This window comes from Crassostrea angulata, chromosome 8 (assembly GCF_025612915.1).
Source record: "Crassostrea angulata isolate pt1a10 chromosome 8, ASM2561291v2, whole genome shotgun sequence".
Classification (NCBI taxonomy): domain Eukaryota; kingdom Metazoa; phylum Mollusca; class Bivalvia; order Ostreida; family Ostreidae; genus Magallana; species Magallana angulata.
Genome location: NC_069118.1, coordinates 57,065,467 through 57,204,770, shown reverse-complemented (window position 1 = coordinate 57,204,770; position 139,304 = coordinate 57,065,467). Strand labels below are relative to the sequence as shown.

At 32.4% G+C, this 139,304-nt stretch overlaps 5 protein-coding genes and 1 pseudogene across 6 annotated transcripts in view; 1 reads left to right on the top strand and 5 right to left on the bottom strand.

The window, feature by feature from the left end:
* Nucleotides 1-9,466: 9,466 nt before the first annotated feature.
* Nucleotides 9,467-15,061, bottom strand: LOC128158550 (uncharacterized). The gene is made up of 7 exons (XM_052821423.1): nt 14,959-15,061; nt 14,795-14,842; nt 14,512-14,603; nt 13,385-13,676; nt 9,962-10,009; nt 9,723-9,779; nt 9,467-9,514 (listed from the first exon to the last, which is right to left on the bottom strand). Exons 1-5 carry the CDS (start codon nt 15,059-15,061, stop codon nt 9,975-9,977), a joined length of 570 nt encoding a protein of 189 aa, XP_052677383.1. The 3' UTR covers nt 9,467-9,514; nt 9,723-9,779; nt 9,962-9,974.
* A 6,413-nt stretch (nt 15,062-21,474) lies between these two features.
* Nucleotides 21,475-26,332, bottom strand: LOC128158549 (uncharacterized). The gene is made up of 3 exons (XM_052821421.1): nt 25,515-26,332; nt 24,758-24,856; nt 21,475-23,113 (listed from the first exon to the last, which is right to left on the bottom strand). Exons 1-3 carry the CDS (start codon nt 26,239-26,241, stop codon nt 22,851-22,853), a joined length of 1,089 nt encoding a protein of 362 aa, XP_052677381.1. The 5' UTR covers nt 26,242-26,332; the 3' UTR covers nt 21,475-22,850.
* On the bottom strand, nt 26,252-31,915 carry LOC128161127 (uncharacterized). The gene is made up of 4 exons (XM_052824362.1): nt 31,903-31,915; nt 29,000-29,804; nt 26,340-27,331; nt 26,252-26,256 (listed from the first exon to the last, which is right to left on the bottom strand). Exons 1-4 carry the CDS (start codon nt 31,913-31,915, stop codon nt 26,252-26,254), a joined length of 1,815 nt encoding a protein of 604 aa, XP_052680322.1.
* A 9,909-nt stretch (nt 31,916-41,824) lies between these two features.
* On the bottom strand, nt 41,825-106,810 carry LOC128161126 (multiple epidermal growth factor-like domains protein 10). Its single transcript, XM_052824361.1, has 9 exons — nt 106,729-106,810; nt 96,785-97,012; nt 52,747-53,001; nt 52,177-52,317; nt 51,446-51,583; nt 43,388-43,525; nt 42,684-42,821; nt 42,401-42,538; nt 41,825-41,832 (listed from the first exon to the last, which is right to left on the bottom strand). The coding sequence occupies exons 1-9, from the start codon at nt 106,808-106,810 to the stop codon at nt 41,825-41,827; spliced, it is 1,266 nt and encodes a 421-aa protein (XP_052680321.1).
* A 20,450-nt stretch (nt 106,811-127,260) lies between these two features.
* Nucleotides 127,261-133,103, bottom strand: LOC128161125 (uncharacterized; annotated as a pseudogene).
* Nucleotides 133,104-138,978: 5,875 nt separating this feature from the next.
* LOC128160460 (uncharacterized) overlaps nt 138,979-139,304 on the top strand; it is a 7,390-nt gene continuing 7,064 nt past the window's right edge. The window contains exon 1 of one of the 2 annotated variants that reach the window (XM_052823784.1): nt 138,979-139,197. The gene's annotated coding sequence lies outside the window, so the exon portion shown is untranslated. The other variant, XM_052823783.1, reaches the window with a different exon arrangement.

The following is a 139,304-nucleotide window of genomic DNA, read 5'->3' as shown; positions in this document are numbered from 1 at the left end:
TTTAGATTAATTACTGTTGATCCTTGCAACCAATTCCTGGTGCTTCATGTTCGTTGAATTTACATTCACAATTAAACTGTGCTTTGTAAGCTTACAACTTAATACTAAATAAGTGTTTATCTAAAGCAGCAGTGTTTACAAAAGTGCATTCAACAAATGACAAGTCAAAAGTAAACGGTCTCAGAATATTTCCGATTCCCCTCTCCATATAGTGAATATTCTATACGCAATATGCTGAAATCACATCGATTTAAATGCACACACATTGTATAAACATCCATAAAGGATCGACACAAAACTATAGTCCTTTAGTCAGAGCTATCATAGATAAAATAATGCAGAATTAGTTACCACTGCAACTTTCTTAGGTTGGCCTAAAAGAGAGATATAGCATTGTTGCTAATGAAAATTAATGACACAACAATATTCATTTTGACCAAATTAACAACCTCTAGACCATAGAACCAAAAATTTCAAATATTTGTAGAGGCATTTTTCTCCATAATGATGTAGGCTTAAAAAAAATTAATCTTTAGTTTCTCAGGCCAAAAAATTCAACATATATGCAGCAGACATGGTTTTGCTTTTTTTTTTTTTACTTAGCTGTAGCATGATTTTGTACCAAACCTGTCAAACTTTTGGAGAAAAATTAAAGTTTGAGGGCACCTAATGTAAGAAAATTTCCAACAGGAAATATAGCATTGTTTAGAGAACCAATAATTTTTTAACTAAAAAACTTGAGTTTTGTGTCCAACCTTTGTCATCATTCAAATGAACTGAAATTCAAAACACATTTATTACGTATGCCTTTCTCCTTCCATTTTTTTATTTCTGAAAATGATTCCACTTTTGTTGCAGTCAAACTGTAAAATGAAACATGGAAGTTCAACCTCTGATCGAAAAAAAAAAAATTAACTATACACTATGCAAAACAGATACTTTTTGGTGTTCGATGCTCTGTATAATAATAATAAAAAAAAAAAAGCCATGGGCCTCATTGCTTACCTGAGAAACAATTTTAAAAATTATAGCCTTCCTAAAGCATAACATTTGTCTATATAATTTGATGAAAAACTTTGAGTCCTCATTGTGTCCATTTTTCATACCCCTCACGATGGGGAAACAACTTTAAAATTTTGAAAACTAGCTCGTTTCCATATCATCATGCCCTACACACGCTATATTTATCTAGGTTAAAATCAATGGATTTCCCGTCTGATCATTAAGGCTGAACACCGCTCGTAAATAGGCACTGTCCGCCATATTTCCCTTTCATCACTGTTGTCCGTACAACCCCTATACAAGATACAGACCTCTAAACAGTTCAAAGTACTTTGCTGTAGAGGTCTCACCTGTGTGGACGTACATCCTACTCAATTTTTTTTCCTATAATTTCTATGCATTTAAATTTGAACCTCAATTGTGGCCCCTTTCTGACTCAAGGGTAATTGTGTAAAGAAACTTGAATTGTCAATATATTAGCTTGTGTCTAATCTTAGTTTGACAAATTGTACCCTTGTTCTTCAGATGTTTCTAATATACTAGTAAGACTTTATCAAATTTTGACCCTTCCCAACATTTTGGTCCCATCAAAACCTCCTGGGGGAGGGGGGTTGGTCATGGTCTAAACAAACCTGAAACCTCTCATACTAACTTGTTTCCACATTATTTTAAAAATTATAGCCACATACTCTTCAGAGGATTTTTCCTATATATTTCTATGTAAAATTGGACCACTGCCTCTAATTGTGGACCCTCTCTGACACCAGGGGTAGATGGTATGAATCAACTTTAAATCCCTTCATGCTATTTGCTATTCTTTGGCTCTGGTGAGCTAATCAGCGTAAAACTGGATAGATATGGCAGTAAACTTACATAGCTTGGTCAGCATTGCAAAACACTGTATATTTGCCTCCATTCTCCACCCCTTCAAGCCTTACAGGCCACATCATTGTTCTGGGGACACCTTTTACCTGGGCCCACACAGTCCTTCCTATTTTTTCTTCTTCATGTCCATTACTTTTAACTGGTCTTTTTCTTTTTGTCATTTCTGGAAAAAAAATATTCAATAAATTAAACTGTAACTTGAGTAATTTACCTAGAATATTTGAATCAATTTGACATAAAAACCTAAACAAGGGTAACTTATAAATAGTAATTTTCATTTGAAGTCCCTGACTTCTTATTTTTCTACTTAGGGAGATTACCCAAGCAGTTAAAAATATAACTAAGGGTACTTGTCTGTACATACATTATGGATTTAACACTGCGAGGTTACTTGTCTGTTTATGCATTATGGGGTTTAACATTGTGGGGTTACTTGTTTATATATACATTGTGGGGTTTAATAAGGTTTCTTGTCCATATACAGATTATGGATTTAACACTGTGAGGTTATATTACTTGTCTGTTTATGCATTATGGGGTTTAATTAACATTGTGGGGTTTCTTGTTTATATACACATTGTGGGGTTTAATAAGGTTTCTTGTCCATATACACATTATGGATTTAACACTGTGAGGTTACTTGTCTGTTTATGCATTATGGGGTTTAATTAACATTGTGGGGTTTCTTGTTTATATACACATTGTGGGGTTTAATAAGGTTTCTTGTCCAATACACATTATGGATTTAACACTGTGAGGTTAATTGTCTGTTTATGCATTATGGCCATTGTGGTTTAACATTGTGGGGTTTAACACTTCAAGGTTTCTTGTCCATAATATATATACACATTATGGATTTAACACTTTGAGGTTACTTGTCTGTCTACACATTATGGGGTTTAACACGGTGAAGCTACTTGTCTGTTCACACATTACAGGTTTATCACTGCAAGGTTACGCTTGTCTGTCTACACATTATGGGGTTTAACACTGTGAGGTTACTTGACTGTATACATACATACATCATATAGCATAAGTTTGAAGTTAGTCCTCTGTTCATGATAAGGGTCTCATGAAAGCACCAACTCACTGCCCAATTATTATAATTTGTGTAGAGATTCAAACCAAAATACTTGTAGGTACATCTGTATTTCTCTAATACATATATATCATTCACACTTGACCACCAAAAACTTACAATATTTTTTTTGCATTTCCAAATAGATGTAATACAAACACTCATGAAACAAGCTTACCTTTTGTAGGTATTAGTTCAAATGAGAACATATTTTTCAACACTGAATGAATTCAACTGACAGTAAAAGCAGCATGCATCAAAATCTTCAATATTAAAGAAGCACAAAAAATTGGCGCCATTGATAAAGATTTCCAAGACATCAAGATCCAAGTCGGAGCAATATAAGCACACATTTACAAATGCCTCATTCGAATCAAATCCAATAAAAGCAGTAGGAAATTCCATGTTCTTTTTTTTCTGTATCATGGAGAACTATGGCTGACAAACATCCTCTACACGAGCAAAAAATTAGGACAAGCTTTGTGAGGTTACTTCTCTGTCTATACAATGTGAGCTTTGGGTTCAAGTTTTAGTGCACTATGTGCTATTAAGTCTTTTATCTTAAGATCCCACTGTAGAAGTTCACAAATTGATATAATATAATGTAAGGAACATTATTAAACTAGGAGTATAATAACCATTACATAATCCAAATATATGCATCTACTTACCTATTCACATTCAAATGGAACTTTTAGTTTTATCAAAAGATGTGTGATTGTCTCTGCAACTTCCAGTGAAAAAGTTCCAAATCCAAATACAATTGAGTCACTGTGTATTTTTGTTAAAAGTTTACATTTTATATTCAATTCTAGAAAAACAATGAAAATGAACCTTAAGTTCTCCTGATCTTTAATGTATACTTCATACATCAGATCATGTTGTTCACTGGAGATCATGAGTCCAAAGACGGAAAAGTGCTGACCATCTTCTAAACATCACAAACATCAAGACAATGCCCAAAAAAAGTGAAATAAAAATCAAGAAAAGTAGTGAGAACAGCAGCACAAAGAACCAAACCTCCATTTTCATTTGAATTGGAAGTTGCAAAACAATTTAAATATGTACTTCCTGTTGTCCTTATATGATCATGATTGTCTGTTGGGTTTTCCTATAACCCCATAAATTTGTCCAATAAGACATCATGGAAGGTTAAACTTGAAAAACCCTATTAGCATGTCTCTATAGGAATTGTGGGGTGTTCTGTAACCCCAGAACTTTGCCCTTATACAATATACATAGTGAAAAAGAGACTTGTCGGGTAACCCCATCGCTTTTACATAAAGTAAGGTTCCGTGCCGTATACACAGGCACCTGAAGTGTGGAAAACATACCCCCCCTCCCCCCGATTTACCAAAATATTCTACCGAGCCTATAATTTCTAAAAAATTTGTGATTTTCCCGTCAATCATGTCTGTATGTCGTTCTTAAACATTTGTTCTTTTCTTAACGTTTTGATTGGCCATTTACGGGTATAATAAAAATACAAATGGTAAAAAACAAAATCATGTAAGGCCAAACAAAAAAATATGTTTGTTTACTGTTACATGCTGAAAAAAAATAGGGTCGGTAGGTAGGATTTTTTTTTTTATTTTATTTTTTTTTTTTACACAACTTCAGAAACGTCACATACATGAAATTATTGAGACAACTCGAATATATCCCTTATCCTTTTCTAAGTGACAAATTTTGACGAAAATTGGCATAAACATTGAAGAATCCAAAACAAAAAATTAAACAAAGTAATATTGAAAGTTAATTAAATATTTTGTTTACAACGGTAGGTAAACAAGTCAGTGGTCGGGGTACCTGGCGCAGGCATAATCTCAGAGATTAAAAAACATGAAAATCCCATTTTAAATTGTCCGTAGAATTACAGTTAATGACAAAAGAAATCAAATTAAATATGTTCATTTTGCTATATTTTGCAACTAACGTTTGATTACGTTTCACTAATTTTCGAGCTGAAATACAGATATGGTACAAATATATTTACCAAGCTATAGAAATATGACAACGACATTACATTGAATTTTGACCTTAAGACGGCACAGGGAATATACATCAAACTGGTGGAAATCTCAGAAGAAGACCTTTAAGGCCACGCAATTCCTTAAACCAAAATTATACGATAACCAGGGATACAGAGCTTCAGTTCATCATATTATTTTCACTGATTGTTTAACTAGAATTAAGACAAATAGACTTAATATCAAGTACTGTTTACCACTAACTGTTGTCAACAGTTCTAAAATAAAAACAAGCAGGAGACATTCACAGTAATTTGATTTTAGGGTAAACAGAACTCAAAATAAAAATCAAGAATGAGAGAAAAAGTAAATGATGACATCTTGAAATCAAAACAAAAGATGAGAAATAAAAAATAATTCATATTTCCGATCGTTTGTAAGGTGTTTAAACACAGGAGCAATGAGAAGCGTTAAAATGACGTTGCGAAAATTTTGCGGTTGCGCTGGGTCACTGGACGCAGGCACGTTGATCCACTTACCAATAATGATCTATTCATGCCATGGAAAAGAAACCTTTTACATTGATAAACTCTATTCTGATTTACATTTTGGTGAAATTTCAAGGGTTTATCTCTTTTCCTAAAAGAATAAGAGAAAATGTCTTAATAATTTCCGAACAACCCTCGAAAACTGATAATACAAAATTGTTTTGCCATTATGTCATGCTTACTTTTGTTTGCCATATGCACCCCTGCGAATGTTATTGTCATTTAAATTTTGGACCACGTGGTTTTATTTAACCCGTTCAGTTTCGCAGTAAAAATCGTGCCTCGTATTTATAGTCTATTTTATAGAATCTAGGTACTTGTAATCAAATATAAAATCTAGAGGTTTATCGATTTTATACTTAATCTTCATTAATTGGTGGATAAAATGTGTTCTAGAAATAAATAAGACAATACAAAAAAATAGTTTATGTCTGCTGTTGCAACAATTAACATGCTTAGTAGAGATCTCCCCTGAGGATTAATTTTCGATTTGCGCCTGACCTAGTAATAGTATCAATAGTGCAACAGACTATATATTTTTTTGCAGAATGTTCCTTGAAAATGGCTCGATATGCTAAGTTTTTCTACAAAACAGACACCCATTATTTTCCTAAAAACATGATATTGCACACCACAAGCATCAAACATGGCCATGATCGAGATGTGCAAAAATGGATTTTAAATGATTTTGGAAGATAATTTTAGGGAAATAAATGCAAGAAATTGATAAGATAACACCACGGATGTCTGGTGTTTAATATCGGTTGGAAAGCGAAATAAAGAAAATCTAGAAAACTCATTGCCATCCTGTCGCTTCGCTCGCTACGCTCACGAAGCTCACTGGTAGGATTTTGGTTGTTTCTCATTTATTTTCAAGAAATTGATAAAATCGCCGACTCCTGTGGTCAAAATTATCTTGCCTCCATTTTGTTTGCCTCGTACTTCAAAATAGGGAACCTTTTCATTTCCCCCATGTTATCGATCGAACATCTGGATAAATGTCATATTATTCGGCAATACCAATATCAACTGCATTTGCCTAATGTGTGCGCATTCTTCAAACTGCAGAGAACATGTGGACGTAGATTTTGACGCCATGTTTTTTTTTCACTTTCGATTTCGATTTCAAACGCTTGACAGATTAAGATGAATATAAAAGTTAAACGAACCCACGTGTGACTTCCGGATTTCTAACGATGGATAAAAACAATTAGGGTCGGCAATTAAATATAGGGTCTGTCGGGAAACCGTAAACAAACATATTTTTTTGTTAGGCCTAAACAAACAAGGGGTCCTTGCTTTGAGACTGATTCTCAGAGAATAAACAGCAGTACCTACAAAATTCCAGTAAATGTTTCATGAAGGTAATAATTAAAGCTTTACATGTGTCTTCAACTGCAAGCCCCAAGTCATGGATTTTATAAGTCGTAATCTTGTGTTACTTCAGCAAACCCCAGCTGGTTTCTAGTCAGCCTAACAGGAGGTTTTGACAAAGTGTACCTCTTACATCTTCCTAACTGTTCAGGAAAAGACTTTCTAGTGCAATCATGCGTTTTCATTGCTCAATGTTAAATAACATTGACAATGACAAAATAAACTACCAAAATTTACCATATAGCTATAAATGCACGGTTTGGAGTTTTTCACCACTTGGATTAATTCACTAAGAAATTCTAATAACTGCTTGTATACACAATGTGGCTTGATTATCTTGTGAATTTGACCCACAGTAGACGACATAGGATTAGTTACGCTCCATTGCAGGGCTCCCACTGTACCAAAAATCCTTTTCGCCACTTTTGTGCGGCACGAAGAACGACCCATGTTTTACAATTATTTCTATCATATCACATATACATGTGCATGTATATGTTTATGCAGACCTATATGTTTAAGATATTAATATTTTGAACTTTTTAAATATGCATGTATTGACCAATTTTTTGGTATGTACTGTATATGCAGTCTCCTCATTGACATGTTTCCATTTGCATCACTAACTTATTTCCGAGAAGTATGGTATGAAAGCTTTTGAAAATTTAAGATACTAAATTTCTACAGTTCTAGGTTTGAGATAAAATAAAAACCAAAACACTTTTCTGTCAAGAAACAAAAACAAAAATGCCATTATGGATTCATACACATACTAGATAAGAAGATGGAGTGAAATCCACAAAGACAATAATTCTTCTGTTCTAGACTAATTTAGAATAAACAAGCTGCACATTCACAATTCCTCATTTTGACAAGCCAGATGTAAAAATGAAATATTCTGCTGGGTTTTATGTCAATAAGTTGCATACAACCTCATACTACACAGCTTCATTAAAAAAAATTTTTTATCAAATGTGTTTTTTACAATAAATAAAATCCTTTGAAGAACTGCCCATATTTATCCCATTTTGGTGTAACTTTGAGAATAAAAAAATATTTTTGGAAGGCAAATATGTTGCTGTCTGTAAGTGAAGTATGTTCCAAGAAATAAGAAAACTGTCATCACTTGCAGTACCCTGATGATTTATATGGCAACCAGCTGCATTGCAATAGGTATTTAATAACTTCTAAACATGGGAACAAATATTATTTAAGATTTTTTAAAATTTTATGATGCATATTTTATTCTGTTCATAACTAAAGAAGTTTAGCAAGTTCAACAGTTTAAATTAATTTTGCCCATTCTTAGATTACGATCTCGCACCTTTAATGTGTAAATGGTTGACTTCCTTTGAGAGCACCCTTCCAAGTGTTACATAACAATTGATGGTCTGAAGCTATAAATAGCCTGGGGCTAATCTATGGTCAAAGCTGTGTGCACTGAAGCGATGCGAGATTTCCTGTTGCACGTGGTGATTGAATTAACAAAGACTAACCGAATAAACAAACGGGTGGGAATGAGAAACACATTAAACTTAAGAAGTCACCAAAAATTAATTTTCGCCACATTAAGATTTCTTTACTCCAATTTTGAAAAAGATTCGCCACTGGCGAAATTGGCGAATATTTCAGATGTGTAGTTTATTTTTAAACTTTTGTAAGGAAATTATTATATTTGCTAATATAGAAAAGAGAAGTCCTTGAAATGTGAGGCGTGTTCAGCAGAGAGAGCGCCCGCGAGCGCTCGCCAAAATTTGTGTTGCGGGTATAGGGAATTTTGGCGAGCGCTCGCGAGCACCCGCTCTGTTGAACAGGCCTAGAACTGTTGCTCTTGGGTCAAAAAATTGGGGATGGGAGCGATTCCCCATGCCAAAATATTTGTCAGGAGAAATATAGTTCGCACGGTGATCCGTTACAACTGAATGCAATAAAATATAAATGACGCTATTCACAAAATTTGATTCCCCGCGTACTCGAACAGAAGACATGACTTTCGAGATCTCTGTTTTGGCAAACCACAACAAATGTCGGTGAACAAGCGTGTGCTCCCCGTAATTCAAAGTCGTTAAATGTACAAGCTGTTCAAGAATTTTATGTACTAAGGATGTGTTACATCATAAAAATTAGTAAAACCTAACTTACCTGGCTTTAACTCCACATCCGTCCTTCTGCAATGACGGGTCTCTTCTGGGGTTATTGCGCATCTGTATAGGGCTAACTGCGCATGCGTATGACGTAGAAACCCCGCCACATTGTCCGAGAGATTTCTAATGATCTTGTCCGCGGACAACGTGGTGTCAAAGACGATTTACACTAAGACAAACTGCTTATGGGGTTAAATGTCCTACTTGATTTTTTGAACCCCTTAAGGTATTCTGTACACGTAAAAACAAAAATTTTGTGTGGTTAACCCCGCAAGCAATTATAACCCCACAAACACCAAAAATACTCACAAATGACCCCACTTGGAATACTGTGGAAGAACAGACAGACAGACAAAATGTGATCAGAAAAGCTCACTTGAGCTTTCAGCTCAGCTGAGCTAAAAATGAAATTCATTCCTAGATCTAAGTATACAATGAAAAGTCAAAAACACAAAATATACTTTCTGGTTTCTGCAATCTAATTTTTGGCATTTCTTCGTCGGATTCCACAACCTTCAAAATATAATTGAATTTTAAGAAATAACTACAGGATATAAAATCATTTGTTTTTACATGTACCCTACATGAAGACAGCAACTTTTGCTATACCAATAGTATGCATGTATTCTTTTTTAGAATCTCAAAACAATAATGCACATGGGAAATACACTCATTAAGGCATTGGTAAATTACTTTCAGTGTATACAAACAAAAGACTCACATCATCACTCTGCATAGTGGATATCTTTGATAAACTCTTTCCACCACATTTAGAGGACTACAGAAAGAAAACAAATCAAAAATATTACCACTTAATGCTTCTCCTTAAAATCTTTAAAGAGACAATGAATCATTACACTAGGCTCCACTTTACCAACATAAAAAAATCTAAATAGTTTAAATTCATTCCTATATGCATTGCATAAGCATTATTAAGTCAAAAAGGCAAAATATCCTTACTGGTTTCTGCAATTCAATTTTTGGCATTTCTTCGTCGGACTCCATAACCTTTAAATAATCAAAAGTGCAATAGTATTTCAGAAAATGCTTTTCTTTAAGGAATTCATTAATGAGATTCATAAAATGAAGGATGAATAGCAGTAAATTGACATGTGTATTGCATAAACATATTAAGTATCTTAAAAGACTGTATTAAATGAAAACTTATTAATGATATAATTTGTTGTTGTTCTCAATTTAATTTAATTTTGTAGAAATTAGATACTCATAAAAATACAGGTATATTATAAATGCAAAAACACTGGTGTCTCTGTAAATATTTCTTTGGAATTAAATTCCAGGAACAAAAAAAAAAAAAAAGCAAACCATCAGTAATTCAAGATTCAATCAATGACAATTGATAACAATCTAGTTAAGGGTCCTTAACATCCTGTGATGTATAATTTTTATGACAGTACGTCACAAAATGGTGATTTTAACTAATTATGAAACAATGGGTGCAGCTAACGACCCACAAGTCCAGAATACCACAGGGGCATTTTAATAAATAGTGGTAAAGTTTTAAAAGTTGACCCCCCCCCCTCCCCATTTTGATTTTTTTTCCTGTTATTTACAGGTCAAATACTTGCTAGAAATCCAACAAGTTTAAAGGGGTATGGTCACTGGTTTGGTCAAAAAAAATAAAATTCTGTTTTTAATTTAATGTTTATCAAGACATTTCTAATAGTCAAACATTGTCAGTCATCAAATTATAAAATAATGAGATACAGAGCTCACAATTCTCTGGAAAGTAAACAAAACTCTGACAGGTCATGGTTTTTTGTAAACATTTGAATTTCAAAGTTTAGACCAAATATAAATATAGCAAATACTAGAAACTGCAGCTTATTTATGTTCAAAACGAATTATCAGATAGAAAAATCAGCTTAAAAAGAAACTTTTTTCATGTATATTGATCGAAACATAGATGTAAACAAAAACCAAGGCATGGGCCTTGTTTAACTAGCAAAGAATTGTACGCTCTGCATCTTACTTACCGGGTATAACTCTACGACCGATTCTCAAATTTCGGTTGTTCATTACTTAAACATGGTCGATACAACGACCGTGTCAGCAAATACAGACCTTCCACTGGGTTGCATGCTGACTCACGTTTTTCATACTAATTGTTAGACCATAATTAATCACCTAATTGTGTACAGGCTTTTCCGTTTTTCCTGTTTACAACAAAGAGCACACAGCAGATGTGACCGGTTACCAGAGGATGCTCTCTCCTCCATGGCACCTAACCCTACCTTTCTTTTTTTTTTTAGAATTAAATAGGTCAGTGTTCACTCTGCTCCTATTTTGTAACTTTCCTTTGGACTTTTGAATTTGAACACTGTTCGTTATCACCACATGTCATTGTAACAATGAAAATAGAGAAATAAAATTTGACCAAAATCATGACCATGCATGCCCCTTTAAGTTTAGAAGTCTGGGCTACTATGCAGAGCTTTTCCCAAAGAAAGGTGTGGAGGACCCTTAACTGTTCAAGAACCTTCAAATACATGTACTTCAAAATGTTTACAGTTGAATTGTTAAGTCCCAATAAATAATATCAGGTGTATTTTATTCTAATTACCAAAGTACACAACCTAAATAAGTTGAACTTCAATTTCAATCTCAGGTTGATACCAATATTTTGTACCGGGTACATGTCATTGAATAAAATATCTTTCATTTCTGATACCCCTTCTCCATTCTATCCACATTTGAAGTAACATGTATTCTATAGATGTAATGGTTGTTATCAACTGAACAGACAAAAGAAAAGAAAATAACAATCAAAGGAATATTCATACAAAGAAATTAATTTAAAACACTATTATAAACCTCTTGGATGTTCTGCGTTTTAAATTTTTGTACAATTTCTTGCCTATCTAAAAGTACCCAAATGAAAAAAGAAAAATTTTACATTAAAAAAGTTAAAAGTTTTACGGATTCTTTGCAATATTTATACATAATTAATAATAAAATTTTGATGTCTCTCATTGGCTTCGAATATTCTGTGTTTTCCAATTGTATCCAATTTTAGAACAAACATTAATGGTACATGTATATGCCAATATTTCTTTCTTGAACATTCTTTCTTGAACAAGAAGATTGTAAATTATATTTTCTAGAGTCGATCATTACATTGCTATACAAAGCTACACACATCTGCATAAATTGAAAGCTTTTGTTGTCTGGAGTAATAAATACAAAATTAAAGTAGTCCAAGTATTGCACTACGTCATAATACGCATTTTACAATATTGGTTCGACTTTTACAAAGCGTTTTTGATACCCGGTATTGATTTTGCTCTACAACGGCAATAATAAGCAATTAGAACGGTGATATATGTATTCTATGAGAGATAGAAATGATTAATGTTGAGAAACTTGATTCTGTTAAAGTAAAATGAGAAACGAAGTTTCTGATTAACCAGGATCTCAGGTATACTTATATCTTCTTTGTTTTGACCCCCCCCCCCCCCCCCCCCCCCCGAATATTTTCTTTCGTTTACTAAAACCGGTTTAAATTTAAAAACAGAAGCTATTTCAAATTTAATCAATCGTCAATTAATTAATGTTTAAATGATATCTAACATTGTTGTCAGATCTAGGCAGAAAACTGTAGCAAAATGTGATTTTTACGGATTTTTTCGTCAGGGTCTACTTGGTTTAGAGCTTATAGCGTGAAAAGTAATTCGTCACCATATAATTTATTTTACCAAATCTTTTTTCTAAGATGTCAATCTATAGAATAAACACCATGAATTTAAGTTTGAGTCCATAAAATAGTAAAAAAATTACCAAACGCGATACTAGCATTGCATTTTTAGTATTCTATCTTGATACATCAGGTCCATAAAGCGTACTTACAATAATTTGCGCAAAATTATTTATGGCTTAAATAAATATTGATACTCTATTTTGTATGTTCAGTTCTAATTTTCCCAAAATTGGTAATTATCTTTAGGAGAAACGGACGTCTGGCAAATTTCAAAATTGTCAATAATTTTCGCTAGGGGGTACACCCGTCCGAGAGGTGATAACAAACAAACTAGCATGTAAACATACATATTTACTTTTGTATATGTATTGCTAGAATGTATATTTATCATTTTAAGCTAAGATTTTAATGATTGAGCCCATTTAGTGCCGAGTATAGGACTACCTTAATGAGCATTTTGGCCCATACATACAAGTCCATTAATTGTTCCATAAGCTATCATTTCACAGCAACACATCAACTAAACATTTATAGTATATGTATATCAATTACAATATTTATTAACACTGCTCTAGTTTAAACAACCATGCATGATCTAGTAATTGTTTGTACAACCGTTCAATTTCAACATTCATTTTTCACTATCAAATGTTCAATATAGTTACCTTTTCCCTTTGCCATGGCATAGATCTTGAAAGCAGATTTTTTCTGGATTTTCATACTTTCTATCTGCTCTAGGCTACAGTCGGTACTGATGGGTTCCAACCCATTTCTACCCATAATGTGGGGGATAAAATCTATGTTTCCTCTGAAATGGTGTTTAAGGGAGTCCATCCAATTTTTGGTGGTTTGATTGCAATTTGCTTTCATTTTCAAACAGCCAGTTAAGCCACTGTCACTTGGAAAAGCTCTTTTGAGTGCTTTTTTCTTTTTGTCCATTACATGGACGATCAGTTCCTGAAATGTTGAACTATATGTAATTTGCTTTATCTCAAAACACAAGCAATACTCATTGTCTAAATAAAAATTTTTTTTATGATATATCATAAACCCATATAATAGTGGGTTATTTTCATTAATAAATCCAAATTAATATGAAGATTTAATTAAAAGATAAACATCATCTTTAGGCCAAAACCATAATAATTTATTGTTTGTCGGTCCCCGCACAATTGTATTTAAATAAAACTAGACAAATAATATTAATTATTAATTTCATGCATCCATGAACATTTTGTGCTGTTTTCTGTTCTATCTCCACTCTATGTTTCGCATTTTAAATAGTTTTAATTTATAAATCAGAAACAAGTAGAAAAAATATAGATATATATGTACCGCCTAAAAATTTAGGCTACAAAAAATGGTAATTTTTTCATTTAAAGATGCATGGTCACGATTTTGGAAAAAGATTTTTTACTGGTTTATTGAATCTTTGTAAACAAAAAACAGGGCACGAGCCTTAAGTTGTTTACATGACAAAGAATTGTGAGCCCTAGCTGTATCTTGCTTATAACTCTATGAATGACTCTCAAATTTTGTTTGATTATTAGAACTGCATTTCTAAAACTTTGTAAATAATAAAAACATAAAAATAGAATTTGACCAAAATCGTGACCATGCCCCTTTAATTGCTCGCTCGCACCTTTTTTCACTGGATTTCTGACGAACAAGAAATTACATTGGTATGGCCTTATCTAAAACTATACTGAATTAAAAAAAAAACCACCTACATTCATAAGTGTTGCTTAATTATGCATAAGTAGTGCCAAAACTGAAAATCATATTTGTTTACTTTTGATTCACTTGTTCGTTTCTTCGACACTGGTTTGTGTCCAATGTTGGTGGGATATTTTTCTTTAAGTTTAGCCAAACTCTCCATTGCGCCTTAAAAACAAATTAAATAATATAATTTCATTAATTAATATAATCAATTTTGACAATTCAGTCATGAATATGTCCATAATGGTTTCAATTAATGTATGAAAATCCATCCATTCTATGGTATATTTTTTTTTAACTCGTATATGTAATGCTGTATAATAAGATATTCGTTTATCAATTTTGCAATTCAATACCTTGAGATAAAATTCCCTGAACAAACGAAGGAGAGAGGACTTCAACACCTGCAATTTCAATTTAAACCTTCATTCTGTGTTTTATGTACAGTGCTATCATTGTCAAGGATTGATACAAAGCACATTGCTTGTTTTTCAGTGAAATCACAATTCTCAGTACAAACCAGGATCTGTTTCTTTGGAGGCTGAGGGTACCTTGGTACCACAATTCCCACAAAATTTTGCCTTCCCACCAGCAAGCTGCATACCACATTCCATACAAAACATCTGTGAGATATCAAATGAACAATACTTAAAACTTATAGTACAAGCAAAGAAATTGAAACAATACAATTTCAAAATTTAAACAATAAAAAATTACTTTTCTGTAAATAGCAGCATAAAAGCCATTTCATTGTCGAATAGTCATTTAAAATAATATTGAATCTTTCTTTGAGTATTATGAGGGGATAATATTAGTCAGGGGCATGTTCAAATCCAATAAGCTGGAATGGCTAATGAGACTTTATCATGTCTCGAACAAAATGATCACCTCATAATATTCAAAGAAAGATTCCTTATTACGTATATATTATTTTCAGTAATTATGTGTGATTATTAGATGTCTATTCATGCAAACCCCTCTTGTGCCCCAACAATACATTAATATGTAAATTTATTTCCTTTAAAATATATAAACTCATGTATGGACATGTTTAAATGCATTTCATTAGAAAACTAATATTCAACAAGATTATCTATATAAAATTGCAAACACATAATAAGAATTAATGTGAAAATGTGGGACTTGTTTGGGTGGGAGCTCTCCAATTACTGCCCCCCCCCCCCCTTCCCCCATCTCCACAGATAAGCTAGCATGAAACTAGAAAAATCATTACTGCCCACTCTCATTTCACTTACAAATAAACACAAAGCAAAGAAATCCAATTAGTATAAGGAGTGGGGGTTACAATAGACCTGCCCCTCCATCTTTATAGCTGCCAACATGGAATTCCCTACCTATTTGATAACTTATACCTAATTGTTTTTAACAAAGCGAGCTCTACTGGAAAATAACAAATTCAGACCAGCTGCACATTCACTCAACAGGTTTTTAGGGGGGGGGGGGGGGGGTCAGCTACTAGGACCAGTAATGCCTTATTTGTATCGGAGCAGCAGTTCCCTTAGTCCGAAATATCTGACGTTTTTCTAGCTTTTTTAACGATTTTGATATTTACTTAGGAAAACCGTTTTCCTGGCAGGTAAATATCAAAATCGTTAAAAAAGCCAGAAAAACGTCAGATATTTCGGACTACAGTTCCCTGTATAAATATGGTTTACCATTTAACGCTCTCACGAGAAAAGGATAGATAAAAATAATTAATGAATCTGTACACTTTCAAAAACAATTCAGTTATGCCACAATAGTTGTCTTGCACATTGATCCGTCAGATTTTTTTAGGTGTCAATTTTGACCCACAATGCAATTCCAAGCATTGCAAATGGCGTTCTTGATCCTCATGTTCACCCAATAACTGAATCAAAGTAACACTTTTGAAAACCAGATAAAATATGTAATTGCAAGAACGTCATGCGTTTAAATTGATGTGCCATAAATAAAACAGTATACTTAGCATGTAGGCCTATGTTTTATTGATTTATTACAGTGATAAGTAAAGTCACACATCTGTACATATTTCGTCATAAGCTTCCCTCGCCTCAATGGTAGCACCGTAATTCGTAAAACATATTATAATTAGCTATTACTAAAAAACAGTTTAAAAACTGCTCCATTCGTTTAGTTTCATTTAGTTTAAAATCACTAACATACCTTCTCAGAAGCTTCTCAGACCGATCGCAATCTTTCTACCGTCAGACAGTTACCATGTACCTTCGGTGCTTATTCAGTTCTGAATACTCAAGCCTTAAGGTAAAGCGAAACTAGGGTCACGTGAGTTTCCTCTCAACCAGACGCTTGTTTACAGTCACGCAAAAATAATCTCCTCCACTCTACTTCATTAAAACGTTTCAAATTTCAAGCGTCCAAATAATAACCTCTGCCCGAAAAAAGGCAGAGATTATTATTGTGATTCAGAATCAGATAATCATTTCTTTTCAAGCGTCTTAATCTTTCCATCAACAATAATAATGTCTTCTTGGCAGGATTATTATCACAATAAAGAATATTCCCCGGTTATCATTATTATGTATTGTAAACTGAAAATAATTACATAATTATCTTTGGGAGGTAGATTGTTTTCTTTTAGTGTGTCCAAGTTAAAGTTGTGAGATATTATTTTTGGTTAACATTTTTTTTTGGAGCAGATTATGATAATTGTGTGCGTGTACAATTATAATTGTTGTGGCGTGAAAATAAAAATGTAAGGAAATTGAAGTGATGATTATATTTGGTAGGACATTTTTATTGTGACCATATTATATAGTAAAATATAATAATAATGTGGGGGTACCATACGGCTTTCCATACTATGGAAAGCCGTATGGTACCCCCACATTATTATTATATTTTACTATATAATATGGTCAAAATAAAAATGTCCTACCAAAAATAATCATCACTTCAATTTCTATGGAAAGCCGTATGCCATACAAGAAAAACTAAAGCATATCTTTTTTCTAAAAATATTATTCAAAATATTCTTGCTTTAGAATAATAATAATATGTAAAAGGTGTGACCGTTGGACCGAGCGCATAATGTTTGGTTTTAACAAAGAGTTTAATTTTGTAGATCAAAGTTCATTTGAAACGCACACAGTAGGATCCACCTGCCTAAGTTTTATTTATTGCCAAAGTTGAACTACATGTAAACGTCGCGTGGTTAATCTACATTATGGCGTAAATCATACGTAAGACAATTCTTCGGAAATAGCCGAAGAAAGGTACGTGATTCTGATAAATTCTTATCTCCTTTTTCAATGCTAATCAATTTTATTTGTTGATCATGATGAATTTTATTTTCTTCTTTATTTAACATCTATATTAAGATCGGTTCCTTGATGTTAATGATTTTATTTTCCATCTTATAATATGATAAGACATACGTAAAACTAGTCCTATTTCTTGATTAAATCACTGTTGAAACTTATCTAGTTTGCATGGTCTATGATTTGCATTTAGATTACTTTCAATATAAACCTTACAAAGTTTTCAGTCGAGTTTAGGGCAATAACATCACCAAACCCGTCGTTTTTGATCGATGTCACTTTTTCAACAAAATGGCGGCCAATATGGCGGCATCCATGAGCTGGAAGAAATTTTTTTATCCCTTAGTACCCATCATTCAGCTTTCATTTTTTACAGATTTTCTTAAATATACGTGTAACCATTAAGCCTTGCTTCGCCTGCCTCTTGCTGCACTCGGTATTAGTTTGCTACAAGCAACAATGATAGAAATAAACTGGGTTTTTTTATTATAATATAACATTTTAAATGGATAATGTTTTGTACTTGCACATTTGTAAAAAAAAAATGTATGACATGCCATTAAGGTTTTCGAAGCTCGATAAATAACTTCTCTAATAGATGCTTTCAATAACGTACGCCCTTATTCCTTTTTAGGCGGAGGCGCCTATTGCAATTGCTTTTATGACCTTCTACGTCAAAGGTCAAATTCCTGCTCTTTTTCATGGTAAATCTATCGAATGTCATTTCAACTAAGGGCATACAACTCTCTACCCCCCCCCCCCCCCCCCCCCACACACACACACCGTTCGACCGTTCGTTTAAACATCGTTTTTGATAATAGAACTGTGGTATGTCTCTAAATTTTTACTTCATCGTTTTTAATCATCCATTAAAAATGCTTAATAGCAAAGACAGCAAGCGGCAGATCTATGAGTTTACGTTTTTAATAATACAGGAACGAACAATAAAATAGTTCGATTTGAAATTACGTGTTCATGAGTACAGAAGGAAAAATTATTAGGGGAATAGGTAATGAATGTTTTTTTTTTTAACAACGGTGTGTATAATTCTATATAAAGATTTTTAGAATGATACCATTCCTATAAATTATTTGTAAACAATTAATTAATTGGAGGTTTCTTTACATCATAATTTATATGATAATTTTGATGACTGCATGTTTTTTTTAAAGAAGATGGGTGAATAAGGCGTGTAAAATGCCCATACGCGGCCGGACAGGCTACTGAAAAATTAAAGTATCAATAAATCTGATGGTTTTTTTTAAATCATTAAAAACACTATATATTTAACGAATCATTGATTTTTAACCTGTAGGTATGCTCAATACTTGGAATATGTTGACCCAAACAGGCGTGTACGTATCAAAATCTGCAAATACTGTCATTTTTTAGAACTTCAGGGCATTTTCTTTTATAGAGTGGGTCTGTGCTCCATATTTTTCTCATAGTCTAATTAAGGTCTATTGGAAAACAAACCGATTTCAATCAACAAAAACGTGGAGAGATGACCCACTATACATTAAAAATATCATTTTGTATCCCAACAATTGAACGTTTTGAAAAAATAATACAAGTCCAGTAGTTCATGGCCTAAGTCACACATAATATTTAAAAAGCCCACTTTGTTGTGTCTGAAATGGCTCAGTGGTTAGAGCACCTGGCGTAAGCTAACCTTATAAATCTAGGTTTTTATGTTACGGGTTCGATACCACCAGAATTTCCGACAATATTTTTTTTTCATATTTTTTGTTAAATATATCAAAAACTGACTATCATAATAGTCAGAAATTTTGCTTTTGCAAAGTTTTATTATAATATATTTGAATAGATTTAATTGGGGAAAATGAATTCAAAATTGTATTTCACTACTAAACCGAATGGGCATTTGCGCCATCTTATTCCCCCATTTTCTTTTAAAATATGAGGACTATATACCGGTATGTCTTTGATCTACCATGTTCATGATTAATTGCAATTCCAAAAAAACTCAATTATATACCTGACAATGATTGTAGATAATGTCCACACACACACACACACACACACACACACACACACACACACACACACACACATACGTGTATCAACCCCTTTTTGGGGACCTTGTCAAAATATCTCAAATTGGGGACCAAGAGATTTCACAGCATAGTTGACATTGTTCAACTCATTTTATTCTGTTTGTATCCTGATTTGAGTAGATAAAGTGAATCGTTGTGTTTAAACGAAATATCAATGGATTTTGAAAACGGGGACCCGGAAGTGGCAATCTGAGGACTTGAGTGTAAAGTATGGGGACCCTGCTCCTTATAATCAAACAAAACTGAGGACCTTATCTAGATAAGACTAAATTCTTAAAAAAAATAATGGAAACGTTCATTGCTGAAAAAACTTTCACTACCAACGTTAGCGTTTTATGTATTTTTTCTGCAATGGCGCCATCTTAATATCCCACATGGATCCCCATTTTCTGAGGATTCATACAATGATATATGATTAATTGATAATTGATCATTTCAACATTCAACAAATGAGATTTAAAACGTTTGAAAAATGTTATGTGATTAAAATCTTAAATCGCGAGGAATACTTGTACCGATAACATAAAAACCTGAAATCCTAATCCACACATACCTATGTGTATAGTTTGGGAACTTAGGCATAATAAATTTATTCATTTATTTTTTAAATATATTTAACTGAGAGCCAATAACACACACAGTACACCTTTTGATATTGACATATGAATCCAATTTAAATTAAACTGATGACAAAACACACACGGTACAACTTTGGGGACTTACACATGAATAAAGTATACACTAAACTGAGGACCTAATACACACGGTACAACTTTGGGGACTTACACATGAATAAGGTATACACTAAACTGAGGACCTAATACACACGGTACAACTTTGGGGACTTACACATGAATAAAGTATACACTAAACTGAGGACCTAATACACACGGTACAACTTTGGGGACTTACACATGAATAAAGTATACACTAAACTGAGGACCTAATACACACGGTACAACTCTGGGGACTTACACATGAATAAAGTATACACACTAGACTGAGGACCTTATACACACGGTACAACTTTGGGGACTTACGCATGAATATAGTATACACACTAGACTGAGGACCTAATACACACGGTACAACTTTGGGGACTTACACATGAATATAGTATATATTAAATTGAGGACCCAATACACATGGTACAACTTTGGGGACTTGCACATGAACAAAGTAAACACTAAACTGAGGACCCAATACACACGGTACACGTTTGGGGACTTGCACATAAATATAGAATACACAAAGTAAACATTGCAGACTTTAACAAATATTAAGCTTTATATTGAAATTATCAAATATAGACGATTAAAGTCACAATTTACTGAACTTTCAAACGTTTCCAGGGCAATTTTGCACCTTTTTTTCGCCGATCCTACATTCACCACTAAATTATAATTTATAAACTTTTGTTCAGAGTATGAGCTAAAGGCTATTCAAGGTATGAGCTGAAAGTTGCATTATTCTTCTTCCGTAGTTATTATAACAAAAATAAGTATTTTTATGTCATTCAAATCAAAATTTTAATTGTACGCAGCATGATCACAATACCACGTTTTTGCAGCACAATAAATTTCTGAACATTACAGCTCATGTGAGCCTCGTATTAACATATTTACATTTTGATATAATAAATAAATTTCTTACTGCTCTACAACAAATTAACACTAATATAAGTAATCAAAATTTATTGGCAAATATTTTCATACAATTGATAAAATTGCAATTAAAGTTGCAATTATAGTTATCATTTATCATACACTTTCAATCCATTCATGTCAGTTTAAAACTCCACTTAAACATAGGATTTAATGCTGTAAGAAGTTTAAATTTTAAAAAACATCTCCATCCATATTAATTAACAAATTCTATGTAAAACAATATACTATTTGATCATACACAAATCATTGATAAAATTGTCGTACTTAACAGTTAATTAACATTCTCTGCATATTGATTACAATACTTAAAATCAGCCAATTATTTATTTCCAAATCTCCAAATCATCCCAAACAATCAAATACCTCGTATGTATAGTGCATGTGCATACTAGCTGTAAACGATGCATCATTCATATCATTGTCAACTCTCAACATCCACAATGAAGTAATTCATTTCAACAGTATGAAATATGTCAATATCTACTTCTCCAACATTTCATCAGTGCAATTTGTGAATTTACAAATTCAAATTATTCAGAGTTTACTAATGCTGTCAGTTCACTCCAAAACCGAAATTGTAAAACACTATATATATATACATGTACATACAACATATTCTCTACATTTTGATTAAAATAACCAATTCTTATATCTATCATTAAAACATTTCAACAAATCTACAATTCTTGTGAATACAGTACACATTCTGTTGTTCATACAACTATCATCAATGCACATCAACAGTACAATTAATTTTTATATAGCAAATCTAGCTCATTAATATAATTTGCAGTATGCAAAGTTACTAAATATTTTCGTAATTTCTAGTACATTATATATTTGTCAAAATCTATTTCCAAACATCAAATCAAATCAATTACCAATTATTGTATAATTCATATAAATACTAACTGTAACCATAGTCATTCATACAACCAACAATGAAGGTAGATATACCGGTACACAATTTGCTCATTAATACTACATGTCCAGTCACTGTAATATTTATTCCAATCCCTCTGTATTTCAATGACAATGCTAAAATTAATCAAGGTCTATACCCAAAATATCTGAAAAAATTTTTTTTTTGTCATTTCAAGTTAATGTCAACTAAAAACACAAAACCATATTAGTTTTACAGTTGTATTAATCAATTCCAGCTAAAGTTATCATGGCCCTTATTCCTTAGTTATTTTACAAAGGTGAATGCTCATCACAGCAGCAAACATGACAACAGTATGTATTGGTAAAGCTATACATGGAGTATTTTCTACAAATTCGCTAATCCTCACACTTCTGTGCTTTATACAATATATGAAAATTGATGTCCACAAGCTATAATGAACTTGTAATTACTTCATTATCAAAGTAAATAAAGACAAAAAATCAGCATTTTCTTTGTTTTTTTATAAGGTTGTACACTTGATCTTTCACATTTCTCCAAGTTCTTTTGGAAAGGATTTTATCCTTTTTTAAAACATTCTCGATATCGTTCTTGCCAGGAACTTTGGACATTGCAATAAAATGGGAAAAATGCTTGTTGACTGAATTCATTTCAGATGGATTCCATGGTTTTTTCTGTGTTTTGTGACGTTTGCCTGCAGAATTTTCATCGGTAGATCTGCCATCAGAGGGTGCTTTCCTTTTCCCTAAAATTACGAGTTTTACAATATAAATTGGTTGATGATATGGTTGGAATGTGAAAAATGCAAATAACTAAGAAGACATACAGTACCGCAACATTTTTTTTCACAAGATAAATGATAGAATTTACGCACGATAGGACAGGCTTAATGCATGATAGAACAGGATACATGCATGATACAATAGGATTTATACACCATAGGAAAGGATATACTATGCATGTTCATAATTAACGAATAATCACGATATATGATCTTCACAATTTACCTGAAAATGGCATAATTTGATAAAGAAAATGTAGGAAATAAGAAATATTATGCAGAATTTCATTTTATTAAAAAAGTCAAATTATTACGAGCTGCGTCGTTAGAATAAATTCATTGGAAATATAAACTAAAATGATGTATGAATTATCTTTATCAATAATCAAAATACAATGCGTGTTCTTTAATAATATATAATCTATCTAAATATTATCATTTTTTTTATTGAATTAAATAAACAAATTAGATGACATGCAAGTTAATGTTTACACAGTAATTCAAAACACTCTCTGCGTACGATTTAATATGTCAGACATACAGTTACATATGTTATCTTGTTCCAAAGAATTTTCGATTGTACACATTATCCTATCATCTCCAAATGTTACTTATGTCTTCTTTTTAAAAATATCTTTCGACTTAAGAACTTCAATACATATAGCTTAATATTGTTAATTTGATGGAATGTTTGATAAAGATTTGCATTATTTGTTCCAATATTATTGTTAACGGAGCGATGAACGACTTATAACTTTAAAATAAAATAGCTTGCTTACGAAAAGGCAGGATACAGCTAACACGATAGGATAAATGGAGAAACTGATAAAATATAACGATAAACCTGATAAGATTACTGTACGTTAGGATAGGAATAATGCACGATAGAACAGTTCACACGCGCGATACAATAGTATTCATACATTGATAAAGGATTGTAAAATAAATAACTTTGCAGGTACCATAATTTCATATCTCATTCTGGCTAAATATTTTAAGAGAAGTAAAAAGGAATTTGTCATCTGCATCTATCATACATGTATATGTAATATGAAAGATACTAAGTATATAAAAACTTTCTGTATAAATTACATGGTCTTGACATGTACTTGATTTTTGACTGAAAATTCTTCACATTATGAGCAGACAGAAAATATGGTAATGCCAGTGATGAAGTTTATCAACTATATTCATGAGTCGTATTTAAGCTTTGTTTTTGTCTTGTTTTAAGAAAACAAATTAACTAAGAAAATCGTTTTTTTTTTGTAAATCAGAATTTGAAATCTTTCCACTCAATTAGAAACATATTTTCTAACAAATATATTCTTGGGAAAAATGTCAGTATGATAATTAAAATACATCTGTTGGGAACTGTTTTGTTATGCATGGGGGAGATGTAAGAAGTTTTTCAAAGATGCATATTGTTCAGGAAACATTTAGTTTAAAACTATGACCCTGTGTGGACTGAAGTTTGACTGTTAATGTACCCAACATTTAATCTTGAGAACTGCTTTTTTTTTTCATGCATCTAGTTTAAAGTAGAATTATAATATACCAGAAAAGGAGAATATACCAATAATAAATGTGTACTGAAATAAGGGTACAGACCTTGAGCGCTTTTATTATGAAGACTGTCTTTATCAGTCTGGTAATCCATTTCTCCATCACTCTCATCAGCACAGGACCCGTCAATTTCCTTTACCTCCTCTGGAAAAAATAATCAAAAAACGATAAGAGTAAGTTATGAACATTAATTCTTATATCATATATACAAGAAATTAGAATTCTTACCTTCATTAACTAATAAGAGGCCTACAGGCCTTGACAGTCACCTGAGTACCATATCATTTAGATTAACCTGGCTGAGGGTCTCGTTTTTGCATTTTAAGCTTCATTTTGGAGTCTAAACCCTAATCCAAATTTTAATTTTGGTTAAAAGAAACTTGCAGACTTTAACGGTAAACTTTTATAACATTCAGCTTTGCTAATAATGCACACGTGCAGTTAATTCCTAAATTATGGCAGCAATATGTTACATGTACCCATGTGAATTAATTGACCTAAAAAAAGGTCATTCACTATACGGCCAAATTTATCCCCCCCCCCCCCCCCACGAAAAAGCCCCAACCCCTGCCCCACTCCCAGTGAATTTCACAATTTTACAGTACAACAGTCCACAATAAACATACTATACTAAACCAAATCTAAAATCAAATGTTATCAAAAGTCTATAGATCAAACTTGCACAGGAGGAATAAATAATCACCATTGAAATATAACAAATGAGTTCATTTTAATAATCTATTCACAACACTGAATCCTTCCCTGTCTATATGCCTATCATCATTTAAAGAAAACAACTCACCCTGATTATTAAAGAGCATCTCTGCGACATTTTTCCCCTCGTTAATTAGCATCAACATCTTGGAGATCTTTGTTTTTTGAATGATATCCAATGGTTGCCGATAAATTTCTCTGTGGACTCTTATGTCATGGCCAAGGAATTTGGCTAACTGATCCTGACCGTTTTCACTAAGCTCATGGATTTGTGCCATTGTGGCAATGTGTTTTCTGAGGTTTGTATAGGTTATAATGTTTCCATAGCGCAATTCTATTTTCCCACATATTTCATTCAATACGTCACTTGCCCTTAGTGTTCGTGTGGAGGGTGATGGTCTAGCAAATAAATATTTTCCACATACATTTGCATCACTTCTTTTCTGCATTAAGAGATCAATGCATTTAATCATCTCTGGAGTAAGTAATATTGCAACTTTTCTTTCCTGTTTGCCTTTGAGTTCAATTCGAGTCAAAGAACGACAAAGCTCAATTTCCACGTCTGACAAACTTGATTTAAGTTCGTCATCGTAGGGAACACTGTTTTGTGCTTCAATAGCTTGCTTGTAATTGTCTACAGTAATACGCTGCACATCGCCTCCACGCTTCCTGTTAAAGAGAGTTATGTGACATAGCGTCATCTTTGCCAGCTCAATGTAGAAAGCTGAATCATTCGACAATTTCATCAAAAGTTCTTTGATTTTTTCTTTTAGGTAGGAATTAAGCTTGTACACATCCTCGCATAGAGGTAACATTTTTGGCGCATTATACTTTTTCTCACTCAAAGTTTGTCGCGCGCGGGAAGAGATGAGATCGTTCCAATCAGACTCATACAACTGAATAAAGGCTGAACTATTCTCTTGTTTTGTTATATCTGACTCAATAATTCCATCTGATCTATAAATCCTTGCACATCGTTGAAGACTATACCCTATTTTCAGTGCAAGTGAAGGAGTTGCATACATATGTGTATCTTCACTAAATCCAGCAAGGGACTTCACACATGACACAACATTGTTAAATTTCTCAGGACTAAAACAATCCTCAATCTTCTGGATACCCCATTCAGGTGTCTTTTTGGCTTCTCCAATTAGTCTGCCTAGTTCTCTCATTCTGCAGCTGATGTGGTTAGATGTATGTTCCTGGATGTCCTTATTTTCATACAGGCGCTTTCCAAATTTCAGTATGAGTGGATCGCGATATATATACATATAAATGTCATCTTGAGACATGGATAATAAAACATCTTTGTAAAATCCTCCATTAATATGTTCTGGAATAGGTAGTAAAAAACGACCTTCTTTCACTCCTTGATTTTTTTTATCAGTCTGCTTACTAACACATGTCTTAAAATGATCACTCAATGAAGTTTTGGAGTACAAACCCTTGCAACCACTACATGGTATAAATTCACTATGTGCTCTGGTCTTCTGCTCTCTATACTTCGGTATTAATGTTCCAGTTCCATTTTTCAGAACGTTGAAGTTGTGATCCCAGTCTCCTTCATTTCTTATTGTTTTCCAAATTTCTTTTCTTTCGGCACTGTTTTTGGGTAAGGAAAGAGCCTTAGCTACAATAACTTCATTTTTGTGCATTGTTTCCAAGTGTCTAGCCAGTTTTGGGTACAATTTTCCACAAAATTTGCATGCATGTTTTTTGTCCCATTTCTGCTTTCCTTTCTCTGAGTTGGTTTTCTGTACAGTGATAGTTTCCAAAGGGATAGATATTGGCACAACAATACTTCTCTCAGAATCATTACTGTCACTGACATAATCGGGAGGATTGGATGAATCTTTCAAATGTAGCAAGGAATGAACTGCATTGTCATCTGTATCACTAGCACCCCTATCAAAAGGAATTGTATTAATTCAATCTGACAAATAGCAAAACTCTGTTTCTAAAAAGTTAAGTACTGGTGTACCGTATTTTCCCGACGATAAGTCGGTATTTTTTTCTCTGAAGCAGAGCACTCGACTTATCGTCTTGATCGACTTGTCAAAGGCTTGAGGTCAGAAAATTGTGAAAATAGTATTAAAAACCTTGGTTTTAATCATCTTGAGCAGGCTGTGTTATCGAAAATTACGTTGTTGAATTCAATGTTCATCTTTAATTATTATCATTTTCACTCATCTGTTAACACTAGAGTACATATTAATAACAGTTATTGAACAATGGTGCATTGTCTTTAATCAATTAAAAGTTTTACCGTTCCGTTTTTATAAACACATTGTCACATGATTCCATATATCACTATAGTGGGAAGATAATATTGCGCAGTAAAATTAAAACCAAACTTGGATGGAAAAAATATTGCAGTAGGTCCAGGGAATGTTTCAAAGTTTTATTATTTTATTAGTAAAGAGTTGTTAGTGGAAAGTATAAATAAGAAATATTTTATGGTCAAAATCAATTTTAAAATACGTAATCGGCAATTATCAACTCTACTGTTTATACGGTAGACTGATCCCGGTTGTGTTAATAATCTTGCTAAGGCTGACATCTATAGGCCTACGGCAATTTCACTCCCTGTGTACATAAAGAGTACCGTTATAAGAGTGATTATAGTTCATTAATTAATTATTGTCCAATTCTTTATAAAAAATTTAGGAAACGTATGTATGTCGTATATAGTCATTATCAAGTCGTACAAATGATCGATTTATTCTAACAGTGTCTCTGTAAAACAATAGCGTGTAACTGTATTACTGGATACAAAGTAAACAAGTTTCATCAAATCATAGTAATTGCTAAGCTTTCTGCACTTGAAATCCCCCTTTGAAGTCCGACACGAGACAGGTGCATGCCTCTGACACCGGAAATTGTTAAACAATCATTGACCACGCGCCGAGTCAACAGGTGGCTGGTTACGTAATGGCGAATACACTGGCGATGACATAGTGGATAATTATTTTAATGCATGGGAATAAAATATTTCTGTCAAAGTAAGTTTAGTTTTGCATAACACGCGATATCGGGAATTGTTTACAATGCAAGCGACTTTGTAGATGTTGTCGGTATTTGAAAATATGATGCATAAGTATAAAGAGTAATTGTCTAAATGTTAATCATTAATAATAATTGGTAGCAATATCGGGGACATAGTGGTATTATACACTGATAATGTTACTGCAGTTTTATACACCATTTTGAAGCGATAAGTTCGACGTGTTGTGTGAATCGACATATCGCAGGATTTTGTTAAAATTTTGGCTAAAAATGAGCAATTCGACGAGTCGTCCACATCGACGATTCTCGGGAAAATACGGTACTTTAACCAATAAATTTATAAATATAAATAATATTGAATTTGCTATAGGTATGTTAATTTTTATAGTGATTACTAAACAACAAATTAAGACTGATGAACCCAATTCTGTATAAAATTCAAATCATTAATTATACTCTTATTTTTATACAATCCTTTATAGACTTTACAGAACCTATTCTTGTAAATAATGATCAGGTAGAAAAAAAAGAATCTGCAAAATTCCATTTTTTAAAGTGTCTACTTACTGATCAGTATCTTCTGAAGGTGAATAATCAGAATCATTGGAATCCGAAAAAGAAAACTCATCATCATCACCAACAAAATCATGGTGTATAAAGCTGTCACGTTTCTCTGGAAAATCTGTGGCATTCCCAGGTACACGGCTGTCAAGTTCCTCTGGAGGATCAGTGGCATTCCCGGGTACACAGCTGTCAGGTTTCTCTGGAGATTCCGTGGCATTCCAAGGTACACTGCTGTCAGGTTTCTCTGGAAAATCCTTTGCATTCCCAGGTACACAGCTCTCAAGTTTCTCTGGAGAATCTGTGGCATTCACAGGTACATTGCTGTTAAGTTTCTCTGGAGAATATATGGCATTCCAAGGTACACTGCTGTCAGGTTTCTCTGAAGAATCCGTGGCATTCCAAAGTACACTGCTGTCAACTTTTTCTGGAGAATCTTTGGCATTCCCAGGTACACTGCTGTCAAGTTTCTCTGGAGGATCAGTGTCATTCTCAGGTACACTGCTGTCAAGTTTCTCTGGAGAATATGTGGCATTCTCAGGTACACTGCTGTCAAGTTTCTCTGGAGAATCTGTGGCATTCTCAGGTACACTGCTGTCAAGTTTCTCTGGAGAATATGTGGCATTCTCAGGTACACTGCTGTCAAGTTTCTCTGGAGAATATGTGGCATTCCCGGGTACACTGCTGTCAGGTTTCTCTGAAGAATCTGTAGCACTTCCAGGTACACAGCTGTCAGGTTTTTCTAGAGAATCTGTGGCATTCCTAGGTACACTGCTGTTAAGTTTTTCTGGTGATTCCGTAGCATTCCGAACTAAAAAAAAGAATATATGTATGTCACTTTTGGACAAAAATAAAATTAATTAAGGTTGTCTAACCAATCACGATAAACAGTTTTATAAAAAAGAATGCAACATAATTATAAGATGAGGGCTTTCTTTATTTAACTGGCATGGTAAGAAAAAATCAAATTTAATAGCTAATTATGTAAATTAATAAAGAGGACTTATCTAAAATTGACAGGGGTCTTTTTGAGTATCCGAATATCTAAAATCGACAGGGGTCTTTTTGAGTATCCGATTGCAAAGTTGTATAGTGAAAGTTTATTTTGAAGCTGACAAAATATATTTTATTAATATTTCTATTTAAATTTTCAATTAACCAATTGGTCAATGAAGTTCCTAGTTTCACTTGCTTCTAATAAGATTTTACGTGCCCCAAGCAATCGAATAGTTGTGAATATACCGGTAAATCCCTGAAGTCTTTATTCTTCATTACTTTTTCCATTTTTTTCAATGTTACACAATTTATTGTAAATGGACATGTATGTATGACTTCTAATAGCAGCTGTATGCTTGCAATACAACAAAGTGGACAACTGAATCTTTTTTACATGTCTTAATGGTAACTGATTAAACTGACAAAACTTAAAATGAACTGGAGGGATTTATATCAAGGGTGATAATTGGTAACTAGTTAATTACCTGGTACATAACACAGCTTATTCAAGTGCAAGTCCCCATAGCTGTACCGTGTGTATCAGGTCCTCAGTTTAGTGTATACTATATTTATGTGTAAGTCCCCAAAGTTGTACCGTGTGTATTAGGTCCTCAGTTAAGTGTATATTATATTTATGTGTAAGTCCCAAAGTTGTACCGTGTGTATTAGGTCCTCAGTTTAGTGTATACTATATTTATGTGTAAGTCCCCAAAGTTGTACCATGTGTATTAGGTCCTCAGTTTAGTGTATACTATATTTATGTGCCAATCCTCAAGTTTTACCGTGTGTATTAAGTCCTCAGTTTAGTGTATTCTATATTCATTGTGCAAGTCCCCAAAGTTGTAATGTTACTCAACATGATGGAAACAATTCAAAATTGAGCAATTGGTTAATCAGATGAAATAAATAAACTCATGCAAATATAATCAAAAAAAAAAAAAAACTCTTCACAATGCTTAAAAACTTTAAATTCAGCAGGATTTAGACTGCTACTGCATATATAGCTTTCAAATTGTCATATACAGTCTAGACTGCCATAGCAACTCTCTGTCTTATGCGACCATATCAAGACCCACATAACATATTTTTCATTGATAAATTATGTCTTGAAACAAGTTATATCTTATTCTATACCAATATCAAAGACAACAAAAATGCTAAACTGGCTAATCTTATAATTGCATGGTTAATCTGATAATTTTTCTCGGGCAAATTGACTATAAGATTAAGTGGAACCCTCGGTATCTAGATTCTCATCTTGATTTGGATTAAATAATGGGGCGGGTGGGTGGATTTATTTTATATTATCTTTTAAAAACTATTATTTTCACCATTCATGTCCTAGAAATTACAACTGCTCTATTCCTGAAATATTTAAATTGTTAATGCTAATATGAGTATACAAACCCATTTGTAATCTTTTAATTTCAACTTAACTGCACATGCAGAAAGACATTTGTATCTTTATTATAAAAACATGACTGGAATCGAACGTTTATCCATGTTAAGCAGCCATTGCAATGTTTGTAAGTGCCGAGCTTGATATTTTTTCCCTGAAATACACTGGAGCGGGTCATTTTCAGAGAAGTGGGCGGGGATGAGAATCTAAAAAGTAATTTTATGTGGCCTAATGGCCATGAATTTTAAAATACAGCTAATAATTAAATCCTAGTTTTAAGATAAAAGATACCGTACATAATATTTTATCTATTTGAAACAATGTACTAAGTTAATAATGATTAATGTTGGATTGTCACATAAGACAGTCTAGATTGTATATAGATTGACTTTACTCCAAAGGACAAGTACTGTGAAATCATTAGAATTTGTGGTGGCTAAATATTTGTAGTATTTGTGTGTAGCACTCCCCCACAAATTTACACTCTTGACGAAAACACATTTTGAAAGAGTACCTGGGTAAGTCATCATACTAAAACTGAAAACCGATGCATCTATGAAATTTCATCCCCACAAATGAGCAATAACCCATAGTTCATGAAAATTGGCCCTCACAAATTCAAATAATACCACAGTAGTCTAATGATAACGAGTTACAACCTGTAACAAAACAAATAACAGAATATAATGCACAAAAAATGAAAAACGTTTTAAGGATGTGTATTACATGCACCTCTTTTGGACATCTACAGAAAAAAAATATATGTTGTCATTAAACAGCAAAAAAAGAAGGCCACATGCTATATCTGGTAGTTTTTAGGGCTGGGACGATACTGTACTGAGCCTATTCGGTACATATCACGATACATGAGGTGCGATACGATACATATCACGATACATTGCAATTCAATGAAAACATTAATAAAAGTTTAAAATTTATTCAACCTGCCGATGTATTATCGCATGTCCAAATTTATTTTGTTATATTCATAATGAGCGTTGCACAATTTGCAAATTACTTTAGTCTCGTGTACACTAGTTTTTCATAAACAAGTACTCCAAAAGTTTTCCACACTCCATATTTAGCTTCCTAACAGTTTTGACAACTTTACGAGGTTTTCCGCCATCTTTGTACTTTCATATTAGGCGCGCGGACTAAAAATAGCGATATATGAAGCTCGGATATTTTTGAAAAATTAAAAAAAGTTCGGTAAGGTATCGTTGTATTAATGGTAAATGTATCGATCCAAATATCGTCAAAATAAATACCGCGATGCACCGGTGCATCGGTGGATCGTCCCATCCCTAGTAGTTTTTGCCTGACTTTATGACGTCAGGCATATCAAAGGTTTAAAAGTTGCCTTCTCAGAAACAGTGCAGACAGTAAGAGCAAGCAATATCAAGATTTTCAAAAAAAAGATTGACAGACAGACTAACAGGGGTAACAACAATAACATTCTTTACAAAGTGTGGGTATAATTATGATTACTTAAAGTGTAAAATACATATAAATTTAAACATCAACATGTGAAAATCTTTCATCGACTATTAAATCACAAAAACTTCCACAATCAACATATGCAATGGAGTAATTACCTTTCCTCTCCAAGGATAGATGTTGCCTGGGCCATAGTCATATACCAGTTCTGTATTAGAGGATAATGGCCTTAGAGAGAAAAAACAAATGACTGGCTTTTCATCAATCTCCATCACTTTTGGTCTACAATTTGGATGGATATGATCATCATTTAACAGACGTCCAAATGATCCATCTTCTTTTGAAGCATCAACCCTTGATGAAAATAAAATAAGCAACATAAATTTGAACCTTGCATAACTGGTATTGTCACAGTGAAAGATATGAAGACAAAATATCTAAAATTGCAAATCACTTCATAAGTTCTACATATATATGTGTATGTAATAAAATATAAAAACAAGGCTTTATATACGTAAAAGGGTATACTGAAACATTTTTAGAGCTAGATAATCACAGTTCACTAGGGCTGTGTATTGGTAAAGATTTTCTGATACATTACGATACTCGCTAGACTTATTGAAAGCAACGGAGGTTGATGCAAACTATCCATGTAAACACTGAGGAGATCCAAAAAAATACAATAAACCTAGTGGTTTCTCACACAGCCCTCAGATTTTTGCTCTCTCTGGATTTATCATACATTTTCAGAACATCTCAGTGATTATATGGAGAATTTACGTCACTCAAAAGTAACCTTCCTATTGCTTTCGACAAGTTTGGCAAGTATCTAGTACATTTTGGAACGATGTGTTTATTATGCGACAGACAGATGTAGTTAGACGATAGGGATAATTCATTTGATCATTTTCCCACCTAGATCTCATCAGAAATCGTTGGAGATATTAATATAGAACTTGTTTAAAAACATATGTTGAAGTAGTGATGTTCTAATCATTGATTATAATCTAAAATTAGTAGATTATTACCGCATTCTAAGTGCTCGATTATAAAAAGTTTCATTACAATTAATTGGTTGGGTTTTTATTTCCCTCTCGACAAGCGCATATCATATAGCAGAATATTTGAGACCCGAACTATCAATACACCAAAAAGGAGCTGCGGTTTAAAAATGGCTGATATGTCAGACGTGCGCTATCCCTACCCGTGAAATAAAGCACAATCTCTTGTTTGGACATTTTTTTGTTTCAAGAAATTGAGTGTTGAACCATCTAGCTACTTAAGAACATCTTTTGAATACAGCATTTTTATGGCAAGAAATATTAAATAAATTGAAATATCAAAGGCCTATAACTAACTAACTAAGAAATATGACAAATTTTGATTATTATCGATAATAAGTTAGTTGCAGAGAGTCGATTATTGATTATGAAAATCTCACCGATTCCTATCACTAGCTTGAAGCGAGGACCTCCTATAAATCCAAGACGGCGGGTGTCGTCCTTTTACTTTTCTTATTTACATTGAATATACTTTTTAACATGATTGAGACTGGGGTTTTCAGTGAATTTATCTATTGCAATACATACACCTTAGATTACCAATTTTAATCAATTTTTCCTTCAACAAATATCTAGAAACTCATTCTCCAACAACCAAGCCCTTGTATTCTTAACATAAACAATTAAACATGGTGAACATGATGTACAAATTAAGCAGCAAAAATTTCTTACCAAAGAGGCTTTCCTTTGAATGTAAATTCAAAAATATATGTGTCATCTACATCTGGTTCTTTCTCTAATAACTCTCCTTCATACGGTAATAGGAATTCATTTTGTCCAAATTCTTTCTTTGTAAATACACCTCTTCCTGAAAATAAATAAAGAACTTCCATTAGGGGTTGAAATTTACAAGATATACTTGCTGTATGCAAATTAAAAAATGAAATTGTGCGCTAAAAGAGACATGTGGTTGCCAACTTTTGCGAGTTACAAAATAATGGTCTAGCTTTTTCGGATTTTGAGGTTTATGATTATCCATTCAGATTTTAATTCAGAAGCTTACACTCAAGAAACTGTAGATGTAGAAACATTAGTTAGGGTGTTTTGAATTATCCCAGAATTAACCCTGTTAAACACAATCAGTTTTTTTCTTCTATCTTTATCCTAAAACAAAGTCTCGATCAATACAAACCCTAAAATCATTGAATTTCACAATTACAAACAAGTTCAAACTATACTCAGAAATACTAAATAGAATTCAAATGTTGGAATATTGACAGACTGTTTCCATGTACAAATTGTTAGGCTAAGAAATTATTTATACCTTCACAAATTAACAGAATCATGATATCACTGCATTTTTCACAGCCCCTTAGGCATCTGACAAACACTGCATTTTAAGAGCCCCTTAGGCATCTGACAATTATTTTATTATTTTATGTAGTAAAATGATCAATTTTAAAATTATATACAAGAATGGGTTCCTCAAATTATACAAAAAAAAGATTTTATTCCAATGCAACCTAGTTCAAAATCACTTTATTGTATCTAATTGTTAATGATATAAACAATTTTTAGGATTGGTCTAATGTAGGGAAAACATTTTTTCCTTAAATTTAAATTATTTTGCAGAATATTTTTGTTGTACTTAATCATTAGGGCCTATATATTTTTACAAAGTTCCCAAGATAATTTCATTGTTTCCTGACTTTTTTCTAAACATTTTTAGGGTTTCTAGACCCTTGAGATCAACATGGGACCTATCAATATGTAAACCATCAAATTGAATTAAAATATTTTATCCTGCAACTACTTCTTGCATTGACCAAATAAAGGTAACCCAATAAACCAAAGCTATATTCGGTAAATGCCCCAATATAGCCTCATGCATTTAACTAATGTCAAATACACTATGACATCATTTTTCTTGCTTGGTTTACGCCATGGTGTCATGGTTTCAACTGCAGATAGGCAGCAAAATCTGACGAATTAAGCTTATTTGAGATGCAAAATGTGATATTATGTTACAGGATAAACAAAATACATGATAACGTCTTAAAATATGGGCGATATTTGGGCTCGGTCCAAAAACATGAAGAACGCCTGGCAAGCTTTCTTTCCCTTGCCCAAATACCATAGATTACTAATTAAATGGAGGAATTAATATCCGCGTAAAATCGCAAGAAGCCCCCTCCGCAGAATTTATAGTCTCGTCATTATTTTCTGAGAGTTGAGAACCATAAAAAATATATATTTATTCGTGCAATTTGATTCAAACCAGCGGGATTGCATGGTCATGATCCATCACTTCTAGTGTTGTCAAATTGGTTGGAAATGATAATTGATTAATCGTTCAATCAGTTGTCTCTTACAAACTGATGATCGGCAAATAATTGAATCCATTACAAATTGTGTTCAATTCATTTAAATGAAACACTAAATAAAAGCTAATAAATAGGATGTATGCTGTATTGTTATCAATGAAAGTGTTACATATCTTATGAGATTAAAAAAACTAGTTTTCAACGGTTTTTATTTCACTAAATATATAATTATTTTACTTATCTCAATAGGAACTCAAAAATATTGTTAATAATGAGATTTTTAAATACAATTGAAGGTCAAAGGTGATCAGTGCATGCTTTTAACATTAGATTTGTTATCTCTGTCTAAAGATATCCCTGATTCACATTTTGCTTATTTACTTGATATTTGTTAAAACCTCTGGGTTCAAAACTAATGACATTCATTCAACAGTATGAAAAATTTCCAAGTTTTCTCCTTTGAAACACCCCCACTAGCTTATCAGGTTTCAACACACAGCTAAAAAATATGATGTCTATGGGGATTTTGTACTGCAAAGTGACCCGCATGATAATGTTGAAAATTCTGTGAGGTATTTAAAGTGACTTCCGAATGGATGTCAACATTCCCCATTTGGCCCTATAATTATCTTGTTTACCATAACTGACCTTCTTTATATTTCATGCAAGAAGTAACTGGGAGGCCATTATACAATTGCCCCAAAACTTTTAGAAGTTTGAATGCAAAGTCTATGAAAGAAACACAAATTGATGAGTACCCGTAATCTTTACATTGCATTGTTTACAGACACAGTTCAAAGTTGAAAACTATCACTGCTCTAAAAAGCGATTTTGTTAAATTTACATGCTGAAAAAAATACACATATATGAAAATTGTATGTCAAAATAACTAAACCAAGCTATTCTGAATAGCTTTATTAAATACATAAGTTTTAGAAGCTATACTGGCGTGCGACCAATTCTCGCCAAGTACCATTTCTCGCCAGTACATTGCGACATCATTTTTCATATACCGGTATTATTTTTTGTTTTGATAAAATGACTTCACAATGTACTTGCGAGAAAAAGTACTCAGCGACAACTGTTCGCACGCCAGTATAGCTAAATCAGGAGATTGTGTTGGAGCTGTATAAGCCATAAGAAATAAGTTTTGTTCCTGTGAATTTTTCTGAGTGACAAATGATATTGTTTCAATTAAATTATCTTGACTATTTTCCCTTTCATCTATTTTAATTGCACCTTTATCACAGGTATGTGTATTTCTATTAAAAACTGTCCAAATGTACTGCATCAATATATTTGGACAAACTATAGATAGATGTGGTATGTTCACAATTTTTATACGTTTTAAATAAATTTCTAAGGCCTATTCCCCCCCCCCCCTGGAAAATTAAAATTTCTTAAATTTACACAGTAAGATGACCAAATGTATGCCTTGGAACCCTCCGCCCCAACCCCAGGGAAAACTAGGCCTAGCATACAACCGAGAAAAAATCCTGGATCGCACTTGAGCGTTATGCACAAAGATATTTCTTTCATGATTTGCAAGGGGATTTTAAAAAGTATACATTGTGCATTTCTCGGAAAGTTCACTATACAACCCGTCTTAATAAGATTTTCATTTCGAATGTTAAGCAAATCGTTATGGAAGAAAATCACCGAGTGCGAGTACCCCCCCCCCCCTTTCCACAGCACATCGTATTTCAAGTTTACATCACAAATGTCATCGAAACATGTAATCAACATACCTTTATTCGGAGTTTCTTTAATATAAAAGGCATCCCGGTCAATGATTCTTTGACCATGTTGACCTGGCCTTCCCCGTTCCCTCCGACTTCTTCTCGACATACTTTTCCCCCGCTTCAACAAAATGGCATTTCCGTTTTCTATACACACGCGCATGCGCATTTCGAACATGTGTATCGTCAGAGGTGCGTAAGTGAAGATGGCAACTACAATCCGCACGGTATCTGTGTAATCACATGTCTGATGAAAACCCGAAAATGGGACTAGATACTTTTCGATATTTTTTAGGTTTAGAACATGCTATTTTTTTGATTTAAGCAATAAAAAAATATGGGGACTTAAATCAAGTCCCCAGACTATTTGAGGTCCCCATTTTACGACTTGCGTATCTGAGGCAGGCCCCCAGTTTGGCAGAACCACACACGCACACACACACACACACACACACACACACAGATATATATATATATATATATATATATATATATATATATATATATATATATATATATATATATATATATATATATATATATATATATTTGTTACATATGTATATTCTTTCAGATAAATGTAAAAAAAACTGATTAACATTAACTGACAAGAGGAGACAATGAGAGCCCAACATCATTCTTCATCTCTGGTGAAAGGGAGAGTTGCTAAATTTGGGCGCTAAGCAAACTTTAAGCAAAACAAAGAAAAAGATGGATGCTATAAAGGCGGTGTTTTCTTCCCAATTCGCACTTTTAAAGAAGGACAAACATTGCATTTTTGCAGATGGAAGCAGGGCATCTAAAATTTGCTGGAATCCTCATCTTAATGGCATTGACACCATTTTCAAGGTTAGTAAATACAACTAAATTTAATTACGATATTCCATCTGGTTTTCTAAGTTTGAACTAATAATACCCATGCTCGAAAGGAGAGGGGGTATATCCCTTGTGTGTCTGTTTGTCTATAACACAAATGTTGTCAAAGATATCTCAACAACAATCGCAGATGCTTGAAATTTTAACTCAGTCTTTGTTAATTAAGGCATGCCATACGGTAGGATTCATTTTTCAAAATATTTGATGTCGACTTCCCGTTACATGTAATGTTAACTATGCTTTTTTGTATACACATCAGGGGTATCACTAGTGAGCATTGACTCACATATATCTTGTTGTCATATCTTTAATAATGTAGTAAATGTTCTTATTTTAAATGCAATTATACACTGAAGAATTTTGGAGAAAAAAATTAAACTTTGATTTACAGTTTAATCAATTCATTTCCCATTAATTGTATATATTATATCGAAATAACCTTACAAATATTGATAATCCATATCGTGTGATCTTCTTATATATCTCATCCTTTATTTGCAAAATACATGTATACTTTTGAAAATAAATTATTTAAGGTAAAACACACATAAATTCAACATATTTTATAGATGTATTTCGTTTTTAAATCCATGTTTTCTTTATTGGAGGTCAAGTATTTTGTAATGAAATATTGCTTGATAACATATTCATTATTTATTTTTCATCAACACATTTTAGAATATCCTCCTGAAAAAGACAGTTGTCATTGGTATAATGGATGCAAGACAACACTGGTGAATTGAAATTGTTGTTACCACAAATGGCACACTCTAGGATTACACGCTTTCCAAAAACACATTTACGGCATGCAGCTATAAAGGGATTCTTCGGAAGTCTATGTTCTGTAATGGGGGAAGTTCTCTTGAAGATTCCATTAGTAATAAAATTAAAAACTAAAGAAGTTATTGTGATTTGGCAATAAAACATCAAGCAATTGTAAAGGACACATATTTGTACATTATTGAATATCAATCTATAGCTATCTGTAAATTACTGGGCTTTAACATTGTATTGTAATTCTCAACATTTTCATATATGTTTGATCTTTGTAAAATATGTTTGGTGTACATTACAGTAAGTAAATACATTCTTTCTAAGTTTCAAACATTTGTCAACAAAATGTATGAACTGCAATCTGAGGATCACTTCGAGGTCTGCAATTCTCCGCATATAAAATGACTTTGAAGTCATCCTGTTACTGTTAAACTTATATTAAGAAAACTTCAAAAGTTTTATATTGATTACCCTTTTTACTACACACTTCCAGATATTTTGTGTTTTATTCTATAAAGCTGATTTCTCAATGGCTATTGCTTCTCTGGTAAGCAAAGTGACACACATACTACTTGATTGTGTAAAATACTGTAATCAAGTGATGTACAAATGTAACTTCTGTATTTTGGTGAAACATTATTGTAAAGAATAAAATACTGCAGTTTCAGAAGTTCAGTTTACTACATATTAATACTATAATATTTTTACATCATTCTGATGTCAAAATGAACTTTTTTAATAAACCGGCATAATAAATGAAAATGCATACCTGCAATTTCAGCGTGCACATCAGTATGAACTGTTATTCGAATGTACTTAACAAAATAAATGTTTTGATGTTTAAATTGCTTTTCTCATATTATCTTTATTAAAGGCATGATCCATACTAATCTGGTGCAGTAACTGAGTATTTCCACATTTACTACATGTATATACCTTAATTGACATATTAGAATTAGTGTTTTCTGTTATCAAACTAATTCTTAAGGAGAAAATAGTTATAATAACACCATGACATTGACAACTTGCAATCATGCTTCCGCCTATCAGTACTTTCAGTTCTTTGATTCTGTAGTGATATTATTAACGTATTAACTACATATGTGTGATATTAAAACTTCGCAAACTGAGGATGCTTGTGAATATCTCTGAAATACAATCTAATTCGTAAAATATATAGATAACAGCATGGTATTGACTGCAATATATTTACAAGTTAATGTACTCATGTTTGAGACTAAACTCCGTCAAACATGGGTGTTAAAAACTAGTTTATTAGGCACAAACACAAATATATATAGGGGGGAAACAAAAGTAAAATAAGAACTAACAATAGCGTTGAAAACACATTATTACATATTATTATATACACATAATGTGTCAACTTATATCAAGCTTGTTATTAGAGATATAAGTAAGAGACATCAAAAGTAAGTAAAATAGGATATCAAAGTAAAATTCATTAATGTAGAATACGATGAAACTTAAATAAATGAATAATTGAAGATGGTTGGTGACATTTAAACGTCAGGAGTTTGAAATTTAAAAACTCATATATGTATGTACTTTAAAACTGCATGTACAGTGTATAATAAGTATAATTAAGAAATGATGATCTTGCTTCAGATATTCCTCAGGCAAAGTTTTTATACTTACCCACGATGCACGGCGTGTATTATTCTCCGTTGTTTCATACATACAAGAACTCTCCAAACAATAGCGCGACCACGCGTTGTAATGTATATCAGTTTAACAATTATTAATGGATATTCGATTTTTCCCATGACATGTTTTTTTTTTTTCATTTTTTAATATAAAAGCTGAAATGTACCTAATATTTCAAGGCAATTAAATGCATCACACACCCAAGAAACAGCTCCACCACCCTGGCGTTGATTTATTATCATAAAATTCTAGGTATTATATCTCACCTCCTGCTAAATTGTAAGCAAATCATTGGCTATAACAGCAGTCACGTGGAGACTTTGTATATTCCATACATAGTCAGTACCAAATATTATATATATTATATTATATCTTATCCCCCACCCATTCCACGAATTAGAATTTTTGAACATAGTCTTTTTGAACAGAGATAAACATCGAGTATTAGATATTCTTAAATCCATTACACGATTATCCTGTCTAAGTGAAGAAGAGATATGGACGTGTAGTGAAAACAAAATCATGAGATTCTACAACCTCCGGGGGCAACTAGGGACGTCAGTCCAAACCAAGTCAGGGACCGTTCCTAGGGACATATAGCATAGGAGTGGGCATCTAGTTTACTTTGCTACAAAAAGTTGAATTTTATTGTTACATTCATTGTTTGCCATTTAATCAAAGGCAGTCAGTAAGATATAATCGTTAGATGATTTGTAGTTGACCTAATTTGGTTTATACGTGGCCAGTAAATTCCATATGATGAGGCTCGTGCTCCACTCTCCCCCATATAGAATTTACTGACCATGTATAAACCATATTAGGTCAACTACAAACCATGTAGCTAATAATGTTTACGCAAACTCCGAGTAAGGTCTTTATACAATGTATGTTTTGTATTTTGTTAATCTATTGGTGTTTGTTTGTTTTTATGGATATCTCTCTTGTAAAAAGAAAAAAATATATAAACACTTACCTATGAACATACCATTGGCTTCTGATGTACTTAATTCAGTTACATCAGTGTACAGTTTTAATTTACCCCTTAGCATTTAAAAAAATATTTTTTACACGATTAAAATTCGTACAAAAAAAGGTTATTTATTATTAATGTATTAATTAAAATAATATATGGATGGTAATTGACAGTTTTTTTTTGCAACACATAAATGAAAATATGTGTGTAAAAAAATTCTTACTTTTTTGACAGAAGGTTAAAATCCAGCCAGGGCGGCAGACATTATCACAAGACCCACTGACATCGTTACATCCATCACATGTGTAACTGTTGATACAAGTCTCAGAACATTCTTGTCCAAAATATCCAACAGGGCAAGCTGACATAGACAATATATGTAATATAATTAGTATAATTACATGTATCTAATCACTGATATATCATTCAACTTGCTAATGAAATACATAAAGTATATATATAGTTTTTCAATGTATATTATCTCAAATATATGTAGATCTACTCACGATATTTACACAAGTCTCCTTGATAACCAGCATCACATCCAGTCAAACATGTCCCATTGATATTGGAACACTGGTTTTCGTCACGACAGTGTCCACATGTTTCGCTGCATTCGGAACCATACGACCCTCTGTCACAAACTATCAATTAAATTCTTTCATATTAAGGTTATACTTGGACATGAATGTAATAATGCAACGGCGATGAATACATTTTTATTATTTTGAACTCATTCTTTTATAATCATATCAAGATTGTAATTTCATTATAACAGTAATTTGATCTGTCAATAAGACATGCGCAGATTATCGGCTCAGTGGAGTAGCAAAGTGGTCCGCCTTTTAGGATCTAGTTAATTATATACTTGTCAAGATATATTTATTATTATATATTTCAATTATAATTGGGGAAAGCGATTATACGATGTTTTTCTAACTAATACAGCTATTTATGTAGGAATGTTTTCTGCTATACATCCAAAAAAAACCCAAAAACAAAAACAGAAACAAAAAAACAACCCCCACCCCCCCCCCCCAAAAAAGAGTAGTCCTTATCAATTTAAGACACTGGTATTATGCAATCAGGAAACCTCATAAAAGTGTTGATCTACAGAATCACATTACATAATATTATCAGTAGTATGATAAAGTTATGATAGCTAAATAGATTTATTTATTCATTTGGATATCTTAAACAAAACACTCACATTGTTTACACAAGCCCCCTTCATAACCAGCATCACATCCAGTCAAACATATCCCGTTTACATTAGAACATTGGTCTACGTCACGACAGTGTCCACATGTTTCTTTACAGTCGTGACCATACGACCCTCTGTCACAAACTATAAATTTATTTTATTTTAATAATATGCAACAGTAAATGTACTAATACACCATTTTCATTCAGATTCAGAATTTTAGTAGGTTTGAAACTCATTTGCGTTTTACTTTATACAACATTTTGTATACTATTTATTATCACATTAATCTCATCCGAATAGCCAGGACATGTCGAGTTCTTGGGATAGTTACATAAAATGGAAATAAACAAAACTAGCACTTCAATTTAAGCCACCAAAGAAACTGAAAGAGAAACTTCCACCATGTAAAATGTTTAATGCAAAAGCTTTGATAGGTGCATGCAATGCGGTTGATTACTCTGGGTAAATAAATTGACTGGACTGTGAACTTCACGTCTGAATGGATTAATGTAGACAACATTTAAAATTTAAGCAAACAATATTGATTTGTTTTTCGGTAAGGTTTTTATCCGAACATTTTGTCAAACTTCAAGTTAATCAAAAAATTTGATTTTACAATCCATTATTCTTTGATATAAAAAGTAACTAAGTCGTAAATATTAAAACAAAGGAACTAATAAAAAAAATGTTAAACTATTAAGGAAACCAAAATTTAAAAAAAGGAAACACGTGCAGTTGACAAAATTTACGAAGCCACTCCATGGGTTTGCTTGTAGTGTCAATTATGACGGAAATAGCCGAGGAACTTCAGCATTAAAATGTAATATAACGTCATAATGTAGACTGAGTTCGCGAAAAAGGGCAATGAAATGCTATGGCCAAATTATGTTTAATGAAATATGAAAAAAAACCAAAACATACAAATATAGAAATGCGTCGTGCCCATTCTTTATGACAGAAGAAATATATGATAAATTACTGCAGTCTCCAGAACGTTATTAGACACAATCTTGACCTCCTTTTTTCAAATGATGTCAAATTAAATGTAGGTATTAGGATTAGTGTCAATTGGTTTAATATGTAATGATAATGTAATGAATAAGGCAGACCGAACTTGGCAAATACATTTAAAGACGCATATAGACTGTGTCCATTGTCTTTGGTTACGTCCTACAAAGGAGCACACGGTAAATTATATTTTTTCAATCAAAGCATCTGACTTTGTGTTACCCAAAAGCATATCTTTGAGTTTTGTTTTTCGGTTATTACAATTTGACTTCGACAAAGAATATATATATATATATATATATATATATATATATATATATATATATATATATATAAAGCACAGGGAAATTCACTTTTATTGGAGCTCCACCTCCTCCCCGGCCGAGGCTTGAACTCACAACCTCTAGAACACATTCTCCTAGCAGTGAGCGGCCACCGCGCTAACCACTCGGCCATCTAGGCAAGACAAAATTCTTGCTTTTGATGACGAACGGAACCTTGCGCGCTGGCCACGCACTACACGGTCGTTTGAGATAAAGGTGGAATACAGTTAAATGACAATTTGAGAGGATCGGAACACATTGCATAGATATATACATATATAATAAGCACAAATATTGCAATTACTCTCAAATTGACATATACCTGCCCATTGTGAATGATAAGGATATATATAACGCACAGGGAAATTCACTTTTATTAGAGCTCCACCTCCGCCCCGGCCGAGTCTTGAACTCACGACCTCCGGAACCCATTCTCCTAGCATATATATATATATATATATATATATATATATATATATATATATATATATATATATATATATATATATATATATATATATATATATATATTGGTTAACAAGATGATTTTGTCAGGATCTGTTCTTGGAGACCTCCATTATTTCCCTGAAAATTTGTACCCTCATTGTCCACTATATGAAAATGTTATCTGGTATTTTCATCTTGATTCGACAATTGCAATTGTTATATTTGCCCCAGTTATCTAACATTTTGAGGCATTAATTTTTTTCGACTGTCTATTTGTCTGTATCTGTCCGCAAAAACTAATGTATTCTTTGTGACAAGACTTTTCTTTGGGAGTTAACATATTGACTGATTGACCTTGACCTTAGAGTTTGACCCACTTTTGCAAAATTTTACCACACGTCAACCTTGGCCATAACTTTGAGATGGTTGGTGCTAGTGCTTTCATACTTTACATGTATATTCCTTGTAACAAGACCTTCCCTACGGTACCATCAATTTAACCTTCGAGTTTGACCTTCTTTTGAAAATGTTATCCTTGGACATAACTTTAGAACGGTTGGTACTAGTGTTTTCATATTTTACATGTATATTCCTTGTGATAAGTCAGGTACACGACCTTTTATGGGAAGCACTTTTCAACACATGACAATGTTTTCGTCAAACCCATTCTCCAATCAATTGAATGAATAGCAAAGCATGGCGGTTTACTACATGTATACGATTCAACATCGACAGGTGGTTCTCATTGGTTTCACTTCGTAATGTTAACTTGGTCATCGGAAAAACCCTACAGCTTCTTTATTTTATAAGGCTGAAATTGAAAGTAATAATTGCGCACCTTATATGTTTTTAAAGTAATAAACAGTTTCTTTTTCCTCTAATATATTTTTAATAATTGGGTCAACGACACAATACTATAATCTAAATGCAAAACCCTATAAACAGTTGTAAATTAATCTATTTTTATAACAATATAATCATAGCTTTCAAGAATGGCAGAAAGACCAAGCCTTCACAAATTAACGGAAATACCAGTATAAATCGATCATCACTGATTAGACCCAACAACTTATTTCGGAGTATATATATGTTTTTCAACAATAGGGTCCAAGACCCAATTCCAAAGTTAAAATGCAACAGGCATATATACAGTTGGTTAACAATTTAGTCTCGTTTTATGGTATATATAGCTTCCCAACGTAAATTTGGATATTATTCATCTGGACCCGTCGTCGCATAACAACAGATAACATTTGGCCCAATAATTCATAAATACAAAGCAGATCCAATAAATAAGCAAGTTTAATAATATATATATATATATATATATATATATATATATATATATATATATATATATATATATATATATATATATGTAGATAAATAAAGCCTTGGTACAGCAAAAATACTTAAATAAATAAAACAGAATGCGACAGTCCAAATTAAATAAATTGTTTACTGTTAGCGCTTTCAGCCATGTCGGCTCTTCAGACAGTTATACAAAATTAAAAACGTTGTTTGTAACGTTGTCAATGACGTCGTGTTTTTAAAGTTCATTATGACGTCACAATGTACATCAAGGTAGCGATGGCGTGAACTTTATCAACGCCGTTAAGCAATGCATAGACATATAATACAATACATATAAAAATTATATATATGATAAATCTATTTTCGATTAAGTTTCGGGTTAAATATTTTAATAAAATAGTCCTCTTTTGTGGTTCGGGCGATTTCATTTGAATTCCACATTTTGTAAAACGTAAATATTTTAAATGTTCCCTTTCCGCACTTCGCAAAATGTTCCGAACATGGAGTGTTTCTCACTGTTTCGTCCTTTATTTGTTGTTTGTGGACTCTCACTCGGGCGTTGAGCTGGTTAGTCTGGCCAATATAATTTTCTCCACATGTTGGACAAGTCGCACAATATATCAAATTAGACGATTTGCAGTTCATTGGGGCATTAGGTTTTAAAATTTGGCCGCTTTTTAATATTATTCCTTCTCCCTCCTGTATAAGGTCACATGTTCCACATCGGGGGTCGCCGCACTTTTTGATGGAAATAGTATTGCTGGACGAGAACTTTGCTTTGGAGAGAATTTTCCTCAGATTCGGCGCTTGTCGTCTGCTGTTTATGAAAGATGATTGGTTTAACAGTTTTTTCATATTTTCTGATTGTTCTAATATTGGAAAAAAACGTTTTGCTGCTTTAAAAATATTATGGTTACACGGATTATGTGTAGTTACAAACGGAATTTTCTCATCTTGTTTCTCCTCCTTAAGGCGGGTCCTTCTAAGTTGTGCTAAAGGAATATCCATAGCCCGGTTAATTCCGTCATTAATAAGTTCCACGGGGTAATTCTGTCGTCTAAGGTGTTGTTTTAACTCTTGAAGCCTTTGTAGGCGAAGAGAAGGGTGAGTCACAATAGTACATACACGCCGTGCCATGTTGTATGGAATATTCCTTTTTGTGTGAGACGGATGACATGAATGAAAATCCAAGTATTGATGGGAATCTGTTTCTTTGCTAAATAAATCGGTAATGATATTCTCGCCGTCTTTGATAATAAGAATATCTAAGAATGGGAGTTTCTCACGATGGACGTCTATAGTGAATTTTATCGAGGCCTGCAGTTCATTTAAGATAGAATGAAATTTTATAAGATCCTCTTCCGTTTTGGTCCAAAAGATGAAACAGTCATCAAGGTATCTTTTCCAGTTCTCTTTAATGTATAGCGTAAAATCGGCATCAAAGATATCCGGCAATATACTATAAAGTTTTTCTTCAAGGTACCCCATTACAAGTGAGGCATACGTAGGGGCAACTTTTGTGCCCATGGCAGTACCTTTTATCTGTAGGTAATTTTCATCATCAAAGAGGAAAGTGTTATTTTCTAGTACAAGTTTTAGTCCGGCTAAGATGAACTCTTTTGAAAATCTTTTATCTATTTGATCTGGATGCTTGTCCAACCAATATTGAATTGCCTCTAATCCTAAATTATGAGGAATATTAGTATATAGGCTGCTAACATCAAATGTAACAAGGATCGTGTCTCCTGGTACTGTTTGTGGGATGTAGTTCAGAAAATCCATATCATCACGAACGTAACTTGTCACTTTGGTGCATAGCGGTTTCAAAATGATATCCAGCATATTGCTTAACCGTTGTGTGCTAGATGCGGGTCCTGCTATGATAGGCCTCAGTTTTAGATCATTTGGTCTAGGAAGTTTGATATAAGTAGAGTTACATTTTTTGACGTTTTCTTGGATATTTTTACATTTGTGGATTTTAGGCAAACCATAAAAATTACTAGATTTAACTTCATATTTAGTCAGATATTCAATTTCATTATCCGTTAGATTGTCTTGGTACTTTCTGGTAAGTTTTTCTATTTTGAGCATGGTTCGCCGATCTTCATTCTGTTCCAGTTTTGTGTAAAACTGATGATCTTGAAGTTGAGAAAGTGACATTTCTTTGTAATGGTCTCTATCCATTATGACTATAGCCCCTCCTTTATCGGCGTTTTTAATTATAATTGATGGGTCATTTTTCAAGGTTTGCATTGCTTGATATCAATATTCGGGCGTTGAATTGCACAATTCCAACAGAGCCTAAAATCATCAACCTTTCGCAAAGAGACTTAAACACTGGTGAAATACAACTTCTAGAGCATGGTTTAAAATTCACACCAACACAAAAGTCTGACAAGGTTGATGTTGTCACGGACACGGAAGAATTTTGTCGAAAATTACGTTTAAAAGAGTTTTTTCAAAATGAAAATAACAATGACATATCTCTTGTTAAAAACAATAAGGGGTTCAAACCACCGTTAAATAGAGATAAACATCTGGAGGATTATATTTCATGTCTTCGCAACACTGCGAACTCCAACGTGACAGATAAAACTGTTAAGTCTAATATTTCCCACAAACAATATCAAGCAATGCAAACCTTGAAAAATGACCCATCAATTATAATTAAAAACGCCGATAAAGGAGGGGCTATAGTCATAATGGATAGAGAACATTACAAAGAAATGTCTCTTTCTCAACTTCAAGATCATCAGTTTTACACAAAACTGGAACAGAATGAAGATCGGCGAACCATGCTCAAAATAGAAAAACTTACCAGAAAGTACCAAGACAATCTAACGGATAATGAAATTGAATATCTGACTAAATATGAGGTTAAATCTAGTAATTTTTATGGTTTAATTAAAATCCACAAATGTAAAAATATCCAAGAAAACGTCAAAAAATGTAACTCTACTTATATCAAACTTCCTAGACCAAATGATCTAAAACTGAGGCCTATCATAGCAGGACCCGCATCTAGCACACAACGGTTAAGCAATATGCTGGATATCATTTTGAAACCGCTATGCACCAAAGTGACAAGTTACGTTCGTGATGATATGGATTTTCTGAACTACATCCCACAAACAGTACCAGGAGACACGATCCTTGTTACATTTGATGTAAGCAGCCTATATACTAATATTCCTCATAATTTAGGATTAGAGGCAATTCAATATTGGTTGGACAAGCATCCAGATCAAATAGATAGTAGATTTTCAAAAGAGTTCATCTTAGCCGGACTAAAACTTGTACTAGAAAATAACACTTTCCTCTTTGATGATGAAAATTACCTACAGATAAAAGGTACTGCCATGGGCACAAAAGTTGCCCCTACGTATGCCTCACTTGTAATGGGGTACCTTGAAGAAAAACTTTATAGTATATTGCCGGATATCTTTGATGCCGATTTTACGCTATACATTAAAGAGAACTGGAAAAGATACCTTGATGACTGTTTCATCTTTTGGACCAAAACGGAAGAGGATCTTATAAAATTTCATTCTATCTTAAATGAACTGCAGGCCTCGATAAAATTCACTATAGACGTCCATCGTGAGAAACTCCCATTCCTAGATATTCTTATTATCAAAGACGGCGAGAATATCATTACCGATTTATTTAGCAAAGAAACAGATTCCCATCAATACTTGGATTTTCATTCATGTCATCCGTATCACACAAAAAGGAATATTCCATACAACATGGCACGGCTTGTATGTACTATTGTGACTCACCCTTCTCTTCGCCTACAAAGGCTTCAAGAGTTAAAACAACACCTTAGACGACAGAATTACCCCGTGGAACTTATTAATGACGGAATTAACCGGGCTATGGATATTCCTTTAGCACAACTTAGAAGGACCCGCCTTAAGGAGGAGAAACAAGATGAGAAAATTCCGTTTGTAACTACACATAATCCGTGTAACCATAATATTTTTAAAGCAGCAAAACGTTTTTTTCCAATATTAGAACAATCAGAAAATATGAAAAAACTGTTAAACCAATCATCTTTCATAAACAGCAGACGACAAGCGCCGAATCTGAGGAAAATTCTCTCCAAAGCAAAGTTCTCGTCCAGCAATACTATTTCCATCAAAAAGTGCGGCGACCCCCGATGTGGAACATGTGACCTTATACAGGAGGGAGAAGGAATAATATTAAAAAGCGGCCAAATTTTAAAACCTAATGCCCCAATGAACTGCAAATCGTCTAATTTGATATATTGTGCGACTTGTCCAACATGTGGAGAAAATTATATTGGCCAGACTAACCAGCTCAACGCCCGAGTGAGAGTCCACAAACAACAAATAAAGGACGAAACAGTGAGAAACACTCCATGTTCGGAACATTTTGCGAAGTGCGGAAAGGGAACATTTAAAATATTTCCGTTTTACAAAATGTGGAATTCAAATGAAATCGCCCGAACCACAAAAGAGGACTATTTTATTAAAATATTTAACCCGAAACTTAATCGAAAATAGATTTATCATATATATAATTTTTATATGTATTGTATTATATGTCTATGCATTGCTTAACGGCGTTGATAAAGTTCACGCCATCGCTACCTTGATGTACATTGTGACGTCATAATGAACTTTAAAAACACGACGTCATTGACAACGTTACAAACAACGTTTTTAATTTTGTATAACTGTCTGAAGAGCCGACATGGCTGAAAGCGCTAACAGTAAACAATTTATTTAATTTGGACTGTCGCATTCTGTTTTATTTATTTATATATATATACACTAACCTAAATTGAATCAATGAGGAATCAATGATGTAAGTAGATAATAACTCCTGGTCGGGGAGGGGGGTACCTTTGGGGTGTAGTTGATGATGGTTGCAGCTTTTAACACAACAGTTCCACCACATGTTTAAAACTAATTAATATGGGTTTATTTTTCTATACACTTACCAGTTTTACACAAGTTCCCCTTAAAACCAGCATCACATCCAGTTAGGCATGTCCCATTGGTATTGGAACACTGGTTTACGTCACGGCAGTGTCCGCAGGTTTCTTTGCAGACAGCACCATATGTTACCCTGTCACAAGCTATAGACACCAAATCATTTCAATCGCAGAATGAACAAACACGGCATATTATTATTGATAATATTATTTTTGAGCTCTTTGATTTAATTAAAGATGAACAAAAATTATCTCTGAGTCAATGCTCACTAGTGATATCCCCAAACTGATAAACAATATAAAGAATAAGCAACGTCTACAGGAAGTTGTAATTAAATTTGTTAAAAAGTAAATCCCACCCACCATATGGCATACCTAAAACAAAGGTGTGTTAAAAGTTCAAGCAGCTGGTATTAACAGTTGCTGAGAAATCTTTTACGAAATTTTGTTCGATAATTTAGGCTAAGAATTTGAACAAAGTCGACATTAAACATGACGTTGGCGTTTGATTGTTACAAAAATAAATATCACCATTTGACATATCTAAACAAGAATGTGTTCAAATTTAAAGCATATGCGATTGAAAGCTGCTGAGAAAAATGCGACAGTGATTTGTAACAGAAAGAAGGACACACAAACAGACAGACACACAATAGTAAAACCTTCTCTTCTTCGGAGCAGGGTTAAACGGCATATTAAAATGATTTTTTAGTAGAGTTCCAGATCTGCAAATTTACTTAATTCACATCTGTGACCCTTGTATCCATCTTTACAGCCCAGACAGGTGCCCGTCTCTATGTGACAGTACTGACAGTTAACGTCTAGACAGGGAACGGAACAGTTAGACCCAAAATATCCGGTAGCAGGACAACCTTCAATTTGCACAAAATTATTTATATAATAGGTAATTTTAAGTTGACGTATATTTTGTTTTGTAAGATGTTCAATTCTTAATGTAAAATGACATATTTTGTCGTTACGGAACTATCAATGTGTTGTATAATGGAAATTTAATAATGTATATGCACCACGCCTAGTCATTTATTTTGAAATGATTTATTTTAAACTTTTATTCAGCAATGTTTGAGGACTCTATTGATAAAAAGTAATACAACCATAATTGTATTATTTTATGTACTAGTTTAATGTTAAAGGTATTAGATATCATTGTGTGGATTCTCAATCGATCATTAACACAGTATACTACTACATATCCAAAAACTAAAGTTATATAACTTTGAATAACTTGTTTAAATCGTCGTTGCTAATTTTTATTTTATTTAATTGAAGAATAATTAAAAACGTACCATACACCTCTACTTCACAGAGGCCACTGACAGCATAATTCATGTATCCGCTAGGGTAGGTAACTCCTTTTAGTCTCTCGTTGTAGTAGATGACGTACTGTCCATGTACAGGACATGTGATGGTGAAGACAGTAGGTATGGTGGTTGTTGTAAAGTTGTCGTCCTTGTAACACAGTGTTCCTTGTAGTCTGTTTGTTGTATTGGAGACGTACATTGAGAACCCAAGAGCGCTCCTTGTGCGTTGACTGGTAGGACCTGCAGAAAAAAATAGTTTAAATAATTTAGATGAAAGTATATATCAAGGTAAATGATGACAAAAACGATAAATGATACTTGCCGTGGTCTTTACACAAAATGTATTTTAAACACACAAGTAAAGCGGACTTCTAGAGAGATTTCATGTCAGTTAGCGGTAATGTCAGTACATAGTAGAGAAAGAAGTTTGTTGCAACCTTTATTGAAAAAAAAACCCGCTATTGTAATAAATTATTTCAATAGTGGTTGGGGATTTATTTCATTAGACGATTCACTAAGAAGAATCGGCATTCCGATAATTTTGAAAATGATTAATTAAATGAAAATGTTTAAAATTCCCGAAAAAGTCCTCGGTCCTACCTCTCACCGGAAAACAAAATGATTCCTCAGAACCCCCTTAAAAAATTCAGGATCTCCGCATATAACTGTATTTTTTAAAAGATTCATTGGCGCTTGGCGCGTTCAATAAAAAATGCGTGTCCAATGTTACTGTATACAGGGTAATATTCGCCCCCGTTTTATTTTCGCCACTTTCGCCCTTGTTGTTTTCGAGCAAATAACTAAAGCCACGAAGTGCCAAAATCGATTATGAGTAAAATGAAATCTCCTATATTGCAAAATTTATCATAATATTAGAAAGCTGGGACCTTCTATCTTAAAAATCAGTTACATATAATTATATTCCGCGAAAATATATTATATTATAATTTATATTATAATATTGAATTGGTATCGGTCACCAGTTTTTGGCAAATTTTGCTACCTGTCACCAACTTGGATAACATTTTTCATATCGCCCCACGCCTCGATCTAAAAGGTATTGAAAAAATAGAAATGAACAATAAAACTGTGTCCAAAAAAACTAAATATTTTTTGGATCGAGGGTTGGGGGTTATTTGCATTTTTAATTTATACTTTCTCAAATAACCGGAATTTTTCATTCCATGCATGTGGATTTTTGGTATATGTCATTAAAACGCCAAATAAACATTTAAGAATTCTTCTTAAAATTCATTCTTAAGGCCTGAACAAATAAATGAAAAAATATTTTTTTTAATTTTTTTTAAACGTATTATATGCTGAAAATTTCATAATTCAAATTCAGTTCTACTCTTGAAAATGAATAAAAAGGTATAAAGATTATTTATGTTCACAAACCAGGAAAAACTGAAGAATATATAACATTAACAAATACTCCTCTCTAGTTACTGGATCCATCTCTGTTCCCGCACAACACTTCCTTTTGTTCCAAAGATTGATTTTGATAAACTGTTAAGCAAGAGAGCTTCATCTTCTTTTCTAATTTAATTAATGCAATTCTCTATTAACCCCCAAAATGAGTAACCCGGGCTATCTACCCATTTTAGTCACTGGGATATTGACAATCGGTAATAATTAATGGAAAAGGTATTGTTTGATGATAGAAACCTCAGCAAATACAAAATATGAAGTAATAAAGTATTCCTGCAAATTTCGTACAGAACAAAAAAGTATTTTAAGTCATCGGGTTTCGCTACCCATTATAGTCACACACCTAGATGAAGCCGTACGCAATTTCAAATTTTTTTTCGTCTTGAACAGGTGTGAAAACCCCCAGGGCATGCCGGTTTCTACCCTAGGTTTGCTAATCACTATACAGAGGATATAAACTAAATATACACAAGAAAGGAAATTTGTACATAAATAGTTTGCATTTTATTTTTGGAAGGGTATTTTTGCAAGAGATGTATGCATTTAATAACATGTACAATTTTCCAAGTTGTTTTGTGATACAATATAACTACCTCTTTCCATTTTTTGTAAAGAATAACATCTTAATATATCGAGTTAAATGCAGCAGTAAAAAACATGCATATAAGATTTAAATAAGAGAAAAACACTATAGTGGGTTAAAAGTATCAGATGCATACAAAAATCTTGTATAAAACGAATACTATGCCAAATGAAAACCATATATCCTTATGTTTTCAATAAAGCAGAAGTGTGAAAAGAACTAGATAGATTGCACGATCAGTATGTACTAGTCCCTGCTGACAAGGCATGTAACAACATTGTTTTGTTTGTAAGCCACTTTATATTAATTGCATTTTAAAAGAACTGGGTTTCAATTCTACATATGGTAATCCTGCTTACACCAATCAGGAAATACTTCAAAATCATAAATCGATTTTGGATATCTTTGATATCCCCAATAAACAGAATTTGATTTACAGTATTCATACAAGATTCCAAAGCTTCACAAAAATACGTAGAAAGATATATAGCAGGTTCCAGTAAATGCTCTACTAAGCCTCTTTCTTTACAGCTTACTAAAATTCTTACAGTAGTGAAGTACTATTAAGTTGACATTAAGTACTGAAGCGTATAAGTGCCACATATACACTTCACATTTTTTATTTTCTACACTTAAAAGTGTAAAATTCACAGTTTAAAGTGTAAAATTTACACTTTAAAGTGTAAAATTCACACTTAAGGGTGTAAAATTCACACTTTAATCTGTAAAATTTTCACTTTAAAGTGTAAAATTTACAATTTAATCTGTAAAATTAACACTTGAATCTGTAAAATTTACACTTTAAAGTGTACAATTCACACTTTAATCTTTAAAATATACACTTTAATCTCTAAAATTTACACTTAAATCTGTAACCTATACACTTTAATCTGTAAAATTTACAAATTAAACAGTAAAATTCACACTTTAATCTGTAAAATCCACACTTTAATCTGTAAAATTTACACTTTAAAGTGTAAAATTCACAGTTAAAAGTGTAAAAGCACACTTTAATCTGTAAAATTTACACTTTGATATGTAAAATTTACACTTTTATCTGTAACTTTTACAATTAAATTTGTAAAATTTACACTTAAATCTTTAAATTTTACAATTTAAAGTGTAAAATTCACACTTTATCCTGTAATATGATATTGGCACATTATTGCATTCATTAGAGGGTTTAAGTTATTTGTGATGATTTCATTGAAGCATTATGGACCAAATTTATCAAATAAGTGAACAACCATGTTTTAAATACAGTGACATCATTATGCAAAAGTGAAATTTATAAGAAAATTTTTTGGTTTTAAATGGACTTAAGTGGTTTTATGCCTCGGCTTATTCCCCTACGTTCTTTGATGATTTCACAATCAAAATCACAAACTATGTTGATATCCTTTTCATTCAAAGAATAAACAGGTCATTTTGTCTAAACTTCGATTCAGTGTAAGTACTTTCAGTCCTTTTATTTGTGTACGTACTACTAATACATAATTAAATAAAATTGTGCTGCATACAAAAGAAGGAAATTGATGCTTTTAACTTGTAAAAATTGATGTTTGATATACGTTAAGTAGGATTGAAGAGTGTGTATTTGCATAGATTTTAGTAAACGAATAGTGAAAACCCATAGAAATAATAACAGATAATTCTACATTTTATCTGACGGCCGCCAGATAAATAAGTTGCAGCCGCTATGATGACCGCCACTTTTTTTATCTGGCGGCCGCCACATATATGTAGTTATATTGCGGTTGCTAGATAAATAAGTAGCCTTATTATTCGGCGGTCGTTAGATAATTAACTTGAGGCGGCTGCCTGGTAAATAGGTAGCGGCCGCCAGATATTTTGTGGTGGCCGCTTGATGAAATATATTTTCCACCTGTCACTATCCGGCTTCCGTTATCTACGCCCTTCTTAACATATATTTAATATTTATGAAAGTCTCATAGTTAAATCTCAGAACGTTTATGAGAAAACTGCTTAAGAAATCATTTAAAAACAAGAAAATTCGATGCATTTGACGAACGAAATTCATCTTCAAAACATTGCAAATTAATACTTATTTTATTCTTTATCAATGATGCAAATTTGAAAACGGAAGAAGGAACATAGGAAGATCTTAATAAAATGCATGACGATTTATAACATACATTTGAAACCCATGAACAAATATTTTTTTAGACAGGATGATAAAAAGTTTATAGTACATTCAAGCGCAAATCTTCTCAAAATTATGACTTTCACTCTCGATCATGATTTAAGAAAGGCATTTAGCGTTGAACAGCGGTGACACTCAAACAATTAGTCTTTGAGTATTTATTCATTTCTGTTCATCTGTTGGAAAATTGAATACTGGTAATGAGAACTCATTCTCGATTGCAATATTTTTTTTTCAAACATGATCAAATAAATGCCGCCGGATTTAGATAGGACAGCCATGCTGTGTTTACAAATTAACGGGTGGTTTTTACAGATTTCTGTGAACAATTTTCAGATTAAAGTGTGAATTTTACACTTTAAAGTGTGAATTTTACAGATTAAAGTGTGAATTTAACAGAAAAATGTGTAATTTACACTTTCATCTGTAAATTTAACAGATTAAAGTGTACAATTGACAGATTGAAGTGTTAATTGTACAGATTAAAGTATGAATTTTAGACTTTAAAGTGTGAATTATACAGATTAAAGTGTGAAATGTACAGATTAAAGTGTGAATTTTACACTTTAATCTGTAAATGTTACAATTTAAAATATACAATTTTACAGATTGAAGTGTAAATTTGACAGATTAAAATGCAAATTTTACAGATTAATGTGTGCGTTTTACACTTAAAAGACTAGTGTGAATTTTGCAGATTTAAGTGTAAATTATACACTTTCAAATGTGAATTTTATAAATTAAAGTATGAATATTACACTTTAAAGTGTAAATCTTAGAGATTAAATTGTAAATTCTACAAATAAAGTGTGAATTTTACACTGTATTCTGCAAATCTTACAGGTTAAAGTGTAAACTTTACAGATTAAAGTGTAAAAAATAAAAATGAGAAGTGCATTTGTGGCACTAATACGCTTCCGTATTAAAGAGATGCTTCAATTTCTGATATACAACATCTAAGTAGTTTTGAAGACCAGGTCTTCCAACAATCAGTCGGAATTCTCATGTGTACAAAGTGTGCTCCTCTATTTGCTGACTTTTTATATATTCATATGAAGCAGAATTTATTCAAAAGCTTGTGCAAAAAAAAAGACTAAAAACTTGCCGTGGCCTTCAACTTGACATTTAGATATATTGATGATGTTATATCCATTAACAACAGTTACCTTCACTTTTATGTTACGTCAATGTATCCCAATGATCTTAAATTAAAAGATACCACAGATTCTTAGACATCTGTTTCATTTTTGGATATTTTACTAGAAAAAGACGTTAATGGTAACCTTACAACGGAATTATATGATAAACATGACGATTTTAATTTTTCTAATCTCAACTTCCCTTACTTATGTAGCAATATACTATCATCACCTGCTTATGGGGTTTAAGTCTCTTAGCTTATCTGTTATGCAAGAGCTTGCTCTAAATACGAACAATTTCTTAAACGAGGCAAACTACTAAAAAACAAGTTGTTGGAACAAAAATATCAAGAACCTCGACTAAAATCATATTTACGCAAGATCAATGGTCAAAACAATGACCTTGTCAGCAATTACAATGTTTCATTAAGACACATGCTGACTGACTTTTTCATACTTGTTAGACCACCATTTATACACCGGTCTGACAACGGTTTCTTCCGTTTTTCATGACATTGACAATGAGCACACAGCAGGTGCGACCGATCGGCAGGGGATGCTTACTCCTCCTAGGCACCTGATCTCATCTCTTTCTTTTTAAAGGTTCGTGTTGCTAGCTTTGAATTTCGCTTTATGGATTTTTGAGACAGTTTGTTATCATAATTTTTCATCTCAATACTCCCTGATACAAAGTCATCTTAGGAACTGTTAATGGTGAAAAAGAGCATACAGAAGAAAAGGATACAATGACCATTGATAAGCTATAATATATATATATTAAACTTCTTGAGATGAAGAGCTTTGTATAATACTGTATGAAATTTTAAAGCTTATATATTGGATTTTATCTGTACTCAATAATAGTCTGTGCCAAAAAATATCATATTTATAACTTTTCAGCAAATTTCATGGTTAATTTGTAGACCATCAAACCTTTTAAATCTAATAAAAAAACAATTCTGGTAGATTTCACATTGGTTAACTGAATCATAGATTTCTCTGCACATTTTTTATGTCTTACACTGAGGCCCTACAGAGATCAAAGAATTGTTTGTCCTGGGAGGGGTAGGGGGTGTTCAGTTCAAACAATTAAAAAATTGTCAATTTATTAAAAAGCTGACTACTCTTATCAGATGTTACTTTATCCATTTAATATTTTTTTAAACAATAGGCCACAATGTATTTAGTATTACCTAATACATAGTATATCCCAACATCATAACATCACAATTTTGTTTCTCTCCTAATTATTCTATTGTAGAATTGATACCGAATTCATAACTTTCCCTCTCTACCCCAAACAGTTCAACAATCCATTTTTGATATCCATGATCCCTTTTCTTTTGTTTAAGATGATTGCAAAGAAAACAACACAAAATCAGAAGTTTGATAATGGATAATAATAACATAAATTATCTAAAAATACTAAGTGTTAACTGCCAGGGCCTCGGAGACAAAAGTAAAAGAAAACATGTGTTTAACTACCTTCTTAATAAAAAATATAATATTTTTTTCTGCAAGTAAGAGGACGAGAAAATGATACAAACACAATGGGGTTACTTTTAGCGTACTTTAGTTCCTATAGATCTAATGCCCGTGGAAGACAATCCACAATGTTATAAAGATATAGGGAAAAAAATTGAACAGTTTTAAATAATCACTACGTTATTATGGGTGGTGACTTCAATATGGTTATGGATAAGAACTTAGATACTATGAATTATAAAAACTTGAATAATCCCAAAGCTCGGTCTTAATTACAGTACCCGCAACGTTATTTTTTACAATCCTATCCTATCGTATCGTGTATCAATCCTATCGTATCGTGCGTGTATACTGTTCTATCGTGCGTTAATTCTATCCTATCGTGCGTGTATACTGTTCTATCGTGCGTTAATCCTATCATATCGTGCGTTAATCCTATCAGGTTTATCGTTTAATTTCAACAATTCTTCCGTTTATCCTATCGTGTTAATCGTTTCGTGCCTTTTCATAAGCAAGTAAATGTATTACTAAGTTGCAACTCGTTCGGTGCGCCGTATACGAATATTCATCGAACAAGAATTGTAAAATCCTATCCAACATTCCGTCAGGATACTAATTTTTTTAATTTTTTAGATCAAAATTAACCAATATTATATGAAAATCATATTGGTTAACATTGAAAATGAAAAACGAAGTTCTTAGGAACAAGGTAACATATTTACCTGTATATCGAATATATTCAATCGTACACAGAGTGTATACCTGCGTAAACATTAACTTTTATGCAATATAATTTTGTTGCATCATATTTTACAGAAACAAAACTATTTATGATATAATTTATATTTAATTTAAACCCGAGTTGTATTTTGAACCCGTTATTTTCCGTGTGATATTAACATTTCAGGCTGAAATGTTCTCGACAATCAGCTAGGGTGTGTGATAATGAAACCAATGTTAACAAATCGTACGCAGAATGTGTATCTGCGTAAATATTTATTTAACTTATCTGTAATAATTCGTTTTTAATGCATCATTTTCTTATACAGAGAGAATGTACTTATGATAGATTTTATATTGACTTTATACATAGTCAAGAGTTGGATTTATATAATTAAACCCGCTATTTTCCGAGTGATTTAATCTCGGGCTGAAATATTCGCGGCCATCGGCTAGGGTGCTCGGTAATGAAAATAATTTTAACAATACAGAAAATTTATTGATCATTAAAGCTCATAATTTTAGTTGAAAAAAAAAATTACCTGGTCATTTTATACATTCTGTAAATGATGCAGCGATGATTAACAACTCAGCAATTGTTAATAAAAAGAAAATCCACGTAAATCTTTAATTGTACGGGTTCTCTCTCAAATTCTGCCATTATGAGTTTGTTCGTTAATATCGTTTAAAGCGATCATACGTTTATCATGAACATCGTTTATCCTTTCCTATCGTGTATCAATCCTATCATATCGTGCGTGTATACTGTTCTATCGTGCGTTAATCCTATCCTTTCGTGCATGTATACTGTTCTATCGTGCGTTAATGCTATCATATCGTGCGTGAATCCTATCCTATCGTTTATCTTGTAAAAAATAACGTTGCGGGTACTGTAATTAATCAAATGGAATCCCTAAATTTGAATGATATATTCAGATGTGCAAATCCACAATTAAAACGATTTACCTGGAGAGAAAAAAACCAATTAAACAAGCAAGACTAGATTTTTTCTTATATCATGTGAATTATCTCCCTTTATACAAACTATTGAATATGAATATATTAAATATGAAAATAGTTAGCGTTCAGACCACAGTCCAGTTGTGTTACATATAAAAACTACAGACTTTGTACAGGACAGAGGATATTGGAAGTTTAACAACTCTCTTCTTTCTGATAAAGAATATATACAAACAATAAAGACACTGATAATTGATACAAAAAGACAATATGCTGCTCTTGTCTATAACATGCATATGAATGCATTTCAAAATATCAAAGACTCCGAAATAGTATTTGAAATATCTGACAGCCTATTTTTCGATACACTATTAATGGAAATAAGGGGGAAATCTATCTCTTTTAGCACATACAAAAAAAGAAAATTAAAAGAAGAAGAAAAAAAAACTTGAAGATGAGATTAAAGACTTCTAATTTTTTTTTAGATGAGTCAAGCAAACAAATACTGGCTGATAAGCAGATAGAACTTGAAAATTTGAGAGCAAATAAACTTAAAGGAAACTATATCAGATCAAGGGCACAGTGGATTGAAGAAGGAGAAAAACCAACAAAATATTTATGTAATCTAGAATCACGCAACTTTATCAATAAACAATAATCAAAGCTAGAAATTGAAAATGGTCAAAGAAGAAATTTTAAACAAAACAAAGTTATTTTATGAAAATCTATACCAAGAAAAGGAAACTTTAGAAAGATATAATTTAGCTGAAAAACTTAAACATTACAAAGTCAAAAAACTAACAGATCAAGAATCAAATAGTTTAGAAGGTCCGGTCACCAAAGCAGACCTTTTTACAATGCAAAGTTAAATGTTCTTCAATATTCAGGTCTTATTTTAGAAATCAGAAGTTATCAAAAAAAAAAGGATGGCAGATATATCAGAAAGGATTAAAATCTAAGATACCCAAATACAGTAATGATTTTTATGAACTCAAACAAGGGCTGTAAGGAAATGTATAATGCACTTATCTAAAAAAGGAAGAGTTGCCCACATCTGAAAAAAATGGGAAGAAAAGGGATACTGCTTTACAAGAAGAGAATGCAAACTTATTTATAATTTGTCGTTTAAATGTACTCAAGAAACTGGGTTACAATGGCTACAAACCCAGTTACTTCACAGAATTTCTGCAACAAATAAATACTTATGTAATTGTAATTTAATCAACTCTGCTTCATATTCTTTCTGTGGACAGTTAACAGAAACAATAGACCATTTATTTTCTGAATGCTACCTCATAAAAGAACTTTGGGACAAAATTAAACACTGGATTGATGATTTACAGTTACTGACAGATTATTTTTCCTACAAAGGTGTATGTATATATTTATGCCTATGTAAAATAGTTGATAAAATGATGATAAAAAAAATCACTTTAGCTTTGTTTGTTGATGATGATTCTTCTTTTTACCTAAACTTGTTATTGTATGGTTATTTGCCCAATGAAAAGAAAGGAGTATACATGTAAGACGTAAGATACCAATATTCTATTCTGTACCCCCCCCCCCCCCCAATTTTGATGGATTCTTTAAAAACTTTGCTGTTAGTTACAATAATATTACTTAAGGTCTTCCGTCTTCAGCGGAAGACCTTACTGTTTTTCTACTGCTTCTCATTCTTCTATATTTAAGGTCTTCCGTTTCCAACGGAAGACCTTATTAGGGTTTTCCGTTTTCAACGGAAAACCCTTCTGTTATTCTACTGTTCCTTATTAAGGTTTTTCGTTTTTCAACGGAAAACCCTTCTGTTATTTTACTGTTTCTTATTATTGTTTTTCCTGCAAATTTTGTGAAGGCCAATTCTCGAACATTTTTTGGCTGATTGCTATGAAACTTTTAGGGTATGTAGATAATATGAAGGTCTAAAAACGGTTTGTTCAAATTTTCAAAATTCACTTCCGGTTATGAGTTATTGGCCTTAAATTGAAAATTAAGGGGTCTTTTGTCCAGAGTCGATTTCGGGAACTACAGATGATAGGTATATGAAATTTGGCGAAATTGTCAGTAACATTTTAGAGTTTTGCTGGCATGAAAATTTTGGCAAAACGTTTTTTAGTTTTTGAGCTATTTGTCGCCAAAATTTAAGATTTTTTCGGGGCTGAAATTTTGATGCTTTTTGTATTATCACTTTTAAACTAAAAATATTTTGTTAAAACATATAGAATAAAAGTTGTTTAGAATAACAAGAGCTTTCATTTAAAATTAAGAAAAAGGGCTGGCCCCTATAATTAGGGGTCAGCAGTCCATAAACGTCTTTTTCTGATAGCTAAAAATTTTTATCATTTTATGAAAAAAAAATAAATAGATTACTTTTGATAAATTAAATTTTGTCATTTGGTATGAAATTAAACAAGCTCTGTGCTATATTTATTTGTAATTTCATAAAACAAATATGCGAGAATCGTACATGAACGAGTAAATTGTCTACATAGCCACACAAGCGAACAATGCCGCTTCCGGGCGTAGCATTTGTTATTGTTCTGATTAAATTTCACGGTTTTATTCTGTTTATCTAAATCATTTATAAATTCAATGAACATACACAATTACTTATTTAAGCGTGCTATGTGTCCGCGCAGAGCAAATCTATGCCGGGGCTCCCCTGTCTGTAACCCCAAATATAAACAGCGACGAACGGCATTATGAAAAAGACAGAGCCATGGATGCCGAAACGCAGAAGAGAAGTTGTGTATTTTTTCGCCGTACATGTTGTACGTTCACGTGCACTTTCAATCTACAGTGAAGCACATGAACATGTACCGGGAACACTACTTCGTATTTGTATATTAAGGAGGGATATATTCTTCAGACTTGTTTGAATCGTTTACGAGGAAATTCTGACAGTCACAGTACTGTCGGCAGATGTTTACGTTTACATTGATCAGCTGTTGATAAGCTGATAAGAGTTACGAGTAATACAAGAGAAAAGATTGACATTTAAAAATGTGATTCATGTGGATGTTACTGAAGAAGGTAAGTCTTTTTACTCATTTTAAAGTTTGAACTTTCGTCGTCTTTAGTGGTTAAAATGTCAGCATGTAAACTGGTTAACATTTAGTCTATAGATGTACATGTAAGTACGTGCACACTGTCACTGATGTATGTTATTTTTTTAGTCCAGACAATATAAATCCTTTTAACAGAGTTGAATCCCAAATGCTTTACCTTTTACTTGTTTTTTTTTTTCTTTTTACCAGAATTTTGTTTGAATTACAATTCAATTTATTGACAAAATCCATATGTGGCGAAAGTCATACATACAGTATACAAATATAGTTAGTTCATACATTTTCTTATGTTACGTGCATCACGTATGAAGTTACAAATATTTCTTGATGATTTAACATCTGCTGGGTTATGAATTTTATGAGAATTACAGAGTAAGATGTTTTTGTTATGGTGTGGGTGTTTGTTTACTAACATGTAATTTTTACATTGTTTACTGGATGTTTAGACTCGCTCGAGGTTCATGGGAGACTGGAAAGGATGACCGAATTTTTCTATTAAAAAAACAGATTGTGAATTTCAAACTCAAAATTCAAAGCAGGGTCTAATTAGAAACATATGATATATTCTTTTGCGGAAGACTCCAAATGTAGACATGAATACCCAGTAGACTTAACATCAAGTAAATAAATTGTATACCTCAGAGTTAAAACATGACTTTAATATTTTAATGAGGCTGATCATTGTATCATTAGAGAGGTTTAGCAGACCAACGGGTACCCGGTACATCACAGGATGAATAACCATCTTTAAGTTCTCCTCAAAGATAGCTTAAAGATGCTTAAAGTTGGCTTAAAGACGATCTTTAAGCCACCTTTAAGCTATCTGTGTTGCTTAAAGGTGGCTTTAAAAAAGCGTAAAGATGGCTTAAAGGCAGCCTAAAGACTATCTTTAAGCCACCTTTAAGCCACCTTTCAGGACAACATATAGGTCCTTAATGTCCAAACTTCTTTAAGCCACCTTTCAGCTACCTTTAAGCCACCTTTAAGCAATTATAGATCTTTTTATTATTAAATATTGATGAATAATAGATTAAAAATCTTTAAATTCAATATTGTGCTTTATTTACCAACAAAATGTATTTACTTTATGATAGAAAAGGTATCAAAAACGGTTTTTGTTCTAGAAAATAAACGGGAAAAAAATCAATACGCCCAAGACGAGGATTGAACCGGGGACCCTTAGTTTACAAGCATCACCTCGCTACCTCTGCGCCGCGGCAACTTACATATTTTACAAGAATTTTATATCCTATATGTTATTCAATTTTGAATAAATGTATTGAATGTGTATTTTTACTTGAAAAGATTTTGACTTCCATTCAGTTTGTAACAATCAATTATATCTTATTGATAAATTAAATGCATGCATGTATTTAGAATAAAATACGGAACGTGGTCTTCAGTGAAAAAACATATATTATACCTAAATAGAAAACTTACTAGTAGGCCTACGTAGTTATTAAATTTTAACTGAATAGATATACGTTCATCTAATTCATAGCTAAATAAATGCAAGGAAGAGGATGAAATCATTTAGCTATAAAATCATTTAATGCATTTAAAATATTAGGGCATTAGTCCTTCGCAATTTTCCGTTTTTCATGATCACAGCGCCGTTCCAGTATGTTTAAATCTTTACATGTAATTGTATACATGATTTTTAGACTATCAATTCTATAACAAACAATATTGCCAATTACCGGTGACGTATTTACTGCATGTGGCAATTGCAAATGATGTATACTTCTACATACAATTGTATGATGTACCAGGCCGAGTATGTGACATATTTACCCTTATATATATATATATATATATATATATATATATATATATATATATATATATATATATATATATATATATATATATAAATAATTAACCCCCATTTATGATCACCGGTACAGTAATTATTAGCCTCTTGATTTTACTCTTACATAAAAGTATCTTTAATTTGTAGACGTCATATTTTAAAACCCAGAGTTAGGAAATAATACTTTGAAAATGAATTACAAATGTAAACTAGACCTATTTTTGTCTCCAACAAAAAGGAAGGGCTTTTCGACAGCCCTTAAAACCCTTTATTTAAATTTATCATATTTTCTCTCAGAATCTGTATATTCAAAATTAGGAAAATATCATGAGCATATACCCACACGTTAACATTTAAGAAATTAAATGCCCAAAGAAAGACAACTTCAGAATTGTTTATCCAACTGTATCGTTTGTTTCCTGGAATAAAAGTTCTAAAAATTCATATATAAGAAAGTACTCATTTAAGATTCAAGAGTTTTGTTATGCCAGAAGCTGTAATGCTAACCAGTCATTGAGCAAAGCGAGATAACTCTTGAATTTTAATTTTTTTGAAATGTGATAAAGTTATCATTTTTAGGCCCTTAAAACCCCTATAAAGAGCCAAAGGTGGCTCTTTGGACCATGATTTTTAAATTGTACTCTTTATTCTAAACTAATAACTCAAAAGAGTTTGAATATTGGATAAGTAATAAAAAAGTTATAGCTAAAGGGCTGTTTTTAATACTGACCCCTTCAGGTCCCTTATTTTTCGGAATTTTTTTCCTCACACCTTTTCCGGTCTGCACATTTAGTCCCTCATTACAAGTACAAAATATAAAAATATTTGCTTAAAAACTATTAGAGAAAACGTTACATGCGTGAATTCAATTTAACATAGAAACCCCCATAGACAATTTTCATCGGCTCATAAAACCGGAAGTACTCAATACTATTCAATGAAACTTGGAATATATCTTAATTACGTCTATTTAAACAATATCTATCCTAATCGTTTATTGAGCAAAGCGAGAAAACTCTTAAAATTGAATTGTGATGAAGTTATCATTTTCAGACCCTTAAAACCCCTACAAGGAGTCAAAAAGATTTTGAAAATCGGATAAACAATAAAAAAGTTACAGCTAAAGAGCCGTTTTGAATATTGACCCCTTCAGGTCCCTTATTTTTCGGAATTTTTTTCCCAAGACCTTTCCCGGTCTGCGCATTAGGTCTCTTATTGCAAATACGAAATATAGAAATATTTGCTTGAAAACTGTTTGAGAAAACGTTACATGCGTGAATTCAATTTAACATAGAAACTCCCATAGACAATTTTCATCGGCTCATAAAACCGGAAGTATTCAATACTATTCAATGAAACTTGGAATATATCTTAATTACCTCTATTTGAACAATATATATCCGTCTTAGAACATTCCTAAGCTTTTCTGAGTTTTTTATTTTTTCATCCCCCCTTTTCTCAAGTTTGAGGCCTAAAATCTCAAAACTGATACAGTGCTGCTATCCTGAAAGTTGACAAGGATAGGATAGGATAGGATGCACGATGCACGATACAGGATAGAAATATAAAAGTTAAGTTCTATCCTATCCTATCCTATCCTATCCTGCATCCTGTAGCCAATCAGATTCGAGTATAAATTTCAGAGTTATTTTGCGAAACGAAAATTGGCTAAACAATGAATTTCAATGTCAATTTAATACATTTTACAAGTTAAACCATTTAAGAATAATTATTATATCAAGAACGCGGTGCATAACATTGATGCGCGCTAAAATGTCGGCGCTACATCTTTGTCAATTCGTGTGCAAGTACGGAGTTACTGCGAGAATTCGATGCAACATTTGACAACGTCGGAAATAGATTTCTGTTTTTACTTCATTTAAAGTCTGCAAAGTAATAAAAGCTTGAATTTATAAACGAACAATTCGGCATTTTAAAAGATAAACATGTATACAAGAAACATACATTGTTTCACGTTTCATGTAATTTCTTCGATTCCCAATAACAGGGACGCATATTTCTGTCCGATATTAACCTGAACATATCGAATTCATAAATGTTAGCTAGCTATAAATGCTTGAGAATTTATACTTTAAAAATAACTCCGAGTGGTTTAACTATAAACGATATAAACTTCCTAAAGGAATTATTTATTTCCAGATCGTGTTTACATTTATCGCCGAACGAATCGCTCGAATGATGATAATTACGCTCAGTTATACGTGATAAGAAAATGATTTGATAACAATATGTGACTAAACAGTTCCTCAATAAGTGCATCGAAGTTGTTTATCTGTTTTTAATGCATAAATGCATAAATATAATAAAATCAAAAATCGAATCGCTTACCTGTTTGTTTACGTAATTGTGTCCATCCCGCGTACGATTTAATTTTACCGTAGCACAGGTAAGTAAGTTATCCCGCTCGAAGAATATTCGGTTTTAAGATTTAATTATTCTTTTTGAGTACTACATTAATTGATAAAATCATTTAAATCTTAAATTTCGTTTCATTTAACTTGCATTCGTATATTTTGAAGGTATGGGATAGGATAGGATAGGATAGAGCTTATTTGCAGGATAGGATGCAGGATACAGGATATAGGATAGGATAGGATAGTTTTGTCAACTTTCACGATAGCAGCACTGTAAGAGATAGAAACTCGCCGCCGCTTTACTTTTTAAACAACTCGACATGGTTGATCTAACTCTAAAATTACAACGAATTTCCTTTAAAAATAGAAACAACATATTGATTCATTTAATTTCTACTATTTTGCTTGTGTGAACCGGAAGTACCGGAACCGGAAGTCCAAAACCTTACATACTGGTGACATTTAAAAATGCTATAAGACTATTGTATAGTTATTTCTGAAATCCTTTCCGTTTTCAAAAAATCGCTGACGGAAATTCTGTCGAGAAAAAGAATAATAATAATAACTAGAGCAAAGCTCGTTGCAAAGCAACGAGTGGGTCTTCCATGAATGTCAGAAGTAAAGCTGGAAGTTTCTGTAAGAAGCAGAGCTCATAAACCAATAACAAGAGTAAGTAAAATAAAAAGATAAAAAAAATCGAATTATTCCTGGTACGACTTAACAAAATCCGAATGATTTAAAGTACGAATTAACAAAAACCTTTTTGATTTCAAGAACGACTTAACAAAAAAAATCCGAATGTGTTCAAGTACGACTTAACAATTATTTTGGTACGAGTTAATTTTACTTTAAACATTACGCTTTTTTTTAAACCAAGGACGCGGAATCAAAATTTCCGGAAAAATCAATTTTTAAACCCCGATATCTCTGTAATGCATCGTCCGATTTTAAAACGGGTTTCGGTTTTATATTAAGCTTAATAAAAGCTTCTTTGCTGCTTTATAATATTATCAAATTATTGGTCAGAAAAGATTTATTATGAAAAGACTTAGTAGCCCTTCTGGCCCCTAATTTGAAGGGTCAACCCCTTTTTCTAAATATCAAATAAAAGGTCTAGCTAATATAAACATATTTTGTTCTTCAAGTGTTCATGAATTGTAAACCGTTCTCGAGATATCTGTACAAATGCGTTTTAGGGGCCGACCCTTTAACCCCTTACTGGGGCCACTAACAACAAAATGTTTGGTATCATATTGTTAAGAACATTATTTTGATGAACTTTTGTTCTACATTGCTTTTAAAAATATTTCTCCTTTTTCAGTTATTAATGATCAGAATTTTGAGTTCTGGCCCCTTGAAACCCCTAATTACGTAATATATGACTTAGGTATGGTACTGTATAGATGAACAGCTGTACAATGAACATTTTTGCTTCTATAATTAATAACAAAATATTGTTCAGTAAAGAGTTATTATAAGAAGACATTAGAGCCCTCTTGACCCCTAATTTAAGGGGCCAGCCCCCTTTTCTTGACATCAAATGAAAGGTCTTGTAAATATAAACATATTTTGTTTAACAAGTGTTCACAAAATGTTTACCGTTCTTGAGATATATGTACAAATGTGTTTTAGGGGCCGGCCCTTTAACTCCTAAATGGGGTCATAAACAAAAACATTTAAGGTAGCATATTGTACAAAACATTATTTTGAACAACTTTTGTTCTACATTGCTTTTCAAAATATTTCTCCTTTTTCAGATATTAATGATCAAAGTTTTGAACTTCTGTCCCCTTGAAACCCCTAATTACGTAATATATGACTTAGGTATGGTACTGTATAGATAAACAGCTTAACAATGAACATTTTTGCTTCTATAATTGAAAACAAATTATTGTTCACTAAAAAGTTATTGCAAAAAGACTTTAGAGCCCTCTTTGCCCCTAATTTGAGGGGCCAGCCCCTTTTTCTTGATATCAAATAAAAGCCCGTGCAAATTGAAACAGCTTTTGCATTACATGTTTTAACAAAATATTTATACGTCAAAAAATATTACGGAAAATGTGCGAAAAAATTTTGAAAAAATTTGGTGCTAATTTTCAGGTTCAGGCGAGCTTCTAGGCCTTGTGCATTTTTCGCAATTGGAACATGGAGGGAAAACTACAGACATTCATCTACAATCCCTGCAAATTTCAAGCTTTTATCATGATTAGTTTCAGAGGAGATGCGTGGACAAAATGACCCTTACAAATTTACAAAATCGTCTATATCTGAAACCGGAAGTGACGTAATCATTGAAAATTTTTATAATCAGTAGCGACAATGATGCTTTATATCTCCTACAAATTTGGTGTAAATCGGTTGAATAGTTTCTGAGATATAACGCTCCAAAAAAGTCAGAAAAAGAAAAAAAAGTATAACTAGAGCAAAGCTCGTTGCAAAGCAACGAGTGGGTCTTCCGTTAATGTCGGAAGTAAAGCTGGAAGTTCCTGTAAGAAGCAGAGCTCATAAACCAATAACAAGAGTAGCTAAAATAAAAAGATGAAAAAATCGAATTATTCCTGGTACGACTTAGCAAAATCCGAATGAATTAAATACGAATTAACAGACACCTTTCTGATTTCAAATACGACTTAACAAAAAAAAAATCCGAATGTGTTCAAGTACGACTTAACAATTATTTTTGGTACGAGTTAATTTTACTTTGAACATTACGCTATTTTTTAACCAAAGGACGCTGAATTAAAATTTCAGGAAAAATCAATTTTTAAACCCCGATATCTCTTTAATGCATTGTCCGATTTAAAAACGGATTTCAGTCTTAGATTCAGCTTGATAAGCTCTATACAATACATATTCATTTTTGATTTGATCAGAAAATTTATTTTTTCGAAAAATTTGTTTCACTTCCGATTTCGACCGGAAGTGACGGATTTTTATTTCCAGCCTTATTGCACATGTAAATTGCCAAATTCATAACCACAAACAATTTCAAGACTCTATCTTAAAGCGTTTTTGAGAAATGTCGCGGGCAAAATGACTTTTTTTAATTTTTAAAAATGACGTAACGTCAAAACGGAAGAGACGTTATTATGGAAACTTTAACATCTTTGATGCATTATAATTGCACATAAGCCCTGAAAGTTTTCTTTAAATAAATTGAAAACTTTTTGAGTTATGAAGCCAAAAAGGAGTCAGAAAAAAAAGAAAAAGAAAAAAAATAATAATAAAAAGAAACCGAAGAATAACAAGAGGGTCTTCCGTTGGAAACGGAAGACCCTAATAATAAAGAAAAAGAAACCGTAGAATAACAGAAGGGTTTTCCGTTGAAAACGGAAAACCCTAATAATAATAATAATAGAAAGAAACCGAAGAATAACAAGAGGGTCTTCCGTTGGAAACGGAAGACCCTAACTAGAACTTTTTTTGTCTTCAACAAAAAGTAAGGGCTTTTCGACAGCCCCAGGTTCCCTTTTTTATTTAAAGTTTTCAAAAAATATATCTCTAATCTATTTCCAAATTTTCTAAACGCCTCGGTATAACCAGTTGTTTAAATAGGAATTTATGAGTACTGCAGTGTGAAAAGAAAGATAACTCCAGAATTTAACAAGTAGCTACACCTGTAATTTTCAGAAGAATATCATCAAAAAATCATTTCAGAGTAAGTATTTATTCCTTGGACGCAAAACTTGGTATGCTTAGAGTATTTGTGCTCTATATTCTTAGAGCAAAGCGAGATAACTCTTCCAAAAAATAATTTTGAAATTTAAACAAGTTGTGATCTTTAGGCCCTTCAAACCCCTATAAGGAGTCAGAACGTGGCCCCTCGGACCATATTTTTTAAATTGTACTCTTTATTTTAAACTATTAATCGAAAAGTTTTTGAAAATTGAATGAATAATAAAAAAGATACAGCTAAAGGGCTGTTTTTAATACTGACCCCTACAGATCCCTTATTTTTTAGCAGTTCTTCTCCAGGACCTTTTCCGGTCTGCGCATTAGGTCCCTTATTGCAAATATCAGATATAAAAATATTTGCTTGATAACTGTTTGAGAAAACGTTACACGCGTGAATTCAATTTAACATAGAAAATACCATAGACAATTTTCATCGGCTCATAAAACTGGAAGTACTCAATACTTTTCAATGAAACTTCAAATATACCTTAATTACTTCTATCCTAATAATATTCAGGCGTCAAATAATTATTTAAAGGTCATTTAATGTTTTTTGTTTTTTCATCCCCCCTTTTCTAAAGTTTAGCACTTAATATCTCAAAAACGGTAAGAGATAGAAAGTTGCCTACGCTTACAATTTTGTACAACTATTTATGATAAAGATAATTCTAAAATTTGATTGCTCTATATTAAAAAAAAAACAAAAAATTGAGTTTTAAACAATATTTGCAATTTTCCTTGTAAAAACCGGAAGTACCGGAACCGGAAACTCAAAATAAGACATTTCATAAACTGATACATTTGCTGTAAGACCAATGTAAATTTGTATCAATACAGTTTTTAGTTTTAAAGAAATCGCTGACAGAAATCTGTCGCAAATAATAACTAGAACTTTTTTTGTCTTCAACAAAAAGTAAGGGCTTTTCGACAGCCCCATTATCCCTTTTTAATTAAATGTTCAAAAAAAATTATTCTCTAATTTATTTCCAAGTGTTCTAAACGCCTTGGTATCTCCAGTTGCTAAGATAGGAACTTATGAGTAGTGCAATGTGAAAAGAAAGATAACTCCAGAACTTTACAGGTAGCTACACTTCTAATTTCCAGAGGAATATTTTCAAAAAATCATTTTGAAGAAAGTATTCATTCCTGGGACACAAAACTTGGTATGCCTATAGTACTTATGCTCTACATTCTTACATCAAAGCGAGATAAATCTTACTAAAAAACATTTTGAAATTTCAACCAGTGATGGTCTTTGGGCCCTCCAAACCCCTATAAGAAGTCAAAAAGTGGCCCCTCGGACCATAATTTTAAGATAGAACTCTTTATTTTAAACAATAAACTGAAAAGATTTTTAATATCGGATGAAAGGTAAAAAAGTTACAACTAAAGGGCTGTTTTAAACGTTGGCCCCTGCAGATCCCTTATTTTTTTCGAATTGTCTTCCCAAAAACTTTTCCGGTCTGCGCATTGGTAGTGTCATTACACAAAAGAAATATTGTAATTTTTACTTACACACTTTTTGAGAAAACGAATGACGCGTGATTTTAGTTTAACACTGAAATTCCCATAGACGATTTTCATCGACTTATAAAACCGGAAGTAGTCAATATTTTTTACTGGAACTTAAAATATATCTTAATTACTTTAATCTTAATAATGTCAAGGCGTCAACTATAATTTTTAATTTCATTTGAATTTTTTTATTTTGTTCACCCCCCTTTTCTAAAGTTTGAAGCCTTAAATCTCAAAAACGGTAAGATATAGAAAAATGTCTACGCTTACAAATTTGTACATCTAGCCATGATGCATTTAATTCTAAAATTTGATTGCTCTAACTCAAAAAATAAACAAAATATTTTGTTTAATATATTTTTTACAATTTTCCTTGTAAAAACCGGAAGTACCGAAACCGGAAATCCAAAACCTTACATTCCATAAATTGATAGATTTGCTATAAGGTCCATGCATAATTGTATCGTCGTATCTTCTACTTTTCATAAAATCACTGACAAAAAACTGTCGAGTATAATAATAATAATAAAACTAGAGCAAAGCTCGTTGCAAAGCAACGAGTGGGTCTTCCGTTAATGTCGAGACAAATGCTAGAAGTACCTGAAAGAAGCAGAGTTCTTAAGCCAAGAACAAGAGTAACTAAAACAATAAGAAAAAATCGAATAATTCGTGGTACGACTTAACAAAATCCGAATGATTTTAAGTACGACTTAACAAAAACCTTTCCGCTTTCAAGAATGTCTTAACAAAATAAACCCGAATGTGTTCATGTACGACTTGACACGATTATTTTTGGTACGAAGTAATTTTACATTTAACTTCACGCTATTTTTTAAACCAAGAACGCGGAATCAAAATTTCCGGAAAAATCAAATTTTTAACCCCATTTTCTCTGTAGTTCATGGTCCGATTTTAAAACGAATATCAGCTTTAGGTTAAGCTTAAAAAGTTCTTCTTTTTTTTAAATGAAAAATATCAAATTATCGCTTAGAAAAAAGTTATCATAAAAAGACTTACTAGCCCTTTTAGCCCCTAATTTGAGGGACCAGCCCTTTTTTCTTTACATCAAATAAAAGGTCTCGCAAATGTACTCGAACAGAAAATTATATTTTACTTAATTATCGACATATTTTAGTTAATATCAAAATGATTAATACTCAATAATTTGTACGAGCATTGACGTCTTCCGAAGCAGTAAAGCTCGCCTGGATAAGAGTTATAAATGCGTCTTTGTTGGATAGAAATGAAATACGTCTATACGGGTCATAAGTTATTAATGTTATCCTAAGTGTAGTCTTATTGATACAAATAGAAAAAATATACACATCGTATAACGTGATATGCAAACGTATTATGTAATAAAAGACATGATAAATTTAAGTAAATTAAAAGCATAAAACGATACAAATACAATAAAAACCCCAAGTCAATCCAGTGTGGCAAGATAATTTGTTTACATCGAAGCTGAACATGTGCGTGTTTAAAAAATTTATCTTCTGGCCTTTTCACTCCTCCCGAAACAACATCAATCGAAAATTAAAAAGGCATCGTATTATTCCGAATATGAGACAATAGAACACCCAGTATGGTGATTTTATTCTCATAAAAGAACTATCATATGTCGCAGTCAAAAACAGCAAAAATCATCAGGTTTAATTGGGATTAATTTGTCTCAGCCATGTTTTGACGTGAGCTTTCGAAAAATACAACAATAAAAATGAAAAGGGTTGGTTAAGCTCACCCGAACTTTGTCATATTTTAGCATTTCACAATGATATAGGGGCTAAAGGCGGGCCATTATCTCTTTTATCTTTGAAGTGTGCATCAAACGGATAACAGGGTAGTGTAGGGGACCTATGGGGCTATTATTTCCCGGTCTCAATTTTGGGCTGTAGGGGTACCACCAAGTGGCTCCCAGGGGTTCTGGCTCATTTCAGGGGTTTATATCTCACTTGAGATTAGCCACAAGAACTTGCAAACACTTGGCTAAGGTAGAGGACCTCAGGAGGTATTTATAATAAGTGTTAGAGGGCACCTATGACCCCTACAAGGGTTCAGTTAGCTCACCCGAACTTTGTCATGTTTTAGCATTTCACAATGATATAGGGGTGAAAGGCGGGCCATTATCTCTTTTATCTTTAAAGTGTGCATCAAACAGATAACAGGGTAGTGTAGGGGACCTATGGGGCTATTTTTCCCGGTCTCAATTTTGGGCTGTAGGGGCACCACCAAGTGGCTCCCAGGGGTTCTGGCTCATTTCAGGGGTTTATATCTCACTTGAGATTAGCCACAAGAACTTGCAAACACTTGGCTAAGGTAGAAGACCTCAGGAGGTATTCATAATAAGTGTTAGAGGGCACCTATGACCCCTACAAGGGTTCAGTTAGCTCACCCGAACTTTGTCATATTTTTGCATTTCACAATGATATAGGGGTGAAAGGCGGGCCATTATCTCTTTTATCTTTGAAGTGTGCATCAAACAAACAACAGGGTTATGTAGGGGACCTATGGGGCTATTATTTCCCGGTCTCAATGTTGGGCTGTAGGGGCACCACCAAGTGGCTCCCAGGGGTTCTGGCTCATTTCAGGGGTTTATATCTCACTTGAGATTAACCACAAGAACTTGCAAACACTTGGCTAAGGTAGAGGACCTCAGGAGGTATTCATAATAAGTGTTAGAGGGCACCTATAACCCCTACAAGGGTTCAGTTAGCTCACCCGAACTTTGTCTTATTTTAGCATTTAACAATGAAATAGGGGTTTAAAGTGGTCCATTATTTTCCTTATCTTTGAAGTGTGCATCAAACGAACAACAGGGTTATGTAGGGGGCATATAGGGCTATTATTTCCCAGTCTCAAATTTAAGCTGTAGGGGTACCATCCAAGTGGCTCCCAGGGGTTGTGGCTCATTTCAGGGGTTTATATCTCACTTGAGATTATGACAAAGTTCGGGTGAGCTAACCGAACTCTTGTAGGGGTCATAGGTGCCCTCTAACGCTTATTATGAATACCTCTTGAGGTCCTCTACTTAATCCAAGTATTTGCAAGTTCTTGTGGTCAATCTCAAGTGAGATATAAATCCCTGAAATGAGCCAGAACCCCTGGGAGCCACTTGGTGGTACCCCTACAGCCCAAATCTGAGACCGGGAAATAATAGCCCCATATGCCCCTTACACTACCCTGTTATTCGTTTGATGCACACTTCAAAGATAAGGAAGATAATGGACCACTTTTAACCCCCATATCAATGTGAAATGCTAAAATATGACAAAGTTCGGGTGAGCTAACCTAACCCTTGTAGGGGTCATAGGAGCCCTCTAACGCTTATTATGAATACCTCTTGAGGTCCTCTACTTAATCCAAGTGTTTGCAAGTTCTTGTGGTCAATCTCAAGTGAGATATAAATCCCTGAAATGAGCCAGAACCCCTAGGAGCCACTTGGTGGTACCCCTACAGCCCAAATCTGAGACTGGGAAATAATAGCCCCATATGCCCCTTACACTACCTTGTTATTCGTTTGATGCACACTTCAAAGATAAGGAAGATAATGGACCACGTTTAACCCCCATATCAATGTGAAATGCTAAAATATGACAAAGTTCGGGTGAGCTAACCGAACCCTTGTAGGGGTCATAGGTGCCCTCTAACGCTAATTATGAATACCTCTTGAGGTCCTCTACTTAATCCAAGTGTTTGCAAGTTCTTGTGGTTAATCTCAAGTGAGATATAAATCCCTGAAATGAGCCAGAACCCCTAGGAGCCACTTGGTGGTACCCCTACAGCCCAAATCTGAGACTGGGAAATAATAGCCCCATATGCCCCTTACACTACCCTGTTATTCGTTTGATGCACACTTCAAAGATAAGGAAGATAATGGACCACTTTTAACCCCCATATCAATGTGAAATGCTAAAATATGACAAAGTTCGGGTGAGCTAAACCGACCCTTTTCATTGTCATTGTTGTATTCGAAGGTTCACGTCAAAACATGGCCGAGACAAAATAATCCCAATTTTACCTGATGATTTTCGCTGTTTTTGACTGCGACATTTAACAATTTTCTTATGAGAATAAAATCACAATGCTGGGTGTTCTACTGTCTCATATTCGTAATAATACGATGTCTTTTTAATTTTCGAATAATGTTGTTTCCGGGGGAGTAAAAAGGCCGGAGGATAAATTTTTTAACACGCACATGTTCTACTTTGATGTACACGAGTCATCTTGCCACACTGAGTTGGCTTTGGGTTTTTATTGTATTTTTATCGTTTTATGCTTTTGATTTACTTAAATTTATCATTTCTTTTATATCATAATACGCTTGCATAGCACTTTATACGATGCATATAGTTTTTTTATATGTATCAATAAGTCTACACTTAGGATAACATTATTGTCATAACTTATGACCCGTATTGACGTATTTCATTTCTATCCAACATAGAAGCATTTATAACTCTTATCCAGGCGAGCTTTACTGCTTTGGAAGTCGGCAATGCTCGTAAAAATTATTGAGCATTAATCATTTTCATATTAATTAAAATATGTCGATAATTAAGTGAAATATAATTTTTCTGTTTGAGTACTCTCAGTACTTTGATGAATTTCCTTATTGGCTGCTAGCTTCTACGGGCTTAGTGGCTGCTGTTAGTGGCTGCTAGCTTCAGCCTGGTATAACGTTTCGAAGTATAATAAGTGGAGAAATTTCTTAAAGCTGCATGTTCCGATTTGTCGGTCATTACAGTATCAAATATTTTTCCATGCAAACCAAATCTTACAAAAGTCATAGACGGATTTACACGGAATTGATCTCCTTTCAACGTTAGAAATATTCAAAGTAAATAAAAATACATTTTTGGCATACAACACCCCCCCCCCAAAATACATAATGTGAATGTTTAGGAAAGATAATGTTTGGTTTCATCCTTCGAATGATTGCGAATAGGTTTATTCAAAACTATTAAGGAACAAATGTACACTGCTTTATTTTTGTTCTTTTACATAGTCATGCTGTATATTTTATTTGTAATAATAGATCATATAAAAAGGACAGATGTCAAAGTCGTAATAAAAACATACTAGCATCGACGTAAGGGACCAGTTTAAACACGAGGCGAAATAATTTTGTAAATAACTTTGTACATTGTACAGTAAAACATGTCTAATCCGGGAGAGGGTGGTTCTTAAAAAATTGGCCGGATTAGGCATCCGGACGATAAGTTGCAAATTAATTACAGTATTTAATGCAATAGGTCTTGATCGTGTATTCTTGCAAAATTTTCAATTCTTCTGATATATATATTAGATTTCATCGATCGTATTTACGGAACCAATTTTCATTTTCTTCTTTTTTTCTGGAAATCAATAAATTCATAACGGAATACATACATGTACGATGGAAATACTTTTTCAATCAAATCATCGTTATTGATAATTTTTCAAACCTCCGATTAAGCTGAAAAGTGCATGCTTCACAACAAACATTAACAAGTCAACATGTGGCTGAAATAACTAATGGCGAGAACTGTTTTGATGCAGGGAACAATGGATAAATATTAATATAAATGAGGAATTGAAAAAAAAATTGAGCATTTTGATAGAATAATATGCAACTCTGAACGTGTAGCCATACAACGGGGATAACAAACGATATCGGCAGCCTGACTCCCGCAGAACACGCCTGAAAAAAAAAACGGGGTAAACTACAATCTAATTATCTAATTTCGGGAAAAAAAATGCGTATTTATTTATAACAAGAGTTAACGGTATATACTGAAATGAGTTGCTAGTTTAAATCAATAGCAAAATGATAGGAAAATGTCAAGAGGCTGAATAATGTCACCAGATTGGACAGCATGCCGAAATACACAACATCCAGATTCAACAAGTTTCAACATGTACATTATTTTTTCATTGAAATATGGCTTATTTGGCCGGGAAAACTGCTGCAACGTATATTATTACACACATTCTTAGCATAAGCGTACAACAATTTATTGAAAATCGGACCAATTGCAAGCAGCTTTAACATTAAGATTAACATGTGTAAGACACTTTATTTGTCTTGTGGATGATCCTGTGCATGATTTATTTTCACTACCTGTTTATTTCTCCAAAATGAACCCCAATTCCATTCACAACTGTTGTCATTCAAAATCACGTGAGGTAAATAAAATTTCAAATTTTGAGTCGATCTCAACTGTATCCACGAAATCTAATGCTTTTATCATGTGTTACGTAATGAGGGGTTTTTAGGGGTCAAACGTCCAAACTTTTTATCCCCCATATATCATTTTATATTTGACCTTTCATTTGATATCAAGAAAAGGGGGCTAGCCCCTCAAATTCAGGGACCAGAGGGCTCTAAAGTCTTTTATCTATAGCCCTTTACTGAGAGATGTTTTGTGAAAGGTCTTAAAAGTAGATATCTTATCTTACAGTTATGTATCCAAGCAAGCAATGTAATGATTTGATTATGCGTTACGTAATTAGAGGTTTTCAGAGGTCAATGTCCAACATTTTAATCACCCATATATCAGAGAAGATATATCTTTGGAAATGCAGTATTGAAAAAAAGATGCTCAAAATGATGTACTAAACCATATTCAATCTTCAAAATGTCGTTAAACAGCCTCTATAAGGAGATAAGGGATCGGCCTCTAAAACGTTCTTTCCCTTATACATGTATCTCAAGAACAGTAATGAATTTCCAAACACTTGTTGAACAAAATGTGTTTGAAATTATACGACCTTTCATTTGATATCAAGAAAAGGGGGACGAGAAGGCTCTAAAGACTTTTATCTATAGCCCTTTATTGAGATATATTTTAATTAATAATTTGTAATAGTATTAATGGTTTGGAAAGGCACATGCATTTTTTATTTGTTATTTTACAGAAGTGTGCAATTCATGATAAATATTTTTTAGTTTTGAACGAATTTTGTCATAATGTATGCCCCCCCCCCCCTCCTTTACAATGGTGTAATTTTATCTAAGTTTTTGCATAAAAATTTGACCAATATATATAACATTGCATTTGTTTTAATCTTTTACAATGAGACATATTTGTGGAAAGGTTGAGGAAATTCTATTGGAAGGTTTTTTATCAATTTACTCGAAAATTGAAATGGAGTGCACACACACACACACACACACACACACACACACACACACACACACACACACACACACACACACACACACACACACGGTAGCGCTGCTATATCCCCTTCGCAACAAGTTGCGCGAGGGGATAATAAAACTAATCAACACAGAAACAATCTTTAACGCTGAAATACATCTGTTAAACATAGGCGCTTCCAGCTAATTTTGTTAATGACAAACGATATCTATTTATTAAGGTCTTCCGTTTCCAACGGAAGACCTTGTACTGATTCTGATGGTTCTTCTTCATTATAATTTTTCTTCTTCTAGACGTTTTTAAATCCTCAATAACTTTTTTGTTTGTCATCCGATTTTATTCAAATTTTCACGGTATATTGTAAATTGAATTAGGTTTCTAGAGCACAAAAAAAATTGAAATCGCAACTTCCGGTTTTGAGTTATTTCCCTTTTTCTAATATTTTGGGGGCGTTAGTTTCCAGACAAAGGCTCCGAAATGGTCCGTAGCAAATAATTTATAGTTAAAAATCTTTATTATTGACACTTTGAATATTGTCCTCTGATTTTTGGATTTTAGCTTCTTCCAATTATTCCACTCGAATTAATCAATCGAAATCTATGTTTTAAAAATAGCGAAATTTTTCTCATGTTTTGGCTTCGTAACTTTTTAGTTTGAAATATTTCCTAAATACATATAGAACAAAAGTTGTGCATAATGTTAAGGGCTTTCATTTGACACCAATAAAAAAGGGCTGGCCCCTTAAATTAAGGGCCAGTAGCCCTCAAAAGATTTTGCTTAATAACTCAAAAACGGTTAGGATTTCGATATTGCTGTCGCTGGAAAAGTTGTGTGTTGGAATCTCATAAAGGTCGTTACAATGTTATTTTTTAAGTGATTTGTGTAGTATGAGTGTAAAAAGCTTTACATGTTAACATGAAACTGCTTTCATTTGGCAAGTTAACGAAAGTCTTTGCGCGTAAAACTGGCAAAAAGTTACCACAGAAAGTATGATGTTTTATACAGGAGGCTTTAATTCATGAGAAAAAAATTAGAACACATGCTTTTTTTTATAGAAGTTAATTAGTTAAAGTCATTGTTGTTTAGTTCTTATAGTGCACAATCCTTAAAGACGAGAATCGAAAAACAAAACATTCTTTTTCTTTTCTAGTAAAACACAAAATACTTATTGAAAAAAAATTCTATGCATTACATTTTAGTTATCATACTGCATGCATTTAAAATCCACCTTGAATCAGAGATGTGTATTATTACGTAAGCTATCCCTCGCCCACGGCCGAGAAAATCGGTCACCATGGTCGCGACTGGACTACCTAGCGGTCAGCGGTTATCTAATACACGAGAGTTGCGTCTCTCATATATGAGTTAATCTAGCTGCGAACTGAAGAATTATTTCAGTTTTGATTACACATAAAGGTTTATTCTTCAATTGGATTAAACAATAGGATGTCAATTAAGAAATCGTTCAGTTAATTAATAAAAGCAATGCCATTCTCAATCTTATGCAATATCAGACATATATATCAATGTGGGTTTTAAGTAAAAAAAGAATTTCTATTTGATAGAATTTAGTCATTAAATTGCAAACTTTTCAAATCTTCCTAGGTTCTGAGCTGTGCGTGTGTATGCGTTAAACCTTTATGTAATCTATCCTTCGCCCGCGGCCGAGGAAATCATCCACGGCTGCACTACCTAGCGGTAAACGGTTATCTAATACACAAGATTCGCACCCGCACACTTACATGAATATGAACGTGTTTGAGTTTATATAGCCGTTAATACACTGTACACTGTTTTAATTTTATGTTATAAAAGTTTGTTCATTTTGTATTTAGTTAAATTAAACATTGGAGAGTAAATTAAAAAGTCATTAAATAATGATCATCCCTCGCACATGGCCGAGGAGATCCCGTGCAAGTGACCTCTATATGTACCTTATCACGCGTGCATGTTTGGTATTTTGTACGAACGCAACTATTTTTATTATGTTTTAAACTATTATGAACCGATAAATTTATTTTACTCGTACAGTTGATTTAGCATTGATTTATACGACAGCGTACAAGGTAATTTAAAAAATCAAATCAAATTATGATCAAAGTGCTATGTTTGCAGTAGGTGCTGACACGATAAGAGAATGCCCTGAATTAAGGCATTCGGTGATTATTTTAAAGAATATTCACATGAGTTTTGAAACTAGTTTTGTTTAGATTCTATCGGTCACATATTGATAACTTCTGTAGTGTTTCTACATGGTCGTTAGTTTCATTGTGAAAACGAACTTATTTCTGTGTTGCCCTCCCACCGCCCCGCTGCCAAGTGCTCTCTTTTTTTAGAATTCCAGATCTGTCGAAAATCATTTGATAGTGACTTCTTATTGTAGCATTTTCTACTGAGCGTGTGTCTCTTTCCCACCCGTTTTTTTTATTCGGTCAGTCTTTGTAAATTTCAACTTTCTTTATTGCGTAAATTCAATCGCCACGTGCTACCGAAATTTTGTGTCACTTTGAATAGCGCAAACAGCTCAGAACATATATAGCCCCAGCTTATTTATGGCTGCAGATCATCAATTGTTATGTAATTAATCAACAGGGTGCTTTCTTCAAAGTGGTCAATTTCAAACAACAAGACTCATTTTCACATTAAAGGTGCGGGATCGTAATCTGAGAACGTGGCTAAAATAAATTAACATGTCGAACACGCTAAACTTCTATTATATATAGTTATGAACAGAATAATATATATTATAATTAAAAGTTTTAAGTCAAATGTAATGTTTTCTTGGGATAAGATGTTATGAAATACGACTACATTATGCTATGCAGGTGGTCGCCATAGAAATCATCAAAGTATTGCAAGTTAGGACAGATTAGTTTACTTGACTTACAGACTATAATATAGCGACATATCTGCCTCCAAAAAAAATATGCGCTTCTCAAAGTTACACTTCAGTGAGATGGACATGTGTTCTTGGGGATTTTCTTTATTGCTAATTATATGAAAATTGATTTTAAAAAAAAAGTTTTATTGAAGTTGTGTGGTATGAGGATGTCATGCAACTTAATTTACTTACAAGGTTAGGTACAGCCAGTGGAATACTAATTTTAGGTCAACAATCGGATTTAAGGGAGGGGGCGTGGAGGGCGCACGCCCCCCCCCCCCCTAAAATTTTCAAAGTATGCATTACTGTAGTTGATTAGATAAATTTTACATAGAAAAGTTAGCATTTTGTGTTTCACTTTATTTATAATTATGCCTGACTCAATATTACACCTCATTGATACATTAGCTGTGCTATCTGCTGCTCTATAAACATCTATAAACATCTAATCCTAATGCATGTTGACAGGTTCCGATAACAAACCAATTAAACTGTGTTTAAAACAAGCAGTGTTGGTCATTTCATTATGTTGGCTGCAACAAATTCCCCAGGGCCATGAATTGGGGCTTCGACCAAGAATCGACTGGAAATCCCAGCAGTTTTGTTACTGCGCTGTCATTTCCATATTGCGATCAGAAATTTCTGAATAACTGTATATTTTTTGAATTTTTTTCTAGGTAAATAGACTATTTTAATATAAGAATATTGAAGATTTGATGCATCAGACATTTCTAACAGCTAATAGGGGGTCGGATACCGTAACGTCATTACAATGTTGTAACTTTGATAACCTAGTTAATTTTGGGAGTTCATAAATGCCCAACTTTTTTTGTTTTTAATCCAATACATGTATTAGGTTTAAGTAACAATATGTGTCAAATTGTTATATATATATATGTAATAGGCTTTTGTGTAAAGTGTACATAACTGAAAAAATACCACTATTTTAATTGAGCCTGGTTTTACCTTCAAAATACACGAAAACCCAGGAGCATCCGGGGGCTTCTCCCCCTGGGCCCCCACCAGGGCTTTGCCCGGGACCCACGGGGGGCCTAAAGGCGGCCCCAGACCCCCTGCCTCAATAATTTTATCCACGCCCCCCCCCCCCCCCAACTACAAATCCTGTATCCGCCCCTGACAATGATTACCCAATCTATTAAAGGGACTTGGACACGATTTGACATAAAATTTTCAAATTTCATTTTTCCATTTTCAATGTTTAATCTGATAATTATAGAAGTTTATAATGCTTTGTCAAAATTTGAAAGTCAAATATCAAGTTCTAAGCAAGATACAGAGTTCATAATTCTTTGTTTTGTAAACAAAGCTCGAATATTGTCATTTTTACATATGTGTTATATTGGTGTAAGTTTCAATCAATTGTTTCTTTCATTTGTTGATAATAGTAAATATGAAGATATTGAATTAGTTTAAATTGTTTTGTACATGTCATGTTGTCCAAGACATGGTAATTCTCCACATTACATTTTTGTAAACAACTATAAGACTCGAGCTTTATTTACATAACAATCAATTCTTACCTCTGTATCTTGCTTGTAACTTGACTTTAACATTCAATATTTTGGTCAATCATTTAAAATGCACCAGTTAACCATTTTATACATAAAAAATAAACATAAAATGTTTGATCTCAAATCGTGTCCAAGTCCCTTTAAAATACAAGATAAATAGAGAAGGCAAATATTGCTTGTGACATGTACGTAGTTTTTTTTATATATCTTTATGATAAAGCAGAGAACAAAAAACAAAATGGAATTTGCATCAAATTAACTTCATGTACATGTTACCAAAAATCCGACCGAATATGCGCCTTTGTCACATTTAATTAAGTTAACTGAAAATAAAAACCGTAACACCATTATTTTCCGCTTATTTTTATTGAAGTTTCTCCTTTTTTTTTTTTAAATACATACGTAAACTTTCTCCGAGAGAATAACTGTTGATCCGATAAAGGAGAAAAAACTGACTTAAAAATAGGGATTTTGAATATTATTGCATCGTAGGGAGAAGTAATATTCATTTCTGTGAATAATTTTATTAAATTTTACGTTACATAGCGGTGTCTGTATATCAGGAGTAACATTTAGGCGCTCACTTATGCATAAATTCTCCCGATGATCTTAGATAGCTGATTATTATTTAAATGTTCAAGTCTACTCGTATTATCAAATAATATCAGCCCTGAATAAATTTTCGTAGATGCCATCAATTTTGGCTATTTACCAAATTTTGACAGCACGAAACAAATTCAAACACATAGTCTTCAAAAAATTAGAAAGATTTATTTACAGAAGTTACGTGTTTTTTATGCACGTTTTTACTAACATTTCCTTACATGAATCATGAGTACATGTAATATATAACAATCCTTAGTCATTAGTCATTATAATCGTTTGACACCAAATCACATAAATTTTCATCTCGCAGCAACAACGGAAGACCTACTCGTGGCTTTGCCACGAGCTCTGCTCTAGTTTAAGTCTATTCTCTATACTATGAAATCAACAAGTAATAGCTTTCCAAAAAGCTTGCCTGACTAAACAAAATCGTTTAATGGAAGCATGCATATATCAATTAGTTGATTAATCTCTGTTTGATTAGAAATCAATTTTAATAAACAGAATGTGTAGATTTAAAAAGAAATTTCAGTCTTGTCTTCGATCTTGTGAATGTACATGTATATCACCTGAAATTAAATCATTTCATTAAATGAAAACTATTTTAGGAATGTACATGTATCGAAGAATTGCATGCAAGCTTGAAAACGGATGATGAAACAGTCAATTTTTTAATTTGTATTTGTAATACTAAGATGCAAAATCGAAACCATTTTTTTGCAACCAGATGGAATAGGAAAGAATTATTCAAACACATAGCATTGTTTTTAAAAACAGTGTGAGGGCTGCCTCTTATAAAACATTTTGTCAAGCAACTCAAAAAAGGGTGAATTCTCAAAACCATGAAAGAAAATCCTAATAGTTCCTTCAATTCAATTCAATTAAAATTCCCTATTTTCAGTTTCATTTATTACATGCTCCGACAAAAGTGAAAGGGGACAAATCGATGATATTTCCATTTCTAATATATAAATTTAAGAAAAGTGTCTGCCCCCCCCCCCCTCCCCCAGATGCTACGTGCCTGTGATGTGTTCACACGGAGCGTTTTTATCTGGAAACCCTAGTCTTTACTCTACGGTCAACTTCGCTAACTAAGGGCTTTTGGTCCACTCTGGTCTCATTTCTGAGAAACGGGGTGGACGGAAAACCCTTTGCTAACTAAGATGTTCTACGGTGTGCTTTGATTCCAATTTAGACTCGTCCACTAATCGGCGCGTAAAAACTATGAATGAGACATATTATGACGCAAAGTCCCGTTTTACCATTCACGCAACGACTGATGCACCCCTGCGAATGTGTTCGGAATATTTTCTTTATCGTTACAAAGTATGTAATAAATCCAGAGGTGCTCGAATGAAAGTTCAGGAGACTTCGCCGGGATTTGTTCAGTTCCTGTGAAAATTCGAGCGGAAGTATATATAGGTGTTCGGATATTATTCTCAAAATACGTAAGTACTGGCCGTTTTTTATATCATATTCTACGTTGAATTATGTTAAAACATGAAAATCTATTAAGATATATGTCTATTGTCATCATCTTGCGGTTTTTAAGGAGGCTGGATCCTGCGATCATAAGTTTTTTAAAGTATTTTTTTTAAAATCTACATACATAGCTAAACCAAAACTCATAACAAAATGTTGGGGTCTATATGCTCCTTTTGGTGCTTCAGTGTATTTAATATGACCTTTCTGCACTAAAAGTGCAAATTGCACATAAATCGCTTTCTCCTCAATAATTTTTAATCAGAATAAACCATGACATCAAATACAAATCTATATTATTTAAAATTAATAAAATGATAATAATCATAAAGAGAAAAGTTTGCAATTTCGTCACCTAATTGATATATTGACCTTTTTGCACTGATAAAACGCTGTTTGTATCCATTGACGATTCAACATGCAATAAAATTATTTAAAAGTCTCAAACTTTTTCTCAAATTTTAATAGACATGTCAGAAATATTTTACAAATTCAGAAAATAAAATCAAAAGTATGGGTCTGTGATATAAATTTTGAAATATAGCATGAAATAAGCTGATTTTAGGCAAAAATTGGAGTTCATTTTTTCTTGACTTTTATGAAATAATATGTTTTACGGCGCGACTGTTGGGGCGAGCACAGCATATGATCAAACAATGAATTATAATAAATCAATAAAAATAAATTAACAACGGAAAATTTGAATGCAAAAAATAAAACATAACGTTTTCATTATTCATAGTTTATAAGATTTGTTATAATTTATTTATTTATAAGTAGAACAGAAGTTTAATCTCAGATACAATGTTGTTGAATAATAAAGATTTTAATATATAAATATTCATTGCAGTGTATCTCCTCTTTTTAAGTGATTGTAACGTCATTTCATCCCCCATTTTTTGGGGCAGTAGACATTTTTTCTTAAACCGACATATAAAACTTGACTCATCATAGAGCCCCCCACCCCGTTAAAAAAATAATATTTCACTTTTTTCAATTTACACATAGAAAATCGACTTATCATGGATTTGCCCCCTCCACTTTAAAAAAAAATTAATGTTTAATTTTTTTTTTAATTTACGCTTAAAAATATTTGCTTATCATATTAAAAGAACATGGTGCCCCTCCCCCACCCCCCCCCCCCCAGCATGTAATAAATAGAAGTGAAAATAAAGAAACCATTGAACTGCTAAAAGGTTGAAGGATTAGAATTTTCATGAATTTTTTTTTCTTTCTGCTTGCAAAATTTTTTTGGATGAGACTGCCATCCACCCACCCACTCCCTTTTAATTATAAAAAAAAAGCGATGCTACGTGTACGTTCCAGGAATTTACCGTAATTATAGTGAACAAAATAAATGTGAGCATTCATCCAAATGAGTGCAATTTACAACTGTTTTCTGTATCTGATGAAATGTCCTTATTCTTCAGTTGTCCTTTAGCTTAACCTTTGCAAGATTTTGAGAGGATTTTGGTCATTTCAGCAGATTTACAATAACTTCAATTAGAGTAATTTCCCCTTATCAGAGCTTATTGTGACGTCAAAGCTGACGTTGGTTAAGTGTCGCCTGACTCTTTAAAACTCCCTTGAGAAATAAAAATACGCGAAGTATACTGTTTTATTTACTTAAAAAAGCATGATGTTCTTAAAATTACATATCTTATATATGTTTCTTAAAAGTTGTTCTTGATTCTCGCGAGAACGTGAGGTTGGAAACCATTGGTACTATGAATCGTGGGTCAAAATTTACTGACGCCGAAAAAATCTATCGGATAAATGTGTAAACCATTTTGACGTCACTCGATTATTTTTGATTGAGAGTGTACTGAGGTGAACTTTAGAGATAACATTGACTGTATATCGTATACATCGGTATTGTTTTTACTGTCTTGCTGATTCTCGTGAAAGTGTGAAGTGATCAAAATTGTTCGCTTTTAGTTAATGTGCCAGTATACGTCGATAGAAATCTTGAAATATTGTTAAAATATGATTTTTGGAACAACACGAAGGTAACCCGATGCTGGAAATTTGGTCTGCACTGAAATTAAGGAAGCTAAAATTACAGTACTCTAAAACAACTGAGTTATGTTCATTTTCTTCTTAAAAACCTTCCGCCAGAAAACATAGTCCCTTACTTAACTCTGTATGTAATTTTCCCCTAACAATTTTATTCAATATAGTTGATTTGGCATTGTAAAAAAGGAATTTACAAGTAGAATTAATATATGACACAGAATTTCCAGACTAGAGGTGACCCAAAATGGCTACCCAAAATCAGAGGAACGAACCTCTTTAAATTAAATAATGATATTCAGAACAGAGTTATCGTTAGTGTAAACCACTCTACATGTGGTTGAAAATGTAAACATTGGGTTGCTTGATAAAATCATAGTCATGTTTCATGCTTTTCGTGTGCAATACTATGCTTTTTAAAAAATGAATTGGTGTCTGTTTTGTATAAAAACTTAGTATATCGAGCCGTTTTCAAGTAACATTATGCATAAAAAAGTATAGTCTGTTTCCCTATTGATGCTATTACTAGGTCAGGCGCGGATCGACAAATTATTCGTTTGGGTGGATCGCTATTAAGCATGTTAATTTTGCAACAGCAGAAAAACCCTATATATTTTCTATTGTCATATTTATTTCTAGAACTCATTTTATCCACCAATTAATGAAGATAAACTTTAAAATCAATAAACTATTTAATAACAAGTACCTAGATTCTAGGAAATAGTCTATAAACACGAGGCACGATTTTTACTGCAAAACTGGAAGGGTTAAATAAAACCACGTGGTCTAAATTTAAATGACAATAACATTTGCTGATGAGTGTTGGTTTAAATGAACTTATTATCCATTGGCATAAATCCGTGGGGATGGTGTCAAATAATTTTTTTGACATTTGTTTTGTATCAACTACATATATTATACTATTGAATTAATGTTTTTGAGGAAATCTATTGAATTAACATAAAAACTTGACCGGTAATTGTATAATGTACATTTAGTAAGGCACGCGAGTTATGTACCCTTTTCAAGATGAATGAAATCGCCCAATTGATCGAAAATCGGGACACACCTCTTCGGCGATTTAGTTTCTCCAGTACATAATCCAGTTTTATGTATATATATTTGTTTTAATCAAAGCTGAAAATTCTTTGGTAATGATGATAATCCAACACCAGTTCTTACATGGACCTATATTGTACCGTAATATACATTATGTATCAACTTGTTGCGATGACCCCCCCCCCCCTTTCTACCGTACAAATATGGCTTATCTATTTTTAAATAAGGATTACACACGTGCTCTTCTTTATTTTGAATTTGCTAACAAAAAAATTCTTTACAATGGGGTTGTTGGATTTAAAAACAAGTTGGAATTAATTAAGGACACACAAGACGTTCCTCAATTTTTTTTATAGTTTTCCTTGATATATTATTCCAAATGTATTAACACTTAAACCTGTTAATTCCCAAAAATTCAGGGTACATTACCAGGCTATTTTTGCAGCTAGAACATTTAGAATTTTCCTTAAAATAGCATGCAAAATGCATTTGAATGCTTATAAATAAAATCATGGTATTTATTTTCAATTGAACACTTTATATCTAAATAAAAAAGTATCATATCACATGAAAATATAATTATGGATTGTGGAGATAAGAAAAATAGAAAAAATGGAAGATAGGACGCGTCTGACCTTAAAGACAAAAACAGTTTTCCGTCTTTAGTCGTCTATTATTCTATTGTTGCTTTTTCACTTTTATCATTAAGGTCTTCCGTCTTTAGCAGAAGACCTTTCTATTAATCTAGTGTTTCATTTTTCACTTTTATTGGGTGGTCTTTTCTTACAATTCTTATAAAGGCTAAACAATTATTTTTATCTTTATTAAAAAACAACAAATGTCTACAAACAATGATGATTTTCCGCTGCAATATTTTTTTAAGAACAAAGTTACGATATAATGCTTTAATCCTCATAATAATAACGTGTCAGATCTATGAAAACTGTTTAAAAGACGTTGCTTTTATTTACTTTTGTCTGAAAAACTATCAAAAAATTGTGTAGATTTTATGCAATTCATTCTTTAAAAAGGGGCACCAGAAAGTAGTTACAATACAGCAAGCACATCGTCTTTTTAGCAAGACCTTTCTAATGATCGACAAAAATTTCAGCGCCAATCGTACAATTATAGGGAAGATACATAGCTTGGTTTGAGTAATGTTTTTGTTTACATGAGTTTATTACATTCAACTTAAGATTTTTAAACTTGGTATTTTCTATTCAGCATAGTGCATTTAAAATGTAAACTAACTAAAGCATGTCCCTAGTTCTGATACAAACATAGCGTTGTGCGCAAAGCTCTGCATCTTGCTTATAATTCTAAACTTGACTCTCAGATACGGCTAGCAAATAGAAAATTGTAAACAATTTAAACAAAAGAAAAATGCACTAAAACAAAGAAAGAACAATTTTTTTTCATCATATAAACACATATATTTCTAGCAGCGAAAATAATCTCCGATTAGACTGAAAATGCTGAGCATCTTAACAAAACATGTTACATCAACAATTTCGAAGAGATCGTACCACATTACCTGTACCAATAGAATGAATAGTATTTAATAATATGTTACATGTAATTAGTGCTTCCGATATTACCCATTTTGCGCAGGTACTTGAAAACAAGCGGCTGTCTGATTTACAAAAGTCTACATTTGATTCAATACGTAAACATTCTAAAATACATGCCATAGTTCCCCTCAAAACAAGCTTAAACCACCGTCACAAGTAAAAATGTCAACGCATTGAAGTATCTAACCTCAATTTACTTCATAAAACGGCACAAATATAAATTGGTTGTTTCAAATATTTCCTTCGAACGTAAACTGTTGCACAACAAACAAATTCATATTTGTCAGCATAACTCGTTTATCACGCGTCAAACATGGTTGCTCCAAACAGAACTTTCGTTTTCGATATATGAAATATCGAGCCCGAAGTTAAACTGATTGACCCCCATTCTCTCTGTCTTATTTTTATTTTCGTAAATTACTCAAATTTGAAACAGCATTAGTCAATAATTTTTGCAATTTATATTTTCCTTACCATAAGGATTATCTATGCTAAATTACGTTGAATTTGATTCAGTAGTTTTTGAGAAGAAGATTTTTAAAAATGCACCCCCTTTTTTTTTTTTTTTTTTACAATTTCGAGGTTTTCTCCTCTTTAAATAAAGATCGTTTTTTCATTTCTGCAATTTATATATACCATACAATAAGGATGCTTTGTGCCAAATTTGGTTGAAATTGGCCAAGTAGTTTTAGAGGAGAAGTTCAAAATGTGAAAAGTTTACAGACGGACAGACAGACAGGTGAGCTAAAAATACCCCAAAAAGAAAGAAGTAAGCTCCAAAGACCAATGTTACAATGTATCAGGTATGTGCAGACACGACATTGAACCCCTTGCTGATCAACGTTTTCGTTATATGTATTAGCCTAGTAAGGCTTTATGCATTATAAGGACTATAACACAACATATCGTTAGTATATCAATTAACTTTAATGTATATGGCTCGAGTGCAATTGTACATGTATTTCACAAAGAAATCATCATGAAACAACCTCTTATGTATATCAAAAGCATGTGTCTTTTTTACTCAGTGTCTATAATATGACATTGTATCATGGCAAGGTTATCAGTTTGTATTACGTCACAAGTATTACGCAGCTGTGACGGAAGACCTAGTTGTTTCTTTGCAACGAGCTCGTTTCTAGTTTTGGTTGTGTTTCATAAACTGAAGCGGTTGGGGTGTTTCAGAAGAGATAATCTGAACTTTTTTTATTCTAGTGGATTCACGTAGTTTGGACACAAAGGTATTTATGATTATCAAAATATCAAATAAAAAGTGGTGAAGGCAGAAACTTGGGACATACTCAGCTATGTTAAGGACGTCCATAAAATAATAACGATATTTATCACATAAAATGTTAGCCTTTAAATAGTCTTGATATTCTATTCCAAAAAATTGTAACACAAACTGATATTTTATCAATATACAAATTAGATAATTCGCTATCACATGAGTAATTTTTGAGTCTCTTGGGAATACCCTGTCACGTGATACTGCTCAAAATAGATGAACAAGGAATGATACGAAAAAATGCATAGTGCAAGGGCTTAACATAAACAAATATAATTATTTCTGTTTCGAACTTGTAAAATGAACATCTAAAATTTTGAAAAGTGCTGGGAGCTTGAAATATTCAAGTAAAAACAGTTATTAAATTCAACATAAACAGTGTATGAACAGAAATTTGCAGGGGTTTTCCACAATTAACGCTTATTTATGTGAAATGCGTAGCGATTTCATACAGCTCCCAGCACTTTTTGATATAATGGGGATAAAATGGTACTACATGTAAAATTTCAATATATTTGACCAAGTGTATGCCCTTGCACTACTGCATTTTATCTGACCCATTTCACTTTTGGCGTAATTTGCGTGAAATTCAAACGCAACACTGACTAAAATCATGAATTAAATTTTCATTCATAAAATAATTCAACGCTGTGAATTTCATTAAAATAATGTTAGAACGGTGTTTCTGTTTACACCAGTCATCATTACCAAGTTGTTGAAATTGGAAAAAAAAATTCATATGTTGCCCTTACCAATAATTGTTGATATGGGGGGGGGGGGGGGGGGGGGGGGGTTAAGTGAACGTTTGTAATTTACACATTGATGTTTCATTATGGTTAATGTTACTCTGCTAGTGAATAAATAAGAAATACCTTTAATATATGATCAGGGTTACTTGTAATTATAATCAATATATTTTGTAATAATAAATTAAGGAAGAAAAATCAATATTTATCAAGAATTTATCATAATAATCAACTTGACAAATACTGTAGATTCCTTATTTTACGCGAGTACTTAATTCCGCGATTCAACGATTTTCCATCAAATCGCGAGAACATCAAATCGCGAATGCCGAAATATTATCATAGTTCCTTGACTTTACATTTGTCCGAAAATTAAAAGCGAGATTTTAGAATTCGCGAGACGGGCTTCTCGCGATTTTACGCGGATATTAATTCCTCGCGTTTAATTAGGAATTTACAGTACAATGTATTATAGAGATTGCTTTTCTGTGACAAACTGTTCAACAAAACTATTGTTTTCTGATTTTCAGTATTATTCAGTCATGATGTGGAATTTATGGAAATTGCCCATTCTTCTTGCACACAACATGTACTTCTCCTCTGTCTTTTTGATGTAAGGAGGCAGTGCAGTTGATAAGAAAACCAATGCCTGAAATGATGAATATTTATCAGTTTCAAATTAAATTTCAATAGATATTAATGAAAAATATTATGATAGGTTACATAAGTAATATGATTTATTAAAAACAGACCAGATATACATGAAGTTAGTGAGTAAAAGAAATAGTTGTAGAGTACTTACTTTTTTATCAACACCCCAAAAAAGTGTCTCCGGTGGACCTTTTACTGCTTTCATAACCCTGAAATTGAATAATGTGTTATAATTAGCAAACTATTATGCTGTAGATAACATGAAAATGGAAAATTACTTTATAATTGTGCATACTAATGGCAGTTTTAATTTCATTAATATTACAACAGGCACAATCAAACCTTTATTCATTAAAATGTGTGGAAATTCAGTTCAACACTGTAATGATGCCTATTCATACAAGTAATCTTCATAAAAGAAGGCTAAATGAAATAACACATTTTAATTTACATATGAACAATACAATCTTGTCTATATTCAATCCAGATCCTCACAGAAATCTTTGTAGTGCTAGCACAGTGTTTGGACTTTCCAATGTTTACATTTTCTTTGAACACGGAGGAAATGCGAGCTAATATCATTGTGATATAAGTCTTAACGAGGCCGAGTACAGAACGAGTACGCACGCTTTCGCGCAGCGTTTCATTTGTATTGTGACGTCATCTTTTTGCTTGGTTGACGCCATGGCGCGATAGTTTCAACTGCAGATATTCAGCGAAATTTGTTGAAAATGGCTCGTTTAATGCGTAAAATTAATGTTATATTGTGGAATAAACATAACTGTCTCGAAGTATAAGCTATATTTGGGCTCGGGTCGAAAACGTGAAGAGGGTTCAGCAAGTCTAGCCCTCTGTCACGTTTTCTTAACCCGCCTAAATATAGCTTAATTCATATATTTCAAGACGGTAACCATGTAATTTATATTAATGACCCTTAATATGTGATGTTATATATTTTTTTATTACTTAAATATGTCTGAATGCTTTAATAATACTATAAAGGTCACCTTTTCCGCGTTTGTCAAATAAAAAATAGCCATTATCTGACAAATCTGGGAAATTTGGCATACAAAAATCAACTTTGATAAGACCCCTGGAACAAACCAGGAGGTAAAAGGGTTTTTTTTATTTGACCATTTGATGCCTTTTAGCAGTAACTTTAATATGTAGAACAGAAAAAGAAATCCCTAGGGCAGAAGTTTAAAAAAATGTGCAAAATTGATACATTTCGAGCGAAATCCCATAGAGTCCTATGTTAAAGATTAACAAACTTTGAGATGACCCCCTAAACAAACGGTGTGGTAAATGTCTTATTTTTTAATCTTAAAATAATAATTATATCAGTAGAAATTCAGGTAAAAAATTTCATTAAAAAATCTAGGGCAGAACTAATTAGACCCGGCCTCGTTAATTAAAGAGACCAGTAAACAGCTACAATGAGCCTCAATACTCTTTAATTTATGATCAAAATTAGCGAATCACAAAATATTTGCTTTGCTTGATCGAGTCACCAAACTAATGTTTAAACACAATATTACATGAAAAACAAATGTAAACAAGTAAACAAAATCGAATCCTAGGAATTCCCCTTGGTTTCTGTTTCATCCTACAGTATGAGATAATATAAAACAATATCTAGGGAAATACAGATAAATCCTACCTTGTTCAGTTGAATCCTCTACCGATTTCCGTCCACGCTGGTTGTAAATGAGTTAAATTCTCAGATATATAACTGAAGTCCACATGTTTATTCCGATCACAGCTGCAAGCGCTGATGTGACGTAGTCAACCTCGACATTTCATCAGACGACTTAGGAATTTCATAATTTCGCGAGATATAAAGAATAGTTGATGTCTTGAAACAATCAAACCCAATAATTAATCATATTCATTTTGGTAGATATTTGTTAATTACCGAAATACAATATCTCGTAAAATTTCATGAATAAGGGGCTGGTCATATGCAAATTTTCCTAAATCACACGAGCTAGAATTCTGATACCTTCCTTAACATAGCTGAGTAGTATAACCCTCTTTACAGTCTCAAATGTTACAAATCATATCAAGAACAGATGTTATGTTAAACTGGACCTAATCATTCACGAAAAGTAGTAAATGTGACTTTACCCCATGGATTTGCATCCGTACTGAAGTAGAGAGTGATGTGATGGATGCTATGGAGTCTGGTAAGGTTCACCCACCAGGTGGCGATTTGACTAACATATGATCCAGCACATTGACCACCATCATAATTCGTGTCAGATTTACGCCCGTCTACAGCATTATTGGCGTCAACTATATCGCTATCTGGTACAGCGTGCTTATGGTATGCTGGTTTGTTGAGAGCGACATTAACTGTAAAGATAGACCCACATGGTCAAAGAAATAAAATGTAACTAGATCTCGTTACGAGTAACGAGTTGGTCTTCCATCCGATTTGTTTTATATGATACGATGAAATATCGATACTCTCTGCCAAATTGGAGATATCATTGAAACTAGGTTTTTTGTCTCGGGACCGGAAACAGACGAACGGAAGTGAGTATGATAATGAAAATAAAAGCTGGTATTTCTTGTACATTTGCTTAGTGCACGTCACTGTTTATCAGACTAAATGAAACACCCAAGAAAGTTCGTTAAACTTGTTAAAAATATGAATTGTTTGAATCCTTCCGGTGAGAACCAGAAGTGACGGTTGAAAAAATAAAACACGTTAAAAACATCTTCAATCAAATGTCTATCATTCATTAAAGTTTCGTGTCTCAATCACTTACAGTGATTAAAATCTCGCGGGTATCAGATTTGTAAAAAGGAAAGCTACCTAAGATATTTGATATATCTCACCGGAAGTATAATGTGTTTGCTTATTTAACATTGTATAGGTGACATAAGTAAGATTTATACTGATATATTCATTGCATGAAAAATAAATACAATTAGGGGGAAAAAAATTGAAGTGCTTCCGGTGACGACGAATTAAACAAGATAATGTAAATACAGATACATAGGGCTATCATCCCACAAAGTTTGGTTGGTCAAATCATCACCGTTTTTGAGATCTCGTGGAGTCAATGTTTTTTTTTGTCTCGGGACAGGAAACGGACAAACGGAAGTGCTCAGTGAAAATAAAAGTTTGTATTTCTTAAACATTGGATACCTGCACTTTATTGTTTATCAATTTTACTAAAATTGTCTAACAAAAACAGTAAAAATTTCAAACAATTTGATCTGTTTGAACCCTTACAGTGGGGACCAAGGGTGACGCTTAACAAAATGAAAGCGGTTAAACGCATTTTTTATCAAATGTCTATTACATTGTATCTATGTAAGTTGCGTGTATTGGTCACTTGCACTTTCTGAGATCTCGTGGGTAAAACATTTATTTCAAAAAGGCTTTTTGAGATATTTGAGATATCTCACCGGAAGTAGAATTTTTTGTTTATATAACATCGGATAGATGAAATATGTGAGAAATAATATTTATATTTCAATTCTGTCTTAAATTAATTAAATGCCCTAAAAAATGATTTTTGAAGTGCTTTCGGTGACGACCGGAAGTTATTACGAACAAAACAAAATACATGTAGCTTAAAGACATCAACAGCTACTGATCTATAATCCTACAAAGTCTGAATTCTCAAGTCCTTATCATTTTTAAGATCTCGATGTAACAAGCTTTTTGTCGCGGGACAGGAAACGGACGACAGAAAATGAATTTTGAAAAAATGAAAAAAAATTCCTCTAAATTTTATTATTTTCAATCACTCTTGCAAATTTCAAGAAAATCTATCAAGCCATCTCTTCAAAAATTTGTACCCGATTTTTTAGCCATAGCGAGCTCTAAAGAATGGCGCCACTGTCGTAAAACAAAAACAATAGGCACAAATTCAGAACATGGTCTACCTATCCTGAAAATTTCATATTCATATCTCTGATAATTTTCGAGATCAATTGTGCACAAAATGGGTCGAAAAACTTACAAAATCAGCGATAAATAGGTACCGGACGTGACGACGGGAAAAATATATAAAAAAAAAAATCAGATCACATCCAATCATATGTGAAAAAATAGTTGAAATCGGTTGGATAGTTTTCGAGAAATCGCGTGCACAAAATTTATGGAAAAGGAAGAAGAAGATTTAGAAACAGTACGAAAACTATAAGGTCTTCCGTTGGAAACGGACGACCTTAATAATGTGAAAGTTTAAATTGTGTGTAGAAGAGCTAGGCGGTGTAAGGTTGGATATCAGACAATGAAATACACCAGGAAGGCATTAGCATTATAACAATACAAGGAATGGGAATAAAAAATAAAAAGCGGCATGAACTTTGAATTAGGAATCATGATCACGGTTGGCACTAGCACGATAAAGATTCCTTACTGGTCGTTTCATTTCATTATTTTATCACTGGTCCTTAATACCAACCTGTAGACTTTTTCTACGGCATCAAGTGACATTAGAAACTGGAGGTAAAAATATAAAATATAAAAAAAAGAAAGAGAGTCCATGATATATGAGTTTCTTTTCATATAAATCATTGTATACATTGTCCTAAGAAATTTATGCAGCACATTTTCTTAAATCGATATTTATAAATACCGCAGTTCATTCAAAAGTATGGACGCAATCTGAGAATTTCTCTTTTAAAATCAATTCTATGTAGGAATCAAAGATTTTGTAAGGATCTGGCATACAATAGTCACCAGTTTTAGTTAAATTTCATACATGGACACACCTAGGTGTAAAAAGCAAATAGACAAAGTTAGTTGTTGTGGGTTCCCGTTGCCATGGTAACCGAGACTAAAGATGAAAAAATAGCAAAACTTACTTACCTTGAAGCCATTTTAAAAGGGTTTGCCCAATAATATAAACTATCAAAGACATAAAACAACATTTGTTTTATTGTCAATTTTTATTTCGTAGAAGAACAGTGATAGAGAAACCAATACTTTTAAAATGTTTCCATGGAAACCGTTGGAAATATTTGTCTTTGCCTGTGATAACACTACGTATCGATTTTGTACTATATAAACAATAATACAAATGACGCCAAATTGAGGCGCCAGCGGGGTTTGCTTATCTATATTCAAATATTTAATCGTACGATGGCTTAAAATTATATAAATATAAGTAATATTTAGGAATCATTCTTTGAATATTATGAAGTGATAATTTCGGTCAGGGCGTGATCAAATCTATCATAAAGCCCTTCGGGCTTTATTGGATTTGATCACGCCCCGACCAAAATTATCACCTCATAATACTCAAAGAATGATTCCTTATTCTTCATATCAATGCACATGCAATGTTCATTTTATTTATGAAAATTGACATCCGTTGCTATGGTGACAAGACTTAAAAGTTTTCTGATAATAGAGAGTTTTAGCAATTGATTTTGTTAAAACTTGTAAAAATATGCCTAAATTTTCATTATATACCACAAAATGCTTTGTTATGCAACACAGAAGTGTTATTGCTATGAAAATTAAAGTTGCATAGAAATTCACACAGAAATTCCTACTTTTTGAAAAGTTTATAACAACAGCAATTATTTTTAGAAAAAATCAGATTTTTTTATAAGTTGCTTTAACGTTCAGGACATACTGAATTTTTTCTTACAAATTGATAACAAATATTTATTATACGTTTAATGTAAATACCTATTCACAAATGCCAAAAAAAATATTAGATTTAACCTTATTATTTAGCTTGTTACTATAGCAACGGCTCTCAATTTTTATTTTTAAATTCTTAATTTCAAAGTCATAATATTGTTTACAAAAAAATCAAGATTTGCATTTTAAATTCAAATTAAATGAAGAAATTATATTTTGAAATTTCTGTTAAGTTACCTTGGAAACACTTTCAAAGTATGCATTTCTCCATAAATGTTTTTTATAGAATAGACAATTTTTTGGAAACCCCAAATTGTTGCCATATGTTGCAATATGTTCTTAGATAAGCATTGAAATGCCATTTTACATCTTTACCCCATGTTACCATGTCAACGGGACCACATAGCAACAAATAAATGGTGTTAGGCTGTTTTACTCATCAGAATGAATCTATTAAACTAAAATAATAAAGAAAATCTGTGACTATGCGTGGCCACCAAATTTTGATTTCTGCTTGATCTTGAAACGCTCTCTATGACATCTAAGGTTTTCAATACATGGCTAAAAATAAAGAATAAAAAGTCTACGAGGATTTTGCTTTGCAAAAGACGTGAAAGTACCCGGATGATAAAGTTGACAAATTTTACGAGGCATTATGGGTGACTTTCAAATGGGAAAAAAATGACATGTTATGATAACGAATAGTGTTCAAATTCAAAAGTCCAAAGGAAATATACAAACAGGAGCAGAGCAAACACAGACCTAAAAAAAAAAAGAGGTAGGATCAGGTGCCAGGGAGGATTGAACATCCTCTGCTTACCGGTCACACCCGCCGAGTGCTATTTGTCGTAATCGGAAAAAACAAAGTGAAAAGTCCGTATACAATTAGGTGAATAATTATGGTCTAACAATTAGTATGAAAATCGTCCGTCAGAATGCGACCCAGTGGAAGATTGTATTTGCTGACAAGGTCGTTGTATCGGCCATAGAACTTGCAAAAAGATGAATTCAATCGAAATTGTTGATAGTCCTATTTTATCAACATTTCCAATTATAAGTCTCCGTAAGAAATCTATTTTAACGAGTGGATAATGATAATGTGTCAATAAAGATATCCTGGATATTTTCTCTTTCATTGATTACAATCGCTCTGCTCTCACAGTTCACACATAAATTATGTATTTCTATTAAATTCGTTTAAATGTCCTACATACATATCAGGACAGACCATGGTACATTAAGGATCCAGCCTTTCAGAAATGTGTTGGGGTTTTTTTCGTTTGACTTTTAAATTTACTATAAAGACCCATATTTATACATTGACAAGTTTGTCTTCATACAGCGAGCTTCAGCTCACATAGTCTAAAGACCCAACAGCCAAATTTTAGTACAATGAAGCGTAATTCTTCATTGGACCTTTCAATTTAATTTTTGATAATTACAAGATTGCAGGTATTTTCTAAAAAATCATAAATAATAAAGATTATATTCCACCTCTTCGGAAATCTCATGACTTTTCATTCCAATGGTATGAAAAAGCTTAAATGAGTATAAAATGTAGCATCTTCGCTAGCCAAGGGTTTACGGTCCACTCTGCTCCCCATAAACCCTTGGCAGATTTCATTACGAAAAATCGGTGACAAGCCCCATTTTATGATTGGCTGCAGCTGCGAGTAGCTGATCCAATCGCAGTGTTGGTAAATATAAACTTTAAAAGAATACACAAGTCTGATCTTTGGTAAAACATTCGGTGCTTTCAACAAGTTGAGACACAAGTTCCGAGTTTAGTGCCTCCCCAGCGATGGTCAAATCAGATCGCTTTAAAAACCTATATATTTTACTAGGATTTAACATAGTTCTACAAACTTGTCAAGGCTCGCGTGATAGCATGGAAAGTAAACATGGCGAATGAAGAAATTGCCTAGCCCGTTAGTATATACGTTAATTCCTGCTAATGATTATTACTTTTACGGGTTCAAATAGCTGTGTTTTATTGGTCCGCAATATTCACGACAACGATACCTGGTTTTATGACATAAACGTTTTCACATAAATCGGCGACTTTTTCACTCCTGGTACAGGTCCTTACAAAACACTATGCATAAACATCCCGTGCTTTCCCTAGGTTAAAACTTAATTCGTATTTAATAACATCGTTAATTACATGTATGTTCCGATATTCGGTAGTCCACATGTTTTCAAGTGGTATTAATGCTGCAGTGTGTATATATAACCCGCTGTTTAATTCGATTAAAATGTAAATATGCAAGGGGCGCAACTCAAGTTGCTCGCTACATCACCGAGTTTTCGTATCCGCCAAGGGTTTATTGGGAGCAAAGTGGACCAAAAACCATTGGCTAGCGAAGATGAGAATGTAGACAAATATGATTAAGTCTAAAATAACAAGCATTCTGAGAGTATTGCATAAGCAATACACGTCCCCTACCGGTTTGTATAATTCTATGAAAGCTTCGACGCATACATCTATTTCAAAACTATTATAAACGAGATATTATGCTTTAATCAGAGATAAATGAACAGAGGAAATTCAAACTACATAGTTGATATAGAAATTAAATGAAAATGGGTTAAATAATACTCTTTATTTTATCTCCAGTAATTTCGCCAAATTAAGTATTTGGTGGTAGAAATTTGTGAAAACAATGCTCTGTAATGCAGAATATCATTTCTTACCGTCTCCTGTTACCTGGATCAACAGACTAACCCGATAGCCAACCTGATTGTAATAATACAAAAAAACCCCATCGATTAAATTTACAGCACAACGCTTGACACTATTTTACAGATTGAACCTATTTGTTTGTTAACAATAAAAGGAATGGTACAAATAAATCACGATATTATTACTGACTACATACTTTCCTCGTTTATTCAGTACACACCGAACCCGATAACGAACCCGAACATTAAAAAAAATGGAATATAAAAAATTAATTTTCTCGAAAATATGTCAACCATACGTTACAAAAGTGTAAACTTGATCTGTAGTTTGACATTTTGAAGCTGTTCAGCAAATTTCATATTATTCCTCAAACCGGTAGGGGACTAATAAACGGGAGACATGACGTTGATCACGTACCTTTTGTTGATCACATGACCATTATTGTAGAATATATAGTAATAGGTAATAAACACTATGGAAGTCAGTTGTTTGAATCGTTTTAATTATCTATAGATATAATAAAGAAGACATCTTTATTTTGATTTGTTCCCCTAATACACACATTTTTTCAGTTCCTGACATACTCAATTTCATAAACTTTCAAGAACTGCACACCTTTTTGTTTACGAACCTATCAATTGTAGACTCAACTTCTGCATTACAATCTCCTTCGTGTTGGTGTACATGAAATCACGTGTGTACACAACAACCAAACCCGAATAATTTTTTCCTGTGGTTTTTTTGTTTAATTGTTTTTGTTTATGCAAAGCAATGACACCACAATGCTAGGACTATAAATGACGACCTTTATTTATCAACTAAGTGCAGTAGTACCCCTCTTCGTTTTCGTCAAAAATTATGAATATATAGATGAACACTTAAAGATTCTTAAATAGTTGAAGACTTAAAAAATGTTATTCTTATTTAGAATCCACTATTATTTGTCTTTATATGAACTGTACTTCTTCCTGATCTTACTAACCAATAATTATGCAGTATATTTGAAGGCTTTCAGTACATGAGCTGCTAATCTCTTCACCCACTTTACGAACAAGTGACCGTTGATTTTCTTCAAGGACGACGGATCTAATTCTTCAAGAGCGATTTTCATTATACAAAAATTCAATAAAGTTTTGAGTACAATGTCTCTTAGATTGACATGCCAGAGAGTCTCATGATTGCATATTAAGCTTCATTTTGAAGTCTAAAGCCTAACCTGAGACTCCACTGACTGTTACCTCGCTTTAATTATGTAATGTCTGAAAACAATTCATTCATCAAAATAGGGTGAGAGGGAAACTAAAGAGTCGGAGGAATCTCGGATTATTTATACCTATCTAAGCTTCGTGGGCTAAAATTGTAAATGTTTAGTAATAAGAGACCTGCAGGCCTTTAATGGTAAATCTTTTTATGAAATTCACAGTTTCAGTTATGATGCACACATAATGCACACAGTTTATTTCTATAAGAATACAATGCATATGATATTAAAGCAGATTTCCAAAAATAGAACACATATTTGATATATAATTTCAAAGTACAATTTGCCATGTAGTTTTTAAGATAAAGTTAAAACTGTTGATGACACACAGTAATTAACATAGGTAAAAATACATATTCAACATAAAACCCTATTTGTCCCACCACCCCCACCCCGATCCCCAATGAAAAGCCCAAACTTTTGCCTCATGGCTCTGGCAGTGAATTTTACAATTTAATATCAGAACATTCTGAATATAATAACAACCCATGACTTAATCTCCCTCGACTTTGAATGTGTGAAATTTTAGATTCTAATCATTTTCTACTACAAGATTTGGCCTAGACAGGAATTATGCAATTAAACAATGACCGTGGACTTGCACAACTGACTCTTGTTCATGAATCAACTTCAGGTTATAAGCAATCTTCAGAAACTTTTTCTTTCAATGACCTTAAACTTACAAAAATGACCTTGGATCAACATCATGACACAATTTCAGGTCATAAGCAATATCTTTGTGCAGTAAGAACTATCAATGTTTCTCCGTAAGAAATATATGTACCGGACACGAATTATGTAATTTATCTTCCAGTGACCTTGAACTTGTTCAAACGACCTTGGGTCAAACTCATGGCACACTCTCAGGTCATAAGCAATCGTTGGCAAGTAAGAACTTCTAATGTTCCTCTAAAAGAAAAATATGGACCGGACACGATTGCACAGACAGAGGGACAGACAGACGGACGAGGTGGTTCCTATATCCCCCTCCAAAAACGTTGTTTACGGGGATATGTTATAAAATCAATAGATTTTCATTATGCAGTCATATTGGCCCCGCCCTAGGGACCATGACTTTCACAATTGAGGTAGAGGACTTCATGGACATGATAACCATGCGTTTAATTTTTCCTGAAATATCTATTAGTTTAACCGTAATATAAGATTTAAGGAAGGAGTCTTTTTATTATCAAACATACTTCTTATAATAAGAAATGCATGAAATTTTGACACAGTCAAACGGATCATATTACTTAATGATTCTATCAGTTTAATTAAATTTGACCTTTTTGTTTTCGGATAAAGGTCAGGTCAAGGTCACTACCATTTCCTCAACGTAAAGAGTGATAAAAATAAGTTTAGCTCTTTATAGTTCTGTAGACATTTGTTTAAGATTTGAAGATTCAAATTTTCAATGAAATCATAGACCATGAGAGTGTCTATCAGCTTATACTACTAAATTGGAATAAATATTTATACTAAAATTGATATTGCTTAGCCCGCATTTCCTCTAATTTTCTTAAATTTTGAAGAAATTTTGATTATTTTTTTATGCTACCAATAATAAAATATTTCTAATTTTTATGTATTATGAAGACTTTATATAAAGATATAAATTGACAGAAAAGCTAATATATTGACCGTTTCATAAGAGAGAAAAACTGATTTTAGTGATTTTTTCGCAAAAATCAATGTATAGAATGGGCGCTTTAAAAAGCTTATAAAAATGTTATTTGATAGGCAAATCATATTTTAAAAACATATTCTGAAACCCAAGTATCATATTATTAGTTCACATTAGTAAAAAAAATCCAACATTATTGTTATTGTTTTTAAAATGCTAAAACAGACTCATTATATATATATAATCTGCAGCAATTCTGAATTGCGCAACATGTGATATTTTCCTACGCCAAAAATATAGTCCTTGTTCCATTCTAAACATTGATTACATTTTTCTATGCCAAGTTGTATGATAGTAAAAAAGAAACAAAAATATACTATTTTAATTTCCTTTCATCTTGATTTGATGAACAATTAATCAAATTTACGTTTGACAAGTCGAAAACCAGAAAAGACTCCTTCCTTAATACATTTTCACCATATGGCCATTTATGCGAAGCACTAGGCCTTAACACTTGACCCAGGGGCCATGAATTTCATAATTAAGGTCGACAACTTCGTGGACATCATAACCATGCAATTAGGTTGTCCCGAACACATGTAGGAGTAAAGAAAATAATATTTGACAATTTGGCCTTTGTTTTGTATATTTGGCCAAAATATGACATTCCAGGGTTGGTTAAGCCATTAATTTCACATTGAGATTCCTCTCACCATATAAATGTTTCACACTAAAAAAATAACAATTGGCATTGTAGTCTTAATTAAAAACGTAAAATTGTTAATGCACGATGGACTACGCAGGGCGCATGACAACAGACGAAGACCAATTGCAAGAGGTAACCTGAGCTATTTCTAGAACCAAATTGTACGTTAAGTTTACTCACCATACGCCTGAGAGACTGCCAACAGACAGAACCACACAGTGAGGACACCAAGGTAATACACAGAGTGTCCGGACAGGGACATCATTTTAGGCTGTTGTTGATCTGGACAAACTATATAACTCTATGAGTACAGATTTGTTTGCCCAACAGAAAGAACATATCTAAAGTAAAGTATTCATCCGTCTGAGAAGACATATGTTAACAGGCTATATAATTATGTAGTTGCTTGGAAGTTTTAGTCAGGGAGGAGTAAAGCGTGTGGCGTAGGGAATGCGCAGACTCAATGATCACATGACAAGGATTGAAAACAGGAAGTATTTAGAGCTTAGTACAATATGCTTCATGACTAGCTGTCAATCATTATGACAACAAGAGGAACCTTATGTGATATTTTTTTCTTTGAAAATGATAAAGCAATAGAGTTTAATAAAATATTGAGAAACAATGGTCACATGTATACATGTGTATTAAATGTAGTTGATTTAAAGGAGTTAATGCGCACGTGCATTACTTGGTCTGCTGAATTAGGACTATGTTAACATCAGTTTGTGTGTAAAACATTTACATGCTTTATACATAAAGATCCGATAGCATGGAAAGTAGGAAACTATATAAGTAAATTGTGGGTGTTTGAACTTTTCAGGACTCTAATCATTAGAACAACTAAATCGTTCACAGTTGTTTTATAGAAATTCATTGCATTCGTTAGTGTTTGGCATATCATTGTGTGTACATGTAAGAACTATTTATTTGTATTTAATGTATATTATAACTATAAATTCTATCTAAATCTGCCTAAAACTACGAACTACAATATGACGGAAAGGCATGTAATTGTAAGTTGACAGTGTACATTTCATTAAATCAATTTAACAGTTACATCTTTCTGAGATTTGATAGATTTGAAATTTGCGCGTTTTCTGTAAACAAAATGTCTCTTTGAAAATGAAGAAGCTACTACACAGCAAAATGTGCAACATATGTTTTTCATATGTTAAACATATGTTGAAAATACGTTTCTTCACATATGTGAAATGTATAAAAAAAAAACACCCCGTATGTTTCACATACGTATTTAAACACATGTTTTACATATGTTTTACGTATGTTTAACATATGTTTTTTATTTCCATATGTTTAACATGTGTTTAACCATATATTTCATATGTTAAAATATACCCATTTATAAGTACTAAGGAATAAACTAAAATTCTTTACATTAAATTACTTACGAAGATTTTACAAAAACAAAAATCAAACAAAGATCTACAATAACACACATGTTCAGATCACATTCAATTTAATTTCAAGCAGCTCCATTACAAAATCAGTCTTCTAAATCGCCTTCAAAATTTCCAGTTTTTGAAAAAGAAGATAATTGTATTTGTAAATTCAAAAACATCATATAATCTTCATTTGCAATAACTCTTATTAAATAAACAATCCTAGCTGTTCATTAATATGGTGATACAATAACCATAACAAGCATATTGGAATGTCTGAAATTTTATACGAGAGAGAGAGAGGAGGGATACACACACAGAGAAAGAGAGAGAGACAGACAGACAGATTGAGAGTTGGTGGCTATATAGAAAAGTAAGAAAAGTAAAGCAATTTTATACATAATTATATAAACCGTTTACCTCTGATGAGTATATTCAGCCTCGCTGCCAGATTCTGCCCAACTCCAACTTCTTACTTTTCAATGTTTTTTCGTAAAGAGGCATGTTTGGACTTCTTTGTAAAATGCTAATTCAAAATTAGACACAATCATAAGATTTTTTAAAAATCAACCTGATACAAAAATATATCTTATAATTGAAAAAAAAAAATTATGCATAAAATTTTCTATCAATTAATTAGCTTGAATCAGTTGTGTTAAGTGAGATTTACAAATAGTCAATGTAATTCCTGACATTAAACTATACAGTCAGAACGTTAATTTATTTACCGTGATTTTTCTCAATTATTGCAACCACAGTGCAGCTTATTCTGCTATCTTTGAACTCAAGTCTTGATCCTAAATTGTTCTTCACAATGTCTTCAGACTTCCTCCAGACAACTGTTACATTACATCCATTTGCTACAAAATATATTACACGAAATAGTCGAATACATACATGTGTACATCAAAATGAGTTACAAATTTCAATAAATTTGTGTTATCAAAGCATATTATAATACAGTTAAAAATGACATATTTTATGCATACATATAAATTATAATGAATATAAAAATTATGTTTAAAAAAATGTTTGAATTGAAATTCCATGATATTTGTACTTACATTTTATGAATTTAGAGAGACATCTGTCACTGTGTTATAGTTGATATCCTACATCCGTCCCATTGATGCATTCCTATAAACTTTAAAAAAAAATGATTCAAGTAGCAACTAATAAGATTATAACTTAATTCAGACGACTTTTGTTGTTCCTTCAGCTGCAAATAGAAGTCAAGACCTACTTGTTGCTTTGCAACAGGCGATGTTCTAGTTCTTTTGCTACTTTCACTTTTCAACTTTTTATATTTAAATATATCTTTAGATCAACAAATATTTTATGCTCCCCATACGAATTGATTAGCCTAATTCAACTGAAAACCGTTAGCTGCTGAGTTGAGATTTTTCGAGGAAATTATGTTCAGTATTGAGAACGTTGGAAGACCTATGAATAACTGGGTAACCGGCCGTTCTTTTTCTGAAATATTCTATAAATGTGTGATTCAACTACTGTATTTAACTCACTGGTATTTCATTCACTATAGCTAACTTTATACTTGTAATTCTTTTATCAACATAATAATACTAGTTGCATTCCAGTAGATCTTTTTTAAAACCACAATGATGTCTGTCGATCGTTTATCGTCTTTCAACCCTAATTTTCCCGGTATGTTCCCTCTATTACCATCGGCCATTATATGATATGATTTTAAAATGCACGTAAATGAAGAAAACACTTAACTTTAGCTAATTCACCCTGCAGCTTGATCTTCTGCTTCCGTGACGTAAAAATGTGACGTATTTTTGTGAACGACAAAATTATAGCCAATTTTGGATTAAATCCGGATTTGTTATTAAATCAATATATAAAGAGATGCATGGCTTCAGTTAATTTATTAATTCAGTTATACATCCATTCATTACTACATATAAAGTTTAAGCCATTTACAAACATGTATAACATGCGCGGATCTAAAGGGGGAGGGGGAGGGTCTCGGCCCACCCCCCCCCCCCCCTGAAAAATGAAAATTTATTAAATTCACATAGTAATATTATCGCAAATATCCCCCCAAATCCCTGGATCCTCGCATGTATAATGGCAAGGTTTTTATCACACATGTATCTCATATGTTAAAATAACGTATGAACAACACACATGAATAACACATGTATAACATATGTGTAACATATGGGAAAAGTAAAATATGTTACACATGTGTGTTTGTATACATGCATTAAAACACACATGTTTACCATATGTTATTGAACTCATGTTTAACGTGTGTTGAAAAATCACGCATGATTTACATATAATACACATGAGTTATACGTATGTTTGATCTCAACATATGTAAAACATATGTGGCACATTTTGCTGTGTAGTTGATACGTGAGTAAGACATAATGTTTTGTTCTTTAGCGCGCTTAAGTAATGTATCGCTAAAAAATGTAGCAATTTTATAAGTGTAGCTGTTAAAATTGTAATACAATGTATATTACATGTGTTATATCATCTTTATACGTTTTTCTTTTTCAATACAAAAATATGAATCATATATAATGCAACTATCACTTTAGATATTAAGCTTACATAGTGACAAGACATTTTCCTTCTATATTTAAAATAAACTCTTAAAGACTAATGTCAACTAATTATTGAAACATCACCGAAGACATCGATGACCATTCATCATGTGCAGATAGCACGAAAACTATTTTCACTGTTAGATAGAATAGCATTCGTTTATTCGTTGTAATTTTGTATAGGAAATATACACAGAGGTATAAACAATAAACATATTTAAGGGTAATTTCTACAGTAATTTGTTTTTAAGCAGAACACAAACGACAAATTATTACATCTTTATCTACGCCGAACAGACGGAAATAACTGTAGGAGAAGACATTCTTGCTAAGACTAAATCAAGCATATATAAAACAGAAGTTTACTGTCATTAAAGTAACATCACTGTTCATTGTTTACTCTTCAGGATTCATTTTGAAAAAAATGCTATCTAGTCTCGACACCTTCCATCTTTTGGTTCTTTTGGTAGTACACTGTATTCAGTTGATTATAAGAAGCAAAAATACACTTAAAAGGATATTTCACATCAAGGACTTATGTAAAGAATGATCAACATATAATTGGGACGGTGTTTATTGAGAATACTAAGAAAAGCGTGCTATCGGCGTTGTTCTTAGTAAAGTCATTTACATGGAAATTATGTTACCTGTTTCTTTCTAAAGTTTCGTCCAGCGGCTTCGATTATCAACTAGTCTTAAGATAATGGAAAAAATCTATAAACTGGATAATTGGCGATTTGGTTCATACTTCGCTAAGTATGTAATTATCAAACGGAAGTTACTGTGAGAAAAAAAGATCCCCGCTAAGACCGATGCAAAGACTTGCAAACAGATGTTTACTGTATTTTGTTTTCTAGTTAGGTCCAAAATAATTCATAGCTTTATATCTATATCATGTTAGATAAGATTTGATGAAAATGCAGGCAATCACCAAAGAAATGTTCATCGATTAAATTGCATACATGTGTGTTCCAATGTCATCTCTTTTGTAAAGTCAAAACCTGCTAAAGAACAAGACTATCAATAAAAAAGAAATAAAAAATAATAAAAATATATTTCTTTCTTTTTATTTGAATGCACATTGGGATAACATGGGACGATAAAAAACTTGTAAATAAACAAATTGCCACCGGACCCATAAAATTCTTGCCGACAAATTTACATCGTGAGCATCTAAGCTTTTTATTCAGTTTGCCGAATATCCAAAAGTCCTAAGACGAAAGTTAATCAAAATATGCGAAACTGTATTTTTTTATCCGATTGGTTTTTTTTAAATAATATAGGTCATGAGATGAAGGTGCCCTGTCCTGTTCCTCTAAAACCAAGATTTTTAATGTAACAATTATTAAAGATAACACCAAGACATTAACGTTGAAAAAAGATATTAGCCTTTTCAGTTACCTGTGAGTTTTAGTTCACTGGAGTGTTTCCGGAGTTTGTTCACAGTATGAACCTGTGTCATTCAATCATATGAAATGTAACTGAAAAGTAACTAAAAGGGGATTGAATGACACAGATATGCAATTCAGTCACCTTTTCAGAACTTTCAGTTATTATTAAGTTGAGTAAAAGGTCACGTTCAGTGTGTGGTAGTTGTAAAAAAAGTAAACAAAATATCACACCTTTTGATATTGAGATAAATATAAAAAAAAATGTTACTACAAAAGATTCGTATCGTTATACCATGATGTCAATTGATACGAAAGATATATAAATATATAGGTTTTGGTCTGATTCATAACAGCAATATATTCTTACGATTTTGTATATTACATTAAAAATAAAGCCTTAATTTTGTATGCTTCCTTAACCTATCCTTAAAGTTGGCAGGCGACACATGTGATTTATTTGGAATTAAGAATTAATTGTTAGAGTTATTAAATGCTTATTAATAAACATTGACCACAACAAACCGCAACAGAAATTAAAATTACTCCATCCCCACATAATGTAATTCGGTTATTTTTATCAAGTGTATTTTTTGAAAGTCGGTAAAAATCTAATTGTGCAAGCGTTTCTTTGTTTCATCCGTATACTAGTATTTATGAGTCAGTCGTTTTCATTAAAATTTGTTAATTAACATTTGTTCAAACGAGGATCAAAGCCATTTTTCTGGAACACATTCTTCAACATGGTCAATGTAAATATTGTAACAATAAAATTCTTCCTTCTTGATTCATGCGGGATATGCAGGTAGCGACATTGCAGAAAAATTACATAACCCATAACCAACATCAATGAAACTTCCTTATGTCGTCCTGTTGTATGACCTACATTAAATGAGTTTTGTTTACAAGTCCTCGACACACTTATAATAACGTTCTTTTGAATATGCACTGTAAAATTGCTGAAATTTTGTTTTGAAAGATCTTTTGGTTATATTTTAGTTTAATTTGCACACAAAGAGAGTGTTTTATATACAAGATGCATAAAAGTAAAACAGTTTGTACAGTGACCCCCCCCCCCCCCCTCCAAAAAAAAAATAAATTTAAAGAAACCCGTCAATTACATAAATTGCAAATCACTATTAAAATAGGTACGAAAATGCTTATCCACTTTTATGGAAAAAACTCCACCAATTTGATTCTGATAATCTTATCTGATAAGGCCTCTCGATGCAGCTATCCTTTTTAAATCAAGATTTTGCCATCGTGTTTGATCGCTGTTCAATCCGGAAGCAAAATAAAACTAAAGGATCGAAAATCTACACACGAAATGGTTCTGTCGGATATAAAATTACAGGCATTTCTTTTGTGGTGTTTTGTCACACAAATAACAGGTTATGGTAAGATATACCTTTTATTCTCTTTAATTCTTTTTTTTAATGTTATAATATAACTAGCTATATGTACTGGCTATGAGAAAGATAGAAAGGTTATTGTCCCCCACGACAGCGACTATTTCTATCGACTTTGCCCCAGGTACAATAAACTTGTTATCGTTCTGATAGCCAGTAAATATGTATTTTATAATACCGAAGAAAACGTTATTTGTCTTCGATGCAGATTATTTAAATGATTAACAATCTAGAGTTATCGGACTTTGAAATTAAGGTAGCGACTCGAATTACACCAGAGGTGTTACGAATCTAGAAGTAAGCGAAATCGAATGCCGCAGAAAAATAGTTTCGATTACTATTCACCATGGGCAAATATCACGGACACTATTACACGGTTAGATTGAATAGCACGTTTATTCGTTGTAATTCTCGTAGAAATTGTTCATACTGGTATAATACATCAATCTATTATACAAACTTAATTTTTTCTTATGTATTATTTAGTAATATATTATATATTATCGACAGCTATTCAAATAAAGATAGCTGCGTTGATATATGTGTATTTTTCTAGTCTAAGTTTGCTGCACCATAGGTTAATTTTAAGGGACCTAACTCCGCTACCGTTGTTTGTGTGTGTGTGTTTATATATATATATATATATATATATATATATATATATATATATATATATATATATATATAATCCAAAATGAGTGAAAGGTGATATCACACAGTATAAATATTTGCCCATGGTGAATAGTAATCGAAACTATTTTTCTGCGGCATTCGATTTCGCTTACTTCTAGATTCGTAACACCTCTGGTGTAATTCGAGTCGCTACCTTAATTTCAAAGTCCGATAACTCTAGATTGTTAATCATTTAAATAATAATTATAAGTATTTATACTGTGTGATATCACCTTTCACTCATTTTGGATTATGTTACGGATTCACACATAGAAGAAATGGCAGAACCAAATACTACGGATAAAACTGTAAGTAATAACATGGAATTATTACTTAAGGAGATTTCTGAAAAACTATCAATTTTGATTGAAAAATTTGATAGCAACCATGAACCTATTAAACAAACTCTTGACGCTATCAACCAGAATTTTGAATCTATCAATGATAAACGCCAAGGTTTCATTGATTTCGGAGCAACATCCGCTACAAATAACATGCAGCTGTTAAAAGAAATCAGCATGAAGAAAAATATCATCATCCGGACATGGAAAAGAAATCTAAACGAACGAAAACAGGCATTTTGGAATGCATTGAAAACTGAAAATATTGTCAACATCTATAAAAAATGGCGACAAGAGGAAAATACCATCATAATGCCGAGAAAATTAAAATCAAAAAAATAGCAGGGGAGGATGAAACTGAAAGAGCAATAAGAGAAAGTTAAGCTCTACAAAAATTTGATGCAGAAATTGCACTATTGGAAACAAGATCAACTAGGTATACTCAACGATTTCAAAATATTGATATCAAAGTGGAAGATGAAATAAAGAAAATTTCATCCGGAGAAGTTCAGAACCACTTACTTAAACAGTGGAAAAAAGTCACCGATGAGGAGGAAGAAAAGTCTGAATACATCTGGACCAAGAAGAAGGTCTTTTATGACGATTATGCAGAACATTACGGGAACGATGAATTGGACAGAAATGAAAAACCTGCCCAAAACAAATCGTTAAAACCAAGATCAAGGTATCAGCATCGAAACGATAAAACATATGCTGATGTAACCATGGAAAAAAAAACAATGAATCGGCGAGACAGAGGACTAACAATCAAACATTTAAATCAACACAAAATAACCAACGACACCATGGAAGCTGGAATCAAAACCAAAGGTACCTTAAACCAACAACCGGAAGAACTCATCAAAGAGACCAAAGCTATAATCCCATTAGCAACAGGCAACACGACGTTCACAACGATGAAATGAACAACAACAACAACAACCAAAACAACAACAACAACAATCACAGAAAACCTTTTTTGTGGAGGGGCAAAATTCAGAAATACCGCTGGAAAAGTTGGGCATAGAAAACATAGACCCCAAAATAATTAATTTATCTAGAAAGACCTTTTCCAAAGAAGAAATTGAAGTATTAGAAATGGGTTTTAAATTCACACCAACACCAAACCCAGACAATCAAACCTTAGAAAAGGACATAGATGAATTTTGTCGAAAACTACGTTTACGTGAATTTTTTGGACGGGTTGAGAATATTAATGATTGTATAGTTCAAAACAAAAAAGGAACAACAATACAAAAAGGTCGAAACAAACGTCTTGATGAGTATATTGATAGTCTGAAAACTACAAAATCTTCATTGAAAAACAAAAATCATGTGAAACATAATTTAAACGTCAAACAGAAGAAAGCTCTGCAAAACTTACAAAATGAAGATACAATCAGTCTCAAGGAAGCCGATAAAGGAGGAGCAATTGTGTGTATGGACAAAACGTTTTACAAAACCCTTGTTCTTCAACATCTAAGTGACGACAACTTTTATGTAAAATTACCAGAAAATCCCGACAACAAAATCATGAGAGATTTAAAACGCCTATGCAAAAAACATGAACATTTATTGAAAGATAAGGAACTGGACTATCTTACAAATTTTGAAATGAAAACTAGTAATTTTTATGGACTTCCTAAAATACATAAAAGTAATCATATTAGAACCGCTATCAAAGATCAGAATCAAGCATATATTACTACTACTGAACCCTTGGATCTGAAGCTTCGACCAATTGTTGCAGGCCCATCATGCCCAACATATCGACTGAGCAACTTTGTGGACATTTTACTTAAGAATATATGTGAAAAAGTCCCTAGTTACATTCGGGATAGCATGGATTTCCTCAACAAAATTCCTGAAACAACAGCCCCAAATTATCTTCTAGTAACATTTGATGTTACTAGTTTATATACAAATATTCCTCATGATTTTGGATTACAAGCTATAAAATTTTGGATAGAAAAACACCCAGAGCTTATTCCGAGAGACTTTTCACCAGACTTCATTTTAGATTCAATACAGTTTATTTTGGAAAACAATACGTTTCATTTTGATGGAGATTTTTACAAACAAATCAAGGGAACTGCAATGGGGACAAAAATGGCGCCCACCTACAGTATTTTAGTAATGGGATATTTTGAAGAAATTTTGTATCAAAAAGCTGAAAAAGAACTAGACCAAAAAATTAGTGAACACCTTAAACATTCCTGGAAACGATATTTAGACGACTGCTTCATTTTCTGGGAAGAATCCGAGGAAGATCTTTATGAATTTCATAGTCTTCTTAACTTTTTAAATCCAAATATTCAATTCACCATGGAATTCAGTGATTGTTCTATTTCATTTCTGGATATCATGGTTTTAAAAAACCAATCAAAAATTTCAACAGATGTTTATTACAAAACCACGGACACTCATCAGTATCTTAATTTTAAATCCTGTCACCCTACGCACACCAAAAGAAATATCCCGTACAATTTATCAAGAAGAATTTGCACTATTGTTAGTGAAGAAAAAACCAAAGATCAAAGATTGATGGAATTAAAAATGTTTCTTAGTGCTCAAAATTATCCCGAAAAACTAATAGATTCGGCCATAGAAGAAGCAAAGAAAATACCACAGAATATACTCAGAACAACCAGAAAAAAGGAAAAAGATCCATTTCTAATTCCTTTTGTTACAACCTACAATCCCAAACATTTTAATATATTTCAAGAAGCAAAAAAAAAAATTTTCTATCATTGAGCGGAATCAAGAACTTCAACAACTAATTAAACAATCTGACCTACTCCATAGCCAAAGACAACCACCAAATCTGAAGAAAATATTAACAAGAGCTAAATTTCATTCAACAACAGAAAAATATGTTGTTTCCAAATGCGGAGATTCAAGGTGCGGCACGTGTCCTTATCTAAAGACTGGAGATTCGATTTCTTTTAAATGTGGCAAGACTTTTTATGTTAATGAAAATATGTCGTGCAAATCCAAAAATCTGCTTTACTGTATTACATGTAACCACTGTGGCCAACATTACATCGGCCAAACCGGAACACAGCTTACCGCCCGCATGCGCGTCCATCGCCAGCAGATTAATGATCCCAGTACCAGAAACACCCCATGCAGTGAACATTTTGACAGATGTGCTAAAGGAGATTATGAAGTATTCCCATTTTATAAACTTAAAACCGATTCAACCGCCATGAGACTTGTGAAAGAGAACTATTTTATCAAATTATTTTCCCCAAAACTCAACAAACATTAAATATATATAATCATCTTTATTCTAACCAGTCTTTGTATTTGTAAATTTATTGATGTCGTTATGATCATATTTTGTCTAATTCAGTTTTCCCGAACTTTAACGTTTTATATTGTATTATGACGTCATGGATCTATTCCTTCCCTGAAAAGACTCTCGTTACATCATGACGTCATAGTAAACGTTTCTAAGGAAAACAATTTCATAACTTATGTACGTTCACCTGAAGAAGGATGTAAATCCAGAAAGCGCTAGTGAATAGAAACTTTGGAACTGTTCATTTTCTTTTTCTTTTTTGATTATATATATATATATATATATATATATATATATATATATATATATATATATATATATATATAATCCAAAATAAGTAAAGTTAATCCACACAAGTAATAAATAATAAAAAATAACAGAAAGCCGATTCAAAACTCTACCGGTTTCATTAAAGTCTTCAAAACTCCTGAAGATTTTAATGAAACCGGTAGAGTTTTGAATCGGCTTTCTGTTATTTTTTATTATATATATATATATATATATATATATATATATATATATTTTTTTTTTTTTTTTTTTTTTTTTTTCACAATTATAAGATTGAACAGAGAATAAAGAAAAAATTTACACAGAGCTGATTACGTTTTTCTGTGACCCTAAATTGAAAATTTCTTAAATAGCTACAATTTGATTAGAAAAAAAAATGTTTTCTGAATACCAACTTTTTAAAACTTAAGCATTATGACTATATATGTATTCGCTAATTTTTTTTAGCATGATAAACAATGGGTCAGTGATGCCGATTTTTAAATAGAAGGTTTCAAATGTAAAATTCTTGCAAAATTATACCTAATTTAAAAAAAAAATCTATAAATTTACAAGTTTTTAGGCTGATAGACTTATATTTAATCTCTAATTGTTAAACAGGAACTTCATAATATGTTTTAAATGTACAGGCACGTAGCATCAGGGGGGCCAGGGGGGGGGGGGGCCTGGCCCCCCCACTTTTTTGGGCAGCAAAGATTTTTCTTAAATTTACATACAAAAAATTGAATTAAGATGGAGTTGGCCCCCCACTTTTAAGGGACCATGTAAAAATTTGGATTGGAAATAAATTGACTGAAGTAAAAAAGTAATTTTCTCTCCCCCCCCCCCCCCCCCCCGGTTTAGGATTGTGGAAAGTAACAACTTTTTCCTTTTTTTAATTTTTTTATTTTTATTTTTTTGCTTGTCAAGATTTTTTGGATGAGTCTGCCCCCCCCCCCCCACTTTCAAAAATGCTACGTGCCTGATATATTAAATGTTAACAGTTCGCGCTAATTAAAAAAAAATAATCGAATGAAAAGAATAAAAAAATATAACAAAACTGCTTGATTTTTCCTTATAAATGTATATTGATTTTAAAAAAAAGTTCCAAGTTGAATGTTGTTCAATGCTGAAATGATAATTTTTCAAAGCTGATTAAACGAAAAAAAAATACTTATTTTAAATACAAAGATAATGTATACCTTGAGCTGAAACGGAACGAATGTTATACCTTATATTTATATTTTACATTGTTAAATTTTGTTTAAATAAATCATCTAGAACAAATTTATACACAAGGTGTTTAGAAAGGAGCTATGTTTTGTAACGAAGTATTTTCCAGAAAAAAATGATCCTTTTTCTTATTTCAATATTTTGAGAGTGTCAATATCCAAACATTTAATTTGGTTATTGTAATTCGGTTCCAAAGGACATGATTTCATATTCTTTTAATTTTTAGTGTTAGCATACGACATTTTATTATTGAAAAAGGTCACATAATAAATCTTTTTCATTATTCTAGATGTATTGATTTCAAATGAAATAAATATCCGGTTCGATGATCCATTTCAATTAAAACATTTTTAAAAAGAAAAGGAGATGTATCTTTTAGTTTCACTTTCATCTCAAATTTAAGAAGCACTGTATAAATTTCCACAAGGTGATTCGAAGAGACATTGAGGCCATTACAAGCTAGAGTTACATGTATGAAATAAACTTCATTTAGATAGCGATATAGATAAGGGGGAGTTTACGCCCTTTATGAAAAAGAAGCTTGGAAGATAAATGAAACAATCTAACAAAAACTTAATTTTAAGATATAACTACTATACTCTATAGCTATTCCAAGATATTCTCGATTCACATTTTGATTAATTACTCGATATTTGTAAATACTTAGGGGTTTAGGCAATGTTTATTCAAAATTATGAAGAAATTTTCAAGATTTCATCTTAAAACGCTCCTCTAGATTATCAGGTTTTGATACATGGCTTAACATGTGATACCTGCGGGGATTTTGTATTGCAACAGACCCGGATGATATCGCTAAAAAATTGTGCGATGTATTCCGAGTGCCTTTCAAATAGAGAAAAGATATAAACATTCCCATTATAAATCAGTTTCCTTTTTTCAATTGCACTTCTTTCACAGGAATGTGAATTTTATTAATTAAAAATCGTCCAAATGTGCTGCATAAATATTTTGGGACAAACTATATCTTTATCTATTGTGCAGAATGATATTTGTAATTTACAACTATTATAAACATATAATAAAAGCACACATAAGAACGTAAAAAAAAAAAATTTGGATTATTTTTTTTAATGTTAAATAACACTGTGTCGGATAATATTTTAATATGCGAGTGCCACGGTTGCATTTTTGCCCCGGTTTATAATGCAGTTTCGGGAAAAAAAACCATATATACTAAATGATAGACCATTGCCTAGGACATATATACCCAGGTAAGATATTTACCTTTAAACATACTTTTCCTACTGGAAATATTGAAATTCCTATAGGAATTATATTTCATGTAGGAAAAAAGTATTTCCTGAAGGAATCTGATTCAGTCAGGAAATTAAGATTTTCTATCGGATTATAAAATCGGGAGTTTTGTTCAAATCCTATTGGAATTTATATCATATAGAAAGTTTTTTATTCCGGTGGGATTTTTTCAATTAAACTATTGGAAATTTGCTTCCCTGTAGAAAAAAATATTTTCCGGTAGGAATTTTTTTAAGGTAAATATCTCATCTGTCAGGTGAGATACATCAATAACAAAGGTGGTTATAAACTCCTTAAGCAATGATCTATAATATGGCATTAATGAATTCTTCAATGCTTACCCCTTAGACGGGTGCAAAAATGCCACCTTGACATAAATATCCGCCACAGTGTTAAATATATTTTTTTTATGTAGGATATTAAGCCTTATTATTTGTTTTTTTTCTTTCAGTTCACAGAATGGATCCATCTACCATTCAGACAACTAAAGGGTGATTTGAATAATGCATACCTCTGCCATGGTCACCTTTAAAGGCCTAACAGTTACCTCTCAGTGAATTCAAAGGCATAATTTTATTATTTAATTGCAAATTATGATTTTGGAATTGTTTTAGTTAACCTTGTTCATGACCAGGAACTGACCGGATCAGCTGCTATGGATTCAGTTCCTCAAAACCCAAACTGGTCGGCCGGAAAAGCTATTGATGGTTATACTAATCAGAGCTATATGCCAACCTCATGTGCTATAACAGAAGCTGGCAGACTTACTTCGATATGGTGGAAAGTGTGGTTACAAAAAAGATTCAACATAGCTTAACTCGCAATATACTTCAGATCAGACAGTAATGTTATCTCTTATATCCGAAAAACGGTATCCTTTTACAATTTTAGTGGTTGTGCAGTTTGTCTGTTTGTTTTGATGAAAACCTTTATCATACTAATGAATCTTCATATTTAAAATACATTGTCTTTATTAGAAAAAAAAAGCTGACCGGACGTATGTAGTTATTGATATTTTTTATTGCGTGCATAGTTATAACACGTCTTTATGTTTCAAAGCATTTAGCAAATCAGCAGGATATTCCATATACACGTATATCCCACAAAATTTCTATCACTTATCTGATCCCAAATTTCTGGTGTATCACCACGATCCCATGTCTTGTTGTCCAGCATCTGTTATGAATGTAACTGTTAACAACGTAACGCAGGGAATCGCATTTATCAACAATCGACCCTCAGGATATACATCCAACTGTCCGATCGATGAAATGATGTACACCTCAATAGAAATATGTAAAATAAGAATCATGGGTCAGTTATTATCTCATTTCTCTTTCATTCTTTCTTTCTTTTCAGATATGTTTTTTTACATCTTATAATTTTTTTCTCTGCTGTATTTAAATTATATCCATTTGTTCATTGCAATTAGTTGTTTCTATGTTTACCACTTGTTCATGAACATTTATTTAGTTTAAAAAATTGTTAGAGAGGAAATTAATATATTCAAAATAATATGTCAAATATACTACAAAAAAATCCTTGCGTTAATTGAGCTAATTACTCATGAATCTATAATCTTCATAGATATGGTCTGGGGGCTTGTTTTAACTACCAAAAGGTTCGTTTTGGTTTCATAATTGATATAAGCATAAACAATTTCATTTTGAGTGTTTAAAAAAACCAGCTTGATATGGGGACATTTTTTATGTAGGAAGATCTCGCTAAAATACCTTGTTTAAGATTTGTATTTATTTTCCAAAAAGCCTAACATGAGTGTAATTACCACATCTTAAAACTTACGTATAAATAAATACGATCTCGTTACGATTAACAATTACGTCTTCCGTCAATTTTATAAACGATACGATGCGATATCGATAAAAAAAAATTTTTAGAAAATGGCAATTGTCATTAATTAATAATAAACGGTTATAGTGCCGTAAATATCCCTAATTATATAGTAAATCGGCGTGGTAATGGTTTTTCCAGATAGTTATTGTTGTAAAAATAAACGTTGCTTCAATAGTGCACTACAGAATCTGGATTGTTATATGTTATTTTCAATAAATTTTACAAGTCTTATGGCCTTTTATTTTAAAGGCCAGTCCCATGTTCTTAACATCTTACGAAAGATCTAAAAAATACAAATCTTTTTTGTTATTACATCCATCTCAAATTCTTGCTTATTTTTTAAAAACACGAAATCTAATATGTTAGGGGTCATCCATGTAGATCCTTTATGGGGACAGGCATTCGTATTTTGATTAATGTCATCTATTAGAATCATCAAAATACCAACATTTTCTATAATGCTTAACAAACTATGTCTCTAGATATATTGCGTCATATGATCAGCGCTTCTGCTTCTATGAAGGATTAAAAATCTTCATCGTTTATAAGTTTTTACAAGTTATTTGTGATATATTTTACGAGTGTGTTGGCCCAAAAAGAAAAGAGCCATGTCCTTTGTCTTTTTATTATACAAAAAGTCTCTTCAATACTTACATTTGTTGTACTTACATCCATCTAAAGGTGTTATTCATTTTTGAGATACAAGAGATTGAATATTTTAGGGACAAGTCCTGTAGATCCTTAATGGGGACATAAATTTCTGTTTCGATTAAAGGAATCCATTAAAAACATCAGTACAAATATTTTATTTTGTCCAGCACCTTTTTCTTGATTTCTTGACTTTTATTTCTTCAACAATTCCGTTAGATATGTTTAACAAAATATGACTTGATAAAAAAGTTACAGATTAAACTTCACTGGCATAAAACAATTTAAAAGTGCATAACTTCAAACTATGTTCTACTTATCCTGAAAATGTCATAGCTATAGCAATAACAATCTCTGAGCTCAGCTTGTCACAGAATGGGTCGGAAAAAACATCAGCGGTAAATTGGTACCGGGAATGTCGTCATTAAAAACACACAAAAAATATAAAATTCAGATCACGTCCAATAATATTTGAAAAAATGATTGAGATCGGTCTGGGTTTTCGAGAAATCGCTTTCACATTTGAAGAAAAATAATTTTAACCTCACGCAATTACGTTTGTAACAACGAGATGTCTTCCGTTTGAAGGCACCTTGAAACTAGCTATTGGGATAGTTTCTCTTTTCTAACATTTCTTAACTCTTCTTTAAATTCCATTTAATCTTCACTAAGGATTTTAATTGACATAAATTGACGTTTTTCTGTACAATTTAGGAAGTTATGAATTTAGATCATAACTTTATAAGGAGAGGAATTTGTTTAAAGTAAAGAATCTTTTCATTTTTATAATAAAGCAATACATATTTCCACGCAGACTTAGTAGGTATTATATTAAATAACTACCCCCCCCCCCCCAACCTCTTAACTTTCAACTCTTTTTTTTCTTCAATGATCATTTATCTCTTTTTCACTGGCTTTAAAAACCTTTTACAAGTAGTGTACAAGTACCTGTGTAAGTAAAATATATGTGTAGTATATTATATGTGACGAATAAACTTTACATCATATTTATAAGCGATGGTTTGTTATATTGTTTTAGTATGCAATTGGTTACTGGCTGTTTTCTTTCTGCTACGACATGTATTGATGAATCAAAGGAATAAACTTCGTTCAGATATGCAAATGTCTGAAAACAAACTAGTATCCCGAACGTATACTGATATGAAGGTAGTAGAGGAAGCCAGTTCTTACACAACTTTGGATTCAACAGTAGATAAGTCGCCTTACCAAGTGTTAGGAGAGTCGTCTGACAAGTGAAAAAACGTAACTCTGACTTTAAATTGGTCATGATATAAGCAACAATTTTATTTTTGTTATTTAAGTATGTTTTGATACAATTAAGCTTTGGTTTTAAAACATCAAGCCTCTTTAAGGTGGCTCTATACACCACTTTTTGATGACACAGTACGCAAAAAAGGAAATCTGGAAGCATGCTATTCTGGTACTGGCTGATTTAAACTGAGGCGAATTGTATGGGAACCGCTCTTTTGAAAAATTTGTTAAGGAAGGAGTCTTTTCATACTTCAAATAATAAGATATTTATGAAAATTCGTATACATGCATTTTAGAACACTCTCTTTCAAAATTAAAAAAATTATAAAAATCGACCGCCTTATATCGGTGTCAAGGTCACACAAAGTCAACATCTTAAAATAGACAATAAATTACGTTGACTTACCATTATAAGAACTTTTCTTAGACTTTGATACACCAGAAAAATCCTAAGACAGAAAATTTCCAAACTTACTAGGGATCTAAAATTGTAAGGTCAAAGTATTTCAAAACATTAAAGAAAAAAGGAAATACATTACAAGTTTTCAAAATAATCAAATCCGAATTTCCTCAGACTTTACAAAAAAATTTAACTCAATTTTGCAAAATATTAATGTATTGAAAATCTTTTCTTATTATCATCCTATAATAAGAAAAAAATTTCTTTGTTATAATGCTGTAGCATAATATGAGAATAAAGCTATAGCAAAAGGAAAAAAAATGACCATTTGAGAACAGAGAAATTTTAACCCGAATATCCTCTTTCTTTACATAGAAATTGACCACTCCTTTGCAAATCATCAATGATTTCAACATCTCTTAAAATGTCAACCTATATTGCAAATTTCTTTTTAGCTGTAGTTTTGCTCAGTTGTATGAGTCAAGTGCTAAACCATTTATAAAATCAAATTGACAATTATTTAAGGGGGGGGGGGGTTCTTTTACCCGAATATCCTTGATCTTTATACAGAAATTCTATTATATTACGCAAAATCTCAATAGTTTCTCGTTTAAAAATGATCATTTCATATTGAAATCTTCATTTCTAAGTACCAGTTTCGTCGATTTGTATGAGATAAAGGCCATATAGTTAAAGAAAAATAAAATTGACTATTTAATAGGTACAATTTTTAACCCAAATGTCCTCCCTTCTTTACACAGCTAGAACGTTGACCACTTCTTTGCAAAACATTGACGTTTTAAACATCCCTTTGTTGGAGTTTTTTTTTCACTTAAGACTCGCACAGTCATACATGTTTAAGTTAATTTCTATACCTAGTTGTCCTTGTGCTAATACTTAGGATCTTCAACCCGAATTTCCTCCTTTTGAATAAAGAAAATCGAACACATTTTACTTAAAGATTTAAATGTTTTCAACAACATTTTTTTTAATATCAACATTATATAAATAGTGCCTGTTTGGGAGGGTAACAGTTGAAATTGACACCCCGAGAAAACCATTGTTAACCGACGCGAAGCGGAGGTTGACAATGGTTTTCGAGGGGTGTCAATTTCAACTGTTATCCTCCCAAACAGGCACTATCTATTTTGTTATACTGAATGTCTTAATTTTTAAGAAAATTTTACTGCTTTTATATAGGAATACCGTGAATTCTACAGCGAACCGTACGCGCATAATTTTCGCGCATGTAACATTTTTTAATGTTACCCGTTGCTAAGTGCGTTGCTAACGCTGAGGGTAATAGAAAATATTATTAACTGCGTCTTAACCAATCAGATTTCAGTATTTAACATGAAAGTAAAACAATATGAAATATCAACCTGCTGACATGTCTACACAGTCATATAGTACTGATTATAACAGTTTTTCGAAAAAAGTGCATATAGCATATTGGAAGAGAAATATAGACAATTCAAGTACATATTCCATCCAAATTTTCTTCAATATAACATCTAAAAAGAATTACTTTCCTTGTACAATGAGTTGCAAGCATGTCATTAATCATTAGAAGACTAATGCTACATATAATAGTTATCTGTAATTTTTTTCAGAAATTTGTTGATTATGGCATATGCATATAATATAATTTCATTTAAAATTGTAAATTTATACAAAAATTAGAATGGGAATTATAATTAAACTTTCTCTGCCTCAGTGATACTATCGTACATATTCAAAGCCATAAAACCTATTTTATACCACACATTAACAAGTGAAAAGCTGTCAATGTGACAACAAACCTGGTTTTCTTTGGTGTGAACAGTATCAATAATCCATTTGTCAACCCTGAATTGATGAACACAACCTATACATCCAGAAAAATTGGGTACTTGTTATGAAATATTTTTGCCAAAAAATAACCAAGTTCAACAGCTGGTAAAATGCTTTCATAAATCATCAGAAATCAGAATTCTAGCAATATGCACACCACTGATATTATTATAATATTAATATACAATTGATCTGCAAAAGAATATAACTTCCTATCTTAAAAACTGTAGGAGGATTTATCCGTACAATAGAGGTACCCTATATGCAAGTTTAACAGCTGATATTTTTTTCATAAATTATTCAAAATCAAAATCATAGCAGAATGCACATCAATTAATTAGTACATAAAAATCATAAAACTCTAAAGTACAAAGGTACAATGTTATCACAATTTCTACAATCTGTAATATAAAAAAAGATTGATTTCAAGTCAATTTGTGCAATTGCATGTCCAGTAAAACACAGTTATAACAAAGTGTCAAGGATGGGTGATTTTACTTCATCAGAAGTGAAATTCGTTATATACAACAAGTTTACAACATATTATATTGTCATGGAGAATGAAAATCACTTCACTGTAGGCGTCAATTTATCATATATAAGAATATTCGCTATAACAGTTTTTTACTGACTATATCAATTTTTTCAACTTACGGTACATATAAGATCACAGTTTTATACTTAATGTCTATGTCTATGCATATATATATATATATATATATATATATATATATATATATATATATATATATATATATATATATATAATATATATATATATATATATATATATATATATATATATATATATATATATATATATATATTTGAAGCAAAGTATTTGTTTAATGAAGCAATCTCTTTCTGTGATTTTGTCACTCGTACTCTGTTACTCACTCAGAGAAAAGATTAAGATTACCTTCACTTGGGTTTCTCAAGTAGGCAAGCTGTAAAAATTTTAAATTTAGACCACTACCTGCAATTTTGTTAGCCATGTTTTTAGTGATTACTCTCTCTGCAAATAGATGTCCAAGAGAGGGCAAGTTTTGCTGAATCTGTAAACAATACAAATAATTTCCTAAGGCATTCGAAAATGTGAATGATGCAGATAAAAACTGGGCACTAGCCCCATCTCTGTCAACAGTTTGAACAAGTGTTCTAAGAGCCAAAACATCTTCAAGTGCATCATGAGCATTATAATTGGAGAATACAAATTGTTCAAAAAGACTTTTCTGGGAAAACGATTTCAAGTTTGGATTAAAATTTTTGAACAAGAGCCTGATGTCAACAAATCCTGCAATACAGTGTAAAAAGGCATCAGTTTTGGAGCAAGATTCTAAGGCATTTAAAAGTAAATGACAATCAAATGACTTATTGTTATGACCTATTAACACAACTTTTGATTGAAACTTCATAAACAAATTTAGCAAAGTAACAGCAGCTGCAGACAGTTTTACAGCATTCACTTCATTTCCATGGCAGTGCATCTTTCCATTGATGACATCTATTTCTGTGACTTCTGCTGCCTTTAATGTCATAGGAACTTTTGGCATCACATACTGTGAAAACTTCTCATTGCCACAAACTGCTGCTATCTGTGTTATGTGAGAGTTTCTTGCTGTGAAGTAAAATGAATTGGAAAGTAAAATATGTTTATACTACTGCTCCTTGCAAACTATATATATATATATATATATATATATATATATATATATATATATATATATATATATATATATATATATATATATATATATATATATATATATATATGGAGATGATAGAGAGAGAGAGAGCTCTGAGAGACAGAGAGACAGAGACGGCAGATGATGGAGAGAGAGCTCTGAGAGACAGAGAGACAGAGACTGGAGATAAGAGAGAAAAAGAGACCGGAGATGAGAGAGAGATGTTTATACTACTGCTCCTTGCAAACCATTATATTTATATAGATGATAGAGAGAAAGAGCTCTGAGAGACAGAGCCTGGACAGAGAGAGAGAGAGAGAGAGAGAGAGAGAGAGATGAGAGAGAGAGGGAAGAGAGCGGGGAAAATTCTTCTGTAAATATTACTTTCATACATACACGTACATACCTGGTCCTGTTGATTCAAGGTCAAAATATATGAAAGGGTTATTTTCCTTTGAGAATTCTGCTGGCTCAGGTGCTGGTCTTTTTATAGGTGGAGGAATTTCTACTGCTGTGCAAAGGGATTCTTCATTATTAAGTGCAACCTTGGGACAATAGTTCACTGGTTCCCTTGTCTCCCTCGACGCTGTTGTTTGATTTCTTCAAATAAAATATGCACATGCATAATTCGAATTGACTTCATTTTTGAGTGACAAAATTAGAGCTTTCAATTAATGGCAGATAATGAATCAAAAAAGAGCAATAGAGGTCAATTACTTGTTATATTACTACAAGTCATAATAGTTTTTGTGTCCTGTGGTATAAGTTTGATCCAGCCCATGGAGATAAAATCAAAAGGGTAACTTTTTGACATTAAGGGTACATGTTTGAAATAACAGACCTTTTGGCTCGAAGATATAATCTTCTCTTCTTAGCTTTAGAAGTGACGGCTAATGCTCTCTTCCTCCGAGCAGCTAAATCTTTCTGAGCAGCAAGTCTTCTTGTGTATGTACCAGGAGAGAGTCCTAGACGCTTATTGACCTATCAAAAAATCATCAAAATTTATCTTCATAGAACACCAAAATGGAAATTTTGTAAAAGATCAAGTATATTAATTAGCTTGATTATCTATCATTAATATACATGTCTTTATGAAAGTCTGAAAATAGCATGCAGTTTAGAAATAACTTTTTTATTTATTATTCATAATTGTCATATCATAACCACAGATATAAATACCTGTATCAAGTAGCTTTCTCCCATGTTCTTCTGGGCAACACTAGCAGCTACTCTATACCCAATGGACCTGCTAAAGAGTCTAGACTTTGGCGCTTTAGAAGCTACCGACTTGTTGAAACTTTCATTCGCTTGTGTGCTTCCAAGGTTTGCCAGCTTACTGGAGTGCTTCTTCGGTTTATGGAAGGTATTTTCTAGATCTTGCTGGAGGAATATTTTGAGGTAGTAGGATTTCTTTTGTGATGGCACCAGACTTCACTGCATTCAATGTGGTTGCCAAATGGATGCAGAGATAATGCTGAAAGGCCCTTTTCAATTCCCTTGATTCTGGGAGATCATGTAATTAAACCATTTCTGGATGTATTTGATTACGTTTGAAGACATATTTTTGTGCATTTTTTGAAGATTATAAAGAGAGTTTGATATGTTTTTCTTGATGTGGTTTTTGTCAGACATCTTCTGGATATTAGAACATATGCCATGAACTCGAGACATCACAGTTGTATCATCATCTGCAACCAGCCCTTCTATTTGCACTCCCTTCTGTACTGCTTGACCAATGAGATCTACTACCATGTCTGGCTCCATTGATTAGGAACTTCCTATATGCGCACACAAAAAAAAATACAAATGAAAATTCAATGTTGCTCCTTAAATACAGTTAGTATATCACATTTCCAGCCAGGAGATCTACATGTATTCCTAAGGCTAATATTATCTTTAATCCATACAGCCCGGACACCTATATTCATTGATAAAGCAATTAAACAATCAAAAAATCAAAAAACAACAATCCATAATGCATATGAAATGCTGATATGCGGATTTAGAAGGGGGAGGGGAGTGTTACAGACCTCCCCTGGAATTTGAAAAGATAAAAAAAATTACAATTAAACGATTTATAAGAACAATGAGTTGATTGTTATATTAAAGTGAAATGGTTTGACACCCCCTCTTCCCCGAAAAAAAAATCTTGATCCACCCCTGAGCTATTAAAATACTTAAGAAAATAGCACTATTTAATGAATCATAAATACCTGTCCAATTCCTTTTGCAGTTATGTGGAGGGGGAAACTGATTTCTTTCGGTAGCATTGTCACATTGTCTGCAAAATTTGTTCCTTACACTGTACCAACAATTTTGCCTGTTTGGCTTGCTGTCATAGAGCAGTGACCTACAATACATGTATTTCAATATAATTTAATTCTGGTTGTAACAAGCTTTCTGATTGGCTAAAAAATTATTTCATATCGTATAAAGAATGTTGCCTACGTCATAGTAAGACTATCGTCTAAAATGTATCAATACGCCTGACGTTACGTTTGAATTTTGTACAATTTTACGTCATTTTAAAGGTAAAATGACCGTTTTTATATACAATCAAGAATAAAAAAAAATTAAATTATAAGCAATGAATTCAAAATTTATTAGTTTTATACGATATAAAATGGTTTTTAACAGTTTACCCTATTTATAAACCGCTTCGCGGTTTATAAAGCGTAAATGCCCCAAACCATTTTATATCGTATTAAACAAATACATTTTGAATTCATTCCATAAATAATTAAGCTTGTTCATTTCCGACACACATTAAAGAAAGAGAGAATCGTTTCTATTAAAAAAAAATATTTTAATGAAGATAGATGCATCCGTGAAGAATGAAGGAAACACTTTCAGAAATTTATTTCACATGTACCAGTTAAACTGTCATAGGAACGACCGCTGCCTCTTTTTTGCCACGCACCATCCACACTGACTGTAATTGAAGTAGACTGTTTGTTTCTGAGATGAATAAAAAAAAACATAATACATTATCATAAACTTAAAAAATTAGGGAGTTGTGAAATTTGAAATTGATAAATACCAAAAGATTTCTCTTTCCACAAACAAGGAAATCATTCAAAAATATACATCCGTACTTTGTGGTTACTTCCACTTCCTCTTGCAGAGCATCATTTATTGAAGATGAAGCTACTGATTCTGTGGCCTGTCCAACCTCCTCTTGTCGGTGAAGAAAAGAGTTTGGGGGGTATTAAGTTCTGCCAGTATGTCATTAATCTGTGTGTATCCAACCCCTGTGTGCTGGACAGCTATGTAGAAGAAAATACAATTTTTTGCAATGTTAGGACTGAATGAATATATACATGTAGTACAATATTACAAAATGTGTATATGAAGTACATGTTTAAAGAAATTTAAAGATTTGCCCTTATTTTTAATAATATGTTTAATGACAAGATTTATATATATCATTTAAACTTAAACGGTTATTCAATTAACAAATTAATTTCCATAAATGTTTACATGTAAAACAGTAATCTTATAATTATAATGCATGAATTTAAATAGCTTTCTAAATATGTATTTTTAAATTACCTGCAGCCAACTTTCTGTTTACATCCCAAACACGATCATCATGTCTCTTCCCTGTTGGTATGGTATTCAAATATTTGCATACTGTATTTGAACATGGTATCTTCAGCATTGCTGAGAGACCATGTGTTGTGATGCCCGTACAATGCGACAGTTGCAGTGGCAGACCACATTTCTTGCAAGCAACCAAAGCATCTGCTAGAACTCCCAGTTCCACCATCCTTCGACCACATCTCCAATCAGTTTCAAGTCTTGGGCACTCCCTCGTCTATTTCAAATAATTCCATTAAAAAAATTAATAAATATATCCAGAGAGAGAGAGAGAGAGAGAGAGAGAGAGAGAGAGAGAGAGAGAGAGAGAGAGAGAGAAAACAGATATATAAGCAAATATGATATAGTGCATTCATTTAAATTCAAAGCATTCAATCCTTTTGACTTATTGACTTATGAAAGCGGTACCTACATTTATTTAAAGTTATGAATATTGATCAAATAATTTAAAAATAAAATACTTTTGTACGATCAGAAAAAATTAAATAATTGGATAAATAATTTGAAAAATGTAATAAATGATAGAAACATAGAAATAATATAAAAACAGTATAGTATGCACTCTGTTTAAGAGTTCAATAATATTCATAATTTATACAGCTAACGGGTTGGCGTAGTTTTTCTCCAGCGTCATTAGTTACACTTAATGCAGATACTGTTAAGACAATCTGATTTGAAAGCAAAGCCACTAATTGATACTTTCTTAAAATTAAGTTTATTTTTTTTACTTTCAAATTTGTTTTTCTTCCACTTAATATGAAAATACAAGTATTTGTCATTACGACTATACAATCATCTGCCATACCCCGTTCATAGCACACATAGTTGACAGACAAACTGCAGCAGACGTTAAAATAGGGTTAGGCCCTATATTATTATGAAACATACTCTTTTTTTAAAATTACCATCCACAATAACTATGAATAAACATATATATTTCACTATACATGTATGACACTTACATTTTCGCTATAGACTACCTCGGGCGTGAAGAGGATATCGTCTGCGATGAAGTCGTCTTGAAAGCTCTGCGCACTTGTTGAATTTACGAACTCCTCGCCCTGGTTGCCACCCCATCGTGTTAACTGAGATTGACGTACGATTTCGGTTCGTTTTATTTGTTTTTTGGACGCAAAACGACCCTTTTTCCTCGGTTGTTCCATACCTTGTTTACATTTGACGCCCGACAATTTAGTTACGCAATGTCGTAAAATTTTAATGAAACCTCGACAGATAAATTAAATTTTACTTAATAACAACTAGTCTATTGTAACTTGGAGTGAATATCATATCTTAAATTCTCAAATCATAGATATAAACAATTGTTATTTTACGACTTCAATATGTATGGAGACCCATTCACGGCAAACAAACATGAAAAGACTCCTTCCTTAAATGAAAAGATTTAATTTGATAATTGGAAAATTCATTACTTACAAGTAATGTGGTATGTGACACCTTCACGTTGTGTGGTATTATTTATCAACATAAACAATAAAATCAAGCACAATTTTTTAAATCGTTTCTTTACCATCATCGATATGTCATACCGTAGCGCAGTGGGTTAGTGGGTTCACTATAAACTAGTAGGTCATGAGTTCGATTCCCGTTAAGAACAATAAATTTTTTAACTTTCCAAAAATTTCTAAAACGTATTTTTTTGGTTGAATACCTTGAAAGAAAATTCTAAACCGGTGAAAATATTTCAATTATAAAATACTTTAATGCACATTAATATCGACACCTAACGGGGATGAGAGGGTTGCTTTGAATTTCGCTCAGGTTGGGATACACAAATCCTATTAGCCCAGTTAGTGTTCCCCTTTATTAATCTATTTGACTTAGTTTTGCATTGAAGGGAATATATTCACTTCTACAGGGCGAAGTCTGTATTAAAATATGTATGTATTTATCATTCCAACATTTTATTTAGGAAATTTTCTTCAACTCAGAAATGAAAAGTCCCCAAGGTGTTTGGGCCTTGGGACTAAGGAACAATAACCCTTACCTGAGGAACTTTCATACCAAACAAAATTTAAAATATTTTTTGTGTTTATTTGCAATGGTTTTCATTCAATTGTTTATGTCACATTTATAAAATTACATTCTCTTATAACATCAATCAACTTTTTTAGATGATTTGTCAACAAAGTAAGAAAATATGAAAAATTATGTTTTGAGGAAATACTAAAAAAATTGCAATAATAACATTTTTGAATGTTAAGATGTATTACATTTTTTTTATGTGTCCGAAGGAAATATCCATCATATGACAAACAAATTTCTCTCAATTTGTTAATAGCTGTCTTTTTAAAAAAATATTTTACAAAAACACGAAAAACATTAAAAAATTAAAAAATTCTTTAAAAATACCTATGTTATCCCTATCATCATTTAAATATTTGATAAGTATATGTTTTGTGGTCTTCTATTGAAAATTGGAATAAACTGTGGGTGTATAGAGCCACCTTATAAACCGATGGTCTTAAAATCAACAGAATAGTGCAAAGACATCGAATACAGAACTTAGATAATGATTTTATAAATTGTAGTCTCTGTTTGTATGAAACCTGTTAGTAGCTATTTACTTGCATAAAACTTTTTTTTATATAAAATTATCTTTTTTTAAAAATTCATTATCAAAAGGGTCGTAAAAGAAATCATTAGGAGAGGAAGACAACATATGAAGAAAACCTTCATATATTTTTGTCAAAGATATGCCATTTTTACGTCAAAGTCTTACAATTTGATATTCTAAATATCCACAGTGAAAGGTATATAGACAAGGCTGACAAAATACAAAAGTTACATATTTATACTCGAAGTCATTTTCTGAACTGGCCCTTGTATAGTTTCTCAAATCACCATCTGGATGGGTGAAACGCTCAATGTTTCAAGCAGTTTAATTTAAAAAAGAACCAATCACAACGTTTGTTAACTCACAGACGCAGACGACACGAGCTGAAACTATTTACTTGGATGACCAGAATATGCATTGTATACTTGTTTGTGATTCACATGTTTTTCTTGGAAAACATTACATACAACTTTTGCGTTTAAAATCGGGTTAAGAGAAGTGCAAATGTTTAATGCTAACAGTTCTTACGTGTAACAAAAATTTCTATTTTCCAGGTTTTGTAACAAATTAAATTCGGTTGAAATAATTGTATAATTTCAATTTAGCATTTTTAAGCTATTCAAGCAGTTATTCTTACAACAAAGCATTTACAAAACTAAGGCATAAATTCAAATCGTTAATAATAAATTACGGATGGTTTGGTCTAAATATTTCTCACTGCGTTATTTTGTTTTTGATCATTGTAAATTGTATATTACAATTAAGAATTTATTTACCTATTTTATCAAATTAAATGAAATAAAACGTTAAAACTTGAAATTTATTTTGTCTCTTAATCAAGTAAATTTTTGAAACCAAAATGAAATTGTATAGAATGCTATGCTATGGTACATTGTATGTTAGGCTATATTATGACAAATAAGAAATAAATTCAATGCTAAGGTAATTTTATGCAAAGAAATGACCTTTTTATGTACAAATGTAATGCTATGAGATGTACATGCTATGCAGTGGTGTATTAAATTTGTTTAGTGTAATTTTAATTCATATCTTATTGATAATTATTCGACTAGAATTTTTATTGAACGCATGTTTTAAATATGCCTTGTTCAAATACAATATAGTCGTTATATACAATATACAATATTGCTTGATCTTTTATTCGCTCAAGTAATGCGCCTTTATTATCGAAACGATAAAGATACACTTTCGTCTGTAACACCTTACCCGTAAGAAAGAGTGTTTTTGTAATGCAAATTTATAATTTTTTCGGTAGTTCATCTATCGGTTATCTTAAGGAAAGCTTTACTTCTTTAGGTGTAATATATTTAAAGCACAAACCATATATTATAAATGTCGCTCAGAGCTACTGTTATCATGACCCTAGTAATGATAACCTGAGTCTGCGTCATCCGTTTCATATTTGGATATTTTACTGGAAATGAACAATGATGGTAACCTAACATCAAAACTTTATGATAAACGTGATGACTTCAGTTTTTCTATAGTCAACTTTCCTTACTGATTTAGTTATTTACCTTCATCACCAGCGTTTGGTGTTTTTGTCTCTCAGTTAATTCGATACGCAAGGGCATGCTCTTCATATAATAAAAAGTTTTTTTTATGTGTTTTAGGTTTTTGACATGGAATTAATCAGTTATATTTTATACAAAGGGTAGAACATGGCTGTTATATATAAGGACTGTGAATGGAACCCACGATTACTTGCATTTTGTTTAAGCCTTTTCAGCCCATTTCTGTATCCATTTTAACATAGATCTTTCATTGCAATTCTATCAATATAAGGGACAAAATCTCTATTTCTACATTAAGTTTTCAAGAAAATAAATGTATTAGAATTGAGTCTGCCATATCGTGAAGTTACATGTATTTAGAAATATTGAAAAAAAAAATGTTTATAATTTCTGTAAAATAGACCCATAGTGCGCGAGTGCTTTCCAACTACACTCCATAGTAAATGATTTCAAAGTATGTGTGTGCTAGTTTGTTTTATGCATGTGATTTTTTATTTTCAAAATTTATTAGAAACATTTACTGTAGTTAGGAGTATTTATCTTTTTGAGTCCATTATTAAAATACATCCGTTGTCTGTTTTATGTTTGTGTTTTACAAGTAAGTAATTGTTTTTCTAGATACTATAGACCAATCCACACTTTACAAAAGTTATGTCCCTTGGCCGGCATCTTTGGGGAAAACCCATATATTTCTCTCAGTAGCCTTTGTAGTTTAGAGGGTTGTAACTTCGTCATTTGACATTAGAAATCGGTTTCCTCTGTGAATTTTGCTTGCCCCAAGTTGGGGCAACCCTCACATTGAAGCAATACATTAAATTCTAAGAGGTTTCTTCACAGGACGCCCAGATATTTGGTTGCATAAACAAGGGAAAATTTTTTTTTTCCCTTTTGACCTTTTGGTTGACCCTGCAAAGGGGAACAACTTTTGCAAAGTGTGGATTGGACTATTTTTGTAATCAGTTTTAACATTCTTTATTAAAATCTTATTCTTTAATGATGTCAGCACATAAAAATTAATGCAACGAATAGTTGTGTTTGTTAAATTTAAATGCACAAATCAAACATGGGTAAAATAGAGGTTACTTAAAGTTCCCTGACATTATCAACATTAATCAAAGATAAGATTTAAGAAATGAAGATAATAATTTTTCTATTGATCGACGTATCAAAGAAAAAATTGACCGGAAAACTTTCTCATCAATGCGCTAGTTTTCCGGTCAATTTTTTCTTTGATACGTCGATCAATAGAAAAATTATTATCTTCATTTCTTAAATCAATGAAAACGTTACAAACAATATTTTCTCATTAAACCGAATGGATGACAACTGAAGGGAATTGAAATTTCCTTTAGTAATTGATGTAATTTACTCTAAACTGTTTATTTAAAAAACTTCTAACAAAGCATGTATATATATATATATATATATATATATATATATATATATATATATATATATATATATATATATATATATATATATATATACTACGCTACGCGCATTGATGAAAAAGTTTTCCGGTCAATTTTTTCCTTGATACGTCGATCAATAGAAAAAATTATTATCTTTATTTCTTATCATTTAATAAAACGTTTTCAAATAAAAAAATGTGAAGTGTCATTGATCAAAAATGAAAATATAATGTAAATGAAGCGGCGCGTATGAATACAAAACAACAACAGCATGAATATTCAAAATGGATGCGCCTTCAGTTGATGCGGAGCTTATTGAGCTGAATTTAATGGATTAAACACAAATAGTGAGTTAAAATCTGAACCGGCTGAATTGAAAACGAAAGGAAAATACATGCGATAGCTTGTGATATTATTCACTGTGGAGAAAAACTCGTAATAAAACTAGTTTTCATGTGAGATCGCTGGAATATGCAACTGGACATAACCATCCAAGGAAAGGCGATCGTGGACGAAAAAAGTTGATATGTCGACAAAGAATAGTATGTATAAGCGACTTTTGTAAACGTTGTGGTAACTAGATAGCCAGTGATGTACTTAAATGGTATATCTGCCGCTTGGAATGCGCCGAAGGAGTTGATGCATTACTCATTGCTTTTCTTTACGACGCTTATATTCTGATGACCGATCATTCACGTGTGTAAATTTAAAAATCATCGCTACCAAATTTGAACAGCAGTGTTACCGTGAAAGTTTATAGGCCTATATGTTCGTTATAATATTCCTGGAAAAGGAACAGCCAGCCTCGCTGTAAATGTTCATTGATCTCAAGCAGACGAAATCGTGAGAAGACGCTTAATTTTCTATTTCGTGAATCAAACAATGTGTTTTGTTTATTTTTGAAGGTTAAACTTTCAAGTTTTTATATTCACAAGGTTGCATTTTGTTTGCTGACAATAAAACAGACACAACTTTACATTTTGTTGACAGTGTTTATCTTTGAAATTCCCGTTCTATAAATAGTGTTTGATCAGAACAGTTGAGAAAAGTAGATCCGGCAAAAATTTTATTGATGCAGGTATCAAAGAAATTTTTTCAACCAATCAGAAGCGTCGATATCTCATCAAACGAATAAATATTAAATGATATATAAAGTAACGTTTTCATTAATAAATCACGTGACGTTTTTCGCCATGCAACTTCATAATAAGCTTACTGAGCGATTGAATCTTTTTTTGTTTTTTGCTGTTATAAAAAAACTTGAGAATATAAATAGTTAAATGTAATGTAGATATATAGTTTTCTAAATCAAACTTCATATATGTATAACATCACATATCTTTGTGGACCAATAAATGGTAAGGTAATAGCGTTATAGTAAATATCTTCTTATTGATAAATTATGGCTTGTTCTTTGAAAAATTGTAATGCTCTAGTGATATGTTTTTCTTTCTTACATAACGTTGTAAAAGTAAATTAAAATATGTCTTTTTTTACATTGATGATCTCCCCTCAAAAACAAAAGATGTCTTATAATAAAATAAATTAACTCAAAATTAAAATTACTAACTTTTAATTTATTTTTTGAAATTTATTTTCAATTTATTAGACTCGCCTTCAAAAATAATTTGTTATACAGTTACATTAACATGCGAAAATATCTTTTATTAAATCTAAAAAACACCTTCCGGAGTAAAATTATTAAAATAGTCATATATCAGTTATATTTATGTGTGACAATCACTGTTCATATCGAACACACCCGATTTTATTTTTCCCATAATTCTTTGCAACGTGCTTGGCCGACGCTAACAATAGGCGCTAAGTTATACCCGGCCGAGCTGTCCAGCAATAAAGACGTGCTTAGTGTGTGAAGGGGGTATCGTGTTAGAAGCCTGTGTTGCATGTTTTAGTTTCACAAGTTCAGCATTTGACGCGGACACGGATAGCTGACCGTGGTAAGTATTTATTTAGTTTGGTGTAGTTTATTTGTAAATTTTTGCCTTTTTATTAGTATTACGCAGTCGTCCTATAAAGTCACCTTGACCATTGTTCACTGTAGAGT

What these genes read in the sequence shown, in the direction of transcription:
- LOC128158550 (XM_052821423.1), bottom strand. Translation starts at nt 15,061, where the DNA reads ATGTTTTGTATGGAATGTGGTATGCAGCTTGCTGGTGGGAAGGCAAAA. An exon ending in CTCCAAAGAAACAGATCCTG is followed by an intron (nt 14,843 to 14,958) that starts GTTTGTACTGAG and finishes TTGAAATTGCAG; the next exon opens with GTGTTGAAGTCCTCTCTCCT. An exon ending in TCAGGGAATTTTATCTCAAG is followed by an intron (nt 14,604 to 14,794) that starts GTATTGAATTGC and finishes TTTGTTTTTAAG; the next exon opens with GCGCAATGGAGAGTTTGGCT.
- LOC128158549 (XM_052821421.1), bottom strand. Translation starts at nt 26,241, where the DNA reads ATGTTACCTCTATGCGAGGATGTGTACAAGCTTAATTCCTACCTAAAA. An exon ending in GATGCTCTTTAATAATCAGG is followed by an intron (nt 24,857 to 25,514) that starts GTGAGTTGTTTT and finishes TATTTTTTCCAG; the next exon opens with AGGAGGTAAAGGAAATTGAC. An exon ending in TCATAATAAAAGCGCTCAAG is followed by an intron (nt 23,114 to 24,757) that starts GTCTGTACCCTT and finishes TCGTAATTTTAG; the next exon opens with GGAAAAGGAAAGCACCCTCT.
- LOC128161127 (XM_052824362.1), bottom strand. An exon ending in CCTTCAGAAGATACTGATCA is followed by an intron (nt 27,332 to 28,999) that starts GTAAGTAGACAC and finishes TCCTTTTGATAG; the next exon opens with GGGTGCTAGTGATACAGATG.
- LOC128161126 (XM_052824361.1), bottom strand. Translation starts at nt 106,810, where the DNA reads ATGTCCCTGTCCGGACACTCTGTGTATTACCTTGGTGTCCTCACTGTG. An exon ending in TACGGATGCAAATCCATGGG is followed by an intron (nt 53,002 to 96,784) that starts GTAAAGTCACAT and finishes TTTTTTCTGCAG; the next exon opens with GTCCTACCAGTCAACGCACA. An exon ending in AGGAGACTTGTGTAAATATC is followed by an intron (nt 42,539 to 42,683) that starts GTGAGTAGATCT and finishes TGTCTATGTCAG; the next exon opens with CTTGCCCTGTTGGATATTTT.